This window comes from Anoplopoma fimbria, chromosome 1 (genome assembly GCF_027596085.1).
Source record: "Anoplopoma fimbria isolate UVic2021 breed Golden Eagle Sablefish chromosome 1, Afim_UVic_2022, whole genome shotgun sequence".
Lineage (NCBI taxonomy): Eukaryota > Metazoa > Chordata > Actinopteri > Perciformes > Anoplopomatidae > Anoplopoma > Anoplopoma fimbria.
The window spans coordinates 2,739,737-2,883,915 of record NC_072449.1 but is presented as its reverse complement, the minus strand read 5'-3'; the positions used below and the strand labels follow the sequence as shown (position 1 = coordinate 2,883,915).

Here is a 144,179-nt window from a genome sequence, read left to right as displayed (position 1 = left end):
GTTGAACACTTATTATAATTATGTTTTACATTTCACAGAATAAAATGTCTATTATAATATAATAATAATTATAATAAAAAAATGTATAATAATATTAACAATATTTTAAAGCATCTTTCAAAACAAAGTGACAAAATGATTCACATATTAGAAACATGAAAGCAAATAAGATCCAGAATCACAGAGGTAAAAGAGGATACTCAATTTGCCTGCTAGTTGGACAACATAGCATTTTCAATCGACATGAAAAAACTGAGATATTTAATTAAAGTAGTTAGATCAGAGTTTATTGGAATACCAGACACTTTACACAGCTGTACAGTACAGTTAAGCTGAAAGTTATCCAAAACAAATGAACATATAAGTGGTCATGACTTACAACAACAAAAACAACAACAGAGAGACTGTCAATACATTGTAAATTAAACGTGAGCATACTTCCAGTTCCAGTAGTTTTTCTTTGGTAGTTCTCCAACTGCTCAGTATTTCTGTAATGTGCAGTCCAGATGCATCACTTCTCTTTGCATGTAAATTAAAAAATAAAACATGAAACTTCAGATAGCACCAAACATGATTGCATGAGCATGTTGTGTCCTTTGAGACATCGTGGACACAAAACAATAAAGATATAGAGTAGTTAATCTATTGAGCGTCAATACATCTATATATCATTGCATATGCATATAATACTAAAGATAATACAGTACAGTATAAAATGATTAAGGCTGAGAATTTTTTTTATTTCAACTGAGATTTTAAAGATTATCATCATGGAAGTACAAAAAAATAGTAGAATCTCAGTAGACAATCATGATAAAGCTTAATTTACAACTATCGACATGTTAAAAAACAATCTAGCTCAAACAATGATTTAGTTTTTTATACATAGGAAGTATATGTTTTTTTGAGGACAACACCCAGATGTCACCCACAACAACAAAAATAGAACAAAAAGTAGCTCAAACAAAATGCTTTCTTCCAGTTTTCAGGCACGAATCATCACACCTATCCTCCAGTGCAACCGTTGTGTTGTTGACTAATAGAGAAATGTAAACGCTCTATTTCTTTCTTTAAGGGGGCAGTTTTGTGGATCAAAGTCCCGACACTGATAGAATGGCAGCACAAGCTGTAAAACAAACATGCACGTCCACTCTGAAAAGTGTCACATCCGCCTTTTTCTCTTAACATTTCTGCATTACTATAAAACAAACAGTATAAATGCGTCTCTCAGTCTCTTCGCCTTCTTCACCGCTGATCTGATTCTTCGTGCACGAGAGTTACGTCCCGATGTCTGAGGTAAAACCGGTGTGTGTTGATTCATAAGATGACTCTTAGCTGCTCTGCATCGTGAGTCCCTGCACAGCTGTTGGCAGTAGAGCAGATCAGAATTTACGCTCTGCTCTTTTAGCAGCAATGCGTTTAATGAGATGAAAAAACCTACGTGAGAGGTTGAGAGAGAGAGAGAGAGAGAGAGAGAGAGAGAGAGAGATTTTCTTGTGGAAGGTAAAGTCTGAGCGTAAACTTATCGCTCAGACTTGACCTTGTAGCGGAGGACGAGGTAGGTGGCGAAACGCAGAATGATGAAGAAGATGCCGAGGACGATGAAGTCCATGTAGAGCTTGGCGTCTTCAACGTCCAACAGCTGCAGAACCTCTTCGGGCTTTTGGAACTTGCACACCTTCCCCGGACACTCCAGCTCCGAGCGGTTCATCCCGTAGATGGACAGGATGACGCCCTCGAAGCCGTACCTGTGAGAGAGGCGCAGACACTGAGACTAATTCATGGATGTATAAAACGCTCAGTGGATCATCTGTTAGCTTTTGACAGCGTTTTTGGCTCTGTGTCCAGGGGAACCTTTTGAAATGAAAGTGGATTTAGACGTCACAAGTGTTACAAAACTATTTAGAAATCATCCTCTGGGGAAAAGGATCACCAATATCCATAACAAATGTTTAATCAATGTGTTGTGTAGTAGTTAAACAACATATTTGGGTTATTAGAAGCTATTTGTTGAGACAGTTGTCCTACTAATTGTGTTGTAAACAAGCTAAGAGTTAAAGCTGATGATCCAACCTGCTTCATTGAGATTCAAATTGAAAGTCAGCCTTATAAAAAGAAAAAGAGGCCTTGATTTTTGCTAATGATCAACCTCTTCAGCACAAATACTCCCTTAGTGAGAGTAGAAAAGATCCAGGTTGTGATACAAACGTATTCCATATGATATTTTTATGTCCAGACCAGCTGACTAACATCTGCACGGCTGCTAACAGAAAGCACTGCCTCCTGAACTCACCTGACATAAGACACGTAGGAGCTCCACTGCAGATATTTGGGGATGGTGTCAAAGTTGACAAAGAATCCAGAGAACAGCAGCACTGGGATGGCTGTGACCGGGCCAACAAACGTGGCTACCTGTATAAAGAACGCAGAGGAAATGTACTCACTTATATGTATAACATGAGGCTATGAACCATATATTTATCAACACAACGTGTCGTACCTGAAGTGAGGTGGAGGCGGCCCCGACCAGGAGGCCCAGAGACTGGGCTACCAGGGCCGTGCAGGTGGACAGGGCTAGAAAGAGCAGGTAGCGGGTGGCCTCAGGAGGCTGCTCCGTCATCCAGTACACGATGCTGCAGTACAGGATGGGGCAGATCACCTGAAAAACAACACCTTCATTAACCTTTTTTAGTGGAGGAACCAGAGTGAGACATCTAACATGAACCAAAAAGCTCACAGAGAGTAAAGATCCATTCACACCAAATGATGCGAAGTCCCGCTGTGACGGTCGATCACATAACGATGAGCTATTCAAATCCAATGAGTCGACCAAATGAGTCTCATTTAAAGGGTCCATTAAAGGGGCACTCCCACAACGCAGCACAACCCTCCGTTAATCCCCACAACGCCTGATTGGATGTGAACTCAACCTTATCTTCCATCTCAGACAAATCACAAACTGTACATTTAGAGTTTCATCTACACTCCAAAACAACATTTTTGTTGTTTTGGACGGTTTGTTTGGCTAACAGCTAATAGAACTACCAGTACACACCACTGAGTACATGACAGCTGGTTTAATTTTGATCTATGCAAAATTGTATGAAAAGTCTAATACAACCCACTGAGCCCATTGCCTGATAACATCCCCTCGTTTGTATGATTTTTAATGTCGACGCCTATTAGTCCTTCAGTTTCTAGACACGGGTTGTTGCAGACACATTTGGCGGAGATCTGCACTCTGCTGAGTTCACTTTTCTAGTTTCTTCTGTTGTGATGTGGTGTTTGAAAACGTAACAGAGAATGCTTCTGCTCTGGACAGATTTCCAGCGGACGGAGACATTTATCTGATAAGAGACTGTAAAGAGTGGCGCCATGAGGCGGTTTTGAAAAACAACCAAGATGGCCGTTAAAGTTCAATATTACACAAACAGAGTCAAATAGACCATAAAGCAGAGTATGCTTTAGGGCGGGGCTACCTTGTGATTGACAGGTCGACACCAGAGACGTAGGCGGGGCAAAAAAGACAAGATGTCATGTGTTTAGCTTTGCTGGAGCCAGCCTCTAAATATTGTAGGATGCTTTCCTTCTTTCCCACAAACTCAGTGGTCAAACCCTGCAGACGTGGAGTAACACACTGCAACGGCTATGTAGTACCTTCAACCTACACCAGAGTGCATTGGTGTACTTATGTAGTAGCCAGCTCACCTGGAACGGGATGTCGGCCATGGTCTTGGCCAGGTAGTAGGCCTTCAGGCTGTACCAGTAGTTCAGGTGCTCCCTCAGGAACACCGACATCTCCAGAGGAACTAACAGATGGTGCACAAAACCGTTGACAAACATCTGTCAATATCAATTCACAGACATGTCAGAGATTCTGAAAATGGGACACAACAGTTTGAACAAAATGTGATTCCCTCCCCTCCATCAGACTCACAGGTCAGCACGGTGGGCATGAGCGCTCCGAACATGAGGAAGAGCATGGAGAAGAAGAGGAAGCCCGTGTTGTTGAAGACTTTGCTGGCGTCGTTGCCGATGTTCAGATAGAGCAGACCGATCAGCACACCGATGGCGATGTGGGACATCAGTCTGAGGTGGGTCAGGACCTGAGAACAAACATAAACATCCATTGTTGTGGTAACTTCTCTTTACTCTTAGATGGCTTAGTGGGTTTGGAGCCAGTGCACGGCTTGAGAGAATCATTGTCACCCACCTGGTCTCGACATATGATGATGAAGGTTCTCTTGAACAGGATACAGAACTGTGTTAGTGTGCTTGTTGCAAAGGAATGTCTCTCTATCTGTCCGGCGTCCTGTGGGGGAGTAAAATGTAAGCAGATATTATCATAACATAAAAGAATGTCACAAAAGTGCAGCACAACACATTCTGCTGTCAGCGCAGGATTAACACACTGGTGGGCAAATACTTTGAATCAGAAATACCTGATCATAAACACTTTGTTTTCAAGGAATAATCAGACTTTCATTTTTTTTTTTGATTGATTTGGTTTTGCGTCATTGATTCAACACTTGAGTTGAATGAATGAAGAATATAAAACTTAATTATTGAGCTTCAGAGGTGTTGTTAGATGGTTTTATCACCTTCAGACGGAGCCAGGCTACAGTTTCCCCGTGTTTCCAGTCTTTATGCTTCATGAATGTGTTATCATTTGACCTCCTACAAGAACCTTTTTCATAACTTTGTCTTAGTTGCGGGTACGAGTGAGCCCTCTCAGATTCATCAAACGCTCCTCACTTCAGTTAACCGTGTAAATAACCAGCGTTAACAAGATGAATGCCAATGAGCGTGTGTTCATAAATGTGAAATGTTATTTTTGCATAATTAACGCCCCCAATCTGAACATATCAAAGAATAAAAAAGATTGGAGATTTTTAGTCCTGCTTTCGGAGATCTGTGGTTCTTACATGAGGCCCAATCTTCTCATAGAACTCTTGGCAAGAAAATGAATAAGCGCAAGTATTCGGCATAATATCAACCAAAAGTAAAAGATGATAAAACATGACTTTGACACAGGGTCTCCTACAAGACAGAACCTCGTATTTAAGTAATAATCATTGCACATATCTTTTGTGTACATAAATGTGCAACAAATCAGGTGTCTGAGATCTCAGGACAGTTACCCGTTGTCCACTACGTACCATCGGGCACTTTGCTGCACACACTGACTGTCCGTTGTTCTCGCACTGGTTCTTCTTCTCTTCTAATGCACACATCCCACCTTGGACCGCCTCAAACAGCACCGGGTTCAAGTCTCCGTACTCTCCTGATGCCACTTCAATGACTGAAGCAGAGGACAACGCAGAGAGAGAAGTACAGATAAATGAAGGAATTAGAATTATTCTCAGCACAGTGAAGCAGATACATGAGTGGCTGTGTTGTGGACGTACTGAAGTCTGCAGGGTTGTGGTAGGTGGGGCAGTAGAGGCCCAGAGTCTTCAGGTAGGGGATGAGGTACGGGACTGAGCCTTTGTAGATACACTGACCCTGACTGAGGATGTAGAGCTGTGGAGGAACACAAACATTGAAGGTTAAAAGTATAGGACCCTTTAAAAAGCTTCTAACTGACAGATATGGATATTTATTTTATTTCTCGTACAGAACACTAGTTCACTTCAATAGCTGCATTAGACATCCAGGTCACGTCTCCTCAAGGTCAGAAACAATCAGGGGCTCCGGCTAAAAAGGGCCCCAAACATCTATATATTTCTTATGATGAAAAATATTAAATTATGTTACAATTCTACCTCATTTGATCCTGAAATAACTTAGAAAATGCCCCCAAAGCACCTAAAAAGATATGCAACGCGACTGTATACTGCTTACTGTGTACTTCTACTTCAAAGTAAAACACTGTAGTACTATGTTGATGTTACTTGCTACGTTGCAGATTCTGATTTGGCTCACAAAATATAATGAATCAAATATGATGCATTAGTATATATTCAACTATCCAGAGTCCTCTTAGAACTAAAAGCTCCACCTTGAATGGACAGCGAGTAAATGTATGTACATTGTGCAGATGATAACTCTCTTTAATTCTAAACTTGAAGTAAAACATTTGAATGCATGACTTTTATTTTGCGGTACCGACAGTTTTACTATAAATTTAGAGTTTAGATCACTTCATTTATCCATCATCCAGCAGCAAAAGTGAACTGCAGCATATAAGCTGCTGTTGCACACAGAGCTGCTCGTTTTTTCAAAATGTATTAATAACAAAAGATTTCACGTCTCCAAACTGCACCAAATTCGACACTGAACAACCTTGTGTCCTCAACAAAACACTTGCCGAGAGTGAAGGAGATGAGATGAGCTATTCTAGAGATAAGTGAAGGACACACAGACAGACTGTATAGTTAGACGTTGGTTAGATGTTGTGGGCATGAATGCACCACAGCTTCTCAAACAGTGAATAGGAAGTGGAATGTGCAGACGTTTACCTTGTCAAACATCTCAAACAGTTTGGCGCTGGGCTGGTGGATGGTGCAGATGATGGTCCGTCCTCCCAGCGCCAGTGAACGCATCAGTGAGACGACCTGGTAGCACGACACGCTGTCCAGTCCACTGAGCAGACAGACAGACAGACAGACAGACAGACAGACAGACAGAGAGACAGGCAGGAGGGACAAGATTAATGAGCAGCTGGGAAGTAACCCGAGGAGAACGTCTTCTCAAGCTTTTATGAGGATGAGCCCACTTTATTGATTCTTTTTCATCCTGGGAGAGTTTATTACTTAGATATACAGTAAGTGGGCACTTTTATGTAAAGTTCTTTTGAGACATGCCTGCAGTGAAAAATGATATAACCTGAACTTCATGTAAATCAGGCTTCTTATTTTATGAGAAATAAAATATTAGTTAGTGTCATCAATGTGTAATAGAATGTATAATGACATCACAGGTTGTAAAAGGGAAACACTTAAAGGGAAAAACGCTTATTTTGCTTTCTTGCTGAGATTGAAGACCAATACCACTCACATGCATTTATTTCTGAGTTTGTACTTATTGTATCGATTGGTTGAAATGTTTCACCTGTTGTAGTGTTTTCTAAGGGTTTATATGAAACCTTAGTTTGCTTTTGTTGGGCCTCACTGTTGAGCTTTCTGTTGTTTTATTGCCTTGCTTTGACCGTCAAAGCACTTTGTACAGTCTGTCTATAAGGGTGCTTTATGAATAAAGTTATTATTATTATTATTATGTTCATTTAGCTTAGCATAAAGACTGCATACAGAGGAAAAAGGAAAAAAGGTTTGCTGACATTAAGATCCGCGGCACAAGAAGGTGATTGTTCGGATGATCACTAAGGTTGTTATACCATCTTGTTTGGTGCTATAACTGAAAAATTGTGCAATGTAATGTTAAAAATAATGAATCGTTGCACTGGAAAATGTGCTCATATTTATGTTTAGTATAAGAAGGTCAAAGTCTAACAAGGAAGTTAGTTTGACAGATGTTTGGGCAGACAGTTTGGATAATACTTTGCTTTCTTGTGGCTAACCAGGAGGTTTGTAACAAGAAACTGTCTGACCTGCTGGCTGGTGAGGGTGACCAAGCTGACAGAAATATCATCCAAATTCTAATAAACCTAAATGATTCTTCAATAAGTCTGAGGCTTACTGTATAAATCCTGTGAAAACACGGTGGTTATCTTGTAAGAACCACTTTGGTCATTATTAGTGTTTTCCATAAGAACCCTGATGAGATTGTTTCATTCTTTCTTCTCTGCTAGTTTTCATCCGTCAGACAGAAAGTGTCCCAGAGCGTCCAGCCGTCTGTACTTTCCAGATGGTTCGACTGTAATTAATTGAGTATAATTGTCTGAATTTCAAAAGTCACTCCAACACCAGATGTCCAACTGTCACTAGATTCATTAGACATATGCAGCCAGATGTGCTGTGTGGACCATCTGAAACAGCCTTCGGGTTAGAGATAATTTAGTCTCCTCTGGATTGAAATAATTATTATAGAATATTGTTGGTAGGAACTTGAAAAATCAGCTTTTTTTTAATTTCATATTCCAATATGTTTCCTCTGGACAAACAAGAAGTGAAGCACATCTGTTTGATAGAAGCACATTTCATAGTTTTTCAGTCAACCATCACAGCACTTCGGCAGACGTCTGTCCGTCTCACCTGGTGGGCTCGTCAAAGAACATGACCGGAGGATTGTTGACCAGTTCCAGTGCGATGGCCAGCCGTTTGCACTGACCGCCGGACAGCGAGCTGGTACGAGTGTGAGCGCAGTCCAGGAGCCCCAATGCAGTCAGGATCTCATTCACCTGGACGGGGAAAGAGGAAGAGAAGGAGATACACAACCGGTTAGCAATAAAAAACTAAGTGATGCAGAGATCACCATAGAAATGTGGTTTATTTTGTGTAAAAAAACACATTAAGTGTAAACTGCAAAGTGAATTTTGAAAGTATGTTTTTATGCCTGATGACATAATCCCTGATTCATTGATAGGGAACAAGATAATATATATACACACAAATGTATTATGCCATTCAGAGCTTCATTGCAGAAACAGTCTTATTAGAAAATGAACTCATTTTATTTAATTTAACCTTAATTTAACCAGGCGAGTCATTCAGCACAAATTCTCATTTACGATCAAAAGGTTAATCCTTTAGAAGCTAAAAGAAGGTATATAATTAAAATGTTAAAGCATTTCCTATTAACACTATTATCTATTTGGCTAAGTTTTTCTCTGAAAAGTTGCATAAGGCCAATTAAAGCTGTGCCTCGTGAAGACAGGGTCTTTATGCCACAGTTGTTCAGCTTTGTGTTAAGTGTGTGAATGGGGAAAGTTTTGGTTTGCATGTTGGATTGTAAGGCCAACATGTCCTATCAGCTCTGGATTGATTGATAGATTGATTTCGGAAGCAGAAACACTATATTTTTTATATATACCTGAGTCTCAGGCTTAAAAAAAAAACCTGCTCAAAAAGAGAGGCAGAACATTACCCAAATCATTTTTCATACCATCTGCGGTTTATCTGTCTGAAATAATGATATAGCTAAACATAGACGGGTGGTTTACAAAGTACTTTAGGTACTTCTGTTCTCAACAATGCCTGTTTTTACATTAAAACAAAACATGATAATCACACTTTCATTCAGTTGTCATTACATAAATTACAAAACCTTTTATTCCTTTAAAGACCTTTGTATGTTAAATAAAAAATGTACAATATAAACCATAATGCCACTTACAGAGTGTATAAACCTGGAAAATTGGCCTTTTATCCAAATTTGGCACATATGCGTGTCCACAGAGTGGAGCGTGTTATCATAAAGAGTGCATTCTTTCATATTTACTGTGATTGGCTAGTTACGTTTAGATATGAATTCTATATGATTAATGTCAGGATTCAAGGGGAGGTATTATTGTCATCTTCATCTGTGTATGTAAATCTAGTAGATTTGTGTAGCTCACCAGTTCTTTCTTCACATCCATAGTTTCATCCAGCTTTAAGTTGGCTGAAACCTGAAAAAAGAGGAAGAAAGTGTCATAAATCATGTAAACAGGTATTTCAGAAACACATACATGCAGGACAACAAATGTCAATCTTTTCAAAGAGTTCAGGCAGACAATTAAAAAAATAAAATCATCATTGTCACAGAGTTTCAAAACAAAAACACGCTCACCATCATGGCCTCTCGGGTTGTGAGGTGAGGCAGCAGCATGTCTTCCTGCATGATGTAGCAGGACATTTTCCTGAATGTCCTCAGGTCTCTGGGTTTCCCGTTCACCCGGATCTGACCCTTCATCCCTGTTTCCCTGGGCGACAGGAAGGACACACACACATACTGGACAGGTCAATGGACTAGACGGACTATAGTGGAAGGAAAATACTGAAAACATGATACACAAACACAGTATCTATGCCATAAATGCCTGTGAAGCTAATTTACCCAAATTATCGGATTTTGTCCATAAAAAGGCTATTTTTTAGAAAATAAAGAGGCTCATTTTTACATTCAAAGCATCTATTGGGGATTTGAATCAAGGTTGAATGTCTGTCATAATTTTTCATGATGTTGTTACCCTAAAATTAAATGGGAAAGAAGAGTTTTTGTTGTTGTGCTTATATAATTGTTATTTATTGTGCTGTTAGATTGCTGCCAGACGGCCCCCTTAAAAAAACCTCAAAGTAAATGTGAATTTTATTTTTTGTTATTGGGGTTACGTCATTGTAATGTATGGTGCTGTTTGATTGCTGCCAGATAGCCCCTTCAAAAAAAATAAAAAATAAAAAGGAAAAAACGTTTTTTGTTACTGTGGTTATATAAATGCAATTCATGGTGCTGTTAGATTGTTGTATATTATAATTGTTTTTACATTCAAAGCTTCTATTGAGGTTATTGAATGAAGCTCTGTATGTTTGTCGTCATGTTACCCTAAAAACATTTTTTGTTGTTGCTGTTCTATAAATATAGTGTATGATGCTGTTAGATTGTTGCCAGACGCAGAAATATCGCGGGTTGAACAAAATGAACAGATATGCAAGAATAAAAGAAGCTGTACAGCATTTGAATGTTGATTTAGAATTTGAACGTGGTTATGAATGACGCTTCCAACTATACTATTTCAGTACAGTCCTTATCACAACCCTACGACTTTATCTGTAGGTAGAAGGAGATTTGGCACTCTCACCTGTATCCAGCAAGAATGTTCATTAAGGTGGACTTCCCGGCCCCAGAGGGCCCCATGATTCCTATCAGCTCTCGACTGCAGAACTTTCCAGACAGGCACTTCAGTAAGGCTTTGAAGCCTGGAAACAACAAAGGGGGAATTGATGGCACTGACCACTTCAGCATGGCTATTTCAACAATAACAAGGAAAGTATCCCATCATTCACAAAGATCTTACTGTAGGTCAACATTATATTGCTTAGCTCTCTGTATTTGTGTCAATATACAAACTCTGAGTCACTTGCAAATGGAAACACACCTTTGAAATAAGAAACATTGAAATTCAACATGATGAACACTTTGAAAATCTTAATAAGAATAAAAACAATTAGGACATTTTTATAGAGCCTTTTTAGATAAAACTGTAATGGGCATGATGATGAACAGAAGAAGTAAAGTCATAGTAATCATAATGTTAATAGAACGAATTGCGAATTTAAGCTAAAATACAGATCAGATCTGATCATAGAGATATTCAAAACATAATATATGTAACAACAAACATGATAACAAAGATACAAAGTTATCACAAGGATACAGAAGGATTTGACGTTCATGCAGTTGTTGGCCTCGTCAGCCTGATTTTTAATATGCGTTGTTCCAAAGCTGCAACAACTTCTTACTTTAACACTATTAACAACATACATTTGACTTAAATAACACCTTCAGTAGGTACCAGCTGTGAAAGCTAATCTGGTCAATTGCCAACTCCCTCTGCACTTGGGGAGTTTGTTCGAATAGAAGGAGACATCGCAGACAAATCAACCAGTACGAGTCGATAGATTTGCACCGAGGACATGATCCCTCACCAGCTTCCCACACTCCCACCCATAATGCTGATGGTGTTTGGTGGGGCCAAGGCTCTTCTGCATCATCTAGGCATTCCAAAAACACCTTAACTGACTCAAGTAACTGTTTTAGTGAAGTCTTTAACAGCAAAAATGTACACCTTAAAACTATCAGAAACAAATAGGAACTTCCTCTCAGTCAAACAGGAAAAGAACCCGTCTCTGACCCACTGCTTTATTCTGTGAGTACGGATGCAACAATGCACAGTATCAAATGTTGCACTTAAGTCTAACAAAATTACCATTGAGCTCTCACCTGCATCAGCGTTCAACGAGATATTGTTTACGGAGCAGTATCTGAACTCTGCTGCAGAGAACAACAACCAGATTTAGTGTCGTTGGAACTAACTGAAGTCCAGGGGTTGCTCATAAACAGCTGTCCTACAGATGTTGTAAAAAAAACCCATCAGTGAGATACACCCTTTTCTTTTAAGAGCATCTTTACTGTTTATAGTTATTGATCTTGACGTCATATCTTTAGTGTGTTGGAGGATTTTAGATTATTGCTATAAGCTGAATAGCCTGACATCATCAATATAACCTTAGCGATTGTTTTTTACAAGTTTTGTAGTTTACAAGTTCATTTTAAACAAACAAAAATCAGAAGATGATAGCCGGTGGGTTCTGAGATATTTAATCACTGCAGCTCTTTCATTTCAGCTGCTCCTTCGCTCAGTTTTTCTAAGTGGTTCTGTTTTTTTTCCTCTTGTAAGAGAGAGAGAGAGAGAGAGAGAGAGAGAGAGAGAAGCGAGAGAAGAGAGTTCATGTTTATGTTATAATTAATATTTGTCACATTTCCAAGAAATTCCTTTGCACTGAGGCTTTGTTAATGCTGCTAAGAGTGTTCAGACAGGCCTTTATTGCACCTTTTTATATGCCTAGTTTACCAGAAAATGCTTTTATGGGTTTAAATTACAACAGATTTGTTCTTTTGTTAAGAGGTAATAAGAGATAAGAGTCATATTATCTGACTCACTGTCTCAGCTGCCTGTGGTATCTATTTACTCAACACATTTTATTCATTAATTGATGAAAGGAGTCCAAACCACAGCCAGAGCTCTTTTGTTAAAGCACTGACATCGTCATTGTTTGTCTGATTCACACACTGCTGTGACACCCTCTGTGCTGCCAGAGAGGTCGATAGAGAGCTGCACTGTGGAGCTGTTGAGAAAACACTTCAAACAAGTTCAAACACATGAGAGGAAATCTATGACTCCAGCTGAGCAGAGCATCAATCCACAGAGAAACGTCGTTCTCACAAAGTGTTTACTCGCAGTTTCTTTAAAGGTCGAAAGAAAGTGAAATTTATGCATAATGGCACACACTTCTCATTTTACCTCACTTCAACTCCCTTTGTTTTCACCCTAACCTCACTTCACCTCCCTTTTTAATTTACCCTACCTCACTTCAACTCCCTTCACTTTCACACAACCTCACGTCACCGCCCTTTGTTTTCATCCTCCCTCACTTTACCTCGTCTAATTTTTACCCTACTTCACGACACCTTCCCTCCTGTTTTTTCTGACTTCATTTCACCTCCCTTCTCTTTCATCCTACATCACTTCACCTTCCTTTCCTTTCACACCACCTCACTTCACCTCCCTTTGTTTCACCCTACCTGACCTCAACTCCCTTTTTTATTAACCCATTTCCTCTCCCCTCTTTTTCATCCTACCTCACTTCATCTCCCTTCAGTTTCTACCCTAACTCACTTCACCTCACCTCCTTTTCATCCTACCTCACTTCACCTCCTTTTCATCCTACCTCACTTCACCTCACCTCCTTTTCATCCTACCTCACTTCACCTTCACTCACTTCCTTACCTCCTTTTCATCCTACCTCACTTCACCTCACCTCCTTTTCATCCTACCTCACTTCACCTCACCTCCTTTTCATCCTACCTCACTTCATCTCCCTTCAGTTTCTACCCTAACTCACTTCACCTCACCTCCTTTTCATCCTACCTCACTTCACCTCCCTTCACTTCACCTCCTGTTCATCCATTCTCACTTCACTACTCCTTCCTTTCACCCCTGACTTCACCTTCGTTTCCTTTCACCCCTCACTTCACTTTCCTTTCATCCTGCCTCACCTTCCTTTCCTTTCATCCTCCCTCACTTCACCTTCCTTTCCTTTCATCCTATACCTCACTTCATCTCCCCTCCCTCCCTCCTCCTCCCCTTTGTTCTTTGGCTCACCCGGTCAGCTACATTATTGATGACCTAAAGCGTCTGAGACGATGCAGCACTTACTGGAAACCTCAGAGGAAACACTCCAACACAACACAGCATTTACACTTCACATCAGAGTCCTGGATAGAGACCGGCTGGTTTACATCATCTTCCTCACATTCATAGGGTCAGTGAAAAAACACATCACACTGCTGTAAATGTTAGGACTGAATGGATTTGTTACATTTGACACTCTCCACTTTGACTCACTAGCAGGTTAAGTGAGAGTGAGAGGAGGAGGAAGAGGAAGACCGTGACCAAGAAGATCCATAACTTATGGTGAGATAGGAGCCACTTTGGTTGACCATGTGGTCCGACAACGAGGGGGGTGAGCAGATATTGCAACCGAACGAGAGCAGACTGCCAGTAGCATCCATCATCCCCACTCTACCAAATGAGAATAGGTGAAGAAATCTGTTCTATTTTAAGAATTGTATAACTGCACATCATTACAGTACTCAATAATTACTGTAGTGCAGTGTTGCAAGTGGACTGTAGTACTTTAAAACAGAAAAAGATGAGATTTGAAATATGTGTTCATTTTATCTACTATATCTGCTCAGAAGACGAACTTGCAAATATTCAGTATTTTAACTTTTCATTTAACCTTCAATGCATAAGGTTAAAAAATACATTCAAACTTTGAACTATGTTGATTATGAAGCCTCAAATTTGGCAGTTCGGCCGTCGCCATCTTGGATAATTTCAGTCGCCAGTTAATGAAAACGACCATATTTGGACTGAGGAGGAGTGACGTAGAGACGCCGTATACGTCTCTGGTGTCGACCTGTCAATCAGTGTGTAGCCCCGCCCTAAAGCATCCCCTGCTTTATGGTCTGTTTGACTCTAAATGGAGCATCATTTACTAAATGAACATCATGCTGTATTGAAGAAGACTTGAAACTAGAGATTGAGACCATAAACTCATGTTTACAATGTTTACTGAGGGAATAAATCAAGAGAGAAGTAGAGTCATTTTCTCATAGACTTCTATACAACCAGAGGAGTCGCCCCCTGATGGACACTAGAGAGAATGCAGCTTTAAGATACTTCAGCATCAGCTTCACTTTACAGAACCAAGGGTTGCTGTCTGATTAACATACGCCCAACGATAGCACTGCTTTTGTATATTACTGTCTCCGTCTCCACTGTGCTCATTGATCTTCTGTATTAAATCCATGGACACTGATGGATCCTGGGGAGGGCAGAGTGTCAGAAACAATCAGCTCCCTGATCCTTCTTCTGCTCCCGCTGCAGGGAAATGATCTTGACAAGAAAATATCAATAAAGAGAAGGCTTCTCTGCAGTAACTGTAAGCATCAGTCAGAGTGAGGATGACTCGCAGTGGACGGAGCGACTCCAAGGCCAAATGGAGGTTAGTTCTTTTCTCTCACTGTGTCTGCTGGGCCACACAGAAGCATCAGAGCACGGCCGGCTTTAAGCTACTTCTTATTCCTCACCAGCCGTCTGCAAAACTGGTACGTGTCCTCAGAGCTGTCTGATCCACGGCACAACTCAACTGGCTGTCAGCGAACGGAAACAGTCAAACAAACATCACACGGCGGTTTTTTCAGATTTATATTTGTCCTGCATCGTAGTTGCCTGATATCAGACAGAATTCCCTGGGCTCGCTGTGAGACAATAACCTTATATTTTTAGTTTCATAAAATGAACCAGAGATCACAAACATGCAGGATATTACTACAGACAATCATGTAATGAAAAGAATATTAATACTGGGGAAAAAATAGACACACTCCTGCTCTAAGACAAACGTCCACCATGTTCTTTGAGTTATGTTTTGTAGTGTGTCTTCGTGCAATGACAATATATATTTTTTATCCATAAAAATATTATCTTAAATTGCCCTATCATTTAAATTGTGTGTTTTAATGCAAAAGAAAAACACTATAGATGACTAAAAAGGAAAAATCTTTTATGGTTTACACCTCAGAGCGGTTGAAATTAAAATATTTATTTTATGCTGATCAGATCCGTGACTCAAATCCGTGATATGATCCGAAACGTGAGTTTTATGACCATAATTATTACTGCACGCTACTATAATATTGATTGAGAATCGCATATGAGACCAAAATGACAAAAAAAAATGTTTTTATTATTTCTGGCTAGTATAAAAAATGTGTCTTTCTGTTAAATAAAAGTTGATTTTGGACCAGGTGTGTAAAGGATATCTACAACCTCACTCCTTTACAAACTGGTTAAACTAGAAATGAGTGACCTAACTAACAGTGTGTGTGTGTGTGTGTGTGTGTGTGTGTGTGTGTGTGTGTGTGTGTGTGTGTGTGTGTGTGTGTGTGTGTGTGTGTGTTACCTCTCCTCCTCCAGCACGGCCCCTCCTGGATGGTGTAGGAGAGGTCGTTGAACTCCAGGTCCACGGCCGAGCGCTTGGGAAGGTGGGAGAAACGCTGTGCTTCAGTGATGTGGTTCTCCACCTTCTTCAGGTGGGTCAACATGGACGCTTCCTGCTGCTGCTGCTGCGGGCCGCCTCCGTTACATATGACCACCTCCTCTATGGGGACGCTCACGGACTCCAGTTCCAACGCCTTGTTGTCCATACCGGCTCTCTGTCTGGGAGGAAGAGGAGAGAGGAAGGTGAAAGGCAGCAGAGGTAAGAGGACGTCATGCTTCGTTACCTGCTGATATGTCTAATTTTAACACCTCCAACTGGGGATTCGGTGCCTTGCTAGCATATTTGGAGGTTGTTTAATAAAAGTTCTTCTATCTCCCTCATGAAACAAGAAATCAGCAGGACACTTGAGCCACTCAGCAGCTTTTCTAATGCCAGAAAACAGAAGCCAAAGAAGAAAAATACTAAATGACATTGGGATTGCACCTGCAACATTACTGCAGCTCATAATTAAACTTTCAATTCAATTCATTTGTATAGACCGATATCACAAATCACTCAGAGGGCTTTACAATCAGCATACGATGTCGTCCTTCCTTTGACCCTCGCGTTGGAAAAGGAAAACCTCCCCAAAACAAAACTTGGGGAAAAATGGAAGATGATCTGGAGTTTACGATATCAAATAATTGGAGCAATATTTTTCAGACCTTGTCAAATATTATGCACACATCTATTGACTAAGATCCCTTGATGCGGTTCTATGAATTACAGACTAACATTAAAAACAGTGTGGAACAAATCTGGTTATCAATGGTCAGACTATTGGCACTAAGATTGATCTTATTCAATCGGAAACAAGAAAAAAAACAGGAGAGATTTTACAAAATATGGACACTTCAATGATATCAAATTATCTGTTCAAAGTTAAGATGGTCCTTTGTTCTTGCCAAAACATTATAGACAACTACAAACAACATAAAAGAGACCAAGAAAGGACACTGGAAATTGATAATTATGTCCCGTTTTCTTTTGATCAAGTTTATATAATATATATATATTTGTTTTATATCATCTAATATTAAATATCCAATTTTCTTGTTATTTTTATTATGCTATTCACATCATAATTGTTACTATACCTTGTCAGTAAATATGTGTGCGTGATATGTGTGTAGATGTTTGTATGAACTGTATAATATCCCTTTAAGACAATAAAAAAACATCAAGCACAGATACATCTTGGACCTTTATGTTGGGATTATTAATAATAAGTCTTTTTTTTTAAACTATAAAGCCCAGCTTAACTAAAATGTAAAGCTCCATTTTGACAAGAAGAAAGGGTGGATTTCATATTTAACTGCTTTAGTGGTGTGATATGTTCTTACTACCAACAGAAAATGGCCACTTTACACACAGAAAGCTCATTTAAGCTCACAAAGATATGATCTATACACACATACAGAATTTATCTAACAGTATGTTGTTCAGCTTCAAGACAGATGATCTGTTCAAATACAAGAACGGGGCCGACCATAAAAGCTGGCTTCATCCTGTAGAGCCCAGTTCATGATGCTGCAGAGAGAACGCAAAAGGAAAAACCACATGATGATGATGATGATGATGATGATGATGATGATGTGATTTATTGCTACTAAAGGCTGAAGCGTTGGCGCTGGTAGCTGAGGGTAAAGTAAGGTGAGTGTGAGCTCCAGTGAAATGTTCAGCATAGATGAAGAAGAATTTTCATTTCTTTGTAACACACTTTGTATTTTCAAGGACTTTATCCTGCTAGTTTGTAAGAAGAATAGAGTCAACCAATGGCTTTGTTGGCATTTATATAGAAATTAGCAACGTATCCTTATACAACTGTTTGTATGATATCTTATGAAAAAGTTACTTTTTGTTTTTTGTGTGCGTTATGCTTAGGCAACAAAACTACTTAATTAAGAAAAGATTGTGGTGTTTCCTAGGCTTAAGTACGGTAGTTACGAGACAAATAACTCTTTTCACAAGGGCCTGAAAAGACTGTTTTTTGCTTGAATAACAGACATTGGTTAGGTTTAGGCAACAAAAAAGTGGGCTGTTACATAACTTAAACACCGACTTATTCAAATAAAACCACGTGGTTAGGTTTAGGAAAAGACCGTCATTCAGGTAGAATAAGTACATTTGTTTTTGTAGTTAAGTTTGCTACGTTACTTACGAGACGTATATGTTATGTAACTTCAAACGCTGACTGAAACTAAGTCTTTTGGTGACCTAAGCGCCATAATTTGATGCGTAGGGCCGCTGACAAAGCTGCCATATTTGATGACTCGGGGGGGTGAGATGAGCTGACATTTCTGAAGGCTGCAGTCATCACATGATCAACAAAGACAGATTCATTGGTATCCAGTGTAAAGACCATGTTTCTTTCCTTCCCCTCCACATTTGTTAGTGGGTTTTCTCTCAAACAGTTTGGTTCCTGAGCCTCACCACTGTACCTCACTGTTCATACTCAGGTACCTGAGTATGAGCCAGCAGCCAGATAGAAGAGACAGGCTGTTTCCTCTGAATGTCTGTATAGTGCTGATGATGCAGAGACAGCAGTGAGTGACAGCATGTCTCAGATGTGTGTGTGTGTGTGTGTGTGTGTGTGTGTGTGTGTGTGTGAGTAGTGTGTGTGTGTGTATAGCAAGCTCTATACCAGTTATGATGAAGACATGTGTAGTCAGGCCTCTCACGTGTGAGCAAATCCACCACGTCTCGTATGAAGTACAATCCAGATATCTGTTGTCTGGATACATTCGCAGACAAGGGTTCTTTCTTCCATATAGACCTTTTCATTTCCATTCTGTTGCTAGGGCAACAGCCTTTTGTCCAAGTTAACTTCCTGGCAGTTCCTTTAACCAAGGTCGGCGTCGCGATGTTCGTTCATTTCCAAAACCTGTTGATATCCAAGTCTTCAATAATGTTCCTCTCTTCCAGTAAATATGTATTTTCTTTTGGGCATGCATCTCTGTAAACTGTTGGTAATTGGTTTGTGTATTACTACTGTTCAACCCGCAGACATATTTCTGAATATCCAAAAGTAGTATGCTGTTTATGATCAAGAACAAATTCCAAATATTTTGACATTGGGAATTAAAGTGATATATTTGGTGATAGAGAGAGAGATAATCCTTTATTAGTCCCGCAGCGGGGAAATTTGCATAAAAGTAAAAATAAAAGGTTTTAAAGTAAAAATAAAACCACCTCTTCGGTGCAGCCTTGTCTTCTACAAAATGACATTTCCACACAATGAAGCCGCATTTTCTCCTGGGTTACGTTTGTTTGATTTATTACAAATCAGTCGAAAGAAGCCAAAGCATGATGTTTTTTCTAAATCTAACTGAGGAGTTCTGTTGGCTAAACGTTAACCAAGTCATTTTGTCGCGTTTTCATTTCATTTTAAAACTGCAAACCATATTCCAGGAGAAAATCAGTTTCCCTCGAAACCTTTATTTTTTTTGCATTGGACAAGGTCGACTGGTGATACTTCATTATTAGTCCAGCTTCAGTGGAAACATATATACGTTTCCTGGAAAAAGATAGCTTAGGTGTGATCAACGTCAGCCAGGATCCACTTTCATTGTCCTGGCAGGACTCTAAGCAGCAGAAATATGCAATCTGCCCTGTGATCGCGAGGTGATTACTGATCATCGAAACAGAGATACGTCTAATCTACTTTCTTCGTCCGAGACCCACTGTAGAAAACGGTTCCCAAGTCTGAGGTGGTACAGTAATTTGTCCTTTTTGAGAAAGAAGTCTCATTTAATCACTCATGGGGTTCTTAATCCCTTTGGGGATTAAAATCAACTTTCTTTTCTACCCTTGATCTGCTCGGAGCAGGAGGGGGTGTGGAGTTACCAGCTTGGGAACAAATGTGCAGACTCAGGTACACTACCAAGCACCAAGCAGGGCTAATGTATGGGAAACGACTGCTCCCTCACTTGCCCCCCAGATCATACCTTCAATGCAGACACATTTCACTGACAACACGGAGAGGGAAGCCAAAGAAAGGTCTTTTTCTCTGGGTGTCAAATGCTCCAGAGAAACGAACGAACGGCAACATGTCACGAGTCCACCTGGATGGAACGTCATCGCTCTCGAATAGAGTGAAGGTCCAGAGAGGTGAGAGAGGAGAGGCAGAGAACTCGTTGACCTGAGATCATACCGCTTCAGATTATCTCCTGCAACGCTGTTAAATTTGTATCTGACTCTAAGACGTGATGCCCCGAATACAGCTGGATTAAAAACCCATTACAGTCAAGGTGGTCGGGTACAAGCTGCTAGATGGAGACATCAAAGTGATGATAAGAAATCGTGCCAACTGCCTGGTTTAACTGGAATTAAAGTCGGATCTATAGATTTTATGCACCATAGGTTTCTCTGAAAATTCTCTTGTTTACAGCAATTAACAATGCTAGGCAATAAAGCTCAATCAAACACCCACCAGTGTTCAGGCTTTTCACACTTACACCACCCTAATGTTACATGTAAGCATTAAATAAATTGTTTTCTACAAAATCGCAATTTGACCTCTAATTCTTTAGGAGGCACAATATTGATTAAAGGAAAAATGTGTGTCAAAAAACATTTTTAATTAAAAAATTGTCCCAGCCCACACATCATATTCTACAAACTTAAGAAAACATCTGTTTGTTACAGATACCTAAAATCACACTGTTATCATTTTAATATGTTTTTCTGTTAAAATGAGAAAAGTAATACGAACATTATCATTTCCTGTAATATTGCAAACGGTATCGCACTTGCAATATTAGTCTAAATAATCGCAATTAGATCTTTTTTCAGACCCAAACAGGAGTCATCTGGTGAATAGCTTAGTTTAGCATTAAACAGCTAGCCTGGCTCACTCCACAGTTTAATTATCTGACATCCAGCACATCTGAAATTTGAATAAATGTGAAAACCGTGAAATCCACCAGGAGAGTCCGGTACAGCCTGACTGAACAGAAAAACTGAGATTAAATGCTACCCTTAAAACCACTGGGAGAGTCCAGTACTGCATGACTTTGGATGGTAACACTGAGATTAAACACTACCAAAACAGACTTTCAAAACTACAGATACAACAACCGCAAGAGTGTAGTAAGGCCTGACTCTTGGCGGTGAAACTGAGGTTAAATACAACCGTTAAAACCACTTGGGGAGCCTTGGACAACTTGACTCTTGACAGTAAAACCAGTACTTTTTGTTCTGCTTGTTCAACTGTTGTTTGATAAATTGGTATTCAACACATAAGGAGAGTATTTGAATTGCTAGTTTTATTCTTGGTTTTTATCATTTTGGTGCTGGTGATTTTTAAATGGCACTAGCTCTGGCTTAAACCTCTTTGGAGGTCATCAGAAATTCCTCCATGAGGGAAAAATCCTGTTACTTTTAATCCTCCTCCCTTTAATTTCCCCATCAGACCCAATAAAGTATTTGCATCACAGATATATTAAGTATTCTATATATTTGCTTCATTTTTGCTTCATATATTAAACTTCCTAAGTCATAAATGAGAATGTATGTTCTGTATAGGTTAAAGGTAACAAATACCTATAAATATGCTGAAAGCAGACTTCTGTGAGTATTGCTAAGTACTGTATGCAATGCAATAAGTAGTACTATCAACTAAATGTTAACTTATAGTTAACACAAAAGCATGCAGAAAACAAGAAGAAGAAGAACACATGGTTTCTAAATGTTCTGTCAGCGAACAGCAGCCTGGCTGTTCTTACATAACCTGAGAGAGCTGAATATATAACAATGATATTAAGACCCAGGGAAGTGGGTTAATTGTGCTGGTCTCCCATGACTTTGTAAGAATAAGAGCTAATTCACTGAAGAGGCTTTGACTAGGAAAAAAAACCTTACGAGCTCACATACATTCCTAGAGAGAGCGACAGCATTCAGAGGCTCCATAAGCTACAGCAGCACTTCTTACTCATGAGACAGAAGCTGAAGTAGAGAGGGGGAAGGGTTGTCTTTACAGTCTAAGTACAGTAGCAAACAATCTCAACTGAACAGTTCATGAATGACAATGTGATAAATAAAAACAGGGCAAATGATAGTTGATGCTTCTGGTATAAATCTGTTTTATTTCAGCCTTAAAAGGTAGTTTACTGTTAATTGTATGAGTTTACTTTGGAATAAACAAGAATTTCCACCTCCCAGTTATACGTCATATTACAGTTTACATCCACGTCTAACATAATATCATCATCAAAATCTTTGTATCCTATTAGATATTTGTTTGAAAATGTCATAATTAGCATGTGAATTCTCGAGATATGGCCGAAAACTAGTTTTTTTAGTTCACAGTGACCTTTGACAGCAAAATTGTAATCATCTCAACAAGGGCTGGGTGATAAAGAGAAAATCAAATATCCAACATTTTTGACCAAATACCTCAATATTGATGTTGCGACAATATTCAACACATTCTCACGGCTGTTTGTCAAATATTGACGAAAATGCAAGCTATTGCTTTTGTGTTCAGGGAAGAAAATGGTTTGTTTGATTTTTTTGCTCTGTGCAACAACAAAACGCTACAAAATTAATGTTCAAAAAGCCAAGAAACTACTTAAAAAACATCATGGTTGGGTTTAAAATATGTACAAACGGTTAGGTTTGGGCAACTAAACAAACGTAAGGTTTAGGCAACAAAACCTCAACGAAAACTTTGGTACACACAAGGTGTCGAACACCAATCTTGGGGATCAAAATCTGGAGTTTGGTGAAAAATTACATCACTTTACTGTAATGCAGCATCTAAAACCAGACAACAAAGAAGACAACATTTATCAATGAACTATCAGAATATTGCCCAGCCTTAAGTTTAACCTTTAGTGCAAGTGGAGTTTGGTTATAACCGCTTATAACCAACTGAAGTGACGGTTATCGGTTATTGTGACGTAGCCTAACGTTAGCTTAAAACACGCTTTTTACAGCTAACGGTTATATTTAAAGTTCTTGGCTTTATAACACAAATTCAATACGATGTTAAAATATATTTAAGGTGTATTTTCATAAACTTTTTACTCATGTTAACACTCTTTTATTTACTTTTATATATTACAATATACTTTACCTAACAATTAGCTACTTGTTCTGCTTTATTGAAAGGACTGCGTAAACCAACAGAATATGTTGTTTTAGGTATTGTTTTCTTTTCAATCTTTAAGGAACATTACATTTTTATATATGGATTTTGTATTAAAAAAGGGGGGAATTCGAATATTAGCCTCTAAGGACAACGATGTAGAAAAAATGTTGTTAAAGTTAGCCAAAATACCTCAATTGAATTTTTTTTTTCACATATTCTTTTAACATATAGGTAAATAGAATTTCACAAACTCACTCTTTTAAGGTAACATTATGCATTGCTAATAACCGTAGAGCTAATAACCAACTGAAATTACGATGAACGGTTATTGTGACTTAGCATAATGTTAGCTTAAAACACGATTAACGTTCATATAAAGCTAACGGTTATATTTAAAGTGTGTGGCTTTATACCACAAATTAAATACAATGTTAAAACATATTTTGGGTGTATTTTCATAGACTTTTAATCATGTTTACGCTTTTAAATTGACTTTAATATGTTAAAATTTACTGTATGTAACAATTAGCTACTTGTTCCAATTTAAAAGATTGCGTAAACAAAAGGAATATGTTGTTGTAGGTATTGGTTTCTATCAACATTCTATGTCATATTATACACTGATGCATTACTAATAACCAACTTAAATGACGGTTAACGGTTTTTGTGACGTAGCCTAACATTAGCTTAATACACGATTAACGTTCATTTTAAGCTAACGGTTATACCAAGCGTTAAAATGCTAGGCTTAATACAACAAATTAAACATGATTTAAATACACATTTCAGGGTTTTTTCCAACTTTTACTCTTGTTGATGCTCTTTTTTTTTCTGGTATTTTCATAGACTTTTAATCATGTTTACGCTTTTAAATTGACTTCAATTATATTACAATTTACTATACGTAACCATTAGCGGTTATATTTAAAGTTCTTCACTTTATAACATAAATTAAATAAAATGTTGAAACACATTTTTCTGGTATTTTCGTAGACTTTTAATCATGTTTACGCTTTTAAATTGACTTTAATATATATTACAATTTACAGTACGTAACCATTAGCAACCTGTCCCGCTTTGGTTCAAGGACCTCGTAAACCGGTTGTTCCTACTAAAGGGACTGTTAACGGTTATTGTGACGTCACAATTATCTACTTGTTCCGCGTAAACCGACAGAAAATAGTGCGACTAAACGGTGACACATCCACTAAGATGAGTCATATGAGATAAAAAAATAAATTAAAAAAAAACTCTTGGATGATTAAACAGTTATATATCATTCACAATAAAAGCAGAATAAAGGTCTTACATTGACTGCTGTAGAGTGAAGTGTGGTAGTCCTCCGCGGTGTCCGTGTGTCGGGCTGCAGCATTCAGTACGAAGCGGTGAGTGTTCTCCGCTCTGCCGCATCGCTGCATGCCGGAGCAGAGCCGAGGAGAGCGGGGAGGGCGGATCGGGACAGGAGGGGCTGGGTGGAGGGTGGAGGTGGAGGTGGAGGTGGAGGAGGAGGGTCACATGGGTGGTGGGGTTGGGGGTTTGATGGCTCTTTTGGTTTTTTGGCATTATAATCTTCATCATGGTTGACAGGTTTATGTAACAAACATCTTATATGACCTTTGAACTGTAGGCTGTAGGATTATCTCCCACCAATTTGTATTTCAAAGTGAGCAAAGTTTTACTTAATTGAACTTATACCTAATTAAGGTATGTGAAAGTAGTTTTTTTAATTACCCCAAATAGATGCAGAGTATAATTATTATTATTATAAGTTTATTATTATTATTATTTGTATTATTTGTATTATTATTTGTATTATTATTATTTGTATTATTATTTTTTAATTATCATTTGTATTATTATTATTATTATTTGTTATTATTTGTATTATTATTATTTGTATTATTATTATTTTATTATTATTGTTGTTTTATCATTATTATTATTAATATTATTATTATTACAATAAGGTAAGTGCATTTTAAGATTGATATAACATACATTAATTATAATTATTTGAATTGTAAATTGGTGAATACATTTGAATTTTGATATTTCAGTTAAAAAAAACATTCTTGAACTTAGAGTGGTTTCACTAAAATAAATAAATAAATCGATAGATATATGACTAAATACATGAATAAATAAATAAATGGATTAATGAATAAATATGTTAATGAATATGTTTTTGCAGAGCTTTCAATCACACCTCATATTCCTCCTCAGCAGATGGAGTTTTCTCTGTGTAATCATGCTTAGTTTACTATGTGCAAAACTTGAACTGAGACACATCATGAAATGTGGTTGAAGGCTCTGCTTTTGGTCAAAATGTATTTACTAATTTATTTTTTGTTATAGCCTAAAGACTTTCCTTAAAACAGAAATTAAAGTTTCCCTATCTGGTAGATCCTAAAACTAAAAAAACAATTCTAATTTTGCCGTCTTAGAAGGTGAATTGCAGTAGAAACTTCATATTGTAGAGAAACAGTAGCTACCTCCCTCCCTGTTTGTGTTCACATGTTCCCATGTGTGTTTTTGTGTTCAGGCCGCTCTGACACATCCTGTGGAAGTCGGAGACACTGTTGAATTCTTTAGAATCTTTGAAAATGTGACAGATATGGCAACAAGCCACAACTCGTCAACAAGGACCGCACATCTCAGAGACGGAATCTACAGCCAAACTTAACATGTTCAGACTTGAAAACATCCAGCAGCATACAATGAACACATTATCTCTGTCACTCACCCCCTCTTGTCTCTCACCCATCTCTGACAACCCCCAACACTTGCCAGAGGGGAGGAATTCTCCGGTGAACACATCTGTTGTCAAACAGGGACGATGGGGCACCTCAGACTGGTTGCTCCACACGGGATGGGGATTTAAACCAGTTGAAAAAAGGTCAATTTTCTGTTTAAAAAGTCAGTTTTTAGGCCACACCCCCGGAAGGTGAGGTTTGTTCACTGCTTGCAGTTGAGGTGCGGCAATAGGTGACATTTTTAACCCCCTACCCTGTAAATAAAATACCCAAAAAGAAAGCTTCAAACCACAAATCACAACTATTGCATAAACCAGCAACAATGCTTCTAACTGGTTTTAACAGACCACATCACATGATTCTGATTTCACTTTTTTCACTCTTTTAAAGCATAACTGTGTCTGGCCCAAAGATATATAGGAGAAATGTTGACCCCCGTATGAGCCAGCTGGCTCCAAACTACAAAAGGAGTCCATGCTTTTGCCATCAGGGCTCTCGGCTTTGGAATAACCTGCCTGAGGTTATAAGGCTCGCAGAATCAGTTACTTCTTTTTAATCACTTCTTAAAACCCATTTTTACAGACTGGCTTTCATGTGATGTAGTTTAAAAAAAAAAAAAAAACATTTAAATAAAATAAAATAAGCTCTTTTTTACATGATTTAATTCAATTTAAGTTACTTCAGTTTAAGTTTATTTAGATTAATTACATTTAATTACATTTAATTTTATTTAATTTTATTTAATTTTATTTAATTTTTTATTTTATTAAAAAGCATTTTTTTATTGTTATATTTGTTGTTATTGTATCAGTTGGTTTTATTGTTTAATCTATTGTGCTGTTTTAGCTGTGTTTCAATTTAAAATTTGTCTATCTTGCCTTTGTTGTTAATTTAAACTGAACTTGCAGAGGTACAGTTTGTTGCTAAATATGTTAAACTTTGCACGTTAAAGTTTGTTGATCTTCTACAGATCTTTGTTCTTGTAGTTTTTATGTCACATATAGTAACTGACATATTGTTAACAGATGGAGACGTCCTGGTGACACACTGGATACCGATTCAAACATCACACTCAATGTCTCTCCTGTTCAACAGCCATTCAAAATAGCACCCAACCCTTTTATTAGAAAGTAGGTAATGGATTTGTTTTTGTTGTTGTTAAAAATAACAAAAATGGCTGACATTTTCCCATATTGTTCTGACTGGAGAATAAAGGCCATTCTGCTACGGAGGACTGGTCCAGCAGTATACAAAGACATAGTCTGTAATTTGTCTCATGTAATAACACGTTTTAGGGGAATGAGACCTGGCTGCTGTCACACACACACACACACACACACACACACACACACACACACACACACACACACACACACACACACACACACACACACACACACACACACACACACATACTCTCTAAATCAGATAAACAATCTCATCCTTGCTTAGCTGAGCAGATGCTGCTTTCAGTTCACATCACTCTAATGCTCACACTAAAGACAGATAGTTTCCAGAGTCCAACCACAACACCAAAAATACTTGTACTGCTTTATCACGACTGAATATTTTGATGGAAATGCTCTCATTTTATTCCACAGTGTTGAAGAGGTGTCCTGTTGGTGGACCAATTTGATATTTGAACATTCTTGCAGTACTTTGAGCCCATCAGTGTTCACAGCATTAGTGTTATTAGGGGAGGCCAACAAACTGTATGACATTTGAATGCTACATTATTACAATTTTCAAGAAGTCTGATTGTGTTTTTTAGTTAAAATACACAGAAATCAGTTTTCTGTCAATTATTAGTGAAGTGAAAAATATATAAAATTTTTCACTATTTAATACAGTTTTTTGGTATAAATTAAACAAACAAAGAAGCATGATAATTAGGGAAACCATGATGCAACCCTTCAACTCCTCCAACTTATGCATGATGGTAAATGGAGTCTTATCAGATTTCCCCTGATTCCCTTTTGTATTCTTGCATTTCTGGCTCTAGTTGTTCCCAATTTATGAAATTAAACAGGAGTTCCCCAATTACAATTTTTTTATTATTACGAATTGTAGAAAACTGTCCAAGTTCTATTTCTTTATGTGTCTGATTTCATCCTCCATATACAGTTCTATAAGTCTGAATTATACCCTAGCATATGTGTGTGGAATCAATGTTAGCTAGTATGTGTTATGTATGTTTTATTTGAAGTGGTGTGAAAGTGATAAACCAACAGAAGGTGTCTATTTACCTGATTGTTGCTCTGCACAGTATTTAAATGAAGCACGTTGGCATTGACGGTGTGCTATGTGTCACAAGTCATTAAAACGTAAAGAGCCCTTTTACAATGTTTGATTCATATTTAGTGAAACCCATATTTGCTTATCTGATAACCACTTGAAACTGATATATAATTATAATGCTTTTGGCTCATGAGGTAATGTTTACTTGGTCTATCTTAGAGACCACAAAAACCGAAAGTAGTGGAGTAACAAAGGTAAGCTGATAAGAAAAGAGCTTGTTTGTATGCCGCAAGTACAAAGAGGCAGATTTAAAGACAGGGCGTGATATAAAACAGTTCTTGTTTGTTTATTAGAATTACTCAAAAAAGGCTATAAAGGACACTCTAGGAACATTTACTTTAATGACATTCGTCAATGACCTCTTATGTATGAAAAGGCAGTTATTTTTTTCTTGTTTTATTCTTCTGTATTGACATTAGAAAAACTGTCTCAGTTTCCTGGAGGTCTACAGAGACCTCTGCTGGCAAAGTACCTCACTAACAAGACAGGAGAATTTGTGATGGACTATATAACAAAAGGTGTGCCACATGGTTTAAAGATGTATTGTGCTAATTAAACTGAATCGGCTGATTCCCATAATATATAGATCTTATTCCCACAATATAAAAATGTACTTTGATCGTCGGGGTAATGGATCATTATTAAACAATTTATCACCAGCATCTTACCACAATTTCACAGAGCTTACAGTAAGCAACATCAACATTAAACAGACAAAACACATAATCTTTAAAAGATCAGGATGTATGTTAAGTATGTTAGATCAGAGTTTAAAGAACATTTCAGAGGAAACTGAATGAGAAAAAATGGCAATTACTCATCTGTCTGTTACTTCAGCACCACAGACAGTGCCATGGGTTCGTCAATACTCAGCACATTTAGGTTTCTGATATTTCAGAGTCGTGTCGGGGACATACATTCTTACTGGGCAAAACTTCATTCAGATAAAGCTTCAATGAGTCAGGCAGACTTCATTAACATATCCAACTAAACAAACCCTTCTTCCACAGCACTCTCTAGGGGGGTCAGGACACGCAAAAATATATCGGGTTAAGTTTAAACAAAATAAATATAACATATTAAGAGATAAATAACATAGCTTGGCCTGCGGTATAGTTACATTACATAGCCTGTATGTAAGTTTCTGACCTGGGATTTCCAGCAGGTCACGGGAAGAGAAAAAGTCACAATGCATCAAAAATCCACTTTGCCTGGAGCACATTAGACAACTAGTGGTAACAAACACCAACAGTGCAGCAGATAGTAGAAAAAACGTGCAAATTAAGCATGAAATTTGGTGGAGTTGTTCTTAGAGTGTTATAGATCAAATCTGCCCAATTGGCCATTTTAAAATCCAATATGGCGACCAGAGACAGAAATGCAGTCGAAAGTGCCCTCTTGATGTTCCGATGGTAGAGAGAACATGAGGAAGTGCCCTCTAAAGTGCCATTCCAGTGGAAAAACATCATGAAGTGCTTTTTTGGGCGCCCTTCCAGTGGAGAAAATATGATGAAGTGCTCTCAAGGGTGCTCTTCCAGTGGATTAAACACAATGAAAAACCCTCTAGGATGCCCCTATGGTAAGCGAAAAATGACAAAGTGCACTCTGGGGTGCCTCTTGAGTGGAGAAAATATGATGAAGTGTCTTCTTGAGTGCCCTTCCAGTGGAGAAAACATGATGAGGTGTGCCAAAATCAAAACAAAAAGAAAGTTCCTTGATAGTAACTTTAAGCACAAAAACTACTTGGTTAGGGTAAGGGAACAGTTGTTGTAATGGTTAAAATGTATTCAAGACTAATATTGGTTTAATGTTATACTAAATGCTCTTTTTAGCTATAGTTTTCACCTGATACCACAAGTTAAAATGATTTACCTTGCTAGTAACACTCTGTTCACCAGTCGACACCATCACTTCATGCTGGCACGTTAGAGATTTACACAACCCTATTTAAACACCAATCCAGGGAGTTGATGAAGGAGCATCTTGACAAATGATGCAGTATTTGTGAAGGTCATTGTTTGTTGTACAGTTTAATACATTTTGCAGTGCAAATATTATTTCATAACCTTGAGGCGACATTTGATTTGGCTCAATGGAAAACATTATCAGCTTTTTCAAAAGAAAGATCAACAAACTTCACTCTGCTCCAGTATGCAAACATTGATGACTGGAATAAAAGTGACTGTGGCAGAACAGTGAGCTTCAGTGTCAGCCATGATGAAGGTCCTTGCTCTCCTCTCTGCAGCCCTGCTGCTACTGCTGCTTCCTGGGACTCTAACTCAAAGTAAGCTTCTAGAATAAGACTTTATCGCCAAAGATTCGTGTTTTTTACTTGATTTCAAATATTCATATCTTCCCTCTGCTGTTTGTTTTTGTCAACTATCGTTCAGCAAGTGAACCGATTCCCATTGAGGTGGTGGTGGTGGTGGAGAACAACAAACCTGTGACCTTCAGCACCCATGTGGCGTACAGAGGGATACTGCTGGGTGCTCTGAACACACTCATGACCTCCAATGCAAACTTTAAGTAAGATCGTTACATCAGTCGTCACCTTAGAGTCACAACTTGAAACGTTTTTTTAATTAATATGGCACTAAATTTGCAAAATCCCGTCAAACTCTGCAAGAGTGTTTCATTTGCATCTCACAAAATACTGGTTTCCTAAGTAAAAGCCAATTCTTCCGGATTTTTGATTATTGCAGAAAATAACCTCCGTGACAAACAAATGTTTATGATTTTGTTCAACAAGATCATATTCACAAATGAATTATGATTTTTGAAGGGTGAATACAATCAGCAGAAGTAAAAAGCTAACGTTGAGATGACGTTTAGACGTCTTATTTAGACACTTTATTGAGACATTTAAAAGCTTCTAAATTCACTAGAGGGGTATTTACTGAACTATTCTATCTAATAGAACTAAACATATTTTAACTGTTATTATTCATTAACTTCTCACAATAAAGAATTAAATACAATACACGACACAAAATAAATATGTACCCATGAAAAAGAACCAATCCTAAAAGAGAAAGACAGGACAACGGTTTAAACTTTGGCTGCTAAATGACTGTTGAAGGCAGAAAACATGAAACTGTTGCATTATGATTGGTTTGTCATTTGAACAGTAAAAGTTATGAATTGTACTTGCATCATAAGTACACATTCTAACTAATTATATAACAACAATTGTTGAAATATTGTGCTGCACAGTAAAATGACACCCATGTATCCGCTTTCCAACACACCTACCGGAAGCAGCAATCACATCAGTACTCAGTCAGGTGTCTAATAACTGGTCATAATTGCCTTTATTTCAAAATAAGAGCTCACTGTTGCTCAAGATAACTCGTCTGTCTGTGTTCCAATTAGCTGGATGAGAATTAAGAGAGTCATTTTGTCCTGATGAAAGCAAAGCTGTCTCATTGAAAAAGTAACTTGTTGGGTGTCAATCCTTCGGTGCTGCAGGTTCACCTACTCAGAGGATAAAAACTACGGTCCGTACCTGGAGAGCGTGAACGGAGTGGCTGGGAATCATAATGACCACACATACTGGGAGCTGCTGGTCAAGACTGCAGACGGCGAAATCAAAAGACCTGACGTCGGTGAGTCCACTGAGCATATGTCTTTTGAATTTTGTTGTAATGTTACTGTAAATCAGATTATAATGAACTAAATGGTAAATATATCTTTTTCGCAGGTATTGGATGTTACATTCCCAGTGCAAATGAGCAAATCATCCTGAAATTCACAAAGTGGTGAAGATCAAATCGACTGTTTGAAGACTTATTTGTGAACAACACAACATAAATCTGTGTTTGATGTTGAGCAACAAAGTCATCTGAATAAAATAATCTTCCATGTGTTTATTGTTATGTTTTTTGTCCCAAGGGAATAACCAGCTGACATTATTGTTGGGTTTCAGCCAAAGAATCCTCATACAACGATTTTCATATGATATCTTTCATATGAAAGTCCAGCAACATATGTTAATTTCCAATCATGCTAACAGTATTTTCGAATAAAACTTCAATCTTCACGGTAAACATCAAAGGTTTAGGCAACAAAACTACTTGGTTAGGTCAGACCAGCCTGCTTTCTGCAGTCTGAGTTGTCTGAAAAGAGGCCAATCAAGTTTGTAAATGTCACTTTCTTAATTGCACACATCCCATAAAGCTTTATTTATAGCATGAAGTCATTATTCTGATAATATTTTTTCTCTCAAACCCTCTATGGTGAAAGTAAAGTAACAGACAATACCTCTACTCAAAAAAAGATATTACAAAATGACACTTTAGACATTTATTTTACTTGTATCTACTATTGTATTTATATATTACAGTACTTTTGTGCACATAACACTTTGGTGAACCCATTCCAAGCACCAAAACAATTGGTTAACACAAGTAAAGGTATGGTTTCATTAGAGATTTCAAGAACTTTTCAGCTTTAGGGCCAAATTTTGTCTTTACACGGTGCTCAAGGACAAATTTGACCCTCTTTTTACATAAAGCTGTCTTTTTTTCAGGAAATTTTGATATGAAACGCTGGGCTGTGAGGTTATAAGAAGATATATTAAAAGGGGAATTGAGAAAAATATGCAAAAAAAGAGAAAATGGCTTTAGACCTCAGAGGGTTAATGCTGTAAGAACTACAAATTAAATTCTATTAAAAATGTCTCAAAACCTGGACGAGTGAAATCACTTCTATCCAAATGGCTAAATAGCGCTAGAGGTAAAAAACAAAGTATGTTTTTTGTTTATTTGGGTGAACTGACCCTTTAAAAACACTGTTTAACTGAGTGTTTGCAGATATTTCGTCACTTTAAACATTTTGAACTCAGAAATGAATTACAGTAAGAGTTAGACAAACTGAATATATTCATCCTTGTTGCGTACAGTGTCTTGTATGTATACATGTTGTAGGCCTACATGTGTTGTGTTCTGTGTTGTGTTGTTGGTTTGTGTTGTTGTTCTGTCTCCTCCCACTGTTTTCATCCTCCTCCTCCTCAGATGTGCTCACCTGGTTCCAGTCATTGATCATCACCACACCTGTTCCAGACCTCCTATCAGCCATTCCCCTTTAAATAGCCCTTGTTTGTGTTAGAGAGGGTGGTTGGTTTTGGGTTGAGCTCTGCTTGGTTTTGCTGGTTCATTGATTTATCTTTAGTGAGAACACCTTTGTTAAAACCATTTACTTTAGTAGTTGGCCTGGGTATACATATTACATGCACGTAGGTTTACCTTTTGTTAAAACCCCAGATTAGAGTGAGCACCACCCGCTGTACTTTTGGGTGTTCAGCACCTGTCAATGGGGGTGGGTTTATTCATGTTCTTTTCTTTGGTGCCACTGACAGTCCTCTTTGATCCCTGTGTTGCTTTTCTGTAAATAAATACTTCCTTTAATTCATATTGGGTCCTGGTTTTGTGTGACTACACCCTCACTTGCTCAACCTGTTGCATTATGTTACATCCTTCTACTCCGAGCCACCAAGGTGGCGTAACAATCCTTTTAAGTTTATTTATTAACTTTATACCATCTGAAGCCCTAAAGGACCCTAACAGTGATTTTGCATGTTGAAGCGAAACAACTGTCTTTTATTTTTTAACTTTTCCTCCAGATTCCAAAGGCTACGTGTTAGCAGGAGGAAGCCTTTTACAACTTTAAAACAACTTTCATGACCAGGTGGGTTGTTTAGTGTGGCTGTGTGATAGTTTATGATTTAAATCTACTTTATGAACCATTCAGAACTCCACTGTACATAAATAATGAATAAAAACAATCATTGTTTTGAACACTATAAGAACACAAAGTTGTCCAATAATGGAGTGAAAAAAGACACAGATTTTATGCTGCAAAAGGAGAGTTTTATTGTTCTGTTTTAATTCAAATGTTTAAAAAAACGCACTTTCAAGTGTGTAATAGTATTATGTAATCACACACCCAATGACACGAAAACTCCATGAGGAAGTATCTGGTTACCAAGCAGGAAATATAGGGTGGAGGTGGATTCGTGAAATAAACTGTTTCCTTCTTAGTTGTTCCTGCATCATACACATACAGTTAAATATCTTATGGCATGAGATATGAAACACAAATGGGTTTCAGGTGAATGTTAATCTTTGAAAAACAAAGAACTGCTTTCAGGCTTTGATCCCATGTTGATGTCCTGCTCATCCTTTAGTACTTGTTAAAGTTGAGGATGATCTGATCGTTTGCACTCGGAATGTAACATCCGATACCTGCAAACAGAAAGAAGATTATAAACGGATCAACAGGAAGGAGACACGTCGGACTGTAAACAGACAGAGAGGCGCTCCACTCACCGACATCTGGCCTGATGGTTTGGTTGTCTGGTTTCTTGACCAGCAGCTCCCAGTAGGTTCGTTCCTCTGAACATCCGGCCAAACCGTTCACACTGGTCAGGAAGGGGCCGTAGTTTGGATCCTCTGTGTATTTGAACCTACAAGGACGACGGGAGATGGATTTGTATATGTTGACTTTTACGTTGTTGTCCCTTATTTATGGAAAAAGCTGAGTTCAAAATGTTTCGTTAGCAATGAAGAAGTTTACATTAATTTTATTGTAACATTATCTAAAAGTGAATTCTACGGTGTTTGTTTCTATGCATGTTGTTAACTTTAAATCGATGAGTCATGCTAACAGCTGATGTGATGATCTTACTTGAAGTCTGTATTGGAGTCCTGCAGTCTCCTCATTCCCCCCAGTAAGATTCCTCTGAAAACCACAAACGTGGTGTAGGTCTTATTGGGAGCGTTTGTCACAGAGTTGGTCACGTGGATGCTGATGGGGGTCTGATTAGAATCTGAAAAAAAATTAGGTAAAGTTAGTGCAAAAGTACAGTGAGCTTCAATACATTTTTGTGTTCAGTAATACAAAATAAAAACACATTTTGAAGCCTACCTTGAGCTGGAGATCCAGGAAGCAGCAGCAGCATCAGGGCTGCAGAGAGGAGAGCGGGAGTCATCATCCTGCTGAACACCAGACTGAACTGATAGCTACAGAGACAGAGAAATAAAACACACATCATCCTTTAAAACAAATGCTAAGATCGTTGTAAAAGATTGCACATTTTTATGACATTTTTTATGACTTAAGTTTCATCCATCTCTCAGAACAGGACTCTGATCCTTCAGCTGGAAATGAACTTTTACTTTCAGAATATTTTCTGCTACTAGAAAAATACAAAATAATAAAAGTAAAATTAAGTTGTCTGGACTATAACGTAGGCTGCATGTCCCAGGTAACTCTAACCGTATTTGAAATAACCTTGAGATCTTTTCCACTCTAACCAGTAACTGACCTGTAAAGGTGTGGGAGATCTGATGGGAAGTCCTTTCTTCCTCCTGTTGTTCAGACTCCTGGTGAGTCACTTTTATAGCTCTCAGCCACACACCACATCACATCAAACTGAATCAACCAATCGTCTCACTTCAGGCTGGTAAACAGCTGAGTCATTTTAACTTCCAAAGGTGTGGTATATGTCACAGGATCATATGAAACAATGAACAAAGCACAGATGAAGCAACGGTGACACAACCTTCCTCAAACCTCAAGAGGAGGAACTTTCCTCTTTGTCTAAAGGACTCCTAATTATAACAGGTTTTAATTATTCATAAAAATGCTATTAAGCAATGATTAGGACATTTTGATGAGCAGGATCCTACAAATATACACGCTCATATATATGAAATTGCTTGGTGAAGGAATTGACATTACATTGCTTAAGTTTTCTGGAACTGGACCCCGAATGTGGAATTATATAGAGAGTTGGGTTTTTAAGTAAGTGTCACATACAGTTTCAGAGCAACTGAACTTAATTAAAATATAAATGTAAAAATATATATAAATATAATATAAATTCTATTAACACCGTGGACATGCAGCATCCTCAGAGGATATCCTACTCTGCGAATTGCAACTTAAGCCAACATACATACAATTCCAGTAATGGAACATCTTTACTCAACTTTTCAGAACTCCAAAATAAGATTCCTAGAAAAACACAAACATAGAATTCCAAAATGTCATGGTGGAGTGAGCGGCTTAAGCCTCAGAATAACACACTTGTTTAAATGTAAACTTTCTGGTTTATAAAGTGGAGTCTGAAAGTACATGAATGTGGGGAAATGACAGAGAGAGAGAGAGACACACAGAGAAAGAAAAAGAGAGACAGACAGACAGACAGACAGACAGACAGACAGACAGGAGTTATAACAGTTCATTTGCCTGAGTATCACACAGACACACAGAATTAAGCCCGCAGGATTATATACTTTGTGCTTTACAGCCTTGTTGCTACACAGACACACAGAATAATTTAAAGCTAATTTCATTGAATCTTTTGGTCACGTGGTGGCAACAGAGCAAGCTGTAGAGAAAGTAACATATTTCCACATTATGAAGTTGACACGTGTTAGACAGTTGGGGTGTTGTTTCAGACACCCTGATGAATGTAGTACAATGAGACTAATTGTCACTCTGCTTTTTGCTCCCTTTTGATCTTGTGTAAGAGTTTAGCAGCAGTTGAGATTGTTAAGATTTGAATAGAGGATGCTTTGGGGTGGATCCTGATACATTTGGGAGTACTGTTAGTCAGACACTTTGATAGCTCTCCTTCACAGATCACATTATACTGAAACCAGTCATTATCCTGCTTTAACATAATAAAACATTACACCCATAAAACAGGACTATATGTACTAATGCATGAGGACATCATGTACAAGGATGTAAAAAAGAACAATGGACACACTAGGAAGTCACCAGTGATACATTGTTATGAGTTTTTCTTTTTAGGACACTTACCAATCAGGTTATTGGAGAACCTCTGTGTGTGTGTGAAGCAATGTCAATGAACCACAACTTAAGAAAAAACACATGAAAATAGACAAAAAAACAAGAGAATAAATAAAACATCTTCACCAATATGAAAAACAGATGCACAAGTAACATGATAATCACTGGTGAGAACACACAACCAACCATGGGCAGAAGTACATGTCACTAGAAACATGAACCAGTTATTTTCTATATGAATTGCTAAACTTGTATACTTGCATTAAAAATGAATAGCATGATTTGAAATGCAATGTATTAGTTAGGGGCGCCTGAGGCTCAGGAGGTGGACCACTAAATGTGTTCTAATTCCTGAAACGTTTCTTCCCATATAATTCCTGTCATTTGGCTTCTCAGAACAATACAAAACAAAGAACACAAACATTTACTCATGGAGGGAGTGTTCAAGGAGTTACAATGAACAACTTGTTAAAAGCAAACTTACTGGTTTATCAGCTGGAGTCAGAAAAGTACTCGGACAGTGACATTTTCTGTTGTGATGACTCTAAACCTCCAGAACACTGTAATTGAGATGAAATGTAAAATAATTTCAATTCAAAGCAGAGTTCATTGATTTTTCTTTAGCCTTGTGGTGGCCGTAGAAGAAGCTTAAGAGACATATTTTCATATTATAAAGTTGATATGACTAAAGTGTTAGCCAACAACACTTTATACATTCGGAGTCTTGCTTTTGATAACTTGATGAGTGTTATATTGATTCTACCTTAAGCTCTGGTTATGGCCTCCCATAAGTATGAACAATATCTGGCTCTTTAGCTGCTAAATGCTCCACTTTAGTCTCTACCGATACTGTCAGCTTTGCAGGTCGGTACGGCAGGTTTATCAGAGGTTTTTCTGCTGAAAACGAATGCCTGCTGCTGGAAATGACGCTGACGAGAGCACTCAGACTAAGAGAGTAAATCTATTTGTTGCAAAGCTAAAACTATGAGCTAAAACAGGCTAAAATACTGTGTATTTGAAATAACCTTAAGATCTTTTCCTAACATCTTTCTCCTTCCCACTCTAACCAGTAAGAACTGTAGAGCTGATGAGTCTGCGGATTTGTCACCACAAATGACTCCTTTTAACGTTGCATGCAGTCGTTTTATCTAAAGAGAATAAAGGAGAATTCTCTTTAATGAGAATTATGACATTGAATAATGCAGCTATGAGAAACACACATTAATATTTATTGTCAAATCAAATTACACTTATCCAACAAGCTTTCTAAAAATATGCTTATGTAGGATCCGTATGCGTTACAAAATTGTTATATTGTTAATTGCATTCAAATTAACGATATTAAGTTTAGCATATATTTTTGCTCATTTTGCAAACAAATCCTCATCAAACTGAAATTAATAATATTTTTTAAACTGGTACATCATAGATTGATGAGTCATGCTAACACCCATACAGACTTACTTGAAGTCTGTATTGGAGTCCTGCAGTCTCCTCATTCCCCCCCAGTAAGATTCCTCTGAAAACCACAAACGTGCTGTAGGTCTTATTGGGAGCCTTTGTCACAGAGTTTGCAACGGTGATTGTGATGGGGGTCGGATTAGAATCTGAAAACAAATGCGGTCGAATTTAGTGCAAAAGTATATAATCACGATAAGAAATATCCTATAACTTCTGAATTATTCTCAAAGGCAATGGCTGAGAACATTTTTGTGTTCAGTAATACAAAATAAAAACACATTTTGAAGCCTATCTTGAGCTGGAGATCCAGGAAGCAGCAGCAGCATCAGGGCTGCAGAGAGGAGAGCGGGAGTCATCATCCTGCTGAACACCAGACTGAACTGATAGCTACAGAGACAGAGAAATAAAACACACATCATCCTTTAAAACAAATGCTAAGATCGTTGTAAAAGATTGCACATTTTTATGACATCTTTTTATGACTAAGTTTCATCCATCTCTCAGAACAGGACTCTGATCCTTCAGCTGGAAATGAACTTTTCCTTTCAGAATATTTTCTGCTACTAGAAAAATACAAAATAATAAAAGTAAAATTAAGTTGTGTGGACTATAACGTAGGCTGCATGTCCCAGGTAACTCTAACCGTATTTGAAATAACCTTGAGATCTTTTCCTAACATCTTTCACCTTCCCACTCTAACCAGTAACTGACCTGTAAAGGTGTGGGAGATCTGATGGGAAGTCCTTCCTCCTTCAATTAGCTCCAGCTCCTGTTGTTCAGACTCCTGGTCAGTAACTTTTATAGCTCTCGGCCGCACATAACATCACATTATACTGAATCAACCAATCGTCTCACTTCAGGCTGATAACCAGCTGAGTCATTTTAATTCAAAGGTGTTAAATAAGTCACAGGATGAAATGTGAAACAATGACCCAAGCACAGATGAAGCAACGGGGACACAACCTTCCTCAAACCTCAAGACGAGGAACTTCCCTTTTCGTCTAAAGGACTCCTAATTATAACAGGTTTTATTTATTCCACAATAAAAACATGTTCAATAAGGGGAGACAATGCTATTAAGCAATGATTTGGACATTTTGATGAGCAGGATTCTACAAATGTACATGCACATATATATGAAATTGCTCTGTGAAGGAACTGACATTACATCGATGCAGTTACATACAGTCGGTCGATACATGCTATACTTAGGTTTCCCCGGACCTGGACCCTGAATGTGGAATTATATAGAGAGTTGGGTTTTCAGTGAGTGTCACATACAGTTTCAGAGCAACTGAACTCAATTCCATAATATTACATTCAGTTTTCATGTTTATTGGAAGTTCAGATCAAAACTTGCTATTCTTCAGTTTTTTAAAAAACTTAATTATTCAAGTTAAGCCAAAATCAAATTGAAATATAAATTATTCGAATTCAGTTTCTTGTGACACATATTTCCACTCATGGATGACACGGATGTTGTATGTGTTTTCTCAGTCGGCATGCAGCATCCTCAGAGGATATCCTACGTTGGTCGTGAGAACTCAACGAATTGCAACTTAAGCCAACATACATACAATTCACTTAATGGAACATTTTTACCCAGAAAAGTCCCAGAAAAACACAAACAAAGAACTCAAAAATGTCATGGTGGAGTGAGCGGCTTAAGCCTCAGAATAACACACTTGTTTAAATGTAAACTTGATGGTTTATACAGTGGAGTCTGAAAGTACATGGACAGTGACACCTTCAGTTTATTTGAAATGAATGTGGAGAAATGACAGCCATTTTTTATATCGTTTTAGGGCACAGTAAAGTTCATTTTAAGTTTATATCCAGCTGAGTCATTTTAAATTGGAAATTGTGATGTCAAAGTCACAGGACGATATGTGCAACAATGAACAAACCACATATTAGGCAACGGGGACACAACCTTCCTCAAACTTCAAGAGGAGAAATGTCGGGTAACAGAAGTTCGGACTGGGCCAGTTGATGAAGCCTGAATACTGCTAGAACTCTTTTAGTTATTTTATATTAAATACCTATTGAAGTCCGATGAAGTTTGAAGAAAACACTGGAAACAGACAGAGTTCGATGAATAGAGTTTATTCGTTAAACAAATAATTAAATCCGAGTTGGCTCTCTGGAGGCAAACTGATTTGCTTTGTCCTTAACATGGTCTTAAATAGTGTCACAGCTTTTTTTCAATCAGGAGAGACTTCAATAAAATTTAACAATAATTTATTACACATAAAAATGAATATTGCAGTCTTTGGCGATTGGACTCCATGGTGAAACCGTCTAACAGAGGGGCAGTAATGCTGAGGTCAGACAGGTACAATCCCCCAAAAGAGAGAATCATTTTGTATAAATATATAAAATAAATAACTTACCTACTGCTGGAGAGAACTCCTAAGCAGAAACAGAAGATTAGTCATGAGAGAAAGTTTATGGATAAAACTTGTTAGAATGAGCTTCTATGAATTAAAGTTAGGCCAGAGAGTTAAGAGGGGTCAAGTAAACCATAGCAAAGGATAGGGTAGGGTCTAGATAGACTGCAGACAAGGATAGGGGGGTCTCGATAGACCGCAGAAAAGGATAGTGCAGGTCTAGATAGACCACAGTAAATAGGTATGATAGGTGGGGGTCATGTTAAACCGCAGAACAGAATAGTTGTGGTTCAAGTAAGAACGCAGCACAGGACAGTAGTGGGTCATGTCAGACCGCAGAATAGGATAATTGTGGTCAAGTGAGAGGACAGGATAGGGGGTAGAGTTAGACCAGAGAGAGATCAGATAGTCCCCCAAACTGGATAAAGGAGATGTTTGACCAGAATTTGAGAAAAGCGGTCCTTCTTGACCATGGCAATGCCGACCAGGAAATGAGAAATTTGGGTCACATTCCAACCGGGAAATGAGAAATCGGGTCCTCGGGACCGGGTCACATCAGACCTGGGGAATGGAAAACGGTCACGTTAGACCAGGAGATTGAGTAGATAAAATGCGAGAAGAAGCTTTAGTGATAATATAAGGAACATTAGGCCTTATTAAGATAATGGTATCCCATGCTATTGGACAAATTAAATGACATGCCAATATTGCAAGACACAACCTGAAAGTGACACCACCACCAGTTTTATGCATGACCTTATTTTACAGTTTTTCTCAGTTGTTAACACACAAAAAGCGAAAATTCGGCACAATTTCACACAACCTTCACTTTATGTACCAATCGCTCGACCCAATTTGGCACTACTTCACACTCCCTTATCTGCATTAGACTCTGACTTTCCTTCTTTACACTCTGATGTCAATTACACATCACCTTGTTGTCAAAACACTACACACAATGTTCAGTTGTTGCACACACTTCTCAAGTAAAATCTCAAAGCACACAAATATTCAAATCTCTAAACATTCAGGTCTGTTGAGCAATTTGCAATCAGGACTGCAGCATAAAAGTGCCTTGAGCCTCTGTTTTGTTTGGTGAACAATGGAGAACTTTGAAGAGATCGACAACCAGAGAAGGAGAGGGGTAAGAGTGAGGAGGAGGAGGAAGAGGAGGACAAGAAGGAGGAAGAGGAGGACAAGGAGGAGGACAAGGAGGAGGACGAGGAGGAGAAGGACAAGGAGAAGAAGGAGGAGGAGAATTCGGGCCACTGTGGTAGACCATGTGCTCAACCCTGGTTTGAGCATGAGGGAGGCTGGCCAGAGGGTCCAACCAAACCTCAGCCGCTGCATATTTGTGTGCTGTTTTATGTTTGACTATGAATGGCTCATTCTCCAGAGTCATCGTCATTCATATGGTGTGTTCCATTTCTATGATTGTGTTTTCAGTTTTGCACTTCGGTGTGCTGTAAATGCTTGGTAGTGTGTACTCAATGAATGGTATGTGTGTGTCATGTGTGTACCAAATGAAAACACAAGTTCCATTTTGTGAACAGTTAAGAGATTTGATGGCAAAGAGTCATCTTGCAAAGGGAGTGTCAGGTTTAGCATTTTGTGTGTGAGGTTTTCTGTTTTGTGCAGAAAGCCGTTATTGTTTTGAGAAACGTGTGTTAACAATTGTGAAAAACTGTAAGGCTTTGCTGATGTTTAATGGAGGTGAAGGCATGTTGCAGCACCCAGGCTCCACTCATGTACACTGCACTTTAGTCACTACAAATAACCTCTTTTCACGTTGCATGCAGTCATTTTATCTATAGAGAATAGAGGAGAATATTTTCAAATGAGAATTATGAAATAGAATAATGCAAATATAGGAAAATATTCATACTTAATATGTAGTGTCAAATCCAATGACACTTTTCCAACAAGCTTTCTGATGAACATTAATTTGTCTGCAAAATTAAGTGAAACATGCATTTATGCAAATTTTGTCTTTTGATAAAAAAAACAAATCCTCATCAAACTGAAATATATTCAATATTCTCAATCCAATATCAAACTCTTAAAACCATTTGAAATTGGCTTGTATTGTTTCCCAAAAAAATAGCTCATTGCTTTGATTGTTAAACTTGTTAAATATTTTCAAATCATTTTTAAAAGTCATGATATTCTGATTCTCAAACATACTCTGGGTTCTTAAACTACCACACTGTGGCAGCACTGAGCTGCACAGCAGGGTTTAGTGCTTCTTGTTCTCACAGTTAAAGGGGAAATCCACTTAATGTTATCTTTATAACATTTGTTTAAAGCCTAAATTGAATTGGATTTTTTTATTTTATAATAATGTGTGAAAGAAGGACGATGTATTAATTACCCTCACATCCTTTTGAAGCTGGAATTTCAATCAAACAAAAACAGTATTTGACTCTATGAATCCACATATTTCCGCAAATTTCCCCGCTGCGGGACTAATAAAGGATTATCTTATCTTATCTTATCTTATTAACTTCTACCTTTGTTTGGTATTAAACTCTTTATTTCAGATGTATTTGCTGTCTAACAATAAAATCTTCTAGACTGGCAGCATGCATTTTGAGGTTCTAATTCATTTAAAACCTTCCTATTATCAGCACTTGCATTCCTTAATTATCAGGAAAATTAAAGTGTTGTTTATGTGCTTTAAAGAAAGAAAAACTGCATAAAAGGAAAAAAATTGAAAGTTTCCTTCTCAGTTGCAGAGTGAAGGAGGTTGAAATGGATGTCCAAAAGGAAGGAGGGAAGGAAGAAAAAGGATACGGGATAAAGAAAGTAGGACAATTGAAGGAGGAGAGGAAGTGCAGAGGGGAGGAAAGAAGGAAATGTTTAGAAAATAGGAAAGAGTAAAAAGAAAGAAGGAGAGATAAATGTAGTAAGGAAATAAATATATGAGGATACAGATGGAAGAAAAATACCCTTTTGGAGTCTAATTATTGCAGAGGATCAGCTGAGGAGGCAGAGATCTGATTGGAGAGCTGATTAGAGACGAGTCACAGGTGTGCAGGACTGAAGCACACTGAGGACACCTGGTGGACAGGTGAGGAACAGCTGATTCAGAAACAGCACAGGAGGAGGAAGAGAACGGAACAACTGTGGAAGAAGAAGTACTCAAAAAGGTATGTAATACTACAATGTGTTGTTCTGAAGTAGAAATACACAGTAAGTAGTTTAACGTTTAGTAAACTACTTACTTGAGTGCTTAAGGGGCCTTTTTTTGGTAATTTCAGGGTACAATGACTTAAAAATGTAACATAATTTAATATTTTCCATAATTTAATATCATAATAAATCTATTGCTTTAAGGTAAAGTCTGCCCCTGTTTTTTTTCTGAATCATAGTTTATTTCATGTGTTTCTACCTTTGAGTAGCTGTAACTTTCGTGTGTAACACAACTCTGTCATGGCAAGTATAATATTTGTATATTTATGTACTTTTAAGATATAATTACAAGACAGTATAGGATAAACTTTTTTACCTACCTTTACTTTCATTGGCATGAATGTTAAAAAGAAACTGTTGCCAAAGCATCAAAATAAAAAAGTATAAAATATAATAGTCTTTTTAAAATAACCTTCCGTCTTCACAGGAACCAACTTAGTTAAGTTCAGGCAACAAAAACTACTTAATAAGGTTTAGGAAAAGATTGTGGTTTGATTTAAAATAACTACAGAAGTACTATTACTGAAAGGGCAAGTTACGTGACAAATAAATCAACATTGATTTCCTGGCTGAAATCTGGGATTAAAGAGTTAAATCAGTTTAAATAAAGTGCCTTAATTCATTGAATTTTTTTTTTACTTTTTTTACTTTCCTGGGCCTCTAATAAAAGTAAACCACAAACATGCACTGTTTGATTAAGCTTTTTTTTTGTCATGTTGAAAGTCTTATGCTTTGTTTAAATGTTACTTTATTTGTATGTATTGAGTACTGTGTTATGGTTCCTGTTACTATTTATTCTGTATGTTACAAGTGCTTGTGTTTCTTTTTTCTTTTTCTAAGACATTACTGCCGTCAGCTTTCTGTGCAAGAGAATAATTCACCTGTTGGCCCAGCAGATGAATGTTACAGCTAAATAAATGTATTTTTAATATGCTGCGTTAATCCATGAACAAAATAAGTGAGCAAACATTTAAAAGTGATTTTATCTACGGAGTGATGAGACGCTGCAGGTCAACAGACGGGACCTCGGCTCCTTTTAAAAAATCCAAAGCAATTATTGGAGAGCAGTGAATCTTTGCAATCTAATAGTGCTCTCGCTGTTCTTTTCCAGCTCTTAAACTAATTCCCGATTGATCGCTAATTATCGGTGACGGGGCCCCCGGAGACAGCAGACCCCCCCGCCCTTCTCCACTTCCTTTTCACGGCGTGAAAGCAGCGATAACTTCCGAACAGTTGACTCTGCTTGTTGTTCTGGCAGCTCGATAGTCTTCCAGACGTTTGAATCATCATGGTTGGAACAATAAAGTTATTTTGAATACCAATCAGTGTGTTGAACCTCTATCCTCTAGTCCAACATGAAATAAGTGCAGTTGTAGGCTGCTCTTTAATGTCATTGACCCGTCAGAATGGTCTCATTGATAAAGCGTGTCAGTGACAGGAGCGTCTCTTAACGGCGCTCCGATTGATGGCGGCTGTTTGGATGTGAATCACTCTCCGGACAGAGGCGTTAACAAAGAGCACCGTCGATGACAATGTGTTTATTTCCTTTTCCAAGCTGGGATCAATGGAAAGGGGGCTGGTTTTGTCTGGAGCTGCAGGATGCGGACTATAAAAGTGGAGCTGGTGTGTGGTGATGCTGCTCAGAGCTGCTGGTCTGACAACAGGAACTCCTGCTGCACCGCGATGAGGAGGCCCGACTAGACGAGCAGGTAGGACACCAGTTCACTGAAGCTGATGGGAGTGATGGGAGTGATGGTGCATTTGTGATTAGAAAAGTATAGCACAATTTGCAGGATAAGAATCAAGAAACATTTATTTAGAAGTGCATGAGGTCAGTTTATATAAATATCACTACTACTGTCTCATTGATAAAAAATGCTACAACAGCTGAAAAAAGTGTTTGTAAGTAATTGTACGTTTCTCCCCCATTTAATTTAATAAAAATAAAATATAATTTAAATTGTATGGGTTATTTATTATTATGATTATGATTATTATTATCTTGTCTTTAGGGTTAGATTTATGTGTTCATGCTGGGACAACAATCCAAGAAAATCTTTTGTTGTAATTCTACTATATGTGTATGTTGATTTCCTGGTTTGTTCTGTTTTGTTGTTTAAAAATAAAAAAGAAAGAGGGAAAAAATGAACTAATCAATAAGAAAATGTATCAGCAACTGTTGTATAATCAATTCATCGGTGGAGTCATTCTTCATGTAAAAAGGACATTTTGCAGCTTTTTCTTTGTCATAAATAATAATGAATGTGGAATAAGGACTTGGTCTCAAGTCACACTCCTTTCCTTTGAGTTTTGGATGTTTGTCAGACAAAAGCAAGAATGTTTTAATCCTGTAAAATGGTGACTTTTCACTACTTTTTGTAAAAAAAAAATTAACATTTGTAACTTCTACCCACTGGACTAAACTAAACACAAACTAATGATGAAAAGTGCTTTAAAACACTGTTTAATTAAAACCCGATTTAATTTCCAATACAGTCTGGAGTTGGGACATTTAAAATGCCTTTTTAGAAAGGAAGTTTGGAAGTGATTCTCCAGATACACTGACTGTACTATGACTTTAGACCAAAGGGTGGCGCTAGAGCTCTACAGATCTACAGGCTTTTAAACATCCACTGCAAAGCACCAGAGGGACATCTTGAGCACTAAGTTTCAGACTCCCGAAGACAGACTTCTGGTTTATGTGCCACTAAAACGTTCTGTCGAGGTTAAAATGAAAGAGAACGCGTTCAGACGTTTGTTGCTAACGACGCTTCGAGCGCTTTGTCAATATGATAACAACGTCCATCAACGCCCGGCAGGAATAGATTTTTTCACAATCAATTAATTGTTTAACCAATTGAGTGAATGTGTTTCGGGGGCGTTTATAAAATGTCTCGTCCACTCACAGTCGGTACAACTTGAACAATGTGACAGCTCTTTGTCCTTCTACTTGTTTTGAGTCCGTGTTGCTTCGAGGCTTAAAAAGTATTTAGTTCTTACTGTAGTCACAATGTGATTCATTTATTTTAAGGTTAATACTCCACACAAATCCATTGATTGTTCACTTGCATTTACAGTTTATAAATGGACATCCTGCATTGCCAAATTCGACCCTAAGGGTTTGAAGACGAACTGTATGTATTTGCTTTTTTAATAGTTTGAAACTTGAGGAGGCTCTTGGGGAAAACATTCAACACATAAAACACGATGTATATCCTTGGCAACAATCGCTGCTGGTTGAAAATGCATAAAACAACGTGGTGGTTATGACAACGGTGAACTATTTCAATCGATTTTGACTGCTTTGTTTTTTAATATCCATTAGAAATGAGATCACAGAGAGATAATTCTCATCGTTGTTTTAGGGATTAGTTTTGCACTCATAAGATGGGATCGATTGAAAGGCAGCTTAGCAGGTCCAACGTGTCTGTGTGTTCTCCAGCTACTTTGTTATTGGTTTATTGAGCGAAGCGAACGAGAAAACAAACAACCGTCTCCTCCATTATTGCCTTTTCACAAACAGACCCTCACTATAAATGTCTCACACAACTGTGTTTGCACAGCAGCAGGCTGATGGACACTGTGAGCGGCTCGTCTGACCTTCTCTCTTCATTTCATCCCAGACGAGCTGCAGGTCTGCGGACGAACCGGAGTTAATGACGAAGGCTTTGTTGGGCGCTGGGGCTCTCGGCCAGAGCCAGACAATAGCCAGGGGTCACAGGTCCTCGGGGACCCGGGGTGAGAGGGCTAATGAGTCCGTATTGAGCTAAGAGGAGGCGGCCAGTGTTGTCTGCAAACCTCAGACTCAGATGGCTCTGACACGGACAATTTGTCTGTTTTTTGTTCCAGAGAGGAGGCTGCAGAGACGGCGAGTGTTAGTCTCACCGGTTGACTCATTCAGGGGATATTCTTTGACGATAACAGAAGAGTCATTCTGTAACTCGTAGGAGCTGGATGACTGTGTGAAGTCTGGAACAAAGAGGTCTTCTTTGATTCGGAAAATGACCTGTGCAAATCCCGATTCATTTCCAAAGATAAAATGGACCCAAAGGATCGTCACACCAGTTCCAAAAAAAGACAGAGCAGGTTGTGTCACCAATTAACGAGCATTCGTGGTCAAAAAGATCTGGATCGCAAATGTCCTCCTCAATGATCATGAAGTTCAATGTAGAACGTGTGGATCTGGTTCGCTCGGATCCACTTTGGTATTAGATACTATTGATACTAATGGTACAATTGGACCCTTCCTTGACCGTACCGGTCTGCGCTGCCTTTGTCCAGGTTGAAAGGAGAAATAAAGTTTGAAGTCTTGATTCGGTCTTTTGGAGCCACCGTGTTGATGCATTTGCAGTTTTTGCACATGTGATTGGATGAAGCCTTTTAATTTGTGATGTGAAAGCTCAGAAAAATCAAAAGTTGATATTTTTTCTGTGTGAATGTATGGATGATAAAACAACGGTTATGTAAATGTATGGAGTAAAATCCCGAGTAGGCCCTTAAAGACGTTGTTCACGGTTGTTGTTTGGAGTTTAGTGCCGACACATTCCCACACCGACGTGTAACATAACTCTGCTTGGTCAGTGGTTATAAGCTTCAAACTATGTCGCTCTACCTGCTCCTCTAGTGTCAGTTTTTCACATATTTTGCCAAAATACGCTCGTAGCATTCATTGCATCTTTTCAAAATAAACTCTACAGGAAGTTAGGTTAACGTCTACAAACGGGACTCGGGCACAACGTGACAAAATGTTCACTTTGAGTTCTGCACGGTGCACAAACTGGTCTCCTGAACAAACGTCCTGTTTTGTTTATTGTCGTGAATATAGAGTATAAAGTATCCATTTAGAACCCGATTACTGCGAGGAAGTTGAGTCAATGCTTAAGCTAATGTCTTGCTAGCTTCTGCAAGCTGTGGTTTACCCATAAAGACCCAGATGTACCAAAGATCCACAGACATTTTGAGATGTACCTTTGCCAAAGTTCTTGTGTTTCTGTTTTATAAAGACTTAAAACCTGCTTTACTAATGCTGGAAACTCTCCCACATTCTGTCTTTCATTCACAACAAAGCTACTTCCTTCACTTCCTCTCAATGCCTTTTGAAGACGGAGTGTCCTAAAGTGTGCCCTCTTATCCACAATGGAACAGTCCATCGCTTCATCACAGAGTCCTTGAGTTTTGTTCGTAAGAGGTATGAAGACTTATCGTATGAACTTCTCCTTTAACCCTTGTATTCCTTCTCCGTCACTTTGTCTGCATTCCCTCCATGTTTACACTCCCACGGTTGAACCAACACAATATTTCTGTGCATGAAGCGCGACATTGCCTCCTTTTTAAATCTCGACTCCTCTCCTTCCTCCTTGTTTGGCTTTGTAGCTTTTTTAATTTTGACTCTCTTTACATTTTCTCTCCCCCCACCGTGTCCCGGCGGACACATGCGGGCGGCTCTGGCTTATCCAGCCGTGGCATTGACCTCTCATCTTCACATCGACCCGCTGTTTCCCATGACCTCTGACCCCCTCGGGGTGAAGCCTGCAGCCGTCTGGACCTCCTCCTCCTCCACCTGGCCCCTATCTCCACCCTTCAGATGCTCCAGATGGATTACTCCCTGCTCTGGCGGGATTACATTGTTGTCTCAACAGCGAGGATCCACCAGAATAATCTGTTTTTTGTGATTTATCTTTAATGTTTTTTTCCATGAAGCTCTGAATCATTCAGCATTTATTTGACTTTATAAGCGTCACCTTAGATGGTGTGTTTATGACAACGCAGTGACGTTACCCCCCCCCCCCCGCGCCCGCCTGCCCGTCTCTCTCTCTTTTTCTGTCGCTCTCTGAACTCGCTGTCCTCATTCCATAGCCTGGTTTGGAAACACAGTGTCCCGATAGTTAGCCGGAGGAGAGAATCTGGGTCAGACAGAGATAGCACAGCACGGCGAAGGAAACAAGCTAAAGAAAAATATGTCACTCATCGCTGGGAGAAAACAACACCGCTCTGCTGCTGCAAAAACAGCAAACACCACATACCTAACATATTCTGCTTGAGATTTAAGCAAAATCTCTACACTTCTTTTTGTCTGTAGGACGAGTATTAAAGCACAACTGGGCCGACGTAGCTCCAGATATGATATTTATTATTTTATTGCACTCAAGCAGAAGAGATGCAGGGAATTCTTCTCACATGAGCACATTTCATTATCAAAAATTGACTGCATGTGATTTTCCTATGCGTGTTTCAGCGTCGTGGATGACTGACATCTAGACGGTGGGATTGAGGGATCGGAAATGTGCAGCAAAGCCAAACATTTATTATTCATTTTGGCAGTTAAGAGAGAGTTTATGGGAACGGTGTCATATTTTTCTTGCATTTTTAAAACTCTCTGCTTTTCAGTCTGTGTTCAAAGCCTGAAACTGTTTTGTTTTTTGTTTTTTTTTGGTGCAAAGTGGGGCTTGCTCCGTGGACTTTGGTCCGAGCAGCATTCCTGATCCCTGCTGGACTGAGAACTATAGGGAGGGAGGGAGGGGGAGGTAGAGAAAGAGCTGTGAGGGAGGAGAAGGAGAGAGGGGGGGGGGGAGGCACGAACAAGAGAGGAAGTGTTCATTACAAAGTGTGCCTCTCCGTTGTGGGCATGCCCAGTAGACTTCGCCTTGCAGCCTGAAATCCAGCCTCTAAATTTGAACAGGAGGGAGACGAGGTGACTGAGGCGGACTTTTTGTTTGCTGCTCTCTCCCTCTCTCTCTCTCTCTCTCTCTCTCTCTCTCATAATGTTGTTCTCCCTTCCTCTCCCAGTAGTGAGTGATTTCTGTTTTATTTTCTATTGGAAGGGCAAGAGGAGGTGCACATTTTCATCTTGTGCAAAATAGAACAAGGGGGAAGTAAAGAACACAAGAAGAAGAAGAAGAGGAGAAGAAGCAAAAAGAGGGAGAAAGACTTCAACCCTCGTCTCCCCCCTTCCTCCTCTTTGCCAACGACTTCCACCTTTTTAGAAACAGAGGACGGAGGAACTTCAAAAGGCAGCCAGGACGGAGCTGGAGTGTGAAATCTGAGGAGCAGCGCGATGAAGGAGGCTGACCGGCTCTGTGTTTGCTCCTCTGTCCAGGTCAGTGCTCGGCGAAGACCAAGCTACTCTCTCTTCTTCTTACCTTTCACCTTCTTTTTCTTCCTGCTTCCAAACTCCCGTCTTCTCACGATGCTTTTTGAAATGTGTTTTTTACCCTGAATTCATAAAAAGCAGTGGGTGTAGCGGTGAGGGGGGTGGTGTAACGGGGCTGACAGCAGCAGCACCGGTCGGTGGGAGTCAAAGTACTGAAACTCCAGCTGCTGCTCGGTTGATCGGCTCGGGTGTTCACGTCGGGTGCACGTGTTGAGGGATGAGGAAAAAACTCGGCAAGATTGTGGCCCACGTGGTTTACAATCGGGGGGGAAACCAGGGAGACGCACTGCAGGCTGGGTGCTCACACTCTGCCTCACGTGGGTGGGGTTGGTGGGGGGGGGGGGGATTGCGGCGGAGGTACAAAGACATTTATTACAAGTTTTTTTTTTTTTAAAAAGGCGCTTTTTGAATGCGACAGAACTTCTTTCTACATTCTCACAGAAGTGTTTTTAGTGGCCGTATATCCGCTCAGCAGGTTTTACCTTAACGTTTTCAAAGTTCAAATTTTGAAGGTTAAAACCTAAACAAATAAACGTTTTATTCTAACATTGAGGAAGTACCTTCATTTGCTTTCACCAGAAGTTTTTATTTTTAAGGTCAAAGTATAATTCATTCTGACATTAAGGATGAACCTTTATTTGTTTTTACCTTTAGTGAAACAATTAATTAAGGTCACGTTTTTTTAGGTAAAAATATATATAAAAAAACATTTTGAACATTAACATTGAGGATGTACCTTTTAATTGTTTTTTCCTTAATTATTAAAGATTTCCCTGAGGGCCTTGTCCCATTAGCTTTTCCCAGCATGCCTTGCCACTGACAACGAGGTGTCAAGAGCGGCCTCTCAGAAGACTGTTGACAGGTTTATTATTCCCAGAATGTGGAAGAGGGGCTCATACAGATGGCTCTGTAGGGGAGAGGAGAGAGGCCTTTAAAAGATATAATTATGAGTATTATTATTATTGTTTCATTCTGGGAGTAATCACATTTATTTTGTGTCGTGACTTTACTATTTTATTCCCGACTTCTTCGTTTCACTGCAGCAATCTCTGCAAAACACTGAACTAGTGCTGTGTCTTTTCTGTATATTTGTCTTTATTGTTCAGCATATAATGCTTTAAATTAAGCATTGATAAGTTAAAGCATTAAATCCTCACACATTGAGATGCTGGAACTAATGACGGAAAGTAACGCTTTATTGATAAAACCGTAATTCAGCACTTTATTCATACTTTAAAGTAAAAAAAATATGCTTTGACCACTTTTTTCACACTGCGCTGTGGCTGATTAGTAATAGTTGAGTGTCATTCCTCACATTTCTTGCTGACTTGGTGGCGGTAGAGGTGATGAATGTCCTGTCAGCGTTGACGAGCAGTTCTTTGACGTTTGCGGTAGTCCAGCTCCTTTCTGTCGTCTCTCATTCCACACATTCTGTCCTGTAGAAGACGCTCTCTGCTGGATGCCTGTGATGGTTTCACTGGGTGTTTCCCTCAATGTTCCAGTTTGAAAAGCACGCTGTTTACTTAAGGATGGATTAAGGATGGATTATACTTCATTCTTTACTTCTTATTTTTACCTCTACTATACTCTTAAAGTCTCCCGGAAGAGAAAAGTTGTGTTTGTTCTTTTCATGATTCGTTCATCTTAGGACCTTTTTATAAGGGCTATGATTTTGAATAAAATGTGTTTATTTTCTAATAAGCTATCAGGACAGATGATTTAAGAAAAAAAAGGGACAAATTTCTTTGTTTGCAATTTAAAGTTATTCTTTAAAAGTCGTCGTTATTGTCTCTCAAATGTTTCCCCGTTCAAACAGTATCTTTGAGTTGGTTTGGCCACTTAAAATATCTACTGACAAATACACGTTCATAGTTTATCTATTATACAATACAAAATGTATAATAGATAAACCAGGAAACAGCAGGTGCAGTTACTGGTTTTGGTCGAGCGGCAGAACAAAGATAATTTTTCTTTCGTCAAAATGTCGTTTGGTTTAAAGATTAAATTCTGACTTTTCATGTTTTGTAAGAAATGGAGTTTCTTACAAAACACAGCTAGATTTCTGAAATAAATAATTGTTTATTTTACACATTATTCCAATTTAGTGGTCATGGTTGGAACTACTGGTCCTTTAAAAACAGGTGCATGATGTCTTCTGTGGCTCTGGATGAACTTTCTAAAGTAAAACGTTTTTGACATAAAATCTGGGACATAAAAACGTGGCGTGGAGTTTAAAAGATGAGGAATTTGTTCTAATGAAATAAAATGTTGATTTGCATTATGGGAAATGTTTGTTTACAGCTTGACTCATGCTATGAACTAAAAGTCTGAATATCTGTGTGCAACAGTGAATCACTGGAAGGCCTTTAAAGCCTCCGCTAATCGGGGTTCGCTTTAATTAGAGGATCTGTTCCGTCATAGTCTGGACTAGTTTGAAGTTGTTGTTTTGCGAGCATCAGGTTTTATTTCTTATCCTGACCCAAATATCTAAGAATGCACTGACTCAGTCCTCGTGGTTTTCATGGAGGTGTCATTTCTCAGCAGCAGTCTGACTTCTCGTATCAGCCATCAGTTTATCTCTCTGTCAGGATGACTCCCCTCTTCCTCCTCCTCGTCTTTTGGTTCCCATGCGTTCCTCGGCGGGTTGGCCCGTCTAAAGACTCCCGTGATCCATCACCCAGCAGGCCGCCATGTTCTCCTGAAAAGGCCGTGAACTTGTTACCTCCCTCAGCCTCCAGATCGCACTGAATGTCAAACCCATTTCTTTTTTCCCAGGATTTTTTATGGAAATAATTGGGCTTCATTCAGAGCGACCAGGTTGCCAGAGCAGCTTTTTTTTTTTTTTGAATAGAGATATCAAAGTCTGGTGCCACCATTTTTCTCTCTGACCTCCCTTTCAGAGCTCCTTCTTTCCCCCCGCCCTCCCTCCGAGGTCGTGATGGGTCATCATCATGACTCCAGCCTCCCTCCCTCCTCCTCCACTCCTCCCCCCCGCACAATGACACCACATCCATGGTACATTATTCTACAGTGGGTCTGCTCCGTCTAAAGGCCATTCTTCACCGTTGTCTCGGTGATCTCTGGACGCAGCCTTGTTCAACATGGCACACATTCAAAATGGCAACCTCAAGGGCCTTTTTTTTATTCCTCAAGCAGAATTAAATCTCTCTCTCTCTCTCTCTCTCTCTGTCTGCTGAGTTATTCAGAGTTTAATGAGGGAGGGAAGATAAAGGGAAGCTTATGGTTTTGCCACCGGATGATGGAGAGGCTGCCTTTTTGTCTTTTTTTCTGTTGGAGGAGCCACACAGCGAGCGCTCATGTGAAATTAGATTTTTCTTTTTTTTTTTTTTTTTTACCAGAGGAGGAAGGTGATTGAGATGTCTGAGAACGAGCCAGGGAGTCTGGAGCAGCAGGGGTCATTCACGTGTCAGCTCGTCAGACGTTCCTTTCAGAGTGTTTTTTAAGGTATAATCTGCTGCAAGATGTTCTGATTATCAAACATTAATGCACCGATACACATCTCTACAGTTATGTCCCTCTGCACCTCCAGTGCCGTGCATCATTTTTCGTGACTGCACAGGATTATCCCCTTACGTAAGCCGGCGTGGGCGGATTTTGGAGACAGTGTGGGAGCTGACGCTGCTGGATGACGGGGGGGGGGGGCTTGTTGACGAGGTTCAACGTGGGTCAAAGTCCGTACTACGCATCAGCTGAGAGAGAGAGAGAGAGAGAGAGAGAGAGAGAGTTTGGCTTACCGTCTGCACCAGCGTCAGTGGCTACGCAGAGTTGTTCTGTCTGACATCAGAGGTGGACGAGTTCAGCTGGCACACACACACACACACACACACACACACACACACACACACACACACACACACTGACTGAGGCCAGCGCTGGTCTGTCTCTCTCTGGAGCTGTTTGTTACTTTCACCCCCTCCAGCAGTTTGTACCAGCCAGCTGCTGCTGTGGACGAACAGTTCCTAGAAAAAACAATCAAGGCATGTTCGCAGTAAAAGAGGTTTTTAGTTCGTCCTGTAGAGGGATGTGACTTGTAGGTGAGGAGGGTTTTTGGTGACGTGGATTTTAATCCTCACTACATCACGATCGGGATGTTTTTTTGTGCTAAGGTTGAAATTCTTTGAAATAGGAATGAAAACAAACAAAGTTAAAAATAAAGGGCAGAACTCGACCTTTAGTACCAGTTTTTCTGCAGAATGTTAAAGTCAGTGATGGTTACAGATGTGATGGTAATTATGGGGTTGTGACAATAAATAATAATGTAGTTTTAAGATGGAAGTTTCTACACGCAAATGTGCAGAACAACAATTAAGATCTATGAAAGAAAAAAACATGAAACTAATCCTGTAAAGGTTCATTAATATCTGTTCATTATAGTTTTCTTTTTGCAAATTCAAACATTAAAATAGCACAAAAAATTACATCTATCTATCTATCTATCTATCTATCTATCTATCTATCTATCTATCTATCTATCTATCTATCTATCTATCTATCTGTCTATCTGTCTGTCTATCTATCTTAACACTATTATATTAATAAATATAACAAATATTTATTTATTTTTTTCGTGTTGCTGAGTCGACTGTCGTCTCATGCTGAAGCTTTAGAGCGAGACCATGTGACTTTGGAACGAGTGAAATTAGGTAATTATTTTCTTCTGATTTTTTTTAAAACACTCTTATCAAAGTCAAATATGATTTATTCGTCACAGAACTTGTGCACTTCAGTAAGGACACGTCAGAAGTTATTCTTAACCCAAACCACCATCTTTTCCTAAACCCATCAAAGTATTTTTGTGTTTACGTTTTTCAAAATGCGTATGAAAAAATGTAAACGTTGACTCGGGTTATTTCAGTGACGGACACGGTGAGAACTCACCACCGGGACTCCAAGCAGAATATAGTGTGTGTGTGTGTGTGTGTGTGTGTGTGTGTGTGTGTGTGTGTGTGTGTGTGTGTGTGTGTGTGTGTGTGTGTGTGTGTGTGTGATGGCAGACCTGCCCTCTCTCTTTGTGACTCCTCACCTCCGTCCGTCCGTCTCCCTCCACCCCCTCTTCCTCCCCCCTCTTCCTCTCCCTCGGCGGGGGAGGGAGTCGCAGGTTGACAGCCTCGCAGGTCTCCTCATTACACCGCCGTCTGGGCCGCAGAGATTTATAGAGATGATAAAAACAGTCTGGAGGGCAATAATGACCACAGAGTCTGATGGAGGAGGAGGAGGAGGAGGAGGAGGAGGAGGAGGAGGAGAAGAGGAGGAGGAGGAGGAAGAAGAAGAGGAGGAGGAGGAGGAGGAAGAAGAAGAGTATGATGAGGAGGAGGAAGAGGATAAGGAAGAAGAGGAGGAGGATTAGGAAAAGAAAGAAGAGGAAGATGATGAGGAGGAGAAGGGGGAGGAGGAAGAAGAGTATGATGATGATGAGGAGGAAGAGGAGGAGGATTAGGAAAAGAAAGAAGAGGAAGATGATGAGGAGGAAGAGGAGGAGGAGAAGGGGGAGGAGGAAGAAGAGTATGAGGAGGAGGAGGAGGAAGAAGAAGAAGAGGAGGAGGATGAGGGGGAGGAAGAAGAGGAGGATTAGGAAAAGAAAGAAGAGGAAGATGATGAGGAGGAAGAGGAAGAAGATGAGGAGGAGGAGGAAGAAGATGATGAGGATGATGAGGAGGAAGACGAGGAACAACAGGAAGATTATGATGAGGAGGAGGAAGTGGATGAGGAGGAAGAAGAGGATCAGGTTGAGGAAGATTAGGATAAGGAGGAAGAGGAGGAGGAGAGGGATGCAGGTCTTAATAGGACCTGCATTGTCTTCATCCATATTCTATCTCTATATAATCTTTTATTGAAGCTCCTACCAGTAATAATAATAATGATGCAGCGTCATTGCTGGAGGACGTATAAAGACTCCGACGGTCAGAGTCACGTCTTCGTTCCTGCGTGTGAGACGAGGAGTATATGTTGATGTTTGTCATGTAACTTGCGTACTTCGGTAACGGCACTTCAGTGGGTATTTTAACCCAAACAACTATATTTCCCTTAATTTAACTAATTATTTCAATATCTTTTCCTAAACATAACTAAGAAGTTTCCTATGATGGACGTTTATTTTGAAAAGACTTTAGGCAACAAGCGGAAGTTGACGCGTGTTGTCGAACTTTCGTAGGAATAGGCACAATAAAATAAAGAGTAACCTTTTCGTATGATATCGTACAAACCATTATATGAGGATACGTTGCTTTTATTCCAAATTTCACTCTGTTTCCTGTCATCATTTGTGACTTCCAGGCCAAATTTCATATGCATTTTCATGAATATAATATTAGCTTACTAAATGCATTTCTTTCTTTAACATAGACCAATTTACAGTTTGTAAAAAATGATGCTATATCATAATATATCATACATAGGTAAGTTTTAAGCAACATAGGTCACACATACGTATACCACGCAGTTTGGCAACAGACGTACGGTGGAGTGCAACAACTTGTCAAGCTATGAAAGAACATTAACACCAAAAATGGAGAATGCAACCTAAAAAAAGTGACTTTCCAGATCTGTGTTCTATTAGTGAGTGGGTAGAATACATGAGCAAGTGGTCAACCATCTATCTATCTGTATGTCTATCTATCTTAATACTATTATATTAATAAACATAACAAATATTTATTTATTTTTTTCGTGTTGCTGAGTCGACTGTCGTCTCATGCTGAAGCTTTAGAGCGAGACCATGTGACTTTGGAACGAGTGAAATTAGGTAATTGTTTTCTTTCTTTTCTTTCTGTGAGTGGGTAGAATACATGAGCAAGTGGTCAAATATTTAGTATCCAGATATAAACATGTATTTGGTGGATAAACCTAGCGTGTAACGATACATCAGATCCAACTCTGTTTGGAACAGTCTCACGGCAATTCATGTAATAATCACAAAATAAAACGTATTGGTTTCATTGCCAGTGTTTTGGTTTAACTAGTGACCGTGTTAACTGGTGACTCAATACCAAATGCGTCATGGTTGCCAGTAGTTACGGCAGATGTTTAAAACACCAACAAAACATGAAGGTGTCCTCGTAAAAGTCTTCAGTTCATTTTAAATATATACTCATCTGTGTTTATATTCTACGCCGACGATATACGTAAGGACGCATTCTGGCTGAAAGTCACCAGTTAACACGGTCACTGGTGAACATGCAACAACCAGACATTTAGATGCTGGTATCAGTAGTATTTGGATGTTTACAGCTTCTGTGCACACATATCTTTGATAAAGTCTGCTTGTAAAAGAGTCTCTACTCTTAGTACCCAGCCCTTTCTATGAAATGAATCCCATAAAAGCAAGAAATATGAAGAAATGTTGGGTTAGTTTTTAAATTCCTTCAACTTTGCCAAAACTAGGTGTGGCAACTATTGCGTCATCATTTCACAAAAACAGAATTTTTGGGGGCAAGTTACGAAAACAGGGAATTTTTATATGTAATCTGTGGTTTGTGAAGGAGTTGTGTGAGAAACATGTTGCCTCATCAGCCAGCTCACTTTACGGATGGATTCAAGTTAAAAACATTTATTTGTAAAAGAAGAGAGGAAGCTTTTACTCCAAATCACTGTGAGGTACGCAGCAGTTATTTCTATATTTGCTTTAGAGCTTTGTCTCTTATTTTAAATTAGTAAATATATACACTGTATGTACTGTGTAACTGAGGCAATGTTATTTACTTGTCATTATTTTTATTAGTTTGAACCTCACAGTTTGCCTAATTTATGCCGTATTGAAGAGTGGATTTGGACTTTTATAAAAAAAAGTAACTGATATTTATTTGGAAAAGTAACTGATACATAATCAGGATAGTAGCTGACAAACTAAATCTTTGTAAAATTAGATAGATCTTTGGAAAATTACCTGGTAAATATTTTAAGAAACGAATTGATAAACAGTTGGAAAAGTAACCGAAAAATCTTAAAAGGAGCTTAAAACAAACGTTAAAGTGTTAAAATTGTTTTTTTTATGTTACCGTTCATGTTTATTTATTTTTCAACAGTTTACTTGTCATTATTTTTATTAGTTTGATCAATTTATTCCTGGCATGGTTAAAGATCAAGATGACTGAATATCTGCACTAAATTTCTGTGACATTTTCCTACTTTTAATTAACAAAAATTGATTCAGGAGGACAACAAACTGTTTATTCATAGTTTATCTTTGTCTTATTTATTCTAATAATGCACTTACGGTAACGGTGAGCTCCTCTCATGCTGGTTAGAGATTGTGTTCAGTTCTGCAGCTCTGTTTCTTCTTAATAATTAATGGTTGCCATAAATAAAAACTAACTACTTCAAAAAAATTACGAATAAGAGTTTTAGGAAGACCTCCACCAAATATTCTGTCCAAAGCTATTGGTATTGATAATTATTCAAAATATCTTATTTGACCATTTTGTGTGAAAACAAATAATAAATTCCATAATTATATCCGAATTATTTTTGCAGTTTTAACAGTTTTATAATGTTAATCTTTAATGCTCCTAAAGTCCTGAGGTCAAAGTATTTTTTTATAGCATTAACTATCCATGACTTAATAAGTAACAGTCAAAAGGATAATGAACAGCAATCTTGTCATTATGCGAAATAAACCAGAAAGGTCGAGACTTGGGAAAAGTCAATAGAGAGAATAAGTCCCGCCCTCTTTCGGTGGACCTTATTTACGGAAATAAATATGTACAGGGCTCAACGGCGAAAAATAAAAAATGTTTTGATCCCATCTGAATTTTCCTACGATTACACATATGATGTTTGTCAATTTAAAAGATCATTTTGGAAATCAAAATAGGCTTCAGTTTGTCGTAGTGTCATTACGTTTTGCATGAAATCGCTCACTGAAGAAAATCTCTTGTCTAGCACAATGTACGTTACCAACACAGCTGTCAGCTTGGCTAGCTAGCTAGCTAGCTTAACTTAACGAATAAATGTAACGTTATCTTACCTGACGTGTTTCATCCGGCGACTCTTTTTATCAGCTGGTTAGAGAAAGAACTGATGAGTCCCGTCACCGGTGTGAGAACGTCCTGGTATAGTAGCTTCAGAGACGTTTACTACACTTTAATTACAAATGTTCAGTCTTCCTATACTTCAATAGTTTTGCGACAAGAATGCAACTTTCTTTACGTGCAAAATTATCTTTTAAATTGACAAAAGAATTCGACAATAACTGACAAAAGGTTTAGGTCATTCATGTCACAATTCAAACGTGACCGAATATTATTTGCCGATTGAAAACCGTAGATATATTTTTCAAAATAAGGTCCCATGCTGGTCAACCTTAAGCTTATTTTCATATAATGCCAGTAGGAGCACATGATGGTTGAAGAGAGAGGTGCAATTTAGGGGAAACACTAAGAGAACTGACAAATACTGAAAGAACAACAGCTGTAATGAAAGAGAAAGAAGTAAGAGGATATTAAAGCAGACACAAAGGTCTGATTCTTGGATTTAGACGTTTTGACGAGTTTCACTTTGAGTGGGTCTGAGAACTGTTCATGTTGTGAGTATTTGGATAAAGCTTCTCAGCCTGAGGGAAAGTGAGACTTCCCTGTAAGATCCCAGGTTTGGTTTCAAAGCTTTAACACGTTGAACATCTATAGTATCGTCTACGTACACGTCTGTCTGAACTCTCCGACTCTCAGCGAGCAGGAAAAGGTAAACCAAGCTTCGTTTAAAAAAAAAAAAATGAACCATTTTGCCTGGACTCTGTGTGCCTCCCTCTCTGCTCCCAGTTCCATTTTCTGGTCCATTCATATGGTAATGGAGGTCAGGAGATGAGGGGGTTCTCACGTTCAATGTGAAACTTGGCCTTTTGTGTCGCCTCGGCTCAAGCTGCCGCGACGGAGGCCAGAGGTGAAATTGAATTCAGATGAAATTCCCCAGTGAGTCTGGCCTTGGGGCTGGATGGACTGAGCCAGACTGGACCGGCCGCGGTGCTGGGTGCAGGCCAAGCCCCTATGTTTGTCCAGGACGGTTGGTTTGGTAGACCAGAAGGGCTGAAAGGAACTAAGCCACGTCTAGCTTGTCATTAAAGGAGCAGTCTATTGGGATGGAATATTATATTATTGAGTACATTTTCTTTAATATGTAATTACCTAAAAATAAGGATCGTCGTTTGTTTTTTTACCTTAGAATGAGCTGTTTATATACGGAGCTGGTCTTGCTTCAACAGGATCCCAAAAGGGACAAACCAAACCTTAAGTGTCGGCCATTATGGTTCTTCTAACTGATGCCACACAAGATAAATATCAGTTGTTTGCAGTCTGTAAACTCACAGCTTGATGCTTGATTTATGCCTATGAAGATTAGATTATCTGGGTTTTATGAAAAGAAAGTAACTGATAAAAATGTTGAAAGTAAATGATAAATATTTGGAAAAGTAACTGATAAATATTTACAAAAGTAACAATATTAATTTGCAAAAGTAACTGATAAATATTTAGAAAAGCAACGATATTTATTTACAAAAGTAATTGATAAATATTTTGAAGAGTAACTGATAATTATTTGGAAAAGTAACTGATACATATTTGGGATAGCTGATAAACACTATATATGTAAAAATTACTGATAGATTTTTCAAAAAGTACCTGATAAATATTTAGAAATGTAACTGGTAAATATAAAAAAAAACTAATTGATAAACAGTTGGAAAAATACCTGCTAAATATTTAGAAAAGCATCTGATAATTATATGTAAAAGTAACAAAAAAATATCAAAGGAACTTAAAACAAACTTGGTGTGACGTTTTGTCTCCTTCTCATGTTTTTTTCAACAGTGACCTCAGTTTGGTTCTAATGTTCAGTAACTTTCCAAATAGTACAATTAAAAACCAACATGAAAAGAATTGTGATTTGGCAATTTTGCCATATTTCCCATCCGTAGTCAACCTCATGGAGGTTCTAGAAAAAAAGAACGTTGATCAACAAAGTTTTTACGATTCAACGTCTCGGAAACACGAACGTCTGAACACATTCTCTGGACAATGAAAGAATGGCGTCCAGCAAAGTTGGGGACTGACCGACCAAACCTAAAACCTTAAATAAAGCTAAACACTAATTGCAACTTTGTCAAGAGTGCTATTGTTTATTCAGGTAATTTCACTTTTTCCTCATTTAACAAGAAGAACCTCAGTAGGTTTGCTTGTTTTTGGATGCATGCAATAACAAAAATATATTTGAATAACAAATCAGCAAGTTTCAAATATAACAAAATGGTTACTGGAGATTTTTATGTCGATAACTTCTGTTTTCCACCAAAGTGTGCCAATAAACTGCATAGCTGACAGCGTTTTGTGAGACAAATCACATGAGAATTCTCAATCCAAGTAATTGTGCAGAAGTAATCATGAGCTGAAGGTTGCGGGTAGATAACTCAAAGGTCATTTTGGGAACAACCTTGTTAAGGTGCCTGTGAAGCTTCATGAATAGACTCCATTCTGTGTGCATAACCTTGAGTAGCAGCGAGAGCGTTTACTCTTCAGAGGCGTGATATTCAGCCGTTTGCCATCCTCTCTCAAAAAACACATATATTTGTGTCCTTGGGGCCTCGTCCAGGCGTGAGTCAGAGCTGCATTTGTGACATTTATATAAAAGACGTTTTGCAACACAAACATTTCGCTCAATAAAACTCCTTATGTTCTGCCGTGTGGAGTTTTAATTGGAAATGGAAATGCAGCTGCACAGGACGTGCAATGATAAAGAAATGTCACAACTGTTTTTATAAGCAGTGAAAGTTTCAAACCCTCACTTCACAAGCGGTTACTCTACTTAACCATGCCACATTTTCCCCGTACAGTGTCCTGTTTCAGGAAAGACAACCCAATGAGAGGTTTTTTTTTTTTTTTTTTTCAGCTTTCAACATCCACCCACGGCGGTAATTCTGGGAAATACGAGGCGTCTATTTCCAGCCAAACTAATGTTCTTGAGGGCCTCAGAGAGAGAGAGCAGCAACATGTCCTCACTTATAAGAAAACACAAAAAAAACAAGACGCGCAAAGTGTGTTGGAAAATTCATAGGCGCCTTTGCATCATAATTCAATCATATTTGTTTATTTCCTAGTAAAGGGAGTTATGGTCTGGGTAGAATCCATCAAGCCTCTCAAAGCATTCCTGACACACATTGTATATTAGGTGTGTGTGTGTGTGTGTGTGTGTGTGTGTGTGTGTGTGTGTGTGTGTGTGTGTGTGTGTGTAGGGCGGGTGCATTGGGTTCAAACAAAAAACCCTGTTTACAGTAGGAGCCTGTGTTTTCTATAGGAGGAGCCCGAGCAACCGGCCATGCTAACATATTTACAGTTGGACAGTGTGAGGGGGAGTATGGAAGCAATTACAGGTCGGTTACAATCTGCCTCCGGGCGGAGAAGTAAAAACCTAAAACCAGCAGTACTGTTCACTTTTATTAAACGACCCTGAATCCCCCAAAGAGTGGTGGAGGTGGAGGGCTGTGCAGGCGAGGGAGGCCCAGGGGGGAGATCTCCCCGAGTACCGCAGAGATCTGAACCGCTATGCTGTCACCACACATGTGGTTTGTTTATGTTTTCGATATTCTATACTGATAAATTGGTGGAACGGAAAGGAAAAGCATCCTGATAATGATTTTTAAACCTGTATTAATCGATTATTTGCCCTCTTGCGGCAGTGCAACCAGCTTTAAACACAACATCTGCCTGTTACCACCCTAGAGTTAAACCAGGTGGCAAGAAGTCAATGCTTCATGTCTTAAAGCTGCATTCTCTCTAGTGTCCATCAGGGGGCGACTCCTCTGGTTGTATAGAAGTCTATGAGAAAATGACTCTACTTCTCTCTTGATTTATTCCCTCAGTAAACATTGTAAACATGAGTTTATGGTCTCAATCTCTAGTTTCAAGTCTTCTTCAATACAGCATGATGTTCATTTAGTAAATGATGCTCCATTTAGAGTCAAACAGACCATAAAGCAGGGGATGCTTTAGGGCGGGGCTTACTGTGATTGACACCAGAGACGTATACGCCGTCTCTACGTCACTCCTCCTCAGTCCAGATATGGTCACTTCTGTTCATTTGTTGCAAAAAACAACAACATGGTGACGACCGTATTCCAAGATGGCGACGGCGAAATCGCTATCAGTCCACAAACCAATGGGTGACGTCACCATGACTACCTCCACTTCTTATCTACAATCTCGCCACTCAAGTTTCTAATCGGAATGTAAACAACAAGCAGCAAACGGAATAGGAAGTTTTTTCCGTTGGCTACAACGGAACCAAAGAAATATAGACCCTCGCCCCCCCGAGAGGCTTATCGTCATCAGTATCAGGTTTTGAGATTGACGGTCTTCCCAAATGCAACTCATCCATTAAATAGCCAAATTAAAACCTGCTCATTAACATACTATAACCATCTGAGCTTTGTCTGATGTGTGAAAAGTGAAACCTGACTGTAGAGGTGACAGATCTTGAGCAGACTTGTGGCACGAGGCTGATGAAGACAGATTGAATACAAAAAAAGTAATAAATGACTTTTCTCAACCGCTGTTTCTCCTTGAATGCTGGCTCGGGGCCAAGCTCCACAGATAGTGTTTATTTTGTCACGAGGCGTGTGAGAGGTGGAATGAATGTTCTTTCTCCTCAACCCCCAACCAATCCAGTCCGTCAGTCAGCAGGGCTTCAGCCTGACAGATCACCAGGGCTGTTCTTCATTTGGGGACATTTTGTCCCAAGAACATGTGTCTCAAGTGAACATTTGTCTTGCAGGATTTTTCAGTTTTATATGAGAGTTTTGGACTCCACACTATTAAAGTGAACTCTATCTTTAATTAATCTGAAACAAAATAAGAACATCAGTTTGCCAAGAATATTAACATTTAGCACATGTCACCTTGAACTCTCTCAAGAAACAGGAAACAATTTACTAAAAATTGGTTTATTTATTATTTTATTTGGTTTTAGTCTTAAGTAAGCATATTTGAGTCACATTTTAGTCATTTATTTGTTGTAAATTCAGGCTAGTTTGAATTAACAAAAGGTATTATAGTTATCAGTTTTCCTCAGGAAAATATTTTAGTTGTTTAATTTTAGTTGCAGGAAACTTTACCTAAATTAATCCTGCAACTCCTGTTGCGGCTTCTTGTATATTTTCCTGTAATATTATAAATACATATAGTCCATAAATATGTTAATTTTCCTTCAAAGTATTTATTACGTTAGCTAATATTGCAAGTTGCAGCTTTGTAGCGCAACAGGCTAAGCAGCTAAAGGCTAGGCTACTTTGCTACATTTGCCAAAATTTCAATACATTTCATCATATTTCTTTGTTTTAAAATGTGACATTTGTTAGTTTTTATCATCTCTATTTTATCACAGTTATCATGGATGAAGTTAAACAACTCCTCATAGTTGTTAATGCATGCTCTCACATATGCAATGGGACGTAATTCAGGTTCATTGACGACCAGCAAAGTATACATCATTATATATCTATACAGTATATGAAACAATATCACCAGAGGTGGATGAAACTGACTCAACCAGATGTGAATGTGGATAAAAAGTGAATTTCCAACAAAACTAAAACTATTCGTTCCGTGTTCGATTCCGCCTCTTGTTCATCAAACTTCCTGCCTTTCGTTACCGGAGTGTTTCATGTTTAAGCCTGGCCCTGTCGGACGGATGATCGACAGCCGGTAATGAATTGTGGAGAAATGTGAGAAAGCAGCACAGCGACAGGAAGTGTGATGAGGGAATAAGGCGAAGAAGAAGACGAAGAGTGCAGTAAATTAAAGAGGATCTAGAGAGGGAGGATAAAGAGACCATCCCCAAGACGACTTTATTTCACGTGTAAAAAATGACTGCTTCTCACCACAAACTGTCGTCCTGTGTGACAGGTAATTATTTTACACCTGCCCAAAGCCTCCATATCTGCACCTCTCTCAGGGGGGCCGTCTGTGCTCGGCTACCCCGAGATAGGTGAGAGGAATGTGGGGTGTCCGTGCTGCGATGTGAGGGGTTCGCCTGGAGCTCAGATCCTGGAGGCCGGACCTGAACCAGGACTTTGTACACAATGACGAGTTCAGGAGGGGTGTTTTGGATGCAGGTTGGTGGTCAGAGTGTGTGTGTGTGTGTGTGTGTGTTTACGTAACAATAGCATTTAGTGGACAGGTCTTCATATTATAGAGGGATCGTTACCACTTTTATGTTAGGGAAAGGAACTTTTGTTAAAGGAGATGTATACGAGATTTTCAACTTTAATATATCAGCAAACAGTTCTAGCAACTGGCATATCTCTCTAGATTTAGACACTTTTCAGACCGTCTTAGCAGCTTCATTTCTTAAAATCAATTATTACTTATTCATTATTCAGATCATCAGGGAGAAAGCAAGATTATATAAAAATATATAACATTGTAATTCATTCCCAATGCTGATTAGACTAACTGCAGTCGTCTTCTCAAAATAACATTCAGCCTTCACAGGAAACAACGTATTTAGGATTAGACAACAACACAGCTTAGTTAGGTTTGGGGAAAAATCGTGGTTTGGGTTAAAATAACTACAAAAACTTGTTCTGTGTGGGTTTTTGTGCGCTTTATACTTCTTAGTTCATGATAACGTGGATTACATACAAATTGATTGCATGGGATATCTATGAATTGCATCATATATCTAGGAAGGTTTTGCTATAAACGTTGCATGAGAACAGCTTGAGTTAAGACCCATAACTTGTATCCTCCTTTCCGGCTTTACATGCTTATTACTAGCTATGAAATTCAATGGAACGCTACGCTTATACCTCCATTTATCCAACTTCATAGTGAATGTGCAAACTACATGTATCCTTTTCTTAATTTGTGCTTGTTAGTGTGAAAATGTACGACTGGTGTGTCCTCCAGCACATACAGACAGCCTCTGTTTTTTTATCTTATAGTATTGATTGTTGGGCACAGCGTGAAGCAGGTCGTCTCTGCATGGAATCAGCACTCCACGGCCACCTCAGTGGCTTCTCATGCTAATTATTGCGGTGCTTTAGTCACCTTGCTGGAGACAACAGCGTGCTGAACAGCAAAGAGCTGGGCTGAGTTTTACTGGTACAAGAAGTACAAGGTTTGAAAGACACGTGTTTTGCTTTATGCTCAAATCGAAGCTAGAATGATTGTAGGAATGTGGGTGAATCTGTTGGACAAATAACCTGTGCGATAGTGTTGACACTAGTTACTGTATATGAGAGGCAGTTTTCCGTATCCTTGAACAAACACTTAGGTGTTCACAAAGAAAATGTATTTGCATGAAAATACACATTGATAAGCTGTGCAACCGACTGCAGCAGAGACTTTACTTCTTGAAGGACTGATCACACCGAGATGGCTGACTGCAACTTCGGGTTCTGCCGAATGAAGCCGCTGCGTAAGTTTCTTAAAACCTGCATTCTCTCTCCTGTCCTTCAGGGGGCGACTCCTCTGGTTGTATAGAAGTCTATGAGAAAATGACTCTACTTCTCTCTTGATTTATTCCCTCAGTAAACATTGTAAACATGAGTTTATGGTCTCAATCTCTAGTTTCAAGTCTTCTTCAATACAGCATGATGTTCATTTAGTAAATGATGCTCCATTTAGAGTCAAACAGACCATAAAGCAGGGGATGCTTTAGGGCGGGGCTACACACTGATTGACAGGTCGACACCAGAGACGTATACGCCGTCTCTACGTCACTCCTCTGCATTCAAAATATGGTCACTTCCGTTCACTGGTTGCAAAAAAACAACATGGTGACTGCTAAAACGTAGAACCCGAGGCTTCAAAACCACAAACCAAAGGGTGACGTCACCATGACTACGTCCACTTCTCATACACAGTCTATGGCTCATCCAGAGAGTTTACGAGCAGGCAGTCATGAAACAAGCAACATAAATCACTGCAGACTCCCAACACTCTTTCTTCTCTGGATACCAACACTCTGTGTGCCAAAATGCTAAACAACCGCTGGAAGCTATCGTTGGTTCCAGCCTACGTCAAGCTGCTGAACTCTGATAAATCTCACCGCAATAGAGCAATGTGCAATAAGCACACAAGCTCTTATGCACTTTAATCAGTCGTGTTTCAAAGCCGGATGTGTGTTACTGTCTGTTTTAATGGTTTCATGTTGTTTTTGTGATGTCTTTTTATTTAAGGTAACAGATTTCCCTACAGGGACAATTAAATCGACCTACCTGCTTCAATCATAAAAGCTAAAGCAGTTGCTGAAAGTTCTCTTTGTTCCAAAAGGTTTTCGGGTTTATAGTATTCTGTATTTGCATCCGTCTGATGTCCTCACGACTGTTTAACGAAGTGTTTAAATGCAAATGACACAAATGAACTTGTGTGCAAAGTCAAACAACAGAGGCGAGCGACAAAGTCAAACAAGAAGAAAAACACAAAATCAAACAAAAAAGCCAATGCACAACAAGAAGAATATGTGTGAATACATTTTAAACGTGACACTCATACAGTTTAAAGTAAAATAATATACATTAAGGGCCTGATAAGATAAGTAAGGAAGTAAGTAATGAACTGGAGTCATAAAAGTTCTTGCATCTGTGCTTTGAATGTTTTTGGATGCATGGTTATGTTGCTAATGATTTTCATGCAGCTGTGCCTCTGTAACTGGATTCATTCTACTAATTAGACGTCCATCAAAAGAAAAGATCTATGGTGTTCCCAGCATGCACCAGTGGCCCTGATGTTCAGACAACAAACGTTGGCACTGGATCGTTGCGTTCTTTATTTTTTGTCGGCTTCCTGACTCGGCTGTTTTCTGAACTCTTTCATGTCGATTTCATTAAGTGTCGTTTAGCTAGTTTTTAGGAGATAATTGGGCGAGATGACGAGTGAATAAAGTGGATGTATGTGTGATGGGCGGCATGTATGCACTGAGGCTTTTATGTGCAAATCCTCCACCATTTTAAGAACCCAGGTCAATTACAGCTTGTCAGTCTTAGCTGTTGCCTTTATGTAACACCATTTGTTTAACTGTGATTCACAGCTTTAATAACCTTTTTAAGGAAGAGTCTAGCGGATTAGTTTTGTTTGGAGAGAAGGAACTGCAAAAAGTGAACTGTTCTAGCTGTACGTGTATTTTAAGGGTTACTTATTTAGTTTGTCAAGGAAACATACAAGCGTGTCTCTATTCATTCTTCTGATTTTAACTTTTTATTTGTTCTTAGACATTTGTTTGCAAAACACAACATCAACTGTTGGTTTTGTTGCCTAAACCTAACTGTTGGTTTTGTTGTCTAAACCTAACTGTTGGTTTTGTTGTCTAAACCTAACTGTTGGTTTTGTTGTCTAAACCTAACTGTTGGTTTTGTTGCCTAAACCTAACTGTTGGTTTTGTTGTCTAAACCTAACTGTTGGTTTTGTTGCCTAAACCTAACTGTTGGTTTTGTTGCCTAAACCTAACTGTTGGTTTAGTTGTCTAAACCTAACTGTTGGTTTTGTTGCCTAAACCTAACTGTTGGTTTTGTTGTCTAAACCTAACTGTTTTTTTGTTGCCTAAACCTAACTGTTGGTTTTGTTGTCTAAACCTAACTGTTGGTTTTGTTGCCTAAACCTAACTGTTGGTTTAGTTGTCTAAACCTAACTGTTGGTTTTGTTGTCTAAACCTAACTGTTGGTTTTGTTGTCTAAACCTAACTGTTGGTTTTGTTGTCTAAACCTAACTGTTGGTTTTGTTGCCTAAACCTAACTGTTGGTTTTGTTGCCTAAACCTAACTGTACCTAGTTATTTTAAGCCCAACCATGATGTTTTTCCTAACCCTTACTAAATGGTTTTGTTGCCAAAACCGTAATCTTCGCGTTAAAGCACAATGTCGTCCCGTCTTACAGATTATTTTTACCATTTGTTTCGCTCAGCACGTTTCGTAGCTTTTTTCACAAACTGCTGTAAGACTGTATTGGTTAAAGACTGTATTTGTATTTAAGAAATAATGAACAAAATATTATTTTAGCCCCACAGAGGTTCTTCTACTGCAGTAGCAAAGCCTGTTTTTAAGATGCATGATGAAACGACCCAGCTGCAGAACTCGCTTTATAAAAAAGAGATGTTTGTTAACGTCCAGTGTCTGTTTGACTGACAGAGAGCCTCAGAAGCAAACAAACACCTATTTATTTTTTTCCAATGTGAGTCGGTGTGAAGCAGAAAGGTGTTCTGACAACATCCTGCTTTCATGCATCACACATCAGTCAGTCAGTGTTTCACCTGTTCAGCCTGTAAGTTCATGATTCAGTCAGCCAGTCAGTCAGTCAGAGAGCAGCAGAGGAGAGCATGAATAAAACATACCGTACAAGTAGAAGTATCGAGCTCTTCCTCTGGGCAACAGACAACTCTCTCAATTTTCCATCTTTCAGACAACTTACTGCCTTACTTTATCTTTCTCTCTCTCTCTTCTCTCTCTTTGTCCTCATTCTGCATCTTATGTAAAAGTTCTTTGCAGAGATAATAGTTCCATCAGCGTGATTTATTTATACATTTCCACTCACACACTTAAAAAAACGGCCATTTTCCAACTTGAAGTTCATCAGGTTCACTGTGTCATGTTTCTCCCCTGCTCTATTTATTTTACCGCCTCGGTGAGAAAGCGTCCCCCCCCCCCCCCCCCCCCGTCTTCTCCGTGTGCCTGTTTTCACACACACTTCCTCTCGGCTTCCTCTCTCTCTGCTGAGCCGTTAAAAGACACTAAGTGTGCTGCTCTATATGTGCCCCAGTATAGAAGCCTATGAGTTATAGCCCTGCAAGAGAGCCTGGAGCTGGAACACACTCAAAGGAAAGGGGGGTGGGTGGAGGTCTTCCGTTGGTGGTGTGGTGGTGTACTAGTGGAGGTGACACTGTGTGTGTGTGTGTGTGTGTGTGTGTGTGTGTGTGTAGGTACAGGGTGTAACGTTACGCTGTGGACCCCATGCGTCCGTCCTCCAGGTTTCCCATGCGACTAGAAAGCGGTGCTGATTGATTTGAGAAAAGTTAATGAACAGGTGAAAACGTGTCCTCCACCTCGGCTCGGAGTGACGTCGGTTTTATTTGTACAAGACAAAGTGATACAGTTTGTAAGAGACATAGTCACCCACAGCTTCCACAAGAGTTGGTTTTATAAGTCTTGAACCAAGTCAAGACTTTAGACGAGCAAGCAGGCGGCATCTTCCGATTCTGCCGCATAAAGCCGATGTGGAAGTTCCTTAAACATTGCATTCTCTCTCCTGTCCATCAGGGGGCGCCTCCTCTGGTTGTACAGGAAACTAAAACCTAAATAATGAGCTAGACGAGGCTTAATCACAAAGCAGAGCCATTCATTCATTATTAATGTAAAATAATAATGATTATTGGCAGTTTGAGTTAGTGCAAATGTACAAACATACTACATATTTAAATGGTTAGACTTGTTACTTTTGTATATATTTACATTTTCTACTGAGTGAACACTCACTGTGAGCAATTTTCATTCCAGATAATCGAGGAATCTTTACTTAACTACCTATTTGTGTGCCTTTATGTTGTTGCAGTGATTCTTGAGGTGTTGTTTGGCAGTTATACTTTGAACCTGCGCCACTAAAGTTGCAATACTAGACTTTACTGTTACCCTGACCACACTCTGACACAGTAAACCTACTGTCAATCGTTGTACTGTGGAAATAAAAGAACTTAAAACAGGAAGATGTGAGCGAGGGAACTTTTGAGTGGAGGGTGCAGCAGAGAGTAGAGTGCTGAAACTAAGGACTAAACAACATCACCTGACTCCTCTCCTCTCCTGCTCTTCTTAATGCCATTAGCTACCAGGACGGGAGTGGACCGCACCGGACGCAGCCAGACAGCAGCGAGGAGGAAGAAGCCTGAAACTACGACACGAATAACCATCACGCTGTGGGGCGTTCAAGACCTCCAACCAAAAAGGAAAGACAGATGCAGAAACTTTGCTGCTGGATTATCGTGCAAAAATTGGGAAATGGCGGCGGACAAAAGGTGAGCCCATCTTACTCCCTTTCATTCGTCTTTCCCCCCTTTTCCATCGTCCCCCCCCCTCTGTCCACTCTGTCTTTCCCTCCGTCAACCTTTGCCTTTTGTTTGGGTCGAACTCACACAAAAGAGCGCGGCCTGTCATGGAGAAAGAGCAAAAGGTCTTGTCTTTCCAGAGGGGTGGAGGTCGGGGGTGTCAACATTTGTTGTTCCTCCCGATCCGACGTCCGTCCGTCTCTTCTTTCCCTCTCTCTCTCTCTGTCCACCTTTTTTCCACCCAACCTCTGGTGGTTTTCCGGAGCGAGGGATGTGAACGTAGGGTTAAAGGGAAATGCGACAGATGTCTGGCAGGATGGTGTTTGACCGTTTAGCGGCGCGGTTGCTTCATCTGTCTGCTCCTCCTCTGATGGCGCTGGTTGTTGATACCTGGGGGTGTTGGGGGGTGGAGGGGTGCTGAAGCCTCCTGTGAGGGGGCAAAGTTTGGGGGTAGTTCGGTGTCGTTGCCCCGATCTCTTCCTACAATGTGATGATGCATAAAGTCTTGCATCAAGTGGAGGATAAAGTCCTTGTTTTTTTACTGATGCAACAATGTGCAACTGTGTGAAAGTACATTAACTCAGGTATTGGACAATATTAAGGTACTTTCCTCAAGTATTTAATGTTATTTTATACTATTTTAACTGTCGTACTTTCTACACGAACTCATTTATTTGACATATATAGTTTCTTTTCTGATTATGTTTTTATAAAAAGAAGAAAAGAAAAGTTACTCCTCGTTTTTTGGTGTTTTCCCACAAAAGTCCAGCAACACATGTCAATTTCTGCCAGATACATGAATACGGTCTTTTCAAAATAAACTTCTGTCTTCAAAGGAAACAACTCAGTTAGGTTTAGGCAACAAAACTACTTCATTTAGTTTAGGAAAAGATCATCGTTTGGGTAAAATAACCACAGAAGTGCCGTTACTAAAGTGCCCAAGTTACGATAACATTTTTTGTCGGATATCTACAAATTACTGCGCATTATTTTTCATACAGATCAGAGCAGACTGCATTGTTAAAGATTAAACCAGTTGTTTTATAACCTGGATTTGAAACTTCAAATCAGTCTCTATGTTGAGCTCTCAAATGAAACAATCGGGTCTTAACTTCTTAGATTGTTCCATTTAAATAAGCGCTTCATCATAAATGATCCAATATTGTAGAATTATTTCATAGATTATAGAACAGTTTTGGTATAAATTTTGGTTGCAGAGCGTTTTCTTCTTTACGGTCACATGAATCATCTCACGGGGACCCGACCCCTATGTTGGGAACCACAGGACTAAATAGTTAAACCAGCTCCAAAATCAACAGTAAAACGGTGCTTATGCATTGATTCTTTAGTTACATCTTACATTGTAATATATGATGATATATCTGTTTGTTTTTCATGTTGAGTACTTTAACTTTTGATATATTAAGTACATTTTATTCATAATACGTGTGTACTTTTACTAGTGTATGTTTATGTATACCATGCTTTTACTTGCAATACAGTTTTTTATTGGTTACTTTTACTTAAGTAAAGAATTTGAATACAATAAACCAATCTATGTTAAATTTCAAAAAGTACCAAAAAAACCCCAAATTCACCACTAACTTACTTCTCTGATCATTTTTCTACCTTATGAACAGTATTTTCTGTTACCAGGTGTCTACAGTACTTTTGGTGGATAATTCAAAAATATTTCCGTAATTATTATATATTTTTTTCTGTTATATATTTTTTTTTAAGCCTTTATTAGTCCCACAATGGGGAAATTATTTCTCTGCATTTAACCCATCCCGATTCCAAACAATAATCCAAACAATAATCAATATCAGCCTTAAAAATAAAGTCTTGTATGTATATTATTGCATTAAATTCTCCATGAACTTTGCAGAGGACGCGACCGTTGTAGCTTCAGTTTGGATGGAAAAAAGAGACTGTTGATGCACCGATAAGAGTCCTGTGATCTTCTAAAAATACACCAGAGGGGCCTTTACTTTGACAAGGTTACAGTGACAGGGCTTCCTGTTGTCAGCCAGCGTTTGTGCAACAGTGTCTGGATTTTAAGAAGTTTAGGGGAAATCAGTCAAATGACAATCAGCTGATTATTGAAGATGATGATATTTAGAAATGAAAACAAAGCAGCATCCTGCTGTGTCAGGATTACAACGTGTTTCTCACATCGATAAACTTTAATCTGGAGTTTGTTGCTTCCGCTCGTTTGGCTCTTTTTTTTGCATCAGTCTGGAGACGAATTGATCGTTTTGGTCCAGACGAGCGATTATTGTCTCCTGCAGCGGCTCTGATCTGCTGAAATGTCATCAGTTACTGACACAGTCAACACTTGTGTGAAGAGATGGAAATATTTGTCTGAAAAAAACAATTGGGCTGCACATTGAGGCATGAAAATATAAAAAAGAACATTTCTATGTTTGTTAGTTTCTTTATCTCTCAATGATGTCTGCAGCTTTAAGCTGGTTTGAGGAGACACTTCATTCATTTTCTCTATTTCCATCATTATGAAGCTTTATAGTAGAACAAACCAGTAATTTTCCTCTCTTCCATTGCCCGTGATTGTCCTCCTCGTGTCTGACGGAGGAGTCTGTTACTGGTTTGTACTGTAGTTTCTGTTTTGGACCAGCAGATGGGGAACGGAAACATCTTACTGGGATGAGATGAAACCATGTTCAGCAGCATAGTGGGAGACGACTGCAGGGCTCACAGTCCGACTGATCGCCGCTCCGCTTTTGTTTGACGAGAGGAAAACTTTTCTTGCGGAACGGCTGTTTGGAAAATTGAGGATTTTAATATTTATAAATGCAGAAATTCATATAGATTTTTCTGTGTTTTTACAAGTCAACACCTGTTGTAGATTACTACTACTACTACTACTACTACTACTGCAACTGTTTCTCAGTAAATAAAAAGAAGAACATAATATATATTTAGTAAGTAGTAAAATGTAAATTATCTTGTTAAATCGTCGTTTTATAAATATTCATGATGAAAACTTTTCATTAAAAAACATTTAAAAGTAAAAGTAAAGAAACAGTTTTTCCCCATTTGCCCTCTTAATGTAATCCTCTTTAAATCATGTAAAGACAATATGGATCAAGTAAAAATCTTTCAAACTTTCTCATTTAAATTATAATTGACGAAAAATCTAAATTAAAGCAATATGAAAAAGTTTATTAGCTTCTTCCTCAACAATTAAAGAAAAAGCTTTGTCTTTAAAATTACTCTTTCAGATTAAAGACCTGCATTTTTATTCGTATATTATAGTATCTATATTAATTAATCTGATTAAAATACAATATTATAGCTCTCATATATTTATTATTTATTATTATTCTTAATTAAATCGAAAAGTGATTATTATTAGATAGAAATCTTGCATTAATTTCATCAATTTCTGATATTTTTCCTTTAGTTTCAAAGCACCAAACCCCAAACGCCCTCTACAAAAAAACTAAAACATTTAAGATGTATTAACCCACTCTATATATTTATTAATTGCATATATTATTAATGCACGTCAAATAGCAGCTGGAGAGACACGACTCTTTAAATGTCACGTTTAATCCTCTTGGACGGCTGTCCTCTGTCGCTGTATGAAGTTTAAGGTTGATGTAAAGAGCGTTGCATGGAGGGGAGGGTTGTGGGGGTAGGGGGGGGGGGGGAATCAAGTTACCCCGGTGTTATAGAAACGCACTACACAGCTACAGGATAAGCGACACACACACACACACACACACACACACTCTCTCTCTCCCTCCCTCCCTCCCTGACAGCAGCGTCTCCGGGAGATGATTTCCTTCCCCTTTGCGTCGTCCCCCTCGCGCCCCCCTCCAGCCGTGGGCCCCCCCCCTCCCCTCTGCTACGCAGTGTAAACACAGTGTTCCAGAGGAATGTTGGACTCCCTGACCTCCACTGCAGTTCACTCGGTTCAGCCTGGCCGCGCTGTGCTCCAGCATCAGCAGCAGCAGCACCCCACCTCCTCCTCCACCCCCCCACCTCCCCCTCCAGAACCCCTTCACTCCACTCTCTCTGTTTCTTTCCCCGCCTTGAATCGCTCCTTCTCCTTGTCTCTCCTCTTCTTGTCCCTCACCACCTCCTCCTCCACCACCGCCTCCCAGCCTCTTTTTTTCCTTCCCCTTTTTTCTCCCCCATTTCCATTTGTGTCGTTTACCTCGCGGTCTTTTCTGTCTTCTTCTTCTTTCTGTCTTTGGTTCCCTGACTTGATTGGCTCATCAGAATCCAAACTGATATGTCTTCTACATGCACGTGCACACACCTTGCTCGGACGCCATTGTGTGCAACCCCCCCCCCCACCCCTTCCACCTCATCCCACGGTGGACTGCGGGTTCCTAGAAACAGGATACGGAGAGCCAGAGGCTTTAGTGTCTCTGCGCCTCGAGGTGTCTGAAAGCAAAGGTTTCATTAGGGAGGTGACAAGACGGCCAGAGAGAGCCAATTTTAATTATTTTTTCCCTTACTGTGGCGATTTTTCGACGAGGTTGGGGGGTAGTGAGTGGGGGGGGAGGGGAAGGATGATGGCTGCAGGACAGAGCAGATTATTAATACATGCAGCCAGTCATCACAGGTCGCACTGGATGATAAACGTCTGAGGGGGTCAGACTGTTTGTCTGTTTGTGATGATGCTGCAAGGGGGCAACAGAGTCCCAACCGGCAAAGCAGCCAGTTTATAGTCCGTCTGTCTGTCTGTCTGTCTGTCTGTCTGTCTGTCTGTCTGTCTGTCTGTCTGTCAGGCTGCCAGCCTCACCAGCAGGGTCAGCAGTCATCCACCAGATAAGCACGGATAGCATGAAAATAGATGGATCAAAGGAGAGCGAGAGAGTGTGTGTGTGTGTGTGTGTGTGTGTGTGTGTGTGTGTGTGTGTGTGTGTGTGTGAGTGTGAGTGAGTGTATCTTTGAGGTCATGTCGGGCTGTTTTTTTATTTTTTATAGCATGCAATCCAAAATCGGCTCACCCTCAGAAAGCATTAGCGTGCGTTAACGCATTTACATTTAGAATTTGACGTCTTAATCTCAGTTTGACACACAAGTATTCAGACCTGTGTACTGAAGAAGTAGAAATACCACAGAGTACAAGTATGTAAGTAGTATGTTGTGTTAATCTGAACATTCATTTGAAACTGTAGATGAATTAATTGGAACAAAATGTACAATATTTACCTCTGACATGTAAAATAGAATTAAAGTAAGTGGAGTAAAAGTACCCCCTAATTCTTCAGTATTTCTACCACTGAATGCAATTAAAACACAACGTAGAACTCCTCTCCAGACCAGAGAACACAAACACACTTTATGATCTATACAATTTGTTAAATTAGTTTTTTCTTGTTTTGTGGCACCAAAGAGTCATATTACTACGAATAAATATAGTTTGTATTCTTCCATATCAGTTGGGCATTTAGGAGATAACAATCCAAAACACATAGTGGTATCAATAAAACATGACTTCTGATCCGTAAGAACATTTTACCATTACTGGTTTAAAACTGTCTCAAATTATGTTTAAATTATTGTGAAGTGTTGATGCTGTATTGATCCATACAGTGACCTTTAGTATAAATAAGTATGAAATATGAGAATACTGAATACTACTGATGATTTGGGTTTTGGAGCTGGTGCTGCTTCTTTTATTGGACAACACTGGGCTGGGTTTTAGTTTTTTTAAATATCTAGTTTACTGTTGTTGGTTTTACCAATGAACCAAGCATTTACATTTGTTTCTATATATATATATATATATATATATATATATATATTTAGCAGTATATTTCACTTATACATTTTAATATATACTGAAAGTAAATATCTTATTCTGTAAACATTTATTTTGATATTTCTTTTAGGAATGATAATATTGATGGTATACTATACGATGCATTGACGACATTGAATCTTCTGAAACTTTAATGCCAATTAATCCACATCGAATTGAACTGGTGAAAATGGTGAACTTTTGGTCACGTGATTCATTTTATTTTCCTCGTAGAAACTAAAGGTTTTGACCAAAAGTTGCTCTTTCATGCTTCAAAAAAAAATCCTCTTTCTGTTTCTGTTGCCTCAAACAATGCAAAAAAAAAAAGACTCAAAACCAATTTATTGCTTTCTCCTCCTCCTCCTCCTCATCATCTTAACTCTCTCTGGTGATCTTCTCTCCATTAACATTAAATCTCTCTTCCTTCCTGTCGTCTCCTCACTGATTTAAAACCCTCATCACCTTCTCCCCCGGCTGCTTTTATCACTCCCTTTGTAAGTAATCGTGTTTTATCTTCCTCTTACGTATTGATCAGTTACTCCGGTTGGTTAATTGTTGCACACGTCGCTGGTGGAGGAGCACGTGGCTGCTCATCACGCTGACAGGAAGGAGGAACTTGGCTGACCTCTGCTGGGCTCTGAAGGGCAGTGATGCAGATGTTGATCACTCGGTTAATGATTTGATCCGGGTTCTGTGTGAGTTCTCAAGGCCTCTAAAGGCGTGGAGATCATTGGTGCTGTGTTCCTGCAAAGAAAATACGGAGTCATGCTCGTGAGAAACTAGTTTCTTTAATATTCTCACATTACAAAACTTGATAGAAATGCAAGAAAAACAGACATTTTTTGCATGTTTTCTAAATGAGTTTTTGCCTGTGCATCGTAAAAAGAGAGCAGAGTCAGAACCGAGACTGAGATTGTGAAGAGGATGGATGATCGAGAGCAAGCGACAGAGTGAGAGAGAGAGAGAGAGAGAGAGAGAGAGAGAGGGAAGCAGATGGCTGGAAATATAGCCTGCTAAATTATTCATCTAGGCGGGAGTCTGGAGATAGAGAGATGGATCGGAGCTGGCGTGGACACTTTTATTAGGATTCCTGAGAGCCGTGTGTTAAAAAAAAAAACCCTGATTGCCTTTTTTTCCAGACTTTAAGAAAAGTAATTTCATCACGTCTGGGGAGGGGCTATTTGCTGGAGGCATTAAATCTCTCCTGTTAAATGAAACTGCAAAATAAGGACAGACTATGACTGTGTGTATAATGAAGTATTGAAGCATTAAAGTGATGGAGATGATTGTTTCTGCTGCAGATATTTGATCTTTTAAATCCAGAGGTACAGGTGTTGTTTAGTCCTTAACTTTGTCCAGGAGCACGTCCTCATGAGGTGACTCAGGACGCCGTCTGAGAGACGTCCCAGCTGACCCTTATTTCTAAGGTTTCAGAACAAGTTGTCTGGACAGAAAGGTGGAATAAAAATGATGAATGTCGAAGAGAAAGGGGAAACAACGCGGTTCGTAAACTAAGATTTGTGGTCTGCAATCTGTGGCGAACGTCTGCTGCAAGTAAAGCCATGAGGAACGGGTGAAGTTCTGCACAACAACACACTTTTCGTGAACTAATTGTTCCACATATTTACATCGGAAACATTCATTTGCTCTCAAGATGGCCGTTGTTTGCTTCATTCCTCCTTTCTGGATTCAACATATATATATAGAGACAGTAAATATTCACCCTCCGTGTTCTAGTTTTTCCCTCTTAGCTTTGTGCATCACGTGTATACGACTCTCCCAGATTCACACACACACACATGCACACACACACACACACACACACACACACACACACATGCACACACACACTCCCGAGTGGAGGGCTGCGGGGAAATAGAGCAGAGAGGAAGCTACGTGCCTTCGCCAAGCAAGGGCTGTCTGGTGTCATGGCAACCGGTGCAGATTACCCCACCCTCCATCAGTCAGAGAGGAGAGAGGGATGAGCACACACACACACACACATGTATACAGTACACACACATGGATGTATAGACACACACATGGGATTGTTACACAACATCCTAAAAGTGCCGTCGTGGGAGGCTTTAGATGATATTTGAATGTGTCTGCATTTTGTCTCAGCAGCAAACACAAAACCTGAATCAGGTGAAGCGTGAGGAGAGAGAGGATGGAGGCGAGCGTGGAGAAGGTTGCGGTGTGTAGACGGGGCCGTAAACATATAGTAGAGCTTAATACCTCTGGGGGATACACCGTTATTAAAAGCAGGAAGGTTACCCAACATGTGGAGGCGGACGGTGTGCAACGCCAGTCCTTTTTAAAAAAGAGGAATTTAACGGGAGACGTTTATTCTGTTGAGTCGGTGTTTGAGGAGGTTAGCAGAGGAAGGGTGGAGGATGGAGGAGAGGGAAGGATACTCTTATATTAGAGTCTGCATGAGGGCATAACGGGGGAGAAAGAAAAGAAAGAAGGGCAAAAAAGATAAAGCGTGGAGGAGATAAATGGCACCAGCATGAGGAGTAGGAGGGAGGGAGGGGGAGAAAAGGAGGGAGGGCGTCGAGGCCGTTTGAGGATATCTTCTCCTAAATTGACTGCGGCACAGCCATCGTCCACGGTTACATCACAGCTGAGCTCAAACTCAGGATGAACCCCTCTCTCTCTCTCTCTCTTTGTTTCTGCCAACCGTAAAAAGCGCCTCACAGCCAGCTTCGACTGAGCGCGTGCGATGGGGTGTATCGTATCATATATTTCCGCTCCTCGGCGTCCGTTTGTCTTTGTGCTGCGATGTCGTCATCGGCAACACGGCTTTAATCAGCCTCGTTAAACACAGAGGAGCCGTCTGCGATTAGAAATCAATTAGCATCACGACCCTGGTGAATTGGCAACTTCTGCACACAAAGCAACGCAGTCTTAAGTGAAAAAGCCACTTAGCGTTAAAGATGTGTATCAGCAGTATTTGTTTCTTTACAGCCTTTTTTATGCAGTGAAATCTGACTAAATCTGACTAAATGCTCTTTTCCAGCATCTTCCCGTCTCACTCTCACATCGCTCAGCTCAGTATCAGTAGTTGGTGAAATAGTCTGAACATGTAATCTATTGGCTTCATCTACATGGACATAGATGTCAGTTTTTTTCGTGTCGCTCATTATGAAATTAGTGCTAATGGAAAAGCAATTAGGATCCTTATTAGTGGTGGACACACAAATTAAATGCATCCATGTGACTAAGAATCAGTGAGAGCAAGTGACGGACTTTATAATATTCAAAAAAATGACTGTTGGTGGACGAAAGGGGAAGATGGGTCCAACAAACAGGACTTAAAACCAGAAGACCGGTGTTTGACACCAAGTTGTAGTTTTATTGTAGTGGTTTTGTTGTCTAAACCTAACTGTTGGTTTTGTTGTCTAAACCTAACTGTTGGTTTAGTTGTCTAAACCTAACTGTTGGTTTTGTTGTCTAAACCTAACTGTTGGTTTTGTTGCCTAAACCTAACTGTTGGTTTTGTTGGTTTGTTGTTTAGTTGCCTAAACCTAACTGTTGGTTTAGTTGTCTAAACCTAACTGTTGGTTTAGTTGCCTAAACCTAACTGTTGGTTTTGTTGTCTAAACCTAACTGTTGGTTTTGTTGTCTAAACCTAACTGTTGGTTTTGTTGTCTAAACCTAACTGTTGGTTTTGTTAAACCTAAACCTAAACTGTTGGTTTTGTTGCTAAACCTAACTGTTGGTTTTGTTGCCTAAACCTAACTGTTGGTTTAGTTGCCTAAACCTAACTGTTGGTTTGTTAACTGTTGGTTTAGTTGTCTAAACCTAACTGTTGGTTTAGTTGTCTAAACCTAACTGTTGGTTTTGTTCCCTAAACCTAACTGTTGGTTTTGTTGTCTAAACCTAACTGTTGGTTTTGTTGTCTAAACCTAACTGTTGGTTTAGTTGCCTAAACCTAACTGTTGGTTTTGTTGTCTAAACCTAACTGTTGGTTTTGTTGTCTAAACCTAACTGTTGGTTTTGTTGTCTAAACCTAACTGTTGGTTTTAGTTGTCTAAACCTAACTGTTGGTTTTGTTGTCTAAACCTAACTGTTGGTTTTGTTGTCTAAACCTAACTGTTGGTTTTGTTGTCTAAACCTAACTAATCTGTTGGTCTAAACCTAACTGTTTTGTTGTCTAAACCTAACTGTTGGTTTTGTTGTCTAAACCTAACTGTTGGTTTTGTTGTCTAAACCTAACTGTTGGTTTTGTTGCCTAAACCTAACTGTTGGTTTTGTAATGAATGCATCCACGGTGCTCCAAAGCTCTGCTGTGCTGCTGGTTAACTAAATGGAACAGAGCCATCACTAACGTTATCAGTTGCACCTGTGAATAAAGGTCTAGTGATTCCAACATGACGTTTCCTCCCCGTCGGCTCAGTATTAACGTCTCTGATTATCTCTTCTTGTCCTCAGGAGCCGTCATGACAGCAGACTGGAACCTCCGGATGGAACCTGGCGGTGATCTGTAAGTACCGATGTGTCGTATACTTTATATAGTGGAGAAGATGAAAGCTGTAGGAGGCAGACTGGTGGAGGTCTGCTTTACAGTGTGTTATTGAGACTGTAATCACTGTGAGGTAGCAACCCGGCGGCTCTAGTGGCCACCAGGGGGCGACTCCTCTGGTTGTATAGAAGTCTATGAGAAAATGACTCTACTTCTCTCTTGATTTATTCCCTCAGTAAACATTGTAAACATGAGTTTATGGTCTCAATCTCTAGTTTCAAGTCTTCTTCAATACAGCATGATGTTCATTTAGTAAATGATGCTCCATTTAGAGTCAAACAGACCATAAAGCAGGGGATGCTTTAGGGCGGGGCTACTGTGATGAGGTTTCTACCAGAGATGTATACGGCGTCTCTACGTCACTCCTCCACAGTCCAAATATGGTCACTTCCTGTTTACTGGTTGTGAAAAAAACCCAACATGGCGACAACTGTTATCCAAGATGGAGACGGCAAAATCGCCAAACTCAACGCTTCATAACATCAGTCCACAAATCAATGAGTGATGTCACGATGTCCACGTCCACTTCTTATATATGGTTTATAGTTTTTATACAAATAACCAATATAGATGACTTTATCAAAGTAAAAAAAGGATAATGTCTGATGGTTTACACTGACTTCGGGACAGTTGAAAGGATTTCTGTAACGTTGGTAAAAAAAAAAGATTGTCTGGAGCCTTGTAAAACAAAACCAGCTGCTGAAACAAAACTAAACTGCAACAAAAACCATCAGTTCCAACTAAAGTCATTGATTATCAGCAATCAGAATAAAGCGGAAAAAGACTAAATCTGATCCGGTCATCTCTAAAAGTATATTCGCTCATTTTCTTTCTGCTGGTCCAATCCTTAACTTTATTTGCAGATGACACATATACTTATACTCATAAGTCTCCTTGCTTACTTTGCTTTTTATGTGCCAACAAGAATCTGTATGGAAATCTGTCTCACTCTCTGTCTCACTCTCTGTCTCTCTCTGTCTCTCTTTCTGTCTCACTTTCTGTCTCTCTCTCTCTCTTTCTGTCTCACTTTCTGTCTCTCTCTCTGTCTCACTTTCTGTCTCACTTTTTGTTTCTCTCTGTCTCTCTTTTTGTCTCTCTCTCTGTCTCACTTTCTGTCTCACTTTCTGTCTCTCTTTCTGTCTCACTCTCTGTCTCCTTTTCTGTCTCTCTTTCTGTCTCTCTTTCTATCTCTCTCTCTGTCTCTCTCTCCGTCTCTCTTTCTGTCTCACTCTCTGTCTCCTTTTCTGTCTCTTTCTATCTCTCTCTGTCTCCTTTTCTATCTCTCTCTGTCTCCTTTTCTGTCTCTTTCTGTCTCTTTCTGTCTCTCTTTCTGTCTCACTCTCTGTCTCCTTTTCTGTCTCACTCTCTGTCTCCTTTTCTGTCTCTCTTTCTGTCTCTCTGTCTCTCTCTCTGTCTCTCTCTCTGTCTCTCTCTCTGTCTCTCTCTGTCTCTCTCTGTCTCTCTCTCTGTCTCTCTCTCTCTCTCTCTCTCTGTCTCTCTCTGTCTCTGTCCCCGGTGTGATGCAGCTGTTAGCGTTCTGTGGTCATCACCCTATAAATACAGCAGCTGACTGATGAACCCGGCAGCAGCTGTCTGCCGTCCCATAGAACACGGACACTTAATGTACACACACATTCAAATGTGAAAAAAAACACATGCACTGTATTTATTGTTGATGTAAAACAATTTGGCGGAGTCCTACTAGAGGAGGAGAGCCGACATCAGTCAAACACAAGCGTCGTTTCTTTCTTTCTTTGGACAGAATTCATGTCAAACAGTTTTTCATCTTTTTATCAATATTGTTTCATTAGATTCATGAGTCAAAAGAATGAAGGGGATTATTCAGCAAGTGTGATAACATAAAATCCTTCAAACTCATTTCATTAATAGCCTCTAAACCTTTAGAGTCATGGATGTGCAATTCTATGATTTGTGATAGTTTAATGTCTTGTTTTTTCGTACTTTTCATGACTGTTTGACCTCAGAAGTTGTGTTCCTCACATGGCGCCAAATGTCGACTCTTTGTCGTCTTGATGCCGACTTTTACCGTCTTTATGAGACGCACCAGGCTTTCAACTGACCCCAAACAAACCCATCTGCAAGATTATTAGACACTCGGAGCATAAACTGTACATGTAAAGTGGAAGTTATCACGGTGGCCCTAAATACAGCCCACCCTAAATTATTTATTTTATTTATGTATTTAGTGTCCACCTCAATGTAAACATGCCAGAGTTAGCAGGAGAGATCATTTTCTTCTGTTTCTGCTTCCGTAGCTGAAGTACGGTACAAGCGTACTTACTTTAAGCCGAACCATAATGTGAGGAGGAATTGTGATTTACTGTAAACTCATATCTCAAGGACTACTTTATTGCCTTTATACAAGCCCAGAAATAAATTATTAAAGTGTCATAAAGACCCAAGGGTTGACTTTCCTGCAAAATAATTGATTTGCCTGCAAAATATTGTAGATTTTTAACATCTCCTGTTTCTAAAGCCTCAAAAAACAGATTGGCTTTTTTGGCTCCAGCTTCACTACGGAGAGTATAGATGCGAGCTTTAACCACGCACATACATTCAGCATCAACACACTATGTTAAAGGGAATAAATCAGGCTGCATGGTGGAAAGATGTCAAATGTGATAAAATACTAATTCTACCACCAAAAACCAAACAATAACGACAAAATATGATATCCATCATATCAAAGCTCCTTTTCATCCTGCTATATATCAGTAAAGATTTGTGAAATGAAATGGATGTGGACAGAAAAAAACCTCTCTTCTGTCTGCCGCACCTGACAGCAGAGTGTCGGTGAAACAATGTCGCGGATGTTGAGGATCCCACATTTATCCTCCTCATTCAGCGCTGCAGCAGCTGCACCGACAGAAGGAGAGGCATCATTACAGCGAGCAGAGGCCCGTTAATAGGCCCGCGACGTGGGGGGCCCGCCGGCTCTGCACGGGGCCTCGAGAGAGAGAGCGAGGGGAGAGGAGAGAGGAGAAAGGAGAGAGGAGGGGATGACGGGAGAGTAAAGGGAAGGTCAAGGGGTTAGGGAGGAGGACAAGATGTGGGAGGAGTGTTTGAGACAGGAGGAGAAGGAGTGAAAAGGAGTTAAAGTACAGGGTGTATTTTTATCTCTGCTGGATGAATAAACGTGAATGGATCTGGGATCGGTTGTCAGTTCCTGCTGCGAAATGGCTGAATAGAAAAGCATTTCTATGATGAATAGGTGTTGAAGTGATGGAGGACAGATTGAAAACCTGCAGAGGTATAAGAGCAAAAGGAAAGCAGAGATATCTGCGTCCATCCAAAGCTTATTTTGACCCAGTCTTAAAGGTTAGATTCAATATTTTACAATTACAAAGTATCAGATTACAGAGTGAAAGAGGTTGTGATGAACTGCAGAGAATTATCAGGTTAATCTGCATCTTTCTTGGGAGTTTTTAAGTCAGTTTCAGCTTGTTGTCCCGCTGCTACTTTACTGTTTTCACTCTCGTCACTGTCATAGCGCAGTCTTTGTTTCCATCTGGAGAAAGTTGGGTTGAGTGGTTTGGTCCAAAAAAAAGCACAGGACTTTCAACATTTCGCCGTTATTCGTAGATACAAAAGGTTTCTGTATGTTATCCACGTAATCTTGAACGACAAAGAATAAAGTGGATGGATCCAGCAAACAGCGATCTTTCAGCCAAGAGACTGTAGTTCTTTTTTCACCGTGTGAAACGAGAAGTAAGTGTTGATGCTTTTGTGCTTTAACTTGAGTTCTTCATTGATGACACTTTTTCGTATATATTTGAACCCAAACGAAGATCTTTTTTTAATGACCTTAATATTTCATGATCTTCTCTTTAACCTAACTGAGTGTCCTGTAACGACTGGAGTTTATTTTGTAAAGACTGTATCCAGGAAACAAGCAAAAATGGACACGTGTTGCTGGAATTTTGTAGGAAAAGGAACAATAAATGAAGAGTAACTATACAAACGTTGACCAAGGAGACCACCGTTTGTGTCCTGTGTGAAACCAAAAGTCAAAGTTGATCTATTTTAGCTTACTCATGTTATGTTACTTATGTACTTAACAAACGCCACATACGTAAAAAAAAACATACCTAACATACTTGTTTTAACCCAAACCACAATCTAACCTTTGTTCATTAATCTAAAGTTGTTTTGTTGCAACTCAAAGTGTTTCACGTTCACACCGTGGTATTTAGTCTGTCTGAAGCAATAAAATGGCCGCAAAAATGCTTATTTATTAGGCTGATGAAATTTAAATGGCTGGCAAGAGTCAGATAATTTGACTCGGGAGTTGGTGGAGAACAAAAACAGAGCTAAAAGACAAGTCAATATTGGACTTATACTTACCAGAAAAAAACAACTCAGAATGAATGCTACTGTTTCTCTGTAACTGCTGGATGTGTAAATCAATTTAAAATGTGATGATACATCAATTTTGCTGCCAAAAACAGGTTTATTGTTGTTAATTTCAGATCGTACCTCACTTATATGTTGCTTTTGACAAAGGCGTAAAAATGTAAAAAAACTGGCTGGTGATATTCCATATTTATCTCATCATTAAATCACATGAAAAGACAGAACCAAACAGCAAATGTATCCACAAACAAATGGTTTGTGGGTGTATCGAATCCTGATATGTCTTATTGGTCTGCTATAGAGCTCCATGTTTATACAAAAAACGTTTAAACACTGTTCCACTGGGTTCCCTTAAGAAGCCTTCATGGATCAAACATGTTGGATCAGATATGATGGCCATTTCCTGAATTCTTTCTAAAATGTTTTAACGTATAACAGTATCATTTTATCATCTTTTCATTGATTTTCACCTGTACATTTTTAATTGAAGAAATACTTTTTTCCCCCTTTTATTGGGAGTATAGCTGTTCTGTTTCATGCATCTGGCAGCCTCTGCAGTTTGTTGTTTTGTGTGTGTGCGTGTGTGTGTGTGTGTGTGTGTGTGTGTGTGTGTGTGTGTGTGTGTGTGTGTGTGTGTGTGCATGTGCTACCCGAGCCTCTTCCTGACCTTCAGAAAAGTCCTGCCATGCATACTTGCCGCTCTCACAGTCGCTCTCCCGTTGTGAGGAGCTGAGCGTTCGCCTCCTCTGCAGAGGGAAAAGGTGGAGTTCTGGGCGTGGCCTGCGGACATTTTGTTGGACAAAAAAAAAAGAAAACGTGATTTCTGAGGGAAATATGCACGGCTCGTATTTGTTTTCTTGTGTGTGTGTGTGTGTGTGTGTGTGTGTGTGTGTGTGTGTGTGTGTGTGTGTGTGTGTCTGAAGGTCATGCCATCCCCATGCTCAGCTTCATGGAGAGCTGCCAATGCTGACGGCTGCTGCTGCTGCTGCTGCTGCTGCTGCTGCTGCACTGAGTCTGGCTCTACTTCCTCCCCACTGCAGGGCATTGATTAAGTGGCACAGCTCAAGCCTCACCTGCTGGAACCAGCCAATACCAATACAGCAGCAGCTCCAGCCAGCCAATACCATCGCAGGGAAAGGTTTGGAGAGGCTGGAGACAAACTGGCAGCCCAGCAGACAAGTGTTTTTTTTTTTTCCTCTGGTAAAAAAAAAAAAAAAAAAGACAGAGAAAGTATCATGGAGGAGGAGTAGAAGAAAGAGTGATAAGATGGAGGTTTGAAGGAAGGAAAGGGGGGGTGGAAATGCAGAGAAAATGGAAGAAGGAATGACGGGTAATGAAGCATGGTGAGATGGATGACAGAGGAGAGAGGGACAATGGCTGCCAAGGAGGGAGATATTGAAAGAGAGAGAGAGAGATGGGGAAGAAAGACTAGAAAAAAAGAAAGTGTCAGGGATGAGCAGACTAGAAGGAAATGGACGAGGAGACTGTAGTCGTGATCACACACATACCGACACACACACACACACACAAATATTTTGAGCTTTTTTCAGGGTGCTTTAATGAAGCTGTCAAGATGAAAAATGAGCTAGTCAAATCTAATAACTGGAGAAGTTAAGAAGCAAACTTCTCATGCAGAACTCTGGAGGAAAGTGGATTCTGCGCTGATGAGAGCCAGCAGAGGAGACGCGTGTGTTTGTCAAGAGTTTTAAACATCGGTCGTGTTGCTTCGATGCAGGAAAAGTATTAAAGGTATTCACCAAAGAAAGGATTGATTTGATGTCTAAACTACTCGACAGTTTGAAGTGGAGTCATTGAACTGCTATAATTTGTACAATTGAGTCGTTTGATAAGTCTGTCATCTGGCGAATGTAAATCAATTATTCTATTTTATAGCTCTGATTTTGGTCTCCACCACCTCTTTAGCTGCTAAATGCTCCACTTTATTCTCTAAATAGGGGTTAGATTGTTTTGTCGGCTGTTTAGAGCCGAACAGACGAACAAAAAACAAAACACAACAATAAGCTGAAAGATGCTAAAGCGGTGCTACATGGATTTGGAACTACAAGAGACCCCGTTCATTAATTTGATCAGTTCACAACTTTTAAAAAAACAAATAACAGCTTCAAACATAAATTATAGGAAAACTGTAATAAATAACCTATAATGATTAAGTTTTATATCAACACTATCTGGCTGAGAGTTAGATAAAAGGATTGATACCAATCTCAAGCCTGTGCGATATTATCCTAGCTTAGCATAAAGACTGGAAGCAGGGGAAAACAGCTAGCATGGTTCTGTCAAAAAGTAAAAAAAATATTAATTTGCGTGGCATTTTGATGCAAAAGGTTAATGTTGTAACATGTATATGACGTTGTGAAACCGTTGCATCACAACATCTTGGTTACGATCAGAAAAAAATCATGTTTTTGGTTTAATTATAACGTAACTTGAGCTACGGACGTAATGTCATGTGACTCAGTGACGTAGCATTGTCAGAAAAATATCTCAAAATATGTTTTCACACAGGACAAGAACCCGGGTTCCCTGGGTGAAAGTCCCTCTGTTGACGCTGATGGGTTTACATTGGAGTTAGTTGAAAGTGTTGTGCACGTGAATCCTTTGTATCAAGTCAGACTCTGCTTATAACTAAAGCTTCTCAACAACTACTATAACTGCAAAAAGCAAATAAATAGCTTTTATTGAAAAACATTCTGCCAGAAATTGTGTCATAAAAGGTTTAACTTCAACATCATAGCATTCATATAAACACAATATGATTGCCAGTTCAATTCAAACAGAATGAATACAAATCTGAATCAGCCGTGAAATGATTATCATTCAAAAATAATCATATCTAGCGGTTTATTTTAATGGCCTGTCCGTGTCCGCCTGACCTTCACCGTCTTCCTCACGTCTCAGACACCGGAGCTGCTGGGCTGCTGAGGGTGGATGCAGAGTTGATTTATGTGTGTGTGTGTGTGTGTGTGTGTGTGTGTGTGTGTGTGTGTGTGTGTGTGTGTGCGTGTGCGTGTCGTAGTGTGAATGTGTGTGTGCACCTTTCGGTTTGATGCATATGGGTTTGTTGCTTGTGTGTCTGTGTGGGCGGGTGGGAATGCATGCAAGCAAACGCCATTTACTGAGTGTCAAATAAGGTAATTAGGAGACTGAGAACGTCTGCCCGGGTGTGGGTGTGTGTGTGTGTGTGTGTGTGTGTGTGTGTGTGTGTGTGTGTGTGTGTGTGTGTGTGTGTGTGTGTGTGTGTGTGTGTGTGTGTGTGTGTGTTGTGTGTGTGTGTGTCTTGTGTCTTTGTGTGTGTGTGTGAGACTCTGCTTTTATGGGCACATCCATAAACATGCAAACATGCAAAATAGATTGTTTTCTCTGGATTTTTATTAGAAAAAGAAAGAGATTGTGTTGGACGGGGTGGGGCCGGCAGCAGAATGAGACAGAGGACCAGACAGACAGACAGACAGACAGACAGACAGTCAGACAGACAGACAGACAGACAGACAGACAGTCAGACAGACAGACAGACAGACAGACAGACAGACAGACAGTCAGATAGACAGACAGATAGACAGACAGACAGACAGACAGACAGACAGACAGACAGACAGACAGACAGACAGACAGAGAGGCGTTACCTCACACTCTTGTTGTAAACGCTCTGTCTTTGATTGTCAGTAACTCACATTCCCAGATGTATCATCCGTCTATATTATTAGAAGTAGCTGGAGCTATTTTGATTCTCCATCAGGGAATAAAAGCTCCATTGATTTGTGTCTCCTTCTGAAGAGCTGATATTGCGTATTGTCTATAGTGTGTTTGATTAGAGGTCCAAGTGGTTTGAAGCTGCACAGAGACTAAATGTATCGGCAGAAGTCTGTGACAAAATAGAGTTTCTTATAATTTGACAACTTTTAATATTAAAATGTGTTGTTTTTGTCAAAACTGTGAAGCAGCTTTAGACATGAAAGCTCTTTAATAAAAGATAGATGAATGATATTCTTTTAGATTAAGTCGCTATTCAAGACAGAATGAAACACATTTTCTATTGACAGACAGAGGACCTAAAGATAGATAGATAGGGAGGGAGGGAGGGAAGGAAGGAGGAAGAGAGGTAAGGAGGTATGAAGGGAGGGAGGGAGAGAGGGAGGGAGGGAGAGAGAGGTGTAGCTAAGGAGGTAGGGAGGTAGGTGAGGAGGTATGTGAGGAGGTAGGGAGGTATGTAGGTAAGGAGTTAGGGATGGAGGTAGGCAGGGTGGCAGGTGGGGATGGAGGAAGTTGTTGGTAGGGAGGTAAGGAGGAAGTAGGGAGAAAAGCCGTTAGATAGGTAAGGAGGTAGGGAGGAAGAGATGTCGCTAAGGAGGTAGGGAGGGAGGCAGGGAGAGAGGTAAGGAGGTAGGGAGGAAGGAATGGATGTAGGTAATGAGGTAGGGGTTAGGGAGGAGAGGTAGGGAGGTAAGGAGGGTTAGGGGGGAGGGAGGGTAGAAGGGAGATAGGTAGGTTAGGGGGTAGGCAGGGAGGAAGGTAGGGAGGTAGGATTAAAGGACGGAGGGAAGCAGGGAGATAGGTAGGGAGGTAGGTAGGTAGGGAAGTAGATGGATAATTAGTTAGGTAAGGAGGGAGGGAGGTAGGGAGGTAGAAGATAATGTGCACCAAACTGAACAATACTTATTAATACAGTATAACTAATCAATGAAAATAGAACAAAACCAGACGATTATAATCAACAAAGAAATGCTCATTTAATACACACAGTTACAGAAGCTGCTGTAGTACTACTTTGAATAAGTTCTGTAATTAAAGAGACCTTGTCCTCCTGGTTCTTAACGGGTGATTAAAACATAATACCCGTGTTTCTGTTTTCATCAGTGTATGAAGCCGTTCATCAGTCAGAATACAGATGAGGTGGAATTATAACTCAAACTGACTCTGAGTCAGTGATTCTGTCCCTGAAGACAATCTGACTGATGCTCTACATGATGAACAGCTTTACAGCCGCACAGGTTGATTAACTGAAAATATAATAATTTAATAACTCTTAGTTAATGTTGTGATTTCTGTTGTGAAGCGCACTGTTCTCATGCAGGAAAAACAAGTGATGGGAACATTGATTTAAATGTCACATTTGGAACAATGAGTCATTGTTTTCAGAGACAGGTTGTAGAAAAATCACTGTAATGGTTCATAGACTCTAAAAATCTACTCAGTGGAGGTCTGTTAAGTGTTTAATTTATGCTCCAAAAAAGGTAGGGAGGGAGGGAAGAGGTGGGTAGCTATGGAGCTAGGTAGGTAGGAAGAAAGAGGGGGATGGAGATAGGAAGGCAGGGAGTTAGGGATGTAGGGAGGTAGGTAGTGAAGGAGTTAGGGAAGTAGGTAAGGAGGTAGGGAGGTAGATACGTAAGAACGGAGAGTTGGAGGTAAGTAGGGAATGAAGTGGGGAGGTAGTGAGAGAGAGAGGGGGATACGGAGGAGGGAAGGAAGAAAGGGAGGTAGGTAGGGAGGGAGAAACAAACAAATTAACAGACGTCAACTTTAAGTGTATGTGAGACATTTAGGTCAGCAAGGGGTGAGGAAGGAAGGGGGGAGGATAGATATACTGACTCCTCACAGTTCATCTTCACCTCCTGACAGAACCTGCTGTAAGGTGACCACACACACACACACACACACACACACACACACACACACACACACACACACACACACACACACGAAACACTAGACGCATGTACAGGACGATATGCAGAGAAAACACAGATATATGAGATAGATGCAACTCTTCAGACTTCCCAGAGTCTCAGACAGCGTTGAACCTGCAGCCTCTCTCTGCTCGGCCTCACATGCATGGAGCACTCATGTTTTCTGGAGTGTGCGTGTGTGAGTGTGTACATTTTGTGTGTGTTTACACTGTATGTGTGTGTTGCAGTAAACAGAACAAAGGACATGGCTTTAACGTCTCCTCCAAAAAACGTAAAAAAAACCTCATAGTGCTGCTGCGTGTGTTTCCTCGTACGCTCGTGTGTTTCCTCGTATGCTCCTGTGTTTCCTCGTATGCGCGTGTGTTTCCTCGTATGCTCCTGTGTTTCCTCGTATGCTCCTGTGTTTCCTCGTATGCTCCTGTGTTTCCTCGTACGCTCCTGTGTTTCCTCGTATGCTCCTGTGTTTCCTCGTATGCTCCTGTGTTTCCTCGTACGCTTGTGTGTTTCCTCGTATGCTCCTGTGTTTCCTCGTATGCTCCTGTGTTTCCTCGTACGCTCGTGTGTTTCCTCGTATGCTCCTGTGTTTCCTCGTATGCTCCTGTGTTTCCTCGTACGCTCCTGTGTTTCCTCGTATGCTCCTGTGTTTCCTCGTATGCTCCTGTGTTTCCTCGTATGCTCCTGTGTTTCCTCGTATGCTCCTGTGTTTCCTCGTACGCTCCTGTGTTTCCTCGTACGCTCGTGTGTTTCCTCCCTGTGTTTCCTCGTACGCTCCTGTGTTTCCTCGTACGCTCGTGTGTTTCCTCGTATGCTCGTGTGTTTCCTCGTACGCTCGTGTGTTTCCTCGTATGCTTGTGTGTTTCCTCGTACGCTCGTGTGTTTCCTCGTATGCTCGTGTGTTTCCTCGTATGCGCGTGTGCTTCCTCGTACGCTTGTGTGCTTCCTCGTACGCTGTGTGTTTCCTCGTATGCTTGTGTGTTTCCTCGTACGCTCGTGTGTTTCCTCGTATGCTTGTGTGTTTCCTCTAATGCTTGTGTGTTTCCTCGTACGCTCGTGTGTTTCCTCGTATGCTCGTGTGTTTCCTCGTACGCTCGTGTGTTTCCTCGTACGCTCTTGTGTGTTTCCTCTAATGCTCGTGTGTTTCCTCGTATGCTTGTGTGTTTCCTCGTATGCTCTCGTGTGTTTCCTCGTATGCTTGTGTGTTTCCTCGTATGCTTGTGTGTTTCCTCGTATGCTGTGTGTTTCCTCGTATGCTATGCTCGTGTGTTTCCTCGTATGCTCCTGTGTGTTTCCTTACGCTTGTGTGTTTCCTCTATGCTCGTGTGCTTCCTCGTATGCTTGTGTGTTTCCTCGTATGCTCGTGTGTTTCCTCGTATGCTCCTGTGTTTCCTCGTATGCTCCTGTGTTTCCTCGTATGCTTGTGTGTTTCCTCTAATGCTTGTGTGTTTCCTCGTACGCTTGTGTGTTTCCTCGTATGCTTGTGTGTTTCCTCGTACGCTCGTGTGTGCGGCCCTCATGCATGTGAGCGGCTCTCGTTTGTTTATCAGCACAGACTTGAGTTTGAGTTCAGCGTGTTCGTGTTCGTGTCCCGGTGGAGAGCAGCTCTTCACCCTCCAGGCCTCGGGCCGACTTCAGGCCTCCTGCTTTCTGTCAGACCCGACTCGCCCCTCTCTCTCTCCTCTGGCTACGATCCACCAGACTTCTGCTGCAGTGAATGCTTATCCTTTCTCCTGACAGCTCCTTTAAACAGCTACACCGCTGTTAGAGGCAGAGTTTTCTATTTGATTCCGATAGTCAAGAGATGTATGAAGAAAGTATTGTGAGTTACAGCTCAATGAAAGCTGACAGATCAAACATTTAATGTAAAATATGGACTCTTGAACCGCAAAAAAAATGCATGAGGAATGGGGCTTGGAATGCATCCTATTTCTAGCAGCAGAGTAGTTGTCACATTTCTATACTATGTGCATATGTAAAAATAAGTTTGCTCATTATAAATGTATATCAGGACTCATAGTTGGAGTTGGAGGAGTTGTTTCAGGTTTCCAAAGTTCCAGAAGAAGAAGTCCAATTAATTTTCTGCAGAGACAATGTTATGTGACAGACAGTACGAGAACTTCCATACCCGTCTTAATCTATTTTAGTGACTGATTTTAATTGTATTTAAATACAACTATTTATGCTGTGTTACTGTTGCATTTTGTCTTGATGCTTTTGAAGTTTTATGTAAAGAGCTTTAAGTTTCCTTCTGGCCAGGGATGCAGTATGTGAGTCTGGACTCCAGACCACTTTATTGAAGTGTTGCACGTGTCTTGTTCTCTTGTCATGTTGGATACCGAGCTGTCTTTTTTTTTGTGACTTGTTGAACTTGGTATTGCCTTGTTGGACTCCAAATGATCTTGTTTTTGTGAGTTGTTGGACCCGGGATTGGAATGGAATTCTTCTCTTGCCTCGTTGGACTCGGAATTGTCTTGTTTCGTCCTTTTTGGACTCGGAATTACATTTTTCTCTTGCCCTGTTTTACTCAGCATTGTCTTGTTCTTGTGACTTGTTGGACTTTGAATTGTCTTGTAAGATAGAGAGAGCATGGAAAAAACAACATGTAGAGCCAGTAATATTTCAACATCAAATTTACGACAAAAACACACCTAAGCGAATAAATCGGCAATCACCAGTTGCAGCATTTTAACATATCACCAAACTCAACTGCTGTTGTTGGTTTTGCCTCAACCCAATAACCAAGTTCCATATCAGTAGTGAGTAGTAATGCAAATAAGCTACATTTATGGACCAGAAATCTTCTTAAAACGTTGCTATATTTGCTGTTTATACCTTCGTATATAGTCTTGAACAGAACTCAATTCACACTGGACTTGGTCTTGACTTGACCTCTACTGGACCTCATCTCGGACTTGGATTTGACTTGATTTAGTTGGTCTTCTCTACAGCTCTGTTTTATGCTGAAATGTGCTACATAAATAAATGCCATCCAACAATTGGATTGACAAAAAAAACTCTACTGAAGAAAGACAAATACAAAAACATTGAATGGCTTTACGTTTAAAAACTTTATATGGAATCCGTTGCAATAAATACATTAAATAACTATTAATATACTCTGAGGTTTGCTGATATACTAAATACTGCAATTAACTAGCACCAGTTCAGCTTGCATCATGGCATGTCTTCATCCTTATTTTCTTACACCTGGACACTTCAAAAGCCTTTAAAAATCCCTATCAACATGTAGATGCTCTGAAGAAGTGCACTGTATCTCTTGAAGGCACATCTAGTTGTACTTTTGGTGCTTGAAACTACAAGCTACACATGCTGAGCTGCACACACTTACTGTACAGTACACACACACACACACACACACACACACACACACACACACACACACACACACACACACACACACACACACACACACACACACACACACACACAGGGAACACAGCCTATGTAATCCCATCATCTGTGACTGCCCATCCCTGTGTCCTGTGTTTGTTTGTGTTGTATCTGGTTCCCGGTGCCATATGCTCTCCGTGGCCAAAGGTATCACGCTCTGCGGCGGGCCTCAGTAGCCTGCTGTTCTCAGGGCTCGCCTCTTCTTGTCCAAACAAAGAGCGCACTGACAAACACGGTGGAGGATTGGAGTTCAGGATGAAAGTTTTCAGAGCAGAGACTCACATATTGTTTTACTGATTCACTTTTCCAGCACAGCTATGCTCCTCCATCACGGTAGCCCCGAAGCTCTGCTGCAGCCGTCGGCCACCAGGAAGAACTGCATGCTTTGAAATCAGCGTGCAGAGCAAAAAATGACAGTGCTAATACATTGCAGCATCTCAAAAGTACAGCACAACAAATAATAACATAGTGATATTTAACTTAATGTCCAAATATTTTTCCACAATATGCAGGAAAACTAAATGCATTATACTTCTAACTAAAGAGCTATTTTTATTTATCTCACTAGATTGTCCAACTTCCTTGTTTTTGTCAAGGAATATATAAAAGAAGGTAAAGAAATGCTAGTACCTGTATAAAGGTCCAGATATAGATAAGCGCCACCTCCTGACAGTAATAGAAAACATTATGGAGAGAGCTGGCTAATGTTAGGCCTCTGAAATGTTATTAAATATCATATAAAGAAGAACTCTTCCTTGGTTTATTCCTCGGATATGAAGTTCCTAAGGGAGTTCTGTCAGTGTAACCAGCATGTTTCCTGCAGCTTGATGGTCCTATTTAAGCTAATCACATGCATTCGCCATGTTTGTACCTTTCTCCAGTAACTTATTGTAGCACCAAAGTTGGTAGTCTTATGAGAGACTTTTTTTTTCCTTTCTAAATGGTCACTACTGAAGCAACAGATGCAGAGATGTGCTGACTTTTAGTCCCAAGTTAGAGTCAAACCCATAAAAAAAAGAATGAGAGTAGAACGGACCATGAACTGTTTATAGTAAACCTTTAAACTCAAGTAAACCTGCACTGGAAGTTTATTTTGAAAGGACTCTGTGAAACGCAAACAACTGTTTGTATGATACATTTTTGTGCGTTTTCCTCCAAAAGTCAAGGAACACGTGTCAATTTCCACTTCCAAATAAACCTCTGTCTTCACAAAAGTACTTCGTTAGGTTTAGGAAACCATCGTGAAATAATTATTTATGTTTAGTAAAAGATTGTGAAAGTACAAAACCATCTACTTTGACTTCTTGTTTCACATGAGGATCTAACAAAAGTCTCTGGGTTGGCAGATCCCTGGTTGTTGGACCCATATACATTATCGTCATGATTATGTGGATAACTTCCTAAATGATTTTGTGGAATATCTACGAATTACGGCACCTTCATTTTTTTGTAGGTAAAGCTACGAATGCTTGATGAGAACATCCTGATCATGCAAAAACTGCCACGCCAGCCCTATCCATCGCTACGTAGTTTGAACGTAGTTAGTAGAGAGAATGTGTTGGACCTGTTTGAGTTCACTTTATATTTACTTGTATCTAAGAGATGCATCTCATCAATCGTGCATGAACTAAGAAGGGCCAACATGGCTGCCAGACGCTGCATTACATCACCTGAAAGCCCTCTACGTGGTTCTGACACTGGCCTTGGGTGTACTAAATAAATGAGTTAAATCCCTCCCTCCTCTTGACTTTCTTCATTTGACTCAAAGACGTGATTTGCATGGAAGCTATTTTTGACTCTCTCTGTGGAAACTTTTAAAAATAAAAAACATCCTTGGCAACTCTGACGATTGTCCTGAAAGCAACCTGTATTCATTTAGAGGACTGTACTTGTTTAGAAATGCAAAAAAAAGAAAAGAAAAAGAATCTCCTTCACGCTGCTGTCCTAGAAATTCTCTTTCAACCGGCGTTGTGTATTCCGTTTGAAGCTCGGCTTGACAGCTTCATTTGTGAAGTGTCTCAATTAGGCAGAATATTTTCTGCCGACATATCTCGACGCCCAGACTGTCTCACTAGAACATGAAAGCCCGGGCTTAAGGAAGTCATCACACACCTCGGCAAGAGAGAGACAGTCACACACTCGAGCGTGCGCACGCACACACACACATGCAAACACTAAAAATAGAGGCAGCTATCCTGCTAACGCTGGTTAATGCTCCTCACCCCAGACAGATGGATTTGCATATCTTTAATGTGCTTTTCTTTCCTCCTTTTTTCGCTCCCTCTCTTTCTCCGTCTTGTGAGAAGTGTTGTGGTCGCTTATAGGAATTCTCAGGAGGGTTTGCAGTTGCATGTTGAGAAGGAGCTTTTTGTATCAGAAAAGCTAGGAAAAAAAAGCAGGCTGAAAAGATTTCAACAATTGTGGTAATTAGAGATTTTTTTTTTCGGAAAGGCGAGACGCCCCCAACACCATTTTCCCCACCCCTCACTCTCACTTTCTCTCACCCACTCTCTCTCTCTTAGGTCTTTGAGGCCACTGTAATGGTCTCCATCTGGTTTGTAGGGTAAAGGGGGGGGGGGGGGGGTATTGAGTCCCCGTGCTGTATAGGTCGGCCATCTGGACCGGGCCACTTCTCAGCTGTCCCAACCGAGCAGTGTCTTAAAGCTGCATTCTCTCTCCTGTCCACCAGGGGGCGACTCCTCTGGTTGTATAGAAGTCTATGAGAAAATGACTCTACTTCTCTCTTGATTTATTCCCTCAGTAAACATTGTAAACATGAGTTTATGGTCTCAATCTCTAGTTTCAAGTCTTCTTCAATACAGCATGATGTTCATTTAGTAAATGATGCTCCATTTAGAGTCAAACAGACCATAAAGCAGGGGATGCTTTAGGGCGGGGCTACACACTGATTGACAGGTCGACACCAGAGACGTATACGTCTCTACGTCACTTGTTACATTCAGCCCATGTCAGTCTTCTGATAGATAGTCAGCGATGCAGTCAGCTGGAAGGCAACACTAACTGCTAGCATTTGTTATTTTCCGCAAGAAGCATGAGTTGGAATCCAGATAGTTTACTGTGGTTCATTTGATGGCAATAAATGACCCAAAACGATACAATTGCTACTGTTTGGAAATGTTTTCAGCAGTAACCTTGACAATTTTAATTTAGTTTTTGATTGAAACCAATATTTAGCACTGAGCAACTTTTATTGAATTGAATATATTTATTTAACAGGACAACACACATTCATTGCAATTTGAGAATTTCCACTTTTGGCAACCCCAGTAGTAGTTTGATGAATGGGCTGAAGGCAACGCATACATTAGTTTTCTCATTTACTATTATATTAATTTCATTTCATTTTCATTTACTCCATTGGAAAATAAATATTACCCACATCGGCTTTTTGTTTATCCTTGTCTTTTTTGATTAAAACTGCTTGGATATGTTATGCAAATGATCAGATATACCCTGAAGTACATGGTAGTGCCTAAACCAGATTCTTATTAAAATCATTCTCATCTCGTTAGTACAGTGTTGTTGTGCCAGACTCTGGGCTGTGCTGTATTTCGGGTCCAGACCAATAGTTCAGATGGAGTTTGTGTTTCTATCAAGTAAAGCGACTCTCAAGACGAGGGTTAAAAATAATAATATATGGTAAACGCCCGGTCCGTCCCACTCAGAGGATGTTGAACCGAACACATAACAGAATCTGAGACCTGGAGCTCCGGCTGTTTGTTTATGAAATAAACCGGCAGCAGTCGAAGCGTCCGATAATCTAAACACAGTTTGATTTCCTCAAGAGCCCTCCGAATATAAACAGCCCGTCCTGTTGGAGCCGACGGTTCACTGTGTATTTATACTGCCCCGTTTTTAAATAAAGTCTCCAGCTGATCGGTTGGTCATCAGTTAATCATTACAAATAAAGCAGTGTGCTGGTATTTGCCGTAGGTAGATATCATCAGATTGAATCCGTTCAGCGTGCTATGTTTATATTTTGGTGGATATTAAGTGTTTTTAGGGTTGAGGCTCTGACCGTCCAGGAAAAACCACCAAGATTCCTCTGCTTTGGATGAAATAATAAATCCAGGTGACTATTGGAAGAAGAGTATTACACAGAATATTCCTGACTATCCTACCAATAACAATGAGATTTATTAACACAGTATTTAAAGCTGGACGAAACAATAATGTACAAAATGGAAAAGTAAAGTGTTGCTTGAAGTGACGAAGCTACCGAGAGTGATCACCTTGTTTAGGTGATTTTTTTTATGTGTGTTTTTTCACCAATCTCATTTCTTCGTTGGTGAATAGTTTTATTTGGTTAATATAAATCCACAGCTCCATTATATTAGCGGATGTGGTGGAGGCTAGTTCTGGCTGAATGTTTATAGAGAGCTGTTTTTCTTCTGTTACTCAAAGGAAGCTTTAATGAAAAGTGACTTGAGTTCTTAGTGTTCCCTATCAGAACTCTTAAGGTGCTTTCACACATGTGGTTGGGTTCATTTGGACCAGACCAAGAGAAAACAATGACATTGTTGCACTTTGGTTCCTTTTCTCACTTCCTGATGTTCTACAGCTCTTTGATAGGACAGTTTTTTCTGCGTCATCAGGACTGACATGAAAAATCTAATTCTGGTTACTGACCAAAGTTTACGCAGCACTAACAGGAAGAGACAGGACTGTGAAAAAACATACATTTGTGCCCCTTTCTCTTCCTCTGGTCATTTCCCTGTTGTTTGTTGATTACTACGATGGAGGGGAAAATAGATTTAGGGCAAAATATTATATTAACAACCAAGAAAAGCAGGCAGTTTGGCTAAGAAACTAACCTTAATGACTAGTTCTGTCTCTGTCTGGTGATCGATCTCCGCTGTGTTTCAGTACTACGGACAGCACCCCGCCTGTCTATGGTTTCCTAACAACAGCTTACCGAAAGTCACACATATATCGGCCAATAATGTTCATGTTTATGTTATTTTTCTATAGATTTATAAAGCATAAACAGAAAGGCCAACTAAACACAAACACAAACAAGGATTTGGATTGGTGATTGGTGCATAACAATAAACACAATAGTATAAAACATCATTTAAAAATACAAAAGCGGAAATTTACAATGGAATAAACAAACAAATAAATTTAGAGTATGTTAAATAAGTCTGTAATTAAAGTGTTAATATTTAAAATGAAGACTGTGTAAAATGCCAAAAAACAGCAATATAACATAAACAACGAAACCATATAGTTTTTTTTTAATTTTTTAAATCTAACTATCCTTATCTAGACATGGAGTTAACCACAAACTACTGTAGATTAAGTCTATATCTTAAGGCTGGATTTAAAAAAAAAAAATCCTTTATACAACCGTCATTGTGATTTTGTTACTTCGGAAAGTTCTGCTTTCACTTCCACTATCTTTTCAAAATTTCCCATACATTAGTAATGCATTGACTTGTACTATGATCCCAGTTTTGACCTCTTAAGTACAGGAAGAGTCCAGTCAGAACTAATAAGGATATGTATTGGACCATGAAGAACTCATATCAATGCTGGACAGGAGCTGGAATGTTTGACACGGCTGCAGTAAACCCAACCGGTTCAGTTTTCACTTAATGCGAGTCAGTTGATACACGGCATTCCAACCTCTGAAATCTGCATTTCCAATCCGTTTATTCTCTGTTTTGATATTTCAGACTGCAGCTCAGGGCTGTCTGAGCAGATATATGATGATATCTACCAGGAGAGTGGTAACATAGCTTTCCTCTCTTCTAACAGATTGTTCATTTCAAAGGATCTCAAGTGGAGAGCAGGAACAATGAATTGTAGCTTGTTTTCTGCGGTGTAACATCAAAATAGATGTTTGATGTTATACTGTGATACATTAATTAAAGTTACTGTAAAGAACTTTTGATCTGGTCCTGATCCAGTCTCAGTTTAGTCCTGGTCCTCTATAGACCTCCATCAGTAAACCAGACCATCAGAGAGAAGATCGTCTGTTTCTATAAAGTTATTCTTAAAGCTCGTCATCGGAGCCACCGGGTCGGATTCTGGAGAAACCAGATGAAATCATGAAGGTTCACCAGAAACTCCTTCAGACCAGACTCCAGCAGAGACCAGTCCACCGTGGACAGACCCAGATCCAGCAGAGACCAGTCCACCGTGGACAGACCCAGATCCAGCAGAGACCAGTCCACCGTGGACAGACCCAGATCCAGCAGAGACCGGTCCCAGTGGACAGACCCAGTACTAAGTGTGGCAGACTGTCAGACAGTGCTGCAGTAAAATTAGTTGGGTTTTTTTTAAACTCCATTTTTTCTAAATGGAGTCTGGTGCTCGGAAACACTACCAGATTTGTCCACAGGGAGCGCCAAAATCAACACAAAATGAAAGTTCCTTGTAGTAGCTTTAACCTTTAACCTCATATACAGAATTTTTGTTCATATGAACCCAGTTTGTCCGTCAGTGTTCTTTCAGTCTGTCTGTCTGTCTGTCTGTCTGTCTGTCTGTCTGTCTGTCTGTCTGTCTGTCTGTCTGTCTGTCTGTCTGTCTGTCTGTCTGTCTGTCTGTCTGTCTGTCTGTCTGTCTGTCTGTCTCTCTGTCTGTCTGTCTCTCTGTCTGTCTGTCTGTCTGTCTGTCTCTCTGTCTCTGTCTGTCTCTCTGTCTCTCTGTCTCTCTGTCTGTCTGTCTGTCTGTCTGTCTGTCTGTCTCTCTGTCTGTCTGTCTCTCTGTCTGTCTGTCTCTCTGTCTCTCTGTCTGTCTGTCTGTCACCCCTGACTTTCCCCCTCGCTGTCTCACAACAGCCATCCAAAGCTATACAGCCGCCCAGCCAGTGGAAGAACGCCATGGCACAATGCCAGCCAGCCGGGGCGCCAGTTGGGCAGTCCATCAGTAGCATTAAAGACATGTTATCCACCCGAGTGTATCCGCCTGGCTTAGAGCCCTGATCCCCCCGCTTACAGCCCCCCCATGCTGCCCCTCCACTCACTCAGGGGGGCCCCGGGTAAAAGTGCACAGAGTCCCCCTTCTTGCTTTATCAGCATGGCACCCAGGCATCCAGCCCACTGCTTTAGGTCTCTTAAAACACGTACGCAAATAAATGAGGAGGGCGCTGGAAATAACTGCTTTCTCATCTCGGGCCAAGCTGCCCTGCCAGTCAGGTCATTGTCTTTAAAGAGACAGGGGAGCAGAGAGAAAGCAGGCCACCGCCGCCGCCGACCTCCAATCAGTTTTCTCTCAGAGAATACAAAGTCAGCAAAGTTTATTTAGCCCTTTTGTAATATAGCGAAGATGAAAGGTTCCACTGACGTTTGTTTCCTGTTATACTGAGCCGGAAAATAGACTTGATGCTCTTTTTCTTTTTTCATCACAGCTAAAAATATTGCAGTTGCTCTTTTTGATTCCGGATATACAGGATCCGTACTGCACTTTGTCCTCATTCTATCTGCTGTAATATAATGGTCATGCTTTGTGGAGCTGCTGTTATTATTGCTGTGGAGTGGCTTTTGAAGTGTCACTTCAAGGGTCAGATCTGAAGCACAAAGTAGCAGTCGGTAACCTTGGGTACATGAACACCATTTCCAGCTTCATAGAGGTTCACACTTAATTGCCATTTCTGTTCTCTCTCTATTATTCTGCATGCCTTTTGCCATTAGCTTTTTAAATGGTTGAATGCAGCCAAGTATGTCGTTTTCAGTCGACACTGAGTCTATACGTTAGCTAGAGTACAGTTAGTATAATGTACTCCAAAGAAAGACATTTGGTAATCAGAAAACACGTTTCTTATGCAAAGACATGTGGTGGTTAATATAGACAAAAAATAGATAAGGTAAATAAATAAGTGCCATTGGACGCTGACTGGGTTTTGTATTTCAATCAATGTTGGCATCACAAGTCACAGTGGTGTCTAGAAGTTAGTCCAAAGAAGTCTCCATATGGAAATATAGACAAAAAGAAACGTTTTACAGTCCAGAACAGACAGGCAGGATGATGTTTTTTGGACCACCTTTTTGAAGCATCAAGTTCGACATTTCCGATGTCGCCATCTTGGATTTTTGCAACCAGTGAAAAGGAAGTGACCATATATGGACTGAGGAGGAGTGAGGTAGAGACGCAGTATACGTCTCTGGTGTCGACCTGTCAATCAGTGTGTAGCCCCGCCCTAAAGCATCCCCTGCTTTATGGTCTGTTTGACTCTAAATGGAGCATCATTTACTAAATGAACATCATGCTGTATTGAAGAAGACTTGAAACTAGAGATTGAGACCATAAACTCATGTTTACAATGTTTACTGAGGGAATAAATCAAGAGAGAAGTAGAGTCATTTTCTCATAGACTTCTATACAACCAGAGGAGTCGCCCCCTGTTGGACAGTAGAGAAACATCAGGTGAATGCAGTAAAAGAGGTCACTTCCCACCCTGGACTCCACACTGTGGTATCAGGATTTGCTAACACACTTTTGCTAAATATTTATATCAGCCAGCTGACACTAGCAATGTCACACACTCTCTGGAGAGCAAATAAAAGTCATGAAGGCTACTTCTAAAGAGCTGAAATTCATTTTAATCCAAATAACCTTGGTCACCATATTTGCATTTCTTAATTATCCAAAATGTCTTTCTATTCCTCTTTATTTTTAGCCCATTCTTGATCTGAATGAATGATTCTTTCAACATATTAAGATGAGTTTGGATATGGACATTGTGGGTTTCATGTGTGGTTTCTTCTCTAGGTGCTTTAACAACAATTGTTTCTGTTCACAGCAGTAAACTATGAAGGACTCTGCTGCTGAAGATGATCAGACCTTGGAGGGGATCCACAAAAAGGTAAGGCAATTACCGTAAATCATACTGAATGGCTGAAAATCTCTCTGGCAATGTCCACCTTGATAGCTCGCACCTGATCCACCAACATGTAGGAGTCCAACCTTGAAAGCACTGTAGTCATTGATTTTGAATACCGGCTCGCACAAAATCAATGTCTTTCTTTGCTTCAATCGATCCACGCACACCCTTCCAATCAGAGGTTGGTTTTCAGAAACATACTGTATGCAAGACAGGTTCGTCTGAATTTAGCTCGTAGGTAGTCGGACAAAAATAAAGACCAATTTGAAGCCTAGAAAATAGACGTCTGAACCGAGAACCTGCTGACAACAGTCAGTAACACCTGCTGACAGTAGACAAAACAGCTCAATTTGTGGTTTGCTAACAGCGGTGTAGAGTAAGTAATAACAGGGTGTAATTCAAAGAGACACTTGGAATCTGCCATTTCTTCACTCATTACCAAATTTACGCTGTTAAACATTCTTGTAAACGTTAAATTCTTCCATGAGGCTCACATTTATAGCTCATTAAGCCAAGTTGTAGTTTCAAAAGTGTGGAACTTCTCTCTTTTTATTCTGCCCCGAAGAGCTCGAAAATGTTCACAAAACAAACAAAGCATACTGATGCTACGTGACCTGGTGTTTGTGGCTTTACCCAAAGGTGCAGTACAGTACAAAGATGACCTTATACCAACGGTATTCATGGGTAGAAAGTACAGAAGCGGTGTGCAATGGGGAGCAATTAGGATCCATCATTAGTCCCATTTAAAGCATTAAACCGTCCACACAGAGGCTGAACGGAGGCAAGAACTAAAGAGCAGACAATGGAAAGAAGTAGAAAGACATGAAAAACTAAACTTCTCTGGAGGTTTTTGGTCAGAGGATTGTGGTTCATATATTGAAGTTAACCGTTTCTCCTTGAATACATTCACATGTCTCTATTTTCATTTATTGCTTTTAATCTACAAGTCTTTGTAACTTATGAAAGAAGACATACCACATTCTTCCACGTTGAATTATGGAGCATTTAAATTCACCCTTGCTCATTCATTCTACAGCCTTACTTGGTTTGTTACGACCAGGAGCGTATTTTATGTTGGCTGACTTTACGAGTCTTTCCAGTCCCTCAAGCACTGCTACTTTTACTGTAGGTTTTAATATTTAGCGCTATCCCATAATCGTCACCAACTAAAAAGTTACACAGTCTCATTTAAAGGCTTTAAAGTGGGAAATGTAAGCTGCACTGTAAAACCATTACTGTACTTCCTGCATCGGAATACAATCATTGAAAGTAAATTCTGTTTTGCAAATGAGTCCTTGCCCGTTCAAAATGTGCCTTCAACGTCTCCTTTTCCTCTCTTATTGAATACCCAGCATGCTGTTTGGCGGTTTAACAGCTAATAGGGATCCCCACAGTAATAATATAATCCATAAACTGGTGAACACATTAAGGCATCAATAATTATAATCCAATAATATTCCATATATTATTTTGATGGGCCATTGTGCATAATGAGTAGCCCTGCTTTTACTGTTAATAGCCTACGTTAAGTATATGTTGATGCTAATACTTTTGCATGTGAGGAATATTTTACATGCAGGACTCGTCCTTGTAAATTGCAGCTGAGTATTTGACACCGTTGTATTAGTACTTCTACTCATGAGGATATCTAGAGTACTTCTTCCACCAACTGATTTTTAACATCACATGGTTTTCAGATACAGTTCATGCAGTTTAGTGCACTGTTCATCTCTCAATCACCCACTGCTGTCTGTCTCTCTCTCTCTCTCCTGTGACTTTAAAGTGTTTGTTTTAAACTATAGTAAAATGAGTAGCATATGGTTTTAGTTCATTTTGGAGCCATGACATAATGTAAAGTAATGATGGTGAGATTTGTAAAATAAAATGAAACGGCACCTAGAGTCACGATGGAGAGAAATGCGTTCCATGTTTTCCATCATAGCCTAGTACCTCTCCCTCCCATCACTTTTGGAAAAAGCCAAAAGAATGATATGTTTTCTTTCACCTGGCGCTCGGCCATTTCTTCCCTTCTCTTCCTGCTGTGAGTTGAGCACTGACCTTTGACCTCGCTGCAAACACATATACAGAGACCTGCCTTTACTTGTATAGTCTCTTATGTTACAAAGACTATCGGACATTCACCCACTTTACATTCCTAGTAGAGCTTCACGCTATTTAAAATAATAATTGGCGTTACACCAAAAAAAGTAAATTCTGACTTCTACTGTTTGCATTACCTTACATATTTATCATTTTAAATAATCCATCATCCATTTGAAGGCCACAGGTTCTGAAGAGCTTTGCATTGAGTCGACAGCTGCTACTTCCATGCACTTCTTTCTATTGAAGTCAATGTGTTCAGTAGCACATGTGGTTGTTCTTCCTCCATCCTTCCTTTCCAAGCACCTCTCTTTGGTATTGTCAGTGCTGGAGTGCTGCAGCAGATCCAGAGGGTGAAGACATCATTGCTCTTCGGAGGAAGTCACAGACGGCCCTGTTTCCTCCGCCTCCTTCCTGTCTTTGCTGTCTTCCCTCACTCGTTATCATCCGTCTATAAAACAAAGTGCATCACAGTGTTCCCATATGGCCAAATGCACCAGAGAAAGTACTTTGCATGATGAATGATTCACAGTCGGAGAACAAGTACAGCTGCAGAACGCTCTCCGGTGATGAACTGGGTTTCTATTATAAAGTGCCGATATCGACCTTTTTATGAAAAGGTGTGTGTCATCCAGTCAGTGTTGTCCACTTTTGAAATGATGCATCTTTATTGATCGCATATTTACTGTAGAATTGATGACGATATGTCCATACGATCAGAATGATGAATCGCATCATTTGTTCTATTCGATTGAACTGATGCATCGTTCCATCTGGATTCTCCTGGCTTCATAGTATACTGGACATCAGTACTCATGAAGATGTATTTAAATTCAATACTGAAGCCAAAGCAGTTTGTGCACAGAGGTTACTGTGCTACTTGTTTAGCATGTGGAGAAAATTGCAGATCAGTTGCACAGCTAGTTTTCTTGCACCAATTTGTGACTTTTCTGCATCAATTCATGGTGGAAATGTGTTTATTTATATGTAAAGGAAAGCACAACATTCAGAAGCGTGGGGGTACAACAGAATATAATGCAGTAAAGCTCTTCTGTACGGCTTTCAAGTATTACATTACTTAGAGGACGACAGATTCTAACAGTTTGGCCAACAGGACGTTTTACAAACTATCCTAGGTCCACTTTTGCAAAGAACATTCCCCACTCCATTAGGAAACCCTCATGCATTTTTACTGGTGATAGGGTTAGAAAGTATTGGCTAAAAACTTTATCATCCTGAGAAACTTTCTGCACATTTGAAACATTTCCCCACAAATCTGTTCTCTGAGATTTCAAGAGTGAAGTCTCTATGTTCTGATTTAAAAAAAAGTTGTAATATTACGTGAAAAAAGTTATAATATTTCAAGATGAAAAATCTTCCTGCCTTAAAGTCTGCACTTATTATGACTTAATATTATGAAATATTATGATTATGACTATTAAATGACTTCATTTCATGACTTAAATCTCAAAATGTCAGATTATTATTTCATTTTCTAACAGTGGCGTTTTTTCAAAATAAAAGTCCTCTTCCTCTACCTTCAATAATCATTTTTTACCTACGCCTTTGGCTGTAAGCCTTCAAAAACTCCCAGGGAGTCTCCATATTTGCATTACTCCATGCCTCCTCCTTCTCTCCTCTTCTTTCCTACCTCTTCATCTCTCCAAGGCCTCTTTTACTATTCCCTCTGTCCTCCTCCTCTTCCTCCCCTGCTGTACCTCGGTTTGCCCTCCACTTTTTAATCTCTTTGTCTCTGTCTTCTGCCCCCACCCCTCCATCCCTTTAGCTCCCTTTACTCCCTTTTTTCTATAAGTAATGCAGCCACCCGCTCTGCCTACATCTGGAGACGCTGCTGAGCCGTCTTCTTAAATTCCAGGCATGTTTCTTCTCTGGGCCAGGCATCCTCCGGCTGGCTGACTCCACTCACAATCCTGCAGCATAAATTACACCGTGTCCTCACACAACCTATGCAGGCAGTCACGTTTTAAGGCACACACACTACATGCTCTGCCCATCTATCAGCCGGCATTATTCAATGCTGAACAGCTTTATTATCTTAAGTGTATGTTTATTAGATGCTGCGAAGATTCATGGCAGAAGTAATACCAGGTTTGAAGGGTCGGCGTGCAGCATTTCTTGGGATCTATTAACAGAAATGGAACATGAAAAGCATAATGCCCAGCAAGGTGTCCATTATCAGGAAATAATGGACGGCATGGAGGCTAAAACCCTCTGACCGGCATCGTTAACTCCTGGTAATGGACACTTCAAAGGGCATTATCCTGCCTATACCATGGTCAATTTTCAGTCATTTTTTTTCAATCATGTTTGTCACAAACCACAACTATGTTTCCCTGGTAACGTGGTTCACAAGGTCAGTTAATAGAACAGACCGTAGATACGACTCATTGAACTCTTTGGCACAGCTACGAGAACGCTACCGTTATGCAAGCAAGATTCAAAGTCAATATCATAACATACAGTTATGCTATATACAATTTCCTGCTAAATCCATGTCAGAAATGTTTTAAATTTGCATAATTCTATACAGACAGGCAGACATCTTCCTCTCACTGAGCCATGCAGATGTGCACCATCTTCACATGTGTTTCTGAACTGGCCCTCAGCATGCAATGTTCATTACGAAATAAGTACGAACCCATGTGTTATTTATTTTTCTCTTCTTATCCTTTGTTTTATTGAGCAAAAGCCACCCTTTTTTTTCTCGCCGTAATGGCACCCTCCTAGATCTACAGAGCGGCTTTCTGCATCGAGCCGTATCACCGTTTGATTAAAGCAGAGCTCATTTGGTTAAACAAAAGGAGGCCAATCACTGAAGCTCCTCTCATTATGAGGGCGGTTGCAATTAATAATGCTCCATTAACAGTGAGATTGGGGGATAATCTCTTCACTCTGAGAGCTTCTTGTTGCCACCAGGAATATTTGCCAAAAACCATGCGTTAGGATGTTATTACAATGACTTTATAACTTGACTGACTAATGACCCACGTTACAAAATAAGTTGACTTTTGTTTTCACATGGGACATGGACACCGGTCTCCTGGGTGAAAGTCCTGTGTTTGTTTGATTAGTTAATAATTTTTTTACCCTATTCACCTGTAGTGTCTTTAAAATGTATGTTTATTTACAAAACACATCTTTAAATTAGATTTTTCTCAGACTCTGATACAGAAATCTCCACTTCAGAAGCTTCAGGGAATGTACGCACATTAGTGCATATTTAATAACGTCTTGAGTTTTGCAGAATCATCCAAGAACAATGTTCTTGTCCGACGATGGAGTTGTAAATCTGCAGAAGGCGGTCAGACACTCTGCTGATGACTCACTGCTCTATCCGATAACGACAGACAACCTCAGCTCCGTTCTATTAGCTTTGGCACATCTTGCAGCAGTAGAGCCTAGCATCTACTTAATGTTAAAGCACAGTCCTGAGGCCACGGCAACTGGCTGGGCTCGCACACCCACATAACCGGGGTCAACATCTTCCACGGGGAAAATAAGCTCACTGGCAGTCATCTCGATCATTTTGTGGGAAATTTTCATGCAGATTTGCATTCTTTTCTGAAAGTCTTCGTCTCTGTTTTACTTTATTCTTGCCATGAAATGATCCTTTCTGTCAATCAGACGTTCCTCTCTGTGCTTCTCTCTCTGGGTCAATTCCAGACTTCCCTTTCTGCTGGCTCTCTCCAATTTATTGTCAGCAAACTTGTCGCAGAAAATGTCACATGTGCTTTTTGATGAATGACTATTTTCCACTGTGAGATGCATTTAAACAGCTGTGATAATCTGGGTCCCAATAGTAAACGAGACACATTTTGGGAACAAGAAGCGTCTTTATTCGGCTCCAAAGCAATAAACCAATCTCATTTTAAAACAGAGGGTAGAACAAAAGCGCAGATTTTCCTCTCTTGTATTCATCTCACAACCTCTGCAGCAGCAGCAGCAGCAGCAGCAGCAGCAGCACCCAGACAGTGTCTGACAGATGCATGATGGGTGTTGGTGTGCGGAGTGGGGGGGTCGGGGAGTGGCAGTAAAAATCGACTGGCAGAGTAACGAGTGGCAGGCGGCCAGCTTTGCAGTTCACAGTGGCCGTCCTTCACTGGGGGAACGGTAAATATAAAAGAGAAGAGAGGAGGCCAGACAGAAAGGAAAGGTTTACTGCAAATACCCCAAAATCCTGCAAAAAGGGGATTTTTACAAAGGAAGAAGGTCAGACACAGAAAAAAATAGTTGATTTATGTCTCCTTCCAGTCTTCATCAACTTGTCCTTTAAAGTTTGGAACCAAAATTACAACGTTTGTAGTCTCAAGTCGTCTCGTTCTTAAACACAAAAGGAACTGATCAAGACTTTCAAAAGTACTTATTAGTTTTTTTTATCTGTTGGCCTTTTTTTGTTGGAAAACTCTTTATTCAGCTGCCCAAATTTTTATTAAATATTAGTGTTTGTATTAATATAATACATTTTCATATCTGTCTGTAAGAGAACTTTGCTAAAATAGAATAAAATAAAATGTTTTGTCTTGTCGGAGGAAGGCAGGGCTCAGTCGGAAGAATACTTCACATACATCTGTGTTTAAATCAGGATTTAGAAACACTTAAATCACAACCTTATCACTCACCTTGTCATTCATGTATATTTTCAGTTCTCTGTCACAGCAACATGTTCCTGATGAAATAGATTCGCCGAGCTACTCTTATCAGTAATGACTATGTATGTTTTTCCTAACTTTAACTCAAAGTAATATTTAACTTGAGATATAATTTCAGTATTTGATATGTAATATTGTATTGAATAAGTTCTCAATTTGGGTCCCCACAGATAAATGCAACATTTTAGATGTTTTTCAGCGAAATCCGCCAAATTTGATACTTCCTTTGGGACAATTATTTTTTGAAGCTTTTCCTACGAATGTTTGATCAGACCAGCCTGGTGATTGCATGATGCTCCTTGCAGAGATTATTATGAATTGATAAAAAAAAAAAAGGTAACTTAATACCTAAATACCACATGTTATAATTGATATTCCATAAACACCTAAAGTTACAAAGCTGAATGTAGTAGACAAATAGAACATCCAGCTTCTTCTATTCTAGTGTCACCAATATAACTGAAAGCTAAAAAACCAAACCTATTTGGTAAAAAAAGACAAAGAGAGTCAGAGCTAAACATTAACAGTTCCAATAACTTTGTGTTTTGTTGATTACAGTCAATTCAAATCAACACATTTGGAACATGAGAAGTGTCAATGACTTTCATCTAATGAGAGTTCAACAGATAAACATTGACCAGTGTTCTTTTTTTGCTATTCGTCATTTAAACTGCATCATATCATCACAACACTGACTTTGACTTTTCTGACCTGTTCACTGGACTTGACTTCAATTAGCATAAAAACCCCAAAAGTGACGTTAACATACAGTATCTGAACGTTTGCTGCTCAACCGGAGCCGTTTGCCTTCTGCAGCACACAAAAGCCTTTTACTGAATGAGCAATCAGGATGCTTTATAAAGTCTAATTAAACAGTCTGTGTTGGCACACTGAGGCTAAATTAGTAACAGCATGCTAATTGCCTTCGCCTTCAGACACTTTTGTTAATGACAATTACGCACTTGTGCAATTAGACCTACCGTAAAAATACTATACATGCAGGATGTGAAACAACTAACACAAGCAGCTGATAGTAAAACGGGTCAAGGACAATGGTTGAGTTACATACATTTATTTCTGTGGATTATTGTTATTGAAAAAAGTGTTGTATAAAGGGAGCAGTAGTGCAGGCAGTAATATGGTGAATGGAGGGAGAGGTGAGAACAATGTAAACAGATACACATAAAGGAAGTGGCTGCAGGAAAAGAAAAACTCTTCTATTTCGAGGTCATGATTGTTTTGTGTATGCACTCGATACATAATCCATAACTCCCACACATTCATATGACATAGCTGAACAAAAGGTAAAATTGACATGTTGCTCACGTTAGCTGCTTCAACAAGTTTCCCACTGGTTTTGTTTACTTTTCTTTATGGCTCTGGTTTATTAAGTTCATTCAGCCTGACATTTACCAACTAGTGCCTCAACAGACAAACAATAAGACAGACAGGATCTTTAGAAATATATTTTAGCCAGGCGGCAACCTCTGGGTCTCAAAAGTGAATTCAATGCGGTAGTGTCTTAAAGCTGCATTCCCTCTGCTGTCCATCAGGGGGCGACTCCTCTGGTTGTATAGAAGTCTATGAGAAAATGACTCTACTTCTCTCTTGATTTATTCCCTCAGTAAACATTGTAAACATGAGTTTATGGTCTCAATCTCTAGTTTCAAGTCTTCTTCAATACAGCATGATGTTCATTTAGTAAATGATGCTCCATTTAGAGTCAAACAGACCATAAAGCAGGGGATGCTTTAGGGCGGGGCTACACACTGATTGACAGGTCGACACCAGAGACGTATACGTTGTCTCTACGTCACTCCTCGCGTCCACTCCTCCGCATTCCACATATGGTAACATCTGTTTATTGGCATGACATTTGAGGGTTCCATCATTATTTGGAAAATGTCCATGCTGGAGGAGAAGACCAGTTGCTGCAGTAACGTCAGAGCAACATCTCAGGACCAACTGTGACCGACAGCGTTCCTGTAACACTGGAACATGCTCTGTGTTACGCTACCTTCAGAGGATGTCACTGCTTCACAGACTACTACAAGCTGCAATTGCTCACAAAGTTCAATTAAAAGTCCTCCTGTCTGATTGGACGACGTAGAAAATTCTGCCTGGAGTTTGATTGGTTAGGTGCAGCTGTAAAAAACTGGTCTGCATGACTCTGCTCACAGGCAGATTTGTCCACTGGGCTGCTGGTTTTACTGGCCCATCACAGTTTATTCAACCAAAACAAAAGCATAAAAAAACAGCTGTGGTTGTGAGTCAGATATTATACATATATTTGATGTAAGTGGCTGTTTGATTTAAAAAAGTTGTAGCTCTTGTTTTCTAGCAGCCTTTTAAGCTCTTCAGGGTAAAATAAAAACATATTGTTTGACTAATTTAAACAGTTTTCCCTTTTATAATCGATGTTATTATGGTATTACATTTAAGATATTACCCAGCCCACTAGAGGTGGTCTGGGTAATATTTTAAATACCATAATATTACCCAGACCACCTCTAGTGGGCTGGCTGGCTTTTCTTTTGTAGAATCTTTTGTTCTCTTAAACATTTAAAAAATGTGGTGTTTCACCCTGCCTTGAACCGCAAACCAGCTTTTTAAAAAGCAATTATATCATGTTTCAGTGGAGAGTTTTGGTTAAACATGCATTTTTTCTTTCATTCTGACCAGATTCACATGCAAAGGAGCACCACGAATCAGTTTGGACATGTTTCACTGATTAAATGTATTCTGTAAATGAATGTTAAAGGACTTCACTCAGCTTTCAGCACCTCGTGACCTTTCCATTCCCATTAAACTTTTTTTTCTATAACTAAATGTTGATTTAATCGTCGCCCTTCAAAACCATTTATTGTCTCTGTTGAGAGTTAATTACGTTATTATTACCGCTAATGCCACAATTAGCATTCATAAAACTCATCAATGCAGCAGTAAAAGCTACTCACTAGACATACAAATATGCATGTATACAATTCAGAAATTTAAATTGAACTTGACCATTATATCCTACTCAGGATGAAGTTTTTTGTTTTTAAACGTTCTCCTTGTTCGTTCGTTCGTTTGGTTGTCCAGATTTACGTGAAAAACAAACATTTTAACTTTTTTTTTGATTATTACATTGGTAGCACAATTAACCAGAGCGCCAATCTCTTTGGCTGATTCTCAAAGTCTTTACCTATATTTTAATATCGGCATATTAATTGAAAAGAGCAAGCAAACACTTTTCTCTAAAGGTGATATACTGTCCAGTTATTACATGTTAATCCAAACCACTCACAATCAAGACTTTTTGTTAAACTAAAATATAAAAAATGAAATTTGAAATGCTAAGAAATGATTCTCCTCCTCCTCTCTATTCTCCCTTTATCACTTCACCTTTAAGACTGAATTTTTGTAACAAGAAAAATTGAAAACAGACCCAAAGGTAGACTGTCACAAGTCATAGCTCATTGTTTATTTCATAGAACATGTTGTTTTTGTCCTTTAGAGGCCATTGTGAAAAGGGACATATTTAAAATGGAACTACCCAGTTAAAAATGACAAAAACCTTGACCTCTGTTCCAAGCACTGACCATCCTATCATAACTCATACAGGTTTGCAAAAATCCAATTTGTTTTGCCTACAAACCTCCTTAAAACCCACAATACAATATTCTAAAGCAATGTGATTACAAGCATCTTTTTGAATATTTTCAACATGCTTTGAGAACTCCCACGGGTTTGAGCTGTTTATCTATGGCTTTTTCATAGTAAATGTACTACTTCCTGTTAGGATTAAATCAATCTTTAAACATTTGAATCCCATTAGGAACACAGATTATTGTTTATCATAATACAATCACATGTATCCATGTACCAAAAGTCCTCACATGCCCGATTAGATTTCTTATTGTAACAAATAGCAAACGCTTTATTGTTCTTATCATGCACTCGTGTACGAGCTCTGCTACAATGAGTGTTATCGGAGCTTCTTTCCGGCTCTCGGCTCTGCACAGCAGGCTTTGATTTTTCTTCTTTTGCTTCCACCGAGCTTATCGGCGACTGGCACAAAGTGAGCCATTTGCACACGCACACGCACACACACACACACACACACACACACACACACACACACACACACACACACACACACACACTATCTCCACTTCCTGGTCTCTATCGACCCGTGGCATCTGATTGGACTGAGAGGAGCACAAACAGCCCCTTCCTCTCATCCTGGCTTTGTCGTCTTTGTTTTTTTTCTTCTGAAAATGGCCGACAGGTTCATGTTTATATTATTCATATCTTTGTTATGTGTTTATTTTTTGTTGTTAATTTTTCAGATTTCCTGAACGTCAATATTTTGCTTATCCCTCCTGGACAGATGGGTTCATTAAAAATAAAAAGAGATACCACACAATAATATAGAAAAGGAAGGAGTCGGTGAATTGGAAGCGAAAGATTCGTAGCCCAGGGCTGATATCATTATGAAGACGTGTTTCTCGGTCAGACAGTAGAGACGGTGGCGGTAATGGCACTCGGCTTTCAGCGGCAGCACCAGCTGTGCCCGATCCAAATGGGCACCGACAGCGTTTCAGGCCAAGCAGGGTCGGATGAGGACACGAACATCGAGTGGGGAGGGGAGGGGGGAGGCGATAAGGAGGCGGAGCAAACGAGCAGAGAGATGGTGAGAGGAGGAAGTAAAGGCAAACAGGATTGTGAGGAAGGAGGGAGGGAGGGAGGAGAGAATAAGGGAAACAAAAGAACAGCAAGAAAGGCAAACAAAAGGCTGGACGGCACAGTTAGGACCGACGAATCAGCTTGCTGATATTTGAGGTCAATAGTGACTCATCATCCACCTCTGATATGATTGATTTGATGCAGATTGTTTCTGTTACATTGTATCCGGTTTGAGTTTACCAGATTTTGACACTTGACACTCCTAATTTTGGTGGAAAAGAAGCATGTTTTCCTGTCAAATGAAGTCTAAACTAAAGAAGCCGTGCAAGAACTTTCACTCAAGCAGCCTTAAAACTATGTCAGCATTGGAAGATTCTGCACCTCTTCTATTTGCATCCAATGCCAACGTTCTGTGCCAACTCAGGAAGTAGTCTGAACCATGTAATGATCCAAAAGCAAAGGTGTGGAGGTTTAAGACATCTTACCGAAGCCAAACTTCAACTATAGTATCTTTGCCATAAAAACCAATCAATCCCTACTTTTAACATACTGTAGATGCCAGATACAAAACAAAGCAAGAATTCTGAATATTTGGTAATGAATGTAATGTAATTGTCAATGAAAGTAGTCTGAGCTTTATACATTTCTGTCTGGTGATATGGTTGATACAAAAATCAACTTTGTTTCTGGAGAACATTACGTTTAAAATAAAAGTTATGTTCAAGCAACAAAGCAACTTAGTTAGGTGGAAAAACATCATGGTTCTGCTCAAAATAACTACTTACAGTTAGGTTTAGCCAACAAACCCCAACCATAAAAACACAATGCAGTGTTAAACACAGGTCTCGTAGTTGAAGTTCCTGTGTTTCTTTAGTGACTTTTTCACAACGTGTCATGATACTGGGCCGAAATGGCTATAGCGTTCAAGTCTTTGGTCATAAAACTCGTCAGCTTCTAAGGAACTGAATGACGTAGGTGTGGGTGGAAGAGAGGTGGAATTTCCCTCATAACCTTCTCTCACTGATATAAAACGTTTCTTTATTGGTTTTATCTTGGATGAATCTTTATCTACCAATAGGACCGCCTTGTTCAAGTTTCTACCTCCACATCCCATCATGTCTGCCGGCAGCTCCCGATTCAATCCTCTCAGCTTTGTCTCTTTTCCCAGCACAACAGAAAGATTCCCAAGACTTGAGCCAAACGAGATCACTGATAAAAGTTAAAACCCTTATGAGGAAAACACGGTCCGAGGGGAGCCTCCCCGTCCAGGCCAACAGATGCTGATTAGTGGCCTTTGCAGAGGGGTCTTTTCTCTCCTTGGAGTCGATTGCCAGAGAATAAATTAGTGACCATGCAATAAATTAGTGACCGTGCAGTACAAGAATTTTAAGGAGCCTGGCATACCTTTGAAGATTAGCAGAACAATTGATAAATTCACTCTGTGGTGATCCTCAGCAGGTGCTCCTCTGCTTTTATGACTGTGATCCTCCTTTAGTGTTTGGGTGATGCTTCGCTGACAACACATAGCTTTGGTTTGGGATTTTCAATCCATTCTACTTATATTGTGTAGATTTGATTGACTTCAAGAGCCTTTCACACATGCAGTCTATCCCTGAAATGTTTCGGAACATTTCCTGTATAGGGTCATGTATGAGTAGGAGCAGGGATCGATATTAAGATATTATCACCTCAAGACCTCGTCATCCAACTGTGTTGTCAACATAGACTGCATATAAGAAGTGGAGGTAGTCATTGTGACGTCGTCCATTGACGTCACGTTTGTGGACTGCCACCGTTTTCAAACCCTGAGTTAGGCGATTTAGCCATCATCATCTTCGGTTACGACCTTCGCCATCTAGGCTTTTTGTAACCAGTGAACGGAAGATACCATATTTGGAATACGGAGAAGCTGTATACAGCAGCTTCTCCTCTTGCGTTATGGTCTGTTTGACTCTAAATGGAGCATCATTTACTAAATGAACATCATGCTGTATTGAAGAAGACTTGAAACTAGAGATTGAGACCATAAACTCATGTTTACAATGTTTACTGAGGGAATAAATCAAGAGAGAAGTAGAGTCATTTTTCTCATCTATTTCTATACAACCCTACACCTTTTACAGAATGCAAGTTTTAAACAAACATCAGCACCAGCTCCTCGCCCCCCATGGTACGGTAAATATTAAGAGACATCTTTGAGTAAATGTACATACAGCCTTACCCCATCTTCTTCTTCTTTGGTTGAGTTTTATGTCGGTTGGCATCCATAAGGGTTGCATTGATAGATGTTCCTTAATGTAGTACGATGCCCGGTGGTTATCCCGGTGATATTCCGGGAACTTTGTGTGAAAGAGGCGAGATTGGTCTCTTTGCTTCCTGTATAGTTGGATTTTTTATTTATTTAATGTCAGCAAAAAATGACAAATGAATGAGATTAAAGTCTTTATTAGTTTTTGTATTCCCTTGCTCCTTTAGAAGTGGACACAACAGCTGACATTACCATTGATATTTGGGTGATATGTCCACGTTTGACTGATTAAACATATTACCAATGGGGAAAATAGTTATTTGCGGGAATGAGAAGATTGAACAACCAAACAAGATCCAGATGCAGACACACACAGTTATTTTCTAGATAACATAATTACAGACTTTGTGCCCATGCTTTGCACAGATCCTGATCAATGGGATCAGGGACTGTTCTCTTGGTCTACTTGGGGGTCCGTGACATAACAATGTTTGAGAATCTCAGATGTAAAACAACTGAGGTGGAGTTTAGCTCTACTCTCCAGTGTTAGAGGGACGGGTTGGTATTGGTCGGTTGCAGTGCCGCCATTTTATGTCAAATGGACTCCGGGGAAGATTAGGAGATACTTTTGTCAGACGGGCTGTGGCTGAATAGAGAGAGAGAAAGGGGAAATTTAGAGAGTTTGAGAAAAGAAAGAGGCCGAGCAAATGAAATTGGACGATGAAGAGCCATGGGGAGACCGGCTGAAAGAAAAAGGGGCTCAAGAGGGAGGGAGAGGTAAGCGATAGAGAGAAGGCCAAATGTGTCTGGGAAAAGTTTTGGAGCTGAGGTGCATTGTGGGAGAGCAGACAGTGTGTCTGGGGGGTCTGAGGTGTGGATTAATGCCAGCGATTGGAGGAGGGCTGCCGCAGTTGTGCGTGAGCAGAATATCAGATGGAGGGAGAAGAGAGAGAAGAGGGGAGAAAAGATGGAAAGGGTGCAGACGCTGAATTTTGGAAAAAGGGGGTGATATTCTGAGCCCCAAGACGCCAAAGACAAGCTGCTCACGCTGCATGAAAGAAAAGTGCCGGTAAACTTTAACAAAAATGTTAAACAGCCCACTTATAAAGCTCGCATTTGCATGGAGTCTAGTTTATAAGGAGCTGTGTGAATTAAAAGTTGGCGAAGGACTGATCCTGGAGTCTTAGAGTAGAGAGGACAACGCTCCGGCTCCACTAATCATCCGGTAATGTTTCAACTTGTTTAAAAAAACACAAAGTCAGACAGCATGGAGCTGATTCAGTCAGGCCAACCAGCAACGCTTTCAGTCCAAAATTGTACAACTCAGGCCTGAGTTCTCAATGTGAATTTTGAGGCAGAATCCAAAATCCATGATCTATGAAATGGCACCATACAACTTTCATTTTAGAAGCAATTTGAAGGGATTACAAGAACCGCCGCAAACACATATTTTGAACCCCCGACTCAGGCTGAAGGCTTGACACAGTAAGATTTCATTATAGCAAGATTATTGTGGATCTACTTTGAGGTTTTTTTTTCTCTATTCCCTGAAGGAAACTTTATGCAAGTTATCTGTGTGCAAAGGGGTCATGCTGGAGTCAGAGTATGTCAGTGAAGGATGGACTAGGCAAGACAAGGCAAGTTTATTTATACAGCTCATTTCAGCAACGAGGTCGTTTGTAGTGCAAAAGAAACACAATATAAGAGGACATTTGAATACATCTAAAATGTAAGTATGTAGAATAGAAAAAATAAAAAAGCTATTATATAATAAGACAGGTGTAAAATACAAGACGAAAAGTTAGAGTGCAGTTTAAGAAATGATTTAATAAAAGTCTTCAGCCTTGATTTAAAAGAAGTGAGAGTTGCAGCTGACCTGCAGTTTTCTGGGAGTTTGTTCAGATATATGGAGCATAAAGATGTTTAGTTTTTTACTCTGGGGACAACAAACAGAACTCTGGATGGTTCATGATGTAATAAACCATTCGGTGCTTTTTAAACCAACAGTAGTATTTTGAAACCAGTTCACTGACCGACAGGAAACCAGTGTAAAGACCTCAGAAGTGGAGTGATGGGATCCGGTTTCTTGGAGACTTGAGCAGAAGCGTTCTGAATGAGGTGCAGCTGTCTAATAGATTTATTAGGAAGACCTGTGAAGACATCGTTACAGCGGTCGAGTGAAGTTTTTCCAAGTCCTGCTGAGGCACAAGTCCTTAAATCCTAGATGTATTCTTAAGGTCATAGTAGGTTTGATTTTGTAATTGTCTTAAATTGCTTTCTATATTCAGGTCTGGGTCCATGATTTCACTGATGTCTGGTTTGGTCTGTGGTTTTTATTGCTGATTGAAGTTGAGCTCAGACTTTTTATTGCTCCTCCTTGGCTCCAAAACAACCACCTCAGGTTTGTCTTTGTCTAATTAAAGAAACTCCAGTTGATTTGCTCAATGCACTTACTAAATGCTTATATTGGAACATGGTCCCCTGGTGAAATGGTTGTATAAATGTGTGTGTCATCTGCATAAGATGGTAACTTATTTAGTTGTTTTTGCTAAATCTGAGCCATTGGAAGCAAGTAGATGTTGAAAAGAAGAGGCCCCAGAATGGAGCCTTGGGGAACTCTGGTGTGTATGTTTGTGTAATTAAATATATACACTTAGTAGTCCCTGTTTTTTAAAAAGTAGTCAAACCAGTTTAGTACTCTGCCAGAAAGTCCGACCCAATGTTCCAGTAGGTGTAGTTGTGGTCAAATTCAGCACTGAGATCCAATAATACTGAGACTGAAATTCTGCCACTGACTGTTTTAATGGATGTCATTTAAAAGCTTAACAACAGCAGTCTCAGTACGCTGGTGTGGTTTAAAAACCTGATTGGAAGAAATCAATATATTTGTTACGTGCCACGAAATTGTTCAGCTGTAGAAAAACAGCTTCATCAATGCTTTTACTTAAAAGCTGATGATTTGTTACGGATCTATAATTGTTCAGTAGCGACGTGTCTGTATCATTTTTCAAGATTTTTTTTGTTTGTTTTCAGGTCCTGTGGGAAGACACCCGATCGAAGAGACTTGTTTGCAATTCGGAGACGACTAGAGACTCGACAAAGGATCATAGGAACAAAAACGGGTGAGTGCCCAGAAAATCAGTTGTTTACCTGGTTTTGTAAATGTATATTTGTGCAACAGCTTGCAGTTTCCAGAAGGAAAAATGTACCCAGGTATAAAGACTACTAACCTGCTGTGGACACACAGATGTTTTAGTTAAGAAACTGAAAAAGGATTAAAAAAACCCAAATGATCTCAAATTGCATGTTTAACTCACCTTAAGTGACACGTTATTGCAGTGTTTATCCAAAAGTCCAATGTTTACCTCAGTATTGGTCAGGTTTTCCAACATTCACTAAGCTCTGGACCAACTTGTGTTGTCTGGGAGAAGATTAGTGTTTCATTTTTTACCCCTTAAAGCTTTTACTTCTGAATTTGAAGACAGCTGTTTTTTTGGGGGGTTTTTACATTAAGGAAAGTGGTTCTATTCTGTACTCGTTTTGTAGATGAGCATGCATGGATGCCTTTGCAAACTTTTTCACTGGCTGAAGCTTCACTTACTAGCTTATTTTTAGAGCTTTCAACCCTCTTTTTAGCTAACGGAACTTGCTCAGGTACCATTACGTGACCCATGTCCAGAATTTCAGTCGGTAACATACAGTCACAAACAGTCTGTTACCCATAGCTAGCTTGTTTCAGACGCTTTTGACCGTCTGCCACGCCCGTCTTCAGTACATGGAACCTGCTCAGGTTTTCACCAAAGGATAACATTTAACAAAATAAGTGACTTTTGAGTTTAGAGGATTCTTAATTGATATTTTAATGTTGATTGTCTGAGCATGTACAACAGCTTACTTTGAGTGAGAAAACTTTAAGTTTACCTAAAGTTTAAGTTGATGTTAGCATACCAAGCTAAGCTCTTTCGGTACTAGTTATCTTAGTTGGCACACATAATGTTGATCATGTTGTTGACTAAAGAAGTGGGGAAGTTTTAGTGGAAATGAAGGGTGTGGAGACAGTTTTTGTCCGGGGGTTGTGTCCCATCTCAGACTAGTAATCTAGTTAAGTTTGTTTTTGTGTTTTTGTTATTTGTATTATTTTTTTCGGGGTGTTCTCCTGAACGTTATGTCTCAGGAACATTGATATTTTTCTTGCATTCACAATTTTGTGGAAAGGATTCTGGTTTAACCCTCAAGGCAGCGATACTAGTTGTTGAACAACTTCTTGGTTTTTTAAAGAGTGTCTATAATGTATCTTTTGAAAAACCAATTAAAACAACAATATTCACTCATTCCAATGGAATAATCATATATGAGCTGCATAAACTGAGGCTAGTCCACAGAATTCTTTACTATCTTTGGCAAAATGATGGATGCCACAGAAGCAGAAGTGGTGTTATTGGCCCATCTCTCTGTTAGTTTGGTTCATGGCATAAGGTTAAAGTAGGTCATGTTCAGTTAAAGCTTGTTGGGTTAAATATAAAGTTGATGATGCGATCAGATATGGCTGTGGTTCTGTTTGGTTAGTATTTGGCTAGGAATGAAGGCGAGTCCTTGGCCTGTAACTGAAACAGGATCCATAATTACCCAGATGAGTGGATACATTTTATTTTTGGGTGATCTATTCCTCACAGTTGAATACCCAGAATTCCTGCGATGTGATGTCACGCCCCTGTTTACCAAAACCAGCCAGTCGGTGATGCCTCTTACCAAAGAATACCAAAGAGATGAGGGAGGAAGGAAGCTAAATTTAGCGAGTCCGTCTTTCTGTGGATGTTAGAGCTCATTCGACGAAACATCTCTTCTTTCCGTCCCGATGCGGTTTGTGAACACAGCGTAAAACTTGCAAACACCTCAGTGGAGTTTGTGCATCTGTGCTCCTGCAGCCTAAACTGAAGCTGCCTCTGAGTGCTGTATTGATTCACTTGGCACCCACTTATGTCCTATAATGGAACAGAGCTCATGTGCTGCCACTAGCATTCGGAGAACTACATGACCCTACCTATTAATTCTATAAAAAACACGTCAAACAGGTCCAGCATTTCAGGTTTTTTTTTTTTGTTGCAGAAAATGGCGGCCTACATCACGATTACTGGACGTTATCAAAAGATATCAGTGACAGAAGATGGTTTTATTCTGTGGTATTATGGGCTTTGAGAGGCAGGCATATGGAGAAATGAGTCTGTATCTGAGCCTCGGTAAACCAAGAGCCAAGTCCCGAAATGACTCCTTCTTTTTTTCTATTCGTAGCCGAGGCTAACTAAAGATCGGTATTTTTTTTATTTTTTTTTGGGTGCATGGAAGCTTTCCAAGAAATGTGTGTATTTCTGTATATGCACTTTTGTTAGTGCATGTTCACAAGTGTATGTGTGTGTGTGTGTGTGTGTGTGTGTGTGTGTGTGTGTGTGTGTGTGTGTACGTGCACGCCGGTCCAGTCTGCTTCTGGCTGTGTGGGACGCTTTGGGAGACGAGGATACAAGTGTGTGTGTGTGTGTGTGTGTGTGTGTGTGTGTGTGTGTGTGTGTGTGTGTGTGTGTGTGTGTGTGTGTGTGTGTGTGTGTTGGGGAGTACTGGGGCGTTTTGGGAAGAGGAGGACTGAGTGAGTAGTAGCTATACCTGGACTGTCTCTTGCGTTTTGGAAAGGAGAGGGGGGGAGACGAGGAAGAAGGGAGGAGAAAAGGGAGAGGAGAGGGAAGGAAAGGGGAGAGGTTGAGGGGTGACAGGAGGATGGCTTCATGGCTGCATTCTCCCTTCGCTGAATTTCCACACTCCCCCTTTTTTTTTTGTTTGCCTTATTCAGCTGAGCGAGTGAGCGAGTCAAACAGACGAGGAGAGTTTGCAGTTTCAAGACTGAAAAACAGAGAGAAGCCAATTTTTTTTTTTTTTTTTTTTTTTTTTTGTGTGTTGCTGTTTTTTTTTTTTTTTTTTTTTTTTTTTAAGGCTGGGATTTTGGCTTGGTCGTCCAAAACAGATGTTGCTTGTCATTTGCTCGTAGTGCAGGGAAGCAGCTCGAGGTTTTTTTTTTTTTTTTTTTTTTTTTTTTAACAGACTCGCTTTTCTAGAGTTATCGTTAGTAGCATGCGGGTGACGCGAAATGGTAAAAAAATCACCAAAAGAAACCCAGTGTATTTCTGTTATCGTTTACTTTTTTCCCCTCCTTCTTCTTCTCTTCTCCCCCCACAAGCCATTTCTCTCCCTCTCTTCTTCTTTTGTCTCACTCCTTTCCCTCCCTTTCCTCGTGCTCCCTTTCGGGCTGGTTCTCATACTGTAGTTGCATGTTTTTTTGGGTGTTTTTGGTGTTTTTTTTGATGGGCCACAGTGGACATGACTGCCTATACCTTTCTGCCAAGCACCCGTAGGCCCTGCAGAGTAGAGAGAAAAAGAAACACTTGGAAACTAAACATAAAGGCACAACCGGTAAGTCATCGTGCAACAAACGTGCTCCGAGCTCTCTCTTTCTTTTCTTTGTGACTCTTAATATCATCTGTGTGTTTGCAGCGTGTTTGATGTGTGTGCATTAGCTGTGTTTAAAGGTGGGCCTTAAACTCAACACTACCTGTTGGATAGCCGGTCGCTCTCTGTTTACATTGAGCGATATAACAAAGTGCTAACAACGTAGCCACTTCCTCACCTCTCACTTCTTCACCTCTGTTGAACCTCCACCCCTTTTTTCTGCACACACACACACACACACACACACACACACACACACACACACACACACACACACACACACACACACACACACACACACACACACCTCTGTTGCTGGGTAGATTTGGGCGAACAGGGCGGGTACAGCGCCGCTGGGTTTTGGCCGCTGGCGCTGCTCTGTGCCGAAAAACAATGCAGGTGGTGTGGCCCTGTAGCTGGAGTGAGTTTGTATGTGGAGTCTTCCTCACACACACACACACACACACACACACACACACACACACACACACACACACAGACGCGGTAGGTGAGGAGGTGGCAGCGTGGGCCGGCAGGGCGCCGTGGACCCCGCTGACCTCTTTGTTCGACCAATCTCAAGGTGTCTTTCAACTCGCTGGCAGAGACCCACTGACATACTTTAAGCAGCTTCAAAGTCAGACGTCTCATTTAAATTCAGGCGGGAGGAGGGGGGGGGGGAGGAGAGAGAGGTGAAATTGGAAACGCTCACCCTTCTTTTTCATCTCGGAGTTTGACAAGTTTTTACTTTGTTGCTGGTGCTGCAGAGAGAGAGAGAGAGAGAGAGAGAGAGAGAGAGACAGAGACAGCTCTATTCACTTTAGACTGGAATGTTCTGGAACACTCTTAAAACCTGGGCATGGATGTCTGTCAGCTCCAGTGAAACGCTTGTTATGTAAAACGAGAGAATTGTTTAAATATCATAACAAATGTTAAATAACTTTATTATTCTTTTAAAGATAACAAGATAACAGTCCTGTGAATTGTTTGTCAGTCTCACTCTCTAGAATACCCAAGTTTATAATGCATTATAAACATCTAACAATGTGTTATAATCTGTTTATTATATCAATATAAATATTATCTTTGTTAAAATAAATCATAATGCTTTCTAACAATAATAATAACACATTATAAAGCATTTATAATTTAACTTACAAGGTCTTCTTAATACTCAATACTCAAACTTCTTAATTTCTGCTCACTCTGACACAAAAATCCTGATGTATTTAAATTCCAATAGTTGTAAATCATTATAATGCATTAAAACCGCTGTTATGATGCATTAAAATGTGATTATAAGTTGTGCTCATTGTTTGCTTTAAATAAAGAGAAGAAATTTAATTAAATCAAATCAAGAACAACACACGAAAAGTTTATTTTTACTTCACAAAGCAAATTATGACCACTTAGAGTGATTTCTAATCACATTAAAAAGCATTATATCAGTGATTATAATTTATTATTGAAGATTATAAAGTATTACAATATTGGGAATTATAATACACTATGATTCTGAAAAACAAGTCAGTGAGTTAGCAGTAAATATGAAATATAATGAGACTCCTGAACCTTATAAGTCATTATAAAATAATTCATAATGTGTGTAGATTATTATACTATAATTATACAGCACTGTTAAAAGATTATAAGACATTATGAGAATGTTTATTTTTTGCATTATAGACATGGGCATCATATAAATTGATACTGGTTTGTTTTCTCAATTTCTCTATTTATTTAGCTGCACAATATCATTAGTTTGGTCACCATTTCTTGTGTTTATGGATTTTTACATTCATTAGAATCTGTGATTTATTAGTATTATTATATTACATATCTTTGGATCTAAATATCCACTTTTTATAATGACGCAAAACTCCTACACAGTGTTTGATGAGAGCTGCTCTTTATTCTAAACATTTTATATTTGGCTACTTTTGTCTTATTTAAGCTGAAACTCAACACTACGACTCTCTCGTAGTGAAAAACTGAGCGTTGGCACGACGACCACAACCTGTAAGATAATAATAAAGTACAATATGGAGCTCAATATGTGTTCAGTTAGAAAAAGACGCAGTGCATTCTGGGATCAGGAGAGTGATTTTTTTTTTTAGTACAGATGTTGATGTAGATGCCCAAAGAAATGTCACTGTAACAATGTGAATAACTTTTAATAATTGTGGCAATAATAAGATCAGTTTATTTTTATTATCATTCTTTTTTATTACAGTTAAATGGCAACATTCTAACTTTTTTTTACTTTATGGTGTTGTTTTTCCTTTGAAATAGATCAATTGTGAACTTTTAGATTGAAAAGGAGACTCTGTCATTTTTGTTATATATTAGGTTAATTAACTGCATCTAATATTTTGTTAACGTTTGTGTATTAAACGGATAGAATCTTACTTTCCTCGTGAAAAAGAGGTACTTATATATATATATATATATATGTGTGTATAAAAAGTAGCTTGAAGAGGCTGCTGTCCTCCGTCTCCTCACGCTGATGGAGGTATGAAGTCATCTGCTCACGGCCGTGAACCCGTAGATCCGAACTTGTGTGAACTGACACCACAAGCTTGTGTCTACAGGTCCGCGTCTGTGCGGCTCCACCGACCCGAGCAGCGTCAGCAGAACTCAGCGTGGGCCGCTCTCCAACTCCATTAACCGGTGCTCCGTCACAGAACACCACCAGCAGCAGCAGCAGCAGCAGCAGAACTGCTTTATTCTCAAGGAAAGTTAAGGCTTCTCTTTTAAAACCTGAATCCTCTACAGCATGTTTTATCGCCCTTATTTAAAACACAAGTTTTCTAACAAGATCTCTGACATTTTCCACACATTTCAATTAGTCTTTTCTGAAAGTAATTGGACTGTGAAGGGTTAAGAAAAAGGCCAGCAAGGAGTCAATTAAAAGGGGGAAATATAATTATAGCCACCGTTTCCTCGTGTGTGTTAGTTTGTAGAAAACTCTGGAGGAGACGGAGCTATTTCTATCGGCGTTCATTGAGCTGCAGCTCCAGTCTTTTCTGGTGTTAATGAAGCCGACGTCGGCCCAATTAGAGAACGCACAGAGACGCTTGTTTTCTCACAAAACGGCCATTTACAGTTTCAAATGAGCAACTGCAAGTCTTTTTCTTTTAAAGGAGAAAATCTGATCAATGTTTTAATAGGGGAAAGTCAGGGTCTGTTCTGGGGTCAGAGGAGGAAAAGAGTTTGGAGAATCTTTGGAGTTGAGGTCTTTACACAGCGGGGTCGTTGCGATTAAAATATGCAAAAGTTACAGCACTTTTTCAATAAAAGGTTAAATAGATGTCTAAGGTAAACTTCTGTAACATATTTAATTGAGTTTCTTTTTAGCTAAATGCTCTGTTAAACAGTTACACAGTGAATATGTCAAGGGCTTTTATTGTGAAAGGTGGGAATAGAAGGAGTAGTTTGCTCTACCTTCTGTCAAAGTTCAAAGATGTAATAAAGTTTTTTCGTCTTAGTTCGAACTACGGAGCCTCCGTGTTGTCGAAGACTTTACTGTAAGTTTAGAAAATGTCCGTTCCGCACGACGTGATTGGTCGATGCCTTTATTCACAGTTCAAACGCCCAGAATAAAATAAATAAATTGTGGCTTTTTCATGGTCAATATTCACGTTCTTTATGTGTGAAGGTATGCATGATAAAAAACAAACGGTTTGCAAAAAAAAAAAGCATTCACGCCAAAATAGATCACATGCAAAAAAAAACTAAAATACTCACCTGCGAGTATTACATGTCCAGGTCTTCTCTTGTGAAAGGTAAGAATGGTCTGTTCTGCCATTGTCAAGGTTGAAAAGAGTATGAAGTATCAGTATGAAGTTTGCAGTCTTGGTTGGGACTGCAGAGATTCTCTGTTGTTTTGATAAATCTAGAAGCGTGCTCAGTTAGCTCTGCACTGCGTGATTGGTTGTCCGAAAAATCTGCCTCATTCTGAGAAAATGACGCTTATATTTGCAGCGTAAACAGTTTGATAAAAAACATCGATGTTAAAACGAATTACCCCGATGTGTAAAGACCTTAAAGACCTTAACATGTTGATCTGCTTTATGTTTACAGACTGTATTTTAGATACAAAGTTGCAGCTCTTAAAATGATAAAAGCACTTTTTTTCCCTTTTCTTTTCTTGTTAAAATGTGTGGTTCGACCTCCTCACTGAACCGTGACGCCCTGGCGTCTTGAACCCGAGTCTGCTTGCTCCCAGGTTGAGGTAGTAGGTTGTATAGTTGAGAATTACATCACGGGAGATAACTGTACAACCTCCTAGCTTTCCCTGAGGTACGCGTGGCGCTCTGCACGGCTGGACCCGAACAACAACCAAATAAAATACCGAGGGAATCCAGACAGTTTGCTGATGAACAGGAGGGTTTCTACTTCTTTTGTTAGTCCATTATGTGTGTGTATATACTGATATTTACAAGTTTCTATTCATGTATAAAAATATATATATGTGACCTTATTTACATAACAAAAAATAACCTGAGAAGAGAAGCTTTTTGGTGTTTCTCTTGTTCGCCGTAATAATGCAGCTGACATTTATTATCGATTTGTTTATTGCCGTTTGTTTTATGAATGAATTGATTATTAGTTTGATGCATCAGATGTAAGAAACAGACATCACAGTTTTCCAAAGTGATGATGTTCAAGTAGCTTCTATTGTTTGACCATGTAGACAGTCGACTGATTGTCTCGTTTTTTCCTTATTTGTATTAGAAGAGGATCAGCTGATATCTATATTTGTATGTGTGTGTGTTTTGCGTGCAGCATTTACTCTGCTCTGGTTGATCTGAAGTGAGTGTAGTGTTGGTCTGTGTGTATCAGACAGGTGTGAAAGCTTTTAAACCCCGTTTATTTAGATTCTGAAGGTGACCGTTATCGTCCTCCATCAGTGATGAGCTCATTAATGCTGACGTCCCGTCCCGACCGTCTGTGCGATGACATCATAGTGGAAGTTGTTGGTTTGAGACTGGAGAAGGACCGTAAAGCCTCAGACGGCTGCATCCTCGGCTCCGCTTTTTATTATTTCTTTTTTACAGTCAGAGAAATCAGCCGTCACCACGAAACAATCGTTGTCACAATATTTCCAATCGGCGGACGCAGACGGCGTGTAAATGTATGAATCGTTGAATATTGTGACACTTCAGGGGAAGAAAAAAAAAGGAAATCTGCAGAAAATTAACAATTACAGCAGGATGGGTTTTTTTTTTCTTCAAATAATAGCGTGACAGAGTGTTGTCTGTTTTTAAACAAATATATTTTTATTTATTTGCATTGAAAATAACTTTTATTAGAACTGAAATCAATCAATGAAAGCTCCTTCTTTCCCTCATTAAAAAACAAGTATTTATACACTTTAAAAGAAAGTATTTTTCCTTGTGAAACTCCAAGTAATGAATCTGCGTCTGCTGCATTTACAGCCTCCAACACATGACTTCTTATTGTTTATAGTGAGAATATACTGAGGCCTTGCAGTGCCTCCTGTGTGTGTGTGTGTGTGTGTGTGTGTGTGTGTGTGTGTGTGTGTGTGTGTGTGTGTGTGTGTGTGTGTGTGTGTGTGTGTGTGTGTGTGTGTGTGTGTGTGTGTGTGTGTGTGTGTGGTGGTAATAGGTAATAGGTAGAGGAGCAAAAGACTGCCCCCTGTTGGTTCCCTCTGTGAAGTGTCCAGCTGTTAAAGGTTCAGGTTTAGAGACTTTGGCACACGAGGACGATATGAAATGATTTTTACGGCGTAAAGTGAGACGTGTGATGGTGTGTGTGTGGTTTTAAAACGACTGTGTGTGTGAGAGTGACATGATGCATTAATCTAAACAGCATTCTCTTTTATTTCCTTTTTTTTTATCTCTGTCAGATGCACTAATATTGTTTTATTTTGCCGTCTCTGTGTACCGAAAAGAAAATATAATGGATATTAAATAAAGTTTTAATATAACTAATACAAATAATAACTATAAAGTGCAGATCTCCGTCTCGCCTCTGAAACAATGAAGAGATGAATCCTAGTTGTTCCTCCTAACTCCATTACAGTCAAAATGTCTGCAGAGATATAAAAAAAAGGGGATTTATTCCTCTCGTATTGTTCTTAACTTTATTGGATCATAACATATCGGGTATGAAATGAATCTGCAGATCCTCTGGTTCAACATGAGACCAAACTTTTCTGTGGTTGTCAGTTTATGAGCCACAACAATGTGACCTGGAACTGCTTTTAGCGCGACAGTAATGGCATTAGTTACTTTAGCAGTTATTGATCGCTTGCAGCCCGTACCGGCCCTTTAAGAAGAGTTAGGAGTCAGCTGTCCATGACGCAACGAAGAGCATAAAGTCATCAACGTATCCTCAGACAACGGTTCCTGTGATATCGAGTTCATTTAACCTCCATACATGAATACAGTCTTTTCAAAATAAACTTTGGTCCTCACAGGAAACTACTTAGTTAGGTTTAGAAAATACCGTAGTTTGGGCTAAAATAACTACGAAAGTGGCGTTAAATAGGTACATAAGTTACGTGACAAATAAATCAATGTTGATTTCTCGTCTCCTGGAGGAAATATTTTTTTATTCGTTACACTTTCTGCTTCACGGTTACGTGAATTTCAAACAATTAGATTTTGTGGGATATCTATGAATTACACTACTTTTTCTTGTCTCGTGTAGCTACGAGCGCTGGATGAGAACAGCCTTAAATCATAAATTAGCAAAAAAAAAAATATTAAACTGATAGGTCCAGTAGTTTGCGAGATTAGCCGTGGACAGAACATAATAAATAAAAAATAAGGACAATTCTTGCAGTAATCCAGTCATAATCAATCCAACCACAGAGTGCAACATATCAACTTCTAACTGATCCCCTGTATTGTCATCGTCACCGTCGCCATAGCAACGACCCCCCATTAACCCTTTCGCATCCCGTCAATCACACGTGACGGCCGTCAATCACTCTTCTGGCCACAGCATCCACAGAGTGTGTCACCCTTTCACTGCATCACACACACACACACACACACACACACACACACACACACACACACACACACACACACACACACGCTGGGTGTTAGCCGTCTACCTCTGTGACTCTGCAGAACCTTGGCGCTGTGTGCTGATTTGCAGTCCTGCTTGCTGTCCTGCTGGTCTGCGTGGGCCGGCCCTGACAGTTCTGGGTCTCTGCTGATGAACTACTCGGCTGGCTGATCACCAGCCGCCATCGGATACTTAAAGACAGTGGAATGGGATCGGTAAATCAGCGGCAACGTGCTGTCGTTTACCAGGATGCATAGTTTATCGTTCCTCATGTGGACGGAGTTCTGCTCTATGAATCACGTTATTTACATTCCATAGTTATGAAAACCATCTTCTTGTGTATATTTTTGGTGTTTCTGCGTCACAATTGGAGTCTCGTTTGGGTTTTCCACTAAAATCATTGCAGTTTATGTGAGAAGTTGGCTTGTCTTCTTTATAAAAAACACAGAATGGAACATTTAGAGGGAATTTCCACTTGGACTCAACCATGTAAGAAGTGGACGTAGTCATGGTGACGTCACTTGTTGGTTTGTGGACTGATGTTATGAAGCCTCAAGTTCTGCGATTTTGCAGCATCATGTTGACGTAGAGACGCCGTATACGTCTCTGGTGTCGACCTGTCAATCAGTGTGTAGCCCCGCCCTAAAGCATCCCCTGCTTTATGGTCTGTTTGACTCTAAATGGAGCATCATTTACTAAATGAACATCATGCTGTATTGAAGAAGACTTGAAACTAGAGATTGAGACCATAAACTCATGTTTACAATGTTTACTGAGGGAATAAATCAAGAGAGAAGTAGAGTCATTTTCTCATAGACTTCTATACAACCAGAGGAGTCGCCCCCTGGTGGACAGTAGAGAGAATGCAGCTTTAAGATTCTTCCGCATCGGCTTCAGAACCGGAGGTTGCTGCCTGGACTAAAGGATGAACTGATGATGATGAACTAGATTTGGGGGTAAAGTTCCCTGTGATGGTTCGTTTGATATCTTACGAAAAGTTATTCCTCTTTTTTCGTCCAGTCCAGCAACACGTGTCAATTTCCATTTGTTACATGCATACAGTATTTTCAAAATAAACTTCAGCTTCAGTGGAAACTCAGTTAGGTTTATACAACTAAACTACTTAGTTAGTCTTAGTTAAAATCTTTAAAATCTTTACTGTTACTGAAGTACAAGTTGACAAAATGTTATGGCCCTTATTCATATTCAAATTTTGACATTTTCACACAAATGTCTAACAGGATAAAATGATGAATTGGTGACATTTTGGACCGAAGCTTATGGTGATAATTCCATTTCTTTTTAAATCCGTATTCCACAAACTGCCTCATTATTTACATTGACTCCTAAAACTCAAATCAGAAGCTGCAACCTCATGCTGACAAAAATGCTGAACGTTATTCCTCAAACCAGCACCGTATTTTGCTGCTTTTTAAGTTTTTGCACCCTCAGTTGGTATAAGATACAGAGACAGTTTAAAGCAGATTACTCTACGAGTGTGTAAAATAAAAAATAAAATAACAGGATTAACAACTATTGTTTGTAATTTGCAGCTGTTTTTTTTTACGTGAACTTTAAATTAGAAGAATAAAACACTTTGAATCTCAGTGGGAAATATAACAGGAAAAGAAGGTGAAATAGCATGCCTCAGTGTGTGTGTGTGTGTGTGTGTGTGTGTGTGTGTGTGTGTGTGTGTGTGTGTGTGTGTGTGTGTGTGTGTGTGTGTGTATTAGCGTTTGCAGGTGTGTGTGAGTCTTTTGTCTTGCTGCTGCAGGATCTCACCGCAAAAGCCGGCTAATATTAGTGAAGACCGGCTCTGTCTGGACTCAAAGCAGGTGGTAAATGAGGATAGCTGTGTGTGTGTGTGTGTGTGTGTGTGTGTGTGTGTGTGTGTGTGTGTGTGTGTGTGTGTGTGTGTGTGTGTGTGTGTGTGTGTGTGTGTGTGTGTGTGTGTGTGTGTGTTTGCGTCAACAGGGGATATTTAAAAAAAGAAGTGGCATCAGTGTTTTCTATGCAGTTTCAGCTCCAGATGCAGGTTGTCCTTTCTCTCCGTCCTCTGCAGCTGTATGGACAGAAAGACGGCACAAAGCGGCGTCTGCCAGCCGGCAGAGAGAGAGGATTGGAGATTAGCCGAGGCACAGACACCGTCGGTCGGTCGGTCGGTCAGTCAGGCAGGCAGGCAGGCAGTAGGGAGGGGGAGGGAGGGAGGAGCAGAAGAAAAGCGAGAGGGCAGTGTGGTCTCAGGGATTTCTCTTCTCTTTTTTCTCTCCCCTCCTTCCAGCCTCTCCGGGGCCCCGTCGTTGATTTGAGCCTCCAGCCCGTTGCCCGTCGTCGCTCTCCTGTCCCTCCCCCCATCATCTCTCCTCTTTCTCTCCTTCCTCCCTCCCTCCCTCCCTCTCTCTCTCTCTCTCTCTCTCCATACCAGTGGAGATTAAATGTAGCCTCTATTAGCCAAAAGCACATCATGTAGCAATGGTCCCTTCTCTCTCTCTCTTCCTGCTCTGGAGGGGGAGAGTGTGAATGTTAAAGAGATACAGAGTAAGAAAAAGGGAAAAGAGAGAGCGAGGACTGGATTTTTTTTTTTTTGTTGCATGCATGCAAGAAGAGAAGAGAGGATTTGTCTTGAGGGAGGAAAACGGACGACGGCAAGGTGGAAAAAGGCAACGAAAAAGGAGGACTACTTTCTCTCTACCTCCCTCCTTCCCTCCTCCTCTCCCCTCCTCACCTCTCTCTCTCGTCTGATACAAGAGGGAAAGTGGGCCTCTGGCTGTAAGCGATTACAGCTGTGAGGCAAATTAATGGATGATATTTCTCTCCCCCTTTTTCATGTAAAACAACCCAAAAAAAAAAAAAAAAAAAATGCTTTTCCGATTCAACAGGAGAAGAAGAAAAAAGAGCCGGGGGGAAGAGTAAAAAGAAAGATTGAGAGAAAGAGGTGGAGTACTAATATTGGAGGAGGAGGGGAGGAGGGGGAGGTAAGGTTTTTTCCTGTCTTCCCTCCTTTCCAGCTCTGCATGTGATTGAAAGAGAGAGAAAACAATGTGAGGGTAAAAAAGGGGGCGAGGAAGAGAGAAAAGCAGAGCGAGACAAGAGATCAGCGGGCGCATTCGTTTTGTCCTTTAACTTGGATTTGTGTGTGTGTGTGTGTGTGTGTGTGTGTGTGTGTGTGTGTGTGTGTGTGTGTGTGTGTGTGTGTGTGTGTGTGTGTGTGTGTGTAAAAGTGTGTGTGCATTTTCTTTTTCCTCGCCAACCTGCCCTGGATTTTCTGCAAGTTTGGGTTTAAAAAAAGAAAAGTAAGTAGAGGTGTGAGTGTGTCACTGGTTAGTGTCTGCAATGCAAAGTGTGTGTGTCAGTGTGTGTGTGTGTGTGTGTGTGTGTGTGTGTGTGTGTGTGTGTGTGTGTGTGTGTGTGCGTGCGCAACCCCCCCCCCCCACCCCCTCTCCCTCCCCTTCGGTGAGGCAGCACACTGGTATGCTTCACTGGCAGTGTGGCCCCGGCTGCAAGAAGCGCCGATTCCACGTTTTCGATGCTTCGCTCTTTTTTTTTGACATTTTTCTACCTGTTCTGTCTTTACCTTTAAGTATCACTTCCTCTCTGCGTTTCCTTTTCTGGGAAGACGAATGGTTTCGCAGTCTCTCTCTCTCTCTCTCTCTCTCTCTCTCTCTCTGTGTGTGTGTGAATGAGAGATAGAGCGAGAGAGAGCGTGCACATGCTTCATTCCGGCTCGGTCCTACCACCCATCCTCACCGCCGCTCTCCGACCGTTCGCTCTCGGCCTCGCTCCTCTGACCGGACGACATCTTTTTTTATTGTGAAAGACTAAAAAAAAAACTGAAATCTCCCTTCTGAACATCTGGATTCTCCTCTGCCTTCTGTAAGTTACACAAATCTGAGCTTTCTCTTTTCTCTCTTTCTCTTTTCTTTCCCCTTTCCCGAGCAGGAAGCGAGGCTGAGGAGAACAAAACGGGCGACGAGGGGGCATCCTGGATCCGAGAAAAAAAAAAAAAAAAAAAGAGGGAGGAGGGTGAGTCGATACCAACGAGCGCTCTTTCCTCTCCGCTCCCCATCTGTTTCCTAAAGCTTGGAGACCACCGTGGTAGAGCGAAGGAGCCGTACAGAGCTTTGTTATCTGCAGCCTCTCCGGAGGATTTAGTAAAACTGGGTGGAGGAGGAGGAGGGAGGGGGGTGGGGGGGGGGTTGGAGGATTTGCTCCGGCAACGATGAGATGATTTTTTATTAACGGTGAAAGATGTGACAGTCGGATGAGCGTGCGAGTCATCGTGTCAGAGGGTTTGTTGGACGCCGATGCCTTCCACCAGGGTTTTTTTTTTTTTTTTTTGGTCTCGTCCGTCCGCTGCAATGATTAGCAATCATTTAGATTTTTGATCCCCACCCACCACCCACCACCCCTCCTGCAAACGGCGGGAGATCTTTGGGGTAAACTGTACAAGCAGCAGGCTCCGTACCTGATGGCAGGAAGCATTTTTCAAAGTGCTGTATTGTTCAGCTGAGGTGGGGGAGGGGGAGAGGGAGAACCAGAGAGAGAGAGAGAGAGAGAGAGAGAGAGAGTGAGAGAGAGGTGGTGGTGCGGTGGGGGGGGGGAGGCTGGCCAATGTTGTGTCTGGCTGAGGTTTGCACTTGTTGTATGTTCACGAACACATAGGAGAGAGCGAGAGCGAGAGAGCGAGCTCCGTTCATGCGTGTGATGGAGGAGTCGGTGCGTAGCGCTGCATGTAGAGGAGATGCTCTGACGCTCCCGAGTCCTCGTTTGACTCAAAGATGGAGTTCAGCGAAACGGGAGCTTTAGTGCTTGGCGACAAGCCAGATTTCCTTTTTTTTTTTCCTTCTTTTTTTGCAACGTTTTTGTCGCCAACAAAGAAAAGAGTGGTGTTTCTGCTGCTGCGAGGAGGCAAAGACGCATCTCTCTCCGTCCCTGAGACCCTAACTTGTGACGTTGTGCCTTCATGTCCACGGGTTAGGCTCTCGGGAGCTGAGAGGGATGCACCGATCAGCGCCAACCTACTGCACGCTCCCGCCTCGAACAATGGCCGATCAGAAGGTGTGTGTGTGGGGGGGTGGGGGGGGGATGGAAGGCCGTGGCGCAGTGAGTTGAGGCGTTCGCCGCAACGTGCACTGTGTCACACCCTGCTGTGCGATGCATGTCACCTGCACCGTCGCTGCACCACCAGACGTAGATGACTGCACGACGGACCGTCGTGCTGCACGGCGGTGGACTCTCCGGGCCAATCTCGTGGCGTGAACGTCGCCTTCGAGGGTCATGTGACAACGTTAAGGCAGGGGGAAGCTGAGGCGTCTCCATGGGATGAAGGGGAACTCATCCTCTCTTTGCAACAGAGGCCTCCGAGCGGCCATTGACTCAGGCGCTACACTAATTATTTGCCTAAATTCAAACCATCAGACATCAGTCATTCAGAACAGCCAACCTTTAATGTGATGCTACATGCTAACGTAGCATTTTGACCCAAAGTAAGACACATAAGCGACTTTTTATTCTGCTAGTTTTAACGTTACAAAGTCTAAACGCTGTTTTAAACGTTCCCACCTCAGAGGAGAAACCTTCTTTAGCATCTAAGCTAATTATCGAGCCGTAGCATAGCAGTAGCTGCAGGTGGGGATGCTAATTGGATACGATGTCAATGCTGGTTGGCTCCAACACTAAAGCAGCCAAACAGCTGGTTAGCATCGGTAGCTTATGAGGGATAAAGCTAATGCCACGCCGATAGCATTAACCCCTTCATACTCCGGTGGATGCTGTTAAGTAAAAGAAGCATCTGTCAGTGTGACGGCTCTTTGTTTCTCGCCCGGCTGCCTCCATGTGTGTGTGTGTGTGTGTGTGTGTGTCATTTCTGACTTGAGAGCAGCACAGAGAAATGTTGAGAGCGTGATCATGACAGCTCCGTACATCATGTGCTTGACCTCAGCGAACCCTCGGCGATGTCAAAGCTCACTGGATCGTATGTGTGAGAGAGAGAACAAACTAGCAGGGCAGCCGGCGGAGCGTCCGCTGGGAATAAACGATCCACAGCGAACGTGCAACCGATGGTTCGATTCCGACATCTAGCTGTGTCACATTTTCTATAGTTCTACAGCAAGGATCCCACTCGCCGACGTTGAGTAGCGATGCTATCGGTCGTAGTAGCATCTCTTCAGAGCCACGCGTCCATTTTCCGTCCAGTTGTTCCACCTTGCAGTTTCTTCTCACATGTCCTGAAATCCATTCACGAGCATCTTTATTTGACTCAAACAGCAGGTCTTTGACAGCGTGATCCATCGATATTTGACTTGGGCTCATCGCGCCGTAGCTAATATCTTCTTTTAATGGGGCGTAGTGGGAATATTGACGATCCTTCATGGGATACTGAACTCAATGCATTGTGGGAAATGGTGCTGGGTGGTAGACATTAGTCGTGCTAATGTGCTGCTGCAAGGTCTCACATGTAAGAGATTTGAATAGTAGATATAGATACTCTTGAGTTTGCATGTCTGCATGCAAAAAGAGCCGTTGTGACCCTGAAATTTATTTCCATTGTACATTGAAAACCATATTAATCATTTTCCTCTCCTTCAGTTCCAACAGCTGGATGTGATGTATTACAAACCCATGCTTCCTCCATCAGTTGAGTGGATTCCCACTGATGCCTCCGTCCTGCTGTTAATGAACTAATGTGGATTTTTAACTCGAACCCCCCTCTGCGCTGCTAATCTGCTGCTTTAGCAATTCTTCTTATGTAACGCCTCCGCCAGCCTCGTCTCTCTCTCTTTTCAAACATCTCTCTGAATCAAAATCCTCTTATTTTAAAATATTTGTTCAGTTCGGTGAACAAACTGGAGCGAGTCGGTGTCTGTAGTCGAAAAAACCCGGGGTCTGCAGCTCGGCTCTCCATTGTCTGCTGCACCGCAGACTGTCTGTACACCGTGTCCCCGCGGCTCAGCTGCTCCATCGCCCCGATGTTGATTCAATTTAAAATCATTCTTTTTTTTGTCACAATAAAAGGAGACATGAGCCGATCAGTCGTCTCCTGACAGGATGGAGGTGAAGCTGAATTCTCACCTGTATTGACACAATTGGCACCTTTTAATTCTAAGTCTAGCTTTCAGTTTCAGTTTTTTGCATCCCACAATGCATCCTGCTTGGCTCAAAATATCAGCTATTCCCCCCCGTAAAGCTGTTGATTGATTAGAGCCCCTTTCATTTAAGGTGGACTTTTGTTAAGGCGGTCAAAAGGAGTTGCGATCGTTCCAGGTGTGTGTTGCTGCAGGGTGACGCCCAACGTCTGGATGATAAATCTACGTATTGATCGGAGCGATTGATCGCCACGCTGAGAGGAGAGAAAAAAAGGCGTCAGACCGTTGGCGGCGAGCCCGGCCGTCTCTTTGTGGCGTTTTTCTTTTTTCCCAGCTCTCTCTCTCTCTCTCTCTCTCTCTCCTTGTCGAGTTCAGGCGCTGCAGCTTCTTCTTCTCTGCCACTCCCTTTCAAACACGGCGCCTCGGCTTCAGCAGTGGGCGGGTGAGGCGCTCATCAATAACCAGAGCCGGTCAGCGCACGTGTGTGTGTGTGTGTGTGTGTGTGTGTGTGTGTGTGTGTGTGTGTGTGTGTGTGTGTGTGTGCTTCCCACAGTATCTGTCAGCATGTTTGTGTGTGTGTGTGTGTGTGTTTAGCAGTTCTTCCCACTGCAGAGGGTGAAGAACAGTCTGTCGGTTGAAACAAGATGGCGTCGCAGCTCCACGTGGTTTCTTTCCTCACGCCGGTTTATTCCCACTATCACCTGTAGGAGCACCTGGGAGGGGCGTGTTTTACCCGCAGTGGTTCTTCTTGGTACTGCACGTTAGCCCACTGGAGGAGATTTGGGATTTTTTGGGGGCCGATCCAGTGTTTTCTTTGTTTTTTTCTTGTTTGGGTTTGTACGTCTGTGCATCGGCTGCCAAACTTTTGTTTGCAATCTGGGCGGTTTGAAATGTGAACGGGTGGACGAGGGCGTTTTCAGTGTGATTTGTCCGTCTGTGTGTGTTCATGTGTGTGTCTGTGTGACTCATGTTTTAAAGGTAGCTTTGGGATTGTGTTTGCATCACACCAGCAGATTACCTTCAGACTAACATCATTAATCTGAGAAAGACACTCATAGAGGTCCAGGTGGAGCAGACCGGAGTCCTCGTCGGTGTCAGCGTTGTTCTGCTTCGGCTCACGTTTGGATTCAAAGTCAGGCTGGAAAATCCCCCTGATGATTCAACATTTAACACTTTGCTGCCACGTCAACCAAAGAGCTTCAAAAGCTCCTTATTGTTTGGTTTGCTGTTTGTTTGACGTTGGTTGCAGTTTACATTTCGGATAATTTGGTGCGTCTGCAGATCTGTGATCTGTTAGATTCTCCTTCTATTTTCAACTAAGCTGGCAGGTTTGAAAGAATCTGTGATCTATTTGATGACGATGGGCTCGTCATGCAGCAGCTGGATCCGAACAAGATATTATTAGTCAATTCCAGGATTAATTCACATATCAGTATATTATTTTGAACTGCAAATATCACGTGTCGAAATAGCGACATTTTTTAGAGCGAAGCCATTTTTTCAACAGACGACAAACTTTCAAACTCCTTTTGAACTTCAGATCCACTCATTCCCTTCTCACCTTTTCACAATATATACACTGCATGACTTTTTACTAAAAGGAAACTCAATAAAATTGTTTATTGAAGCTTTAGACTAAACAAGAGTTAACCTGGGACAGACTCTGTTCTGCCTGTTTGAATCAATTCAAAAGTTTCACAAATTCACATCCCTGCTGGTACGAATAGGTTTGATCCAACGTATTTCACATTTTCCTGTAATTTATTTGTATCGTCCCTTGATGTGTGAAGGCCTTTTAGAATATATCTGAGTTCATTTAAAAACCTGCAGGGACCTCCAACACCATGAGAATCTTTGTGACAGTATGGGAGTGACTCTTGTCTCAATCGTTTATCTGGAGCTGCGACAAGAAGTTGATAAATCGATTTATCTATCAACCGAAAATGTATTTGCTACTATTTTGAAAAACAATAAAGTCAAACATTTGCAGTTTCCAGCTACTCAAATGTGAGGATTTCTTTTTCATTCGTGAAAGTAATATTCGTGAATATCTTTGGTTATCTGACTAAACGAGACATTAGAAATCGTAACCTAACGGACATTTTTCACTATTTTCTTTTGGAAAAACTACCACTAATGAAAGTTATTGGTTTCAGCCATACTTTGGATTGCGTTACATTTCAGGTGTTTTGTATTTGGAACAAATGCAACATGATTCACACAGTATTTAGAAGATAAGACAAGATAATATTTAAGATCACACACAGGAAGTGTCACAGCAACAAAAGGAAGTACAAGAAGATATGCGCAGTATCTTTAAACAACTGCAACACAACACGTGGATCTACTTTACTGTGCAATGTTCCACCAAACTCCAATTGCTCAAGTGCTATTGTTGTGTTTATTATATATATTTTTCTCATCTGTTGCTGTGTTTGACATCTTTCCTGCAACGTTTCAATATGTTGCACATTGCTATGTTTAAAAAATTAAACTCCAAATAAATCCTCCTCACTGTGTGTTGTCATGTGGTTGATCATACGCTGGATTTGTATGTGTTGTCTGTAAAGTAAACTGTGTTATATTGATATATATGGAGCATTCTTTATGATTTGTTTTCATTGTTTTTCTTTCTGTGCGTGTTCATTTATTGAGTTGCATCACATAAATATTGTAAAATAAAACACAATTTACAGTGTGACCTACAAGAAATCATCACCAGAGCTGAAGTGGATTACAATCTCTGAATCTATACACTGTGGATGTGAAGAATGTAGTTTGTAGTGGTTCTTATTCATGAGGATCATGTCTATATGTTATATTTTACAACAGAATAATGTTTTTCCTCCTTGTAATAAATGTAAGGATGTGAGAGCAGAACAGTGTTCTCTGCAGACGAATGGAGACGTCTGAATTAATGTCATCTCACATGATTGTCAACTCTTTCAACTGTCTTGATTATTAATAGAAGCTCAGAATAAGACATGTCACCTGACAAGTTTTGTATTTCATCTTTGGAGGTATTTTTATACCTTTTTTAGTTAAAGTCTGTTTCAACACGATTGATTCTTTTGGTGTGATTTTTGATTTTCTGCAGATCTGCCAAGAAACTTTACAGCATCCTCTCTGGACGAGCACAAAGACAACGGACGGAAATAAAGACGTTAATAAAGAAAAGCCAGTTGTCAGTAGTCAGAGTGCTGCTTTTGCATTTGTGTACGGTTATTTGTTAAATTGGTTACAATGCTACAGTAATACATTATTGATTAGTGTTAGTTATGGTAATTAGACCTTCATACACTGTAAATAATTAATTTGTTATGCAAACATTTGTTTTATTTGAAGTGTGCAAATATTCATAAATGTTTCTTCTGTCAACAAAACCAACAATGTGTTGCTTTTCATGTGTTCTTTAAAGGGGAGACACTCCAGGAAGAAAACATTGTTTTCATGCATTTTGGTCTATTGTTCTTCCATAACACGTCTTCTTTCAGACTAGTGGAAAGAAAACTTTTTCTTTTACTACTTTGTCTATTTGCGTCTGTAGATTTCTCCTAAATTCACCAAAAAGTTAGCATTAGATAATGCCTCATTTCCATATTTTAACATAACATTTCAGAAAACTTGCAATACAAAAAAATATTGTATTAATGTCAGTAATCAACTGGAGAAGTTTTATGGTTTACCCTATTCACCTGTTGTGTCTTCAAAATGTATTTTTACATTTCAAGAACGTTTTCTCGAAATGAGTTTTTTCTCAGACTCTGATCCATAAATCTCCACTTCAGTAGCTCTTACATACACCAAACTTTACAGTTTCATTCCTCTCTATATTCTGAAGGTTTCTACAGAGGGGTTTGTTCATATATCATTTATAGTCTGATTTATACAACATTTTATTACTAAAAACATGGAGAAAATAGATTATTTTCAATGCCTGTTGACAGTGTTTACTGATTTAAGGAGTGATACAAAGAGATATCCAAAGGTCCCTCAACTTTTGACTCTAATATGTCAGCAAAATGAACCTGGCTTTATCAAATATTTACATTTATATTCTGGAAATATTTAATAAGATAATGCCTCATTTGCCACTTTTCAGAAACTTGTAATACAAAAAGTAATTGTTAATGTAAGTAAAGAACCGGAGACCTTTTATGGTGATATCTGTCATTTCTTACCGTACATACCGAGCATAAATCCGTAGGTTACCACTAATGTACTGTACTTACTGTACGTGTTGCACATTCAGAAACAGCTGTGAAAAAGCTTTGTCTTTGTCTCTCTTGCAGCCTATTAGACCAGGTCAGGACATGTCGGGGAATGGCACATGAACACGAGACGGATATGACAACCATGCTGAAGCAAGCTGCAACTGCCCACACACACACTCATACTGAGACACTAAAATCTTTAATTCAGGCGAGTCATTAGGAATTACAGACAGGGGAAGAACATTTTCCAAATTTGGTCCCTTATCCACACCCTCTACATTACCATCACCACCCAACCAAAGCTCTTATATGAAGTACAGCTTCAACTAAGCTCTAGAGAGATGGAGTAACAACTTACATTACAAATCCAGTGTGAGAAACCCATCCAGGACATTCTCTGTTTTGCATACATATATTTAATGTGATTTTAAAGCACGGAAGGTCATGTAATTCATTTAAAACATAGAGAAAACCATATATAAAGTCAGACTGACAGTTATATTCCCCATTTTTACCTTTAAATGGAAGTAAATGCCCTCTGGATAAATAATAAGATCACTTGGCTCACTTGGTTTATGCTTATTATTAAGTACTCGTTATGCTTTGTAATTGCGGG

General features: G+C 40.0%; 3 protein-coding genes and 1 long non-coding RNA gene across 4 annotated transcripts; 2 read left to right on the top strand and 2 right to left on the bottom strand.

Moving 5' to 3' along the window:
• Positions 1-1,499: 1,499 nt before the first annotated feature.
• LOC129100297 (ATP-binding cassette sub-family G member 4-like) lies at positions 1,500-24,656 on the bottom strand. The gene is made up of 15 exons (XM_054609929.1): positions 24,611-24,656; positions 16,131-16,387; positions 10,679-10,796; positions 9,670-9,802; positions 9,458-9,508; positions 8,154-8,299; positions 6,462-6,585; positions 5,409-5,523; positions 5,160-5,302; positions 4,214-4,312; positions 3,938-4,106; positions 3,709-3,809; positions 2,501-2,659; positions 2,294-2,412; positions 1,500-1,748 (listed from the first exon to the last, which is right to left on the bottom strand). The coding sequence occupies exons 2-15, from the start codon at positions 16,372-16,374 to the stop codon at positions 1,523-1,525; spliced, it is 1,947 nt and encodes a 648-aa protein (XP_054465904.1). The 5' UTR covers positions 16,375-16,387; positions 24,611-24,656; the 3' UTR covers positions 1,500-1,522.
• A 5,910-nt stretch (positions 24,657-30,566) lies between these two features.
• On the top strand, positions 30,567-32,114 carry LOC129091604 (transcobalamin-1-like). The gene is made up of 4 exons (XM_054599289.1): positions 30,567-30,636; positions 30,743-30,878; positions 31,821-31,957; positions 32,053-32,114. The coding sequence occupies exons 1-4, from the start codon at positions 30,567-30,569 to the stop codon at positions 32,112-32,114; spliced, it is 405 nt and encodes a 134-aa protein (XP_054455264.1).
• A 2,089-nt stretch (positions 32,115-34,203) lies between these two features.
• On the bottom strand, positions 34,204-35,765 carry LOC129095607 (transcobalamin-1-like). The gene is made up of 5 exons (XM_054604118.1): positions 35,677-35,765; positions 35,277-35,371; positions 35,037-35,178; positions 34,679-34,815; positions 34,204-34,594 (listed from the first exon to the last, which is right to left on the bottom strand). Exons 2-5 carry the CDS (start codon positions 35,341-35,343, stop codon positions 34,533-34,535), a joined length of 408 nt encoding a protein of 135 aa, XP_054460093.1. The 5' UTR covers positions 35,344-35,371; positions 35,677-35,765; the 3' UTR covers positions 34,204-34,532.
• Positions 35,766-82,614: 46,849 nt separating this feature from the next.
• Positions 82,615-121,845, top strand: LOC129095713 (uncharacterized). The gene is made up of 3 exons (XR_008531400.1): positions 82,615-82,668; positions 104,962-105,024; positions 121,765-121,845. It is a non-coding gene; the product is annotated as an uncharacterized LOC129095713 (long non-coding RNA).
• Positions 121,846-144,179: the final 22,334 nt, after the last annotated feature.

Bases quoted from the DNA above. Each gene is read 5' to 3' on its own strand.
- LOC129100297 (XM_054609929.1), bottom strand. From the start codon at position 16,374: ATGGACAACAAGGCGTTGGAACTGGAGTCCGTGAGCGTCCCCATAGAG. The intron at 5,303-5,408 runs GTACGTCCACAA...CCTCTGCTTCAG, and splicing joins CCACAACCCTGCAGACTTCA to TCATTGAAGTGGCATCAGGA. The intron at 2,413-2,500 runs GTACGACACGTT...TTCTTTATACAG, and splicing joins CCGCCTCCACCTCACTTCAG to GTAGCCACGTTTGTTGGCCC.
- LOC129091604 (XM_054599289.1), top strand. From the start codon at position 30,567: ATGATGAAGGTCCTTGCTCTCCTCTCTGCAGCCCTGCTGCTACTGCTG. The intron at 30,637-30,742 runs GTAAGCTTCTAG...ACTATCGTTCAG, and splicing joins TCCTGGGACTCTAACTCAAA to CAAGTGAACCGATTCCCATT. The intron at 30,879-31,820 runs GTAAGATCGTTA...TCGGTGCTGCAG, and splicing joins ACCTCCAATGCAAACTTTAA to GTTCACCTACTCAGAGGATA.
- LOC129095607 (XM_054604118.1), bottom strand. From the start codon at position 35,343: ATGATGACTCCCGCTCTCCTCTCTGCAGCCCTGATGCTGCTGCTGCTT. The intron at 35,179-35,276 runs GTAGGCTTCAAA...ATTTTTTTTCAG, and splicing joins TCCTGGATCTCCAGCTCAAG to ATTCTAATCAGACCCCCATC. The intron at 34,816-35,036 runs GTAAGATCATCA...TCGTCCTTGTAG, and splicing joins GACTCCAATACAGACTTCAA to GTTCAAATACACAGAGGATC.